At 37.0% G+C, this 132,920-nt stretch overlaps 14 protein-coding genes, 1 long non-coding RNA gene and 1 other non-coding gene across 21 annotated transcripts; 4 read left to right on the top strand and 12 right to left on the bottom strand.

Moving 5' to 3' along the window:
• Positions 1-7,869: 7,869 nt before the first annotated feature.
• On the bottom strand, positions 7,870-7,943 carry TRNAV-AAC (transfer RNA valine (anticodon AAC)). The gene has a single exon. It is a non-coding gene; the product is annotated as a tRNA-Val (tRNA).
• Positions 7,944-11,889: 3,946 nt separating this feature from the next.
• Positions 11,890-16,711, top strand: LOC130993507 (E3 ubiquitin-protein ligase XBAT33-like). Its single transcript, XM_057918414.1, has 11 exons — positions 11,890-12,138; positions 12,450-12,732; positions 12,858-12,917; positions 13,168-13,239; positions 13,357-13,529; positions 13,979-14,139; positions 14,226-14,284; positions 14,422-14,468; positions 14,553-14,696; positions 14,783-14,874; positions 15,949-16,711. Exons 2-11 carry the CDS (start codon positions 12,556-12,558, stop codon positions 16,497-16,499), a joined length of 1,536 nt encoding a protein of 511 aa, XP_057774397.1. The 5' UTR covers positions 11,890-12,138; positions 12,450-12,555; the 3' UTR covers positions 16,500-16,711.
• A 4,411-nt stretch (positions 16,712-21,122) lies between these two features.
• LOC130993506 (heat stress transcription factor B-2a-like) lies at positions 21,123-22,555 on the bottom strand. The gene is made up of 2 exons (XM_057918413.1): positions 21,837-22,555; positions 21,123-21,768 (listed from the first exon to the last, which is right to left on the bottom strand). Exons 1-2 carry the CDS (start codon positions 22,086-22,088, stop codon positions 21,337-21,339), a joined length of 684 nt encoding a protein of 227 aa, XP_057774396.1. The 5' UTR covers positions 22,089-22,555; the 3' UTR covers positions 21,123-21,336.
• A 4,466-nt stretch (positions 22,556-27,021) lies between these two features.
• LOC130993972 (uncharacterized) lies at positions 27,022-28,465 on the bottom strand. The gene is made up of 2 exons (XM_057919011.1): positions 27,650-28,465; positions 27,022-27,573 (listed from the first exon to the last, which is right to left on the bottom strand). Exons 1-2 carry the CDS (start codon positions 28,463-28,465, stop codon positions 27,022-27,024), a joined length of 1,368 nt encoding a protein of 455 aa, XP_057774994.1.
• A 2,110-nt stretch (positions 28,466-30,575) lies between these two features.
• LOC130993505 (uncharacterized) lies at positions 30,576-32,293 on the bottom strand. Its single transcript, XM_057918412.1, is given in 2 exon segments — positions 30,576-31,738; positions 31,740-32,293. Coding segments are annotated over 2 exon segments (1,374 nt in total). The 5' UTR covers positions 32,088-32,293; the 3' UTR covers positions 30,576-30,712.
• A 10,711-nt stretch (positions 32,294-43,004) lies between these two features.
• On the bottom strand, positions 43,005-43,673 carry LOC130993971 (uncharacterized). Its single transcript, XM_057919009.1, has one exon. The coding sequence runs from the start codon at positions 43,671-43,673 to the stop codon at positions 43,005-43,007; it is 669 nt and encodes a 222-aa protein (XP_057774992.1).
• A 12,045-nt stretch (positions 43,674-55,718) lies between these two features.
• LOC130993503 (uncharacterized) lies at positions 55,719-56,448 on the bottom strand. The gene has a single exon (XM_057918409.1). The coding sequence runs from the start codon at positions 56,446-56,448 to the stop codon at positions 55,858-55,860; it is 591 nt and encodes a 196-aa protein (XP_057774392.1). The 3' UTR covers positions 55,719-55,857.
• Positions 55,719-59,668, bottom strand: LOC130993504 (protein phosphatase inhibitor 2). 2 transcript variants are annotated; one of them, XM_057918410.1, is made up of 4 exons: positions 59,511-59,668; positions 58,380-58,501; positions 57,927-58,103; positions 55,719-57,546 (listed from the first exon to the last, which is right to left on the bottom strand). In XM_057918410.1, coding segments are annotated over exons 1-4 (492 nt in total). In that variant the 5' UTR covers positions 59,513-59,668; the 3' UTR covers positions 55,719-57,355. The 2 variants fall into 2 exon arrangements, with proteins under 2 accessions (XP_057774393.1, XP_057774394.1); XM_057918411.1 differs by having other exon boundaries at positions 57,118-57,546; positions 57,936-58,103.
• Positions 59,669-61,164: 1,496 nt separating this feature from the next.
• LOC130993501 (uncharacterized) lies at positions 61,165-64,574 on the top strand. Of its 5 annotated transcripts, none has more exons than XM_057918408.1 (8): positions 61,167-61,354; positions 61,865-61,973; positions 62,454-62,633; positions 62,804-62,944; positions 63,201-63,309; positions 63,423-63,484; positions 64,117-64,220; positions 64,326-64,574. In XM_057918408.1, exons 3-8 carry the CDS (start codon positions 62,541-62,543, stop codon positions 64,423-64,425), a joined length of 609 nt encoding a protein of 202 aa, XP_057774391.1. In that variant the 5' UTR covers positions 61,167-61,354; positions 61,865-61,973; positions 62,454-62,540; the 3' UTR covers positions 64,426-64,574. The 5 variants fall into 5 exon arrangements, with proteins under 5 accessions (XP_057774388.1, XP_057774387.1, XP_057774389.1 ...); XM_057918407.1 differs by having other exon boundaries at positions 61,865-62,023; XM_057918405.1 differs by having other exon boundaries at positions 61,165-61,354; positions 64,117-64,574.
• A 7,893-nt stretch (positions 64,575-72,467) lies between these two features.
• LOC130993500 (fasciclin-like arabinogalactan protein 21) lies at positions 72,468-73,966 on the bottom strand. The gene has a single exon (XM_057918403.1). It carries the CDS (start codon positions 73,881-73,883, stop codon positions 72,666-72,668), a length of 1,218 nt encoding a protein of 405 aa, XP_057774386.1. The 5' UTR covers positions 73,884-73,966; the 3' UTR covers positions 72,468-72,665.
• A 601-nt stretch (positions 73,967-74,567) lies between these two features.
• On the bottom strand, positions 74,568-77,243 carry LOC130993499 (membrane steroid-binding protein 1). The gene is made up of 2 exons (XM_057918402.1): positions 76,777-77,243; positions 74,568-75,094 (listed from the first exon to the last, which is right to left on the bottom strand). Exons 1-2 carry the CDS (start codon positions 77,088-77,090, stop codon positions 74,728-74,730), a joined length of 681 nt encoding a protein of 226 aa, XP_057774385.1. The 5' UTR covers positions 77,091-77,243; the 3' UTR covers positions 74,568-74,727.
• Positions 77,244-82,699: 5,456 nt separating this feature from the next.
• LOC130993498 (putative pentatricopeptide repeat-containing protein At1g12700, mitochondrial) lies at positions 82,700-84,426 on the bottom strand. Its single transcript, XM_057918401.1, has one exon. The coding sequence runs from the start codon at positions 84,329-84,331 to the stop codon at positions 82,757-82,759; it is 1,575 nt and encodes a 524-aa protein (XP_057774384.1). The 5' UTR covers positions 84,332-84,426; the 3' UTR covers positions 82,700-82,756.
• Positions 84,427-86,600: 2,174 nt separating this feature from the next.
• On the bottom strand, positions 86,601-89,134 carry LOC130993495 (F-box/LRR-repeat protein At3g48880). The gene is made up of 3 exons (XM_057918400.1): positions 88,945-89,134; positions 87,690-88,079; positions 86,601-87,296 (listed from the first exon to the last, which is right to left on the bottom strand). The coding sequence occupies exons 2-3, from the start codon at positions 88,049-88,051 to the stop codon at positions 86,738-86,740; spliced, it is 921 nt and encodes a 306-aa protein (XP_057774383.1). The 5' UTR covers positions 88,052-88,079; positions 88,945-89,134; the 3' UTR covers positions 86,601-86,737.
• Positions 89,135-92,545: 3,411 nt separating this feature from the next.
• Positions 92,546-95,228, bottom strand: LOC130993494 (uncharacterized). Its single transcript, XR_009091681.1, has 3 exons — positions 93,496-95,228; positions 92,909-92,984; positions 92,546-92,801 (listed from the first exon to the last, which is right to left on the bottom strand). It is a non-coding gene; the product is annotated as an uncharacterized LOC130993494 (long non-coding RNA).
• A 9,348-nt stretch (positions 95,229-104,576) lies between these two features.
• On the top strand, positions 104,577-107,456 carry LOC130993493 (uncharacterized). The gene is made up of 2 exons (XM_057918399.1): positions 104,577-104,952; positions 107,218-107,456. The coding sequence occupies exons 1-2, from the start codon at positions 104,761-104,763 to the stop codon at positions 107,290-107,292; spliced, it is 267 nt and encodes an 88-aa protein (XP_057774382.1). The 5' UTR covers positions 104,577-104,760; the 3' UTR covers positions 107,293-107,456.
• A 9,151-nt stretch (positions 107,457-116,607) lies between these two features.
• Positions 116,608-118,019, top strand: LOC130993492 (WD repeat-containing protein RUP2). Its single transcript, XM_057918398.1, has one exon. The coding sequence runs from the start codon at positions 116,867-116,869 to the stop codon at positions 117,944-117,946; it is 1,080 nt and encodes a 359-aa protein (XP_057774381.1). The 5' UTR covers positions 116,608-116,866; the 3' UTR covers positions 117,947-118,019.
• Positions 118,020-132,920: the final 14,901 nt, after the last annotated feature.

The raw sequence follows: 132,920 nt of genomic DNA, 5'->3' as shown, positions 1-132,920 counted from the left end.
GCTTCATCCTTGGCCGTCCGAGCCGGTGGTTCTCGCCGGAAAATTGAAGGAATCCAGCCGGAGAAGATGACAAGAAAAAAAAAATTTAAAAGAAAGTTTAACGGCGTTAAATCGCCGTTAAACTCGTGGGTTTAGTTGCACATTTTTCTCGGGAGTTCAGGGAGGTCAAAGCGTCTTGACCGAGTATGGGGGGCTCAACGCTCTAGAGGGGTCGAGTTCAGGGACCAATCTGCACCTTTGCCCCAAAAAAAAATGTTAGCGCAATTATTCTGTGAGATCTAAATCTAATGCGTTGTTTATACTTAATTTTATTCTTGCATTTGTGATTCTTTGTATTTAATGTTATTAATTGTTTTAAGGGTTAATTGCCCCTAAATACACCACATTTCCTTGAATTCTACAATTGCACATCACCTTTAAAATCCGCTCCTAAATACACCACCTTTCCTTGAATTCTACAATTGCACATCACCTTTAAATCCGCCCTAAAATACATGACTTTTATATTTTTTCTGTTTTTGCACATGACATAAAAAATCCTCAAGAAATAAATTAAAGTGTTAATTTATAAATTTAAATATCTTTTTAGCAGCGGAAATATAATAAAATAAAATTCTTTATAAAGTTTAAAATCATATATATATATATATAAGTATTTTCGTAAAGAAATAAATTCCCTAATAAATTTTTAGAAAGAACTTGAATTAAAAAAATAAACAAGTCATGACATTAAGAAAATAAAATGAAACTTTTATTTTAATAAATTTCACACGAATTCGATATAATTTGGAATTTAGAGTTACAATAATCAAAAGTACCACATGAATAATATAATGAGTTTGAAAGAAACATTTTTTTATTATTATTATTTTTAAAGATGTTCGACCCGCCCATTCGACTCTCCACGCGCCTCCAATGTCATTTACCTGAAATATTAAATATGGGATAAACATACATAGTATAATTAGTGTGGGAACATGCAATTATTGTCCACGTTAATAAAATGGTAATACATACGATCATAACATTCAAAACGACACAGTTTTGCCAATCTGGAAGCCACGTCATTTAAAGTGGTAACACCCTAATCTAATTAAAGTGTTAAATATAAATTTAAATATCTTTTTAGCAGCGGAAATATAACAAAATAAAATTCTTTATAAATTTTTATAAAGAATTTTATTTTATTATATTTTCGTTGCTAAAAAGATATTTAAATTTATAAATTAACACTTTAATTTATTTCTTGAGGATTTTTTATGTCGTGTGCAAAAACAGAAAAAATATAAAGGTGGTGTATTTTGGGGCGAATTTAAAGGTGATGTGCAATTGTAGAATTCAAGGAAAGGTGGTGTATTTAGGAGCGGATTTTAAAGGTGATGTGCAATTGTAGAATTCAAGGAAAGATGGTGTATTTAGGGGCAATTAACCCTTGTTTTAATTTGCTAGATAGTTGCAAATATTTAGTGGGTTGTAATTAGTAATACAGCCAATTAAATTAGAAAGTACACCGGATTTCAATACCGATCTTAAATTTAAGAGTTCCGTCGTGGCTGCGATTCAGGAAGTGGTAGAGGCTTGCCTTGTTGGATAGTTTGAGGACACGAATCTCATCTCTGCGCCATGATTTCCAGCTCGGGAGGAGAATAGTTTCATTAGTTTGGAAAGAAAATAGTTTGACTAGTCATTCTAAATTACCCTCCTACCATTTATCTTATGATGTGTGGTCATCATTCTTTTTACATTGAAATTTGAAGTCTCGTGTGAGAGAAATATAGGAGTAATAAATGCTCTTAAGCTTAAAAAAATTATAAATATAAATGGGGAAATTATATGGAGCCATAATTATGGCTGCCATAATACCCTTGAAATTTTATGGAAACTATTTATGACTAAAATGCCCCTTTAAATATTTTTGGCATATATTTTATAATGGCTAAGTGTATTCAATACCTCCAATTTCCAAACATATCAAATCCACAGAAAAGGAAAAGAACAAAATAGCAAATAAATGACTCCATAAATTAACTTCTTCTAGTTTTCACATATATTAACTCTTCAAATTTTTGGATGTAGTTCTGAGCAGCATAAATGGCTTCATATAATTTCATCATCAATTATCATCATGTCAGTGATCCGATATATATATATATATATATATATATATAAAACAACGTAAAATCACAATATAAAACAAACAATAAGCAAAAACTATACAAAAATAAAAACCTACAACAGGCGAATAAAAAAAAAACGAAAATCATTACCTTCTTCTTCCATTATCAACGACAGAAAAATTGAAAGCTTCAAAAACTTTACAAGGTTGACTATTATCGAGTTTTAGGGTAACAAGAAACAAAAAAAATGGTTACATAATAAAAAATAGAGGAATGATTAAGAAATAAATAATATAAAATTATCTACATAACCACATCCAAAAATAAATTAGATTCGGTCAACCAAAATCAATGAAATACGGATAGTAGACAAATTTATATTACAAATTAGATATTTGTACTTAAATACAAATAAAAACATAGCCTCGGTTTATTTCACACCGACTCGATCCTCAAACTTTAAGTACCAACTACCAACAATTTGAAGAGTCTAGTCATAGTTATAAAATGAGACATTTTTAACATATAAATTAAGATGATTCGACATTTTTACCTATTAACACATCATATTATATATATATATATATATATATATATATATATCTAACTCCTATAAAGATAAATATAAAATATGATTGAATTTTTTTAAGAAATTATCTTGTTCTAGACTTGAAAGATCGTTCAATAAAACTTAGGAAATGGAAGATATATAAATAAAAAAAGTTCATGAAAAAATAAGCATAAATGTGTTTAGTTTGGTGTGATTTAACAAATATAAAATATAACTAATTTTTTTTTTTAAAATTACCTTAGTTGAGAGATCACTGAAGAAACCTTAGAAAAAAAAAGATGAATTAACGAAGGTTTTTTTTTTTAAAAAAGAATAAATTCACCGTGGTTTGGTGTGGTTTAAAAAATAATACTATAATTCAATTTTTATTTGATAAAAAAAAGATAAAAAAAAAAGAGAAGAAAAGAAGCATAAATGCATCAAAGAGGGATTGAACATTCGTTAAGAGAAATTATGAGAAAGCCTTTACCACTATGATGATAAATAATTCACATTACTCAATAAAAACACGAATTTAAAACCGTAATTTTCAACTATGTGTAAAGTTTAATGATTATTTTAGTTATTAAATAATTTTATAATGTAAATTAACATTATACATTATTACGAGTACTACATGTCGACGTCATAATAAATAAATAAATATTTTCATACACAAACATAATTAAAAAGTTGTAAAATTTGAACGAAGAGAGAGAAAATAAAATATTTTAAATCTTTTTATAACTTATTAATTTTAAAACTATTTTTTGATGAGTTTTATACTATATAAAGATATTATCACAGACATATATATTTAAAATGCATACTGAATATTTCTTTGTAAATTAAATTTGACGATATTTAGAAAAGAATTAAAATTATAAGAGAGAGAGAGAGAGAGAGAGAGAGAGAGAGAGAGAGAGAGAGGGAAAATATGGAGGAAAAAAACTCATTTTTATAGTATATTATATAGATTTTCTAGTTCATAATTTTTATATTAATTATTCGCAATTTTTAATCAAATATCTGAAATTATGTGTAGATCAGTGTTATTTGTGTTAAAGTGTTAATATGACTAAAAAGATATATTAATATTGATTATGTGGGTAGAGTGTTAGTGTTTATGTCAGAGAAGTTATGTCAACGTGCATGCATGATACAATATTTTTAAAACTAATTAATAGGTTAGTAGCTAGACAAATTCATATTACAAATAAAAATTTTGTACTTAAATACAAATAAAATTTTAAGCTCGGTTCGTTTCATACCGACTCGATCCTCAAATTTTAGGTACCCATTTACGTACTTACTAATAATATGAAGAGTCTCGCCATATTTATAAAATAAGACATTTTTAACATATAATGTAAAATGATTGAACATTTTTGCTTATTAACACACGCGCGCGCTGATTAAAAATTAATTATATCATAAATTATATAGTGCTATGACTATTTTATAATTAATTTGATGGATTATAATTGATACACAATTATAGTGGTGTGATTAATCTTAAATATTTAAACTATTTAAAATGTAAAAGTTATTTTTATTTAAAGATTAAAGTTTGAAAAAAACTCTCTCTCATCTCTCCCCTCTCATTTTTTTTAATAAATTTATTTTCAACTATTTTCTATGTTTAAATAAATAATTATAAATATTAAACAAAATCAAAATATAAACAAGTACAAAATATATTTTAATAAATAAATAAATATTTAATACACAAACATAAATAAATAAATAAATGTAAAAAAATAATGGAGAGAGAGAAAATAAAGTATTTTAAATATTATTTTTTTCATAACTTATTTATTTAAAATTTATTTTTAATTGGTTTTTTGCAGGAATATAGATAAAAATAGTGGAAAAATTGGTGGAAAAAAAAGAGAGAGAGATTAATAGGAGAAAAAACAATTCACTTTTTATAGTATTTTTATAGACGAACTAAAATTGTGAATTTTTTAATTTTATTCTTTAACAAAAATCGTTTTGCAGGAAATAATTAAAATGATTGGGTAATGAAATCGTGATATTGTAGGCCAATAAAGGTAAAGCTTTCAAGTTAAAATGTAAAAGTATATAAAATTAAAATTTGTGGGTTAACTTTATATATATATTAAAATTATTGCTTAGTAACTATCCTGTCTATCCATTTGAAAAAATCGTCCAGGCTTTGTTGGCTTAATATCCCATTATCATATCTAAAAATAACTCAATGTATATTAGGTAATAATTAATTAGTCAAACATAACATAATGAGTTTACTGTATATAAGGAAATAATCTTTAATTATTAAGGAAATGAAATATATGTAGGGGTGACATTGTAAAATAATAAATGAATAATTAAATATATAACTATAATAAATATAAAATTACTAATTTAACCCATTATGGCAGCCATAATTATGGCTATTTAGCACTACCCATATAAATGAATCAAAAATCATAGAGGATTGAGGAGTGACGCATTCTGTGCTTAGGAGGCAAGATATATTGAAAACGTGGAGCAATAATTATTGTGGGAGCAAAATAACTAAATAAGTGTGTGAAATGGGCAAGTGGTGAGTGAGCACGAAGCCATAAAAGGGGGAATTTGTGTTTCGAATTTGGGCATGGCCCTCTGTCCTGTCGTTGTTCCTACCAAACATATTGCAAGCTTCCTTTAACGTGAAATATTAATAATAATCAATTTCTGCAAATAACATGATTTGACTTGAATTTTTTATTTTTACATAATTTTTAAAAGTGATTATGGTCAAACAATACACCAACTTTGAAAAAAGTTACAATTTTCGCCCGAACTTTCAATTAAGTAAAAAAATACATGAATTTATATTTTTGTTGCAATTTTCACCTAAGTTTGACTTTCAACAAAATTAGAGCTTAAATGACAGTCAAAATTAAGCCAAATATTTTAATTTTTGCCTTTTTAGATCTCCGAGCTTCTAAATACTCCTCATCATCAAAAGTTAGACCAACATCAAGTGAATTTGCAACTGCCAACTAAGCTCTAATTTCGCTGAAAGTCAAGTTCAGGTGAAAATTTCAATAAAAATATAAATTCATGTATTTAGGGATGTAAACGAGCCGAGCCGAGCCGAATACAAGCAGGCTCGAGCTCGGCTCGTTTAAATATTCGGGTGTTCGAGCTCGGCTCGAGCTCGATTCGAGCTTTTATCTTGATGATCGAGCTCGGCTCGTCACCCACATACTAAGCTCGAGCTCGGTTCGAGTTCGGCTCGGGTGATGCTCGATAATGTCGAATTCGAGCTTGAGCTCGAGCTCGGCTCGTTAGATGTTCGTATATATGATGTTCAAGCTCGAATTTGTTATAAATTTAAGAAAATCTTCTTAATTAATATGTTATTCGAGTTCGAGTTCGACTCGTTTAAGGTTCGTGTACTAACTCGATTGAAGGCTCGACTGAAGGTTCGTGAACAGGCTCACGAACATGTTCGCGAACAATCGAATTCGAACATGTTCGCGAGCTCAACGAGCCGAGCACTGTCAGGCTCGAGCTCGGCTCGATAAAAATTTCGAGCTCGAAATCAGGCTCGAGCTCGGCTCGTTTATTATCGAATCGAGCTCCGAACGAGCTTTTTTCGAGCCGAATCTCGAATAGCTCGCGAGTAGCTCTGTTCATTTACAGCCCTACATGTATTTTTTGGCACAGTTAAAAATTGTAACTTTTTCCAAAGTATGTGTATTTTTTTTTTTTTTTTGCTATAATCCATTTTTAAAACATGATGATTTACTAACGGACCATTTATTGAAATAGCCTATTAGTATAATTTATTAGGAGAAGCAGATTGCAGTCTCCCCAAAAACCCCATTTGAAGTGAATTTTGTTCTATTTGAATTGGCCATGGCGTCCTTTTTATGTAGTTTGTTGGTATCATCAAAAAATATAAATATAAATATAATTATAATATATGAAAATCTAAAGGCGATGAACCGTTGATTATAATTGGTTGCTACGACATTACATTTGAGGCGAAGAATTGGGGATGGACTTGAGAAGGGAGGAGGAAGGAGACACCGGTGGTTCATCAATAATTTGAGGCGAAGAATTGGGGATGGACTTGAGACCAGCTTCTGGGAGGATGTGTGGGCGGTAGACAAACCCCTTAAGTTTGTGTTTCCGAGATTGTATAATTTGAGCCTGGACAAGAAAAGGCTGGTTGGTGAAAGCGGGTTTTGGGAGGGAGGGTCGTGGGTTTGGAGGGTGGAGTGGAGGAGGGAGTTAAGGGAGAGGGAGAAAGGGCTTGTGGAGTATCTCCGGTTGGTGATTGCTGATTTTGCTCCTTGTGTAGATGAAACAGACAGATGGAACTGGAATGCGACAACAGATGGATGCTTCACAATCAAGTCGGCATATGAAATTGTGGCAAAAACAAGACAGGACCAACAAGTTTTACCTTTGGAGATGGCAAAGGTTTGGAAGGCCCCAACACCAAATAAAGCCAAGGTGACGGCATGGAGATGTCTTAGAAACAGATTGGCAACATGTGATAATTTGAGTAGAAGAAATGTCCAGATCAGCGTGGAGGAGAGATGGTGCAATGCATGTGTTTCTAGTGAGGAAACGACGGAACACATGTTCCTCCATTGCCCGAAAGCAGCGGCGGTGTGGGACCAGATCTTTCAATGGCTCGACATCAAAACGGCAATTCCGAGAGATATCTTTCAACACTTCATTTCTTTCATTGCGGCTGGAAAAAAGAAGAGAGAAAGAAGACTGCTTAAAGCTTTGTGGGTGGGAACAGTGTGGTTGCTCTGGGAAAGCAGGAATGGTAGTCGTTTTCAGGACAAGGCTTGGGATATTGATAGACTTGTCTTACAGATTAAGGGGAGACTTTGGAGCTGGAACGAGGCCTACAAAATCGTGGAGTTAGGGATTCCTTTTACTTCTTGGTGTTCCAAAGATTTTAAACTTGTTGTATTGTTTTGATTGGCATTCCTGATGCCTTGATCCCTTTTCTTTCAATAAAAATTTTACTTTACTGATAAAAAAAAATGGATATTGTTTCCTTAAGTATCATTTTGACTATCCTTTTCTATTTAAAACTTTGGTAGTCTGAGTGGAACTTTTGATTACCTTTGCGCTTCTGGCATTATAATAGTATGTCAAAAAAAATTATGTGCTAAAAGAAATTAAAAAGATGGCTTTTTATTAAAACAAAATTAAACGATTTGGCTTCGCCCGGACTCGAACCGGAGACCTTCAGTGTGTTAGACTGACGTGATAACCAACTACACCACGAAACCACACATGCTGAAGGGTCCTTCCGTTTTACTTTTATTTATAGATTTAAATATTTTGGAAAAGCTTCTCAAAAAAAAAAATTGGTAAAGAGAACACCGCACGGTACCCAATATTAAGTAAATGAATATTATTAGAGACATACAAATAATAGAGTGACGAGGCAAAAGAATCCGCATCACAGTACCTAATAAATTTGATAAAGGTTTCCAACATAGAAATTTGATGTTTGTGGGTGAGAATTACATAAAGGGTGAAATCCATAAATAGCAAAATAAATAGAACAGAGACGATCATCTATTCACCGTGGACAAGTATAACGTATTCACCACTGATATGATAATTTTAATTAAGAAAGAGAATTGACATATTTTATTATCATATTAATGATGGGCACGTTATGTTTGCCCACGGTGGATAGATGATCGTTTCTGATAAACAGAATGCAACATAAGTTTTCTATTCTACATCATAATAATATAGTCATTTTTAAATAATAAAATAAATATATCCTTAGTGATTTCACCATTATTAACTTATTCAACAAATATTTAAAAAAATTTCAAAGTTCACGATTTTTTTCTTTGTAACGGTGCGTGCTATTTTCTAAAAAATGATCAATAAGATTCTTTCATCAGTATCACATTATTTTATTTTATTTTGCCTTTTTTGTTTCTCTTTCTTTCTCTCAAGATCACGGTTGCTTCTTTCCATCATACATGCTTCCATAAAAAACAAATCCTCTAAAATTAGTAAGAGAACTTTTTATAGGGCTAATATAAATGAGTTTTTATTTTTATTTTGAAGCCCTCTAATTTGGGCGTCCTATCCATGTTGGTTGAGTCACTTACTGATTCATCAATGCTCCGAAACTACTTATGAGTCAAAATCTGCAATGGCCTGACTTATGCTACTGACTCATATGAACTAGTTGTGATCTTTGCCTCTCATTTAATTTAATGACACAAATTTAAATTCTAGTAATACAATTACTTGAATTAAAATTGTATTAATTTAAATTACATTAATCTAAGTGTTAATATATAAGAATACCCACTTTTGAATAGTAAAAATTAATTTTACCCACTAAGATAAAAAATTAAAAAAATACCCATATTTACCATTTTACCCTTACATATAAAAAAATTACAAATACCCACAGTTCACTGGTTGTGAATTCAACCTTTAAAATTCGAATTCACAACTGAATTCAAGTATTGGTTGTGAATAACAAGTGTTGGTTGTGAATTCGCGTGAATTCACAACCAACACTATTTCAAGTTGTGAATTTACAGCCAATAAAACTTGAATTCACAACCAACACTATTTCAAATTGTGAATTCACAACTAATAAAACTTGAATTCACAACCAACACTATTTCAAGTTGTGAATTCACAACCAACATTATTTCAGTTGTGAATTCACAACCAACGCTGATAATTCAGTTGTGAATTCATAAACCTAGTTGTGAATTCAAGAACATTTGTACAAAATTGCGTGATTTTCATCAATTTCTTCGTTATTTGTATTTTTTTCGATTAAATTCAAATTGAATTTAACTTTTTCTCAAATTTCTCTTCATTTAGAATCTCAATCTCAAGAGGTGATATTTTCTTTGAATAAAAATTAACCCTAATCTTTTGAAATTCTAAAAATCTACAACACCAGCGAAAAAAACAAATTTCATATTCTAAGAGAAGCGATGCGTTTTTGGCTTTTAAGAAACGCAACACATGATCTTAAGGAAACCTACCCTTACATTTACATTTACACGCACTATTGCACCTTCAAAAATGCAAACTACAATAGCTTTTCTTGAATGGCGGCAACGGTGAGCACCTGGAGAAAGACTGAGGCGGAAGCAACCGCGATGGGGGCGAACGACGCGGCGGAGACGTCGAGCTTGTGAGCGTCGAGTTCTGATCGCCGAGCTTCTGATTGTCGACGAGGGTGAGGCTCGAGATCTGATCGCCGAGATCGACGACCTTCTCCGGAGCCTCGACCTCGGCGAGGGGGCAGACGGCGGCGGAGGTGCGGGAGGGCGGCGAATGTGCGTGTAGAGAAAGGGGAAGGGAGAGAGAGAGCCAGAGAAAGAGAGAGCGTGTAGAGAGAGAGATGAGAGAATGAGAGGAGGCTAGGGTTTGCCCATTTATAAGAGGGGTAATTTAGTCCTTTAACACAAGAAGTGAGTATTTTTTTAAGTTTTTATCTTAATGGGTAAAATTTAATTTTACTATTCAAAAGTGGCTATTTTCAAAATCCACTCATAATCTAATTTAAATAACACCAATTTAAATAACATATTTTCTTAAATCATTTACATTAATTTAAATTATTAATATTAAAACAACAAAAATCCTAAAATCAACATGTCTCTCTCTTCCTCTCCACTATCGTCTCTTTCCCTCTCTGCTTGCGGCTGCTTCTCAGTTCAGGTAAGTGTTGTTTTGTTTTGTTTTTTTTTTTTTAAATACTCCCTCCGTCCCATTAGGTTTTTCCTATTTCTTTTGAACACGGTTATTAAAGAGAGTATAATTAGTATAGTAAAAGTGTGTAAAGGCGTTGGGCCATATTATTTGTAGTGTAAAATCGTTACCAAATATAAAAACATGACAAGATCAATGAAACAACCCAAAAAGGAAAATAGAACAAGATCAATAAGACGGATGAAGTATATTTTAGCGCATGTATGCACGCGATTTGACAAAAGGGCGGATGAGCTCGGCTCATATAAATGAGCCGAGACTCGAGTCAGGGGCATGCATTGGCCAGCTTATCGTCAAAATGACTCGAGCCAGGTGATGAGTCGGCCCGATGTGGATGTGCTAAGTACTTGTCATTTGAGCGTACTTGAAAGGCCTACGTTGTGCACGGTGCGAATAACTTATATTCTTATATTTTAATGAACTATTAAAATTAAAATTTTGTGAATTATTCGGACCGTATAGACATTTTCATGACAAACTTTTTTATGTAAATAGGCGGAGCATAACTTCAATAATTTGGTTCGAGTCCCCTATAGTGCGGCTTTTTAATTTCTATATTTAATATTATAAATTTATAAAAAAAAAAATTCAATAGTTTGTTGTGAAAAAAATAAGAAGACATTATAATAAAAGTCAAGGATGGTGAATTATTTAGTCTTCCTGAATTTCAGGATAAAGATAGCTCAATGTCTGGTATGGACAATGCAGCATGGTGCTGTGCACCAAAATAAAGGAAACTTGATATTTTTTCATTTTTTATAAAATTTTCTTCCTATTTTGATCCACAGCATGGTGCAGTGCACAGCGGGGGATCCTTTTACCTCAATGTCCCACGTCACTAAAATAAATACTCGGAATAGGTTAAGACTAGACTTGATGAGTTTTAGCAACGAACCCCTCACACAACTTTCATCTTTTTTAGCATCGCCGCATAATTTATCTTTCAAGCTCACCATTAATTGCTCACTAAATGAGATTTATAAAAAGTCTATCATGCATTAATAGCTAGCTCGCAAATTATTGTACCTATCTTAATCAACAAAACTTTCCCCCCTAGTAATTATTTTAGTTCATAGTTATATAAAAAAATAATTTAAATTCAAATAATGTGGCATATATTTGTTTATTTTGAGTCCTAAAAACAAAACAAGTCCTAAAAAATTAGAAAGAGAAAGGTACCAAATGATGAGTTACAGAAGTGAGTAAACAATACAAAGCATTTTTCAAGAAACAAATATACAACAAAAGTTTCAAAGACAATAAAACACAAGGAAAAAAAAAAAAACGTAGTGAAGACTCAAGAGATGGAGATGTTGAACAAGTGTCCCCTGTTTTGGTCCCCACTTTGCTATCTCAAAGCAACACATCTCCCAGTATTTAACTATCTGGAGTTAACGACAAAAAAAGTCGTATTTTCTCAAATTAATAAGTTTAAACATACGAGTACAAAATAATTTGTAAATATTCTAAAGTTAAAAGCATAAAAAAGGAAGAAGAAAAAGAAAAAAAAAGTTTTTCTCTCTTTTCAGTTCCCATGGCGAAGAGGAATCCCAATTAATTCCTCCCACCACCATTGGAGCAAAATTTTTACTTGTTAATTTTGGACACAGCTTTTCCCTTTTCAAAATTAATGTCTTAGTATGAAGAGAGTGGGCGATGTTGATGGTTTATCCACTCTGGTAATGCAAAATGAAGGACCCCAAAAAGCAAAGGGTAAAATGAAGTTATTTATCTTTAGATGCTCTAAAAAAGTTTAATTTATATTTTGCGACTTTTTTTTTGTCAGCGTCCTGTCCACAAAATCCAATATTGTTCAACATCTAATTTCGACTTTATTTATTTCCATTTGGGTTTCTTTGGTTTTCCAAATTGGAAATTCTCTCATATTTCTTCAAGTGTTTAATCTAGTAGTAATTACCAGTTTGTATGAAAAGAAAAGGAGAATTCGTATGATGACTGATGACAGTTGACCTAATTTATCTAATCATGTTTCTTCAATTATAAACTTCTCTCTCCAACACCAGACAAAACCATCACCACGTACATGATCTTTACAAAGATTTAGAGAGAGAAACAAGGCACAAAAAAGAAAAACTGGTTGCTCAATCTTTGTCGAAGAACAAACCAGGAATGGGGAATTCGTTTGGCTGCTCAGCTTCAGGAGAAAGATTGGTGTCCGCCGCGCGAGATGGGGATTTTGTTGAGGCAAAGATGCTTTTGGATTGCAATCCATGCCTTGCAAAGTACTCAACTTTCGGAGGCTTGAACTCTCCTCTTCATTTCGCTGCCGCCAAGGGCCACAATGAGGTTTAACTTCAATTCTTTTTGGATTACCCCTTGAATTATTCAAATTCTCATTTCTATGTATTAATCTTAACTTGATTGAGGGCGGTTTTGTTTTTATCTTGATTTGTGGATAATTGGACTGTCAGATTGTGGCATTGTTACTGGAGAATGGGGCTGATGTGAATTCAAGGAATTATTGTGGACAGGTAAAGGAAATTCATTATTTTGCATAAGTTTTGGGAAAGATTGTTATTTTCGTAAAGTTAAATTGTCTCTTTCCCCTCTGTTTCTCTTTCAAGAAATGGCGATCGTGATTGATTTTGAATCAACTAGGGTGTGATTTTGACTTGTTAACCGATATATAGATAGTTTAATTTGAAAATTTTCTTGAGAACAGATGATGCTTGATCTATGTTAAATCCTAGTCATCAAACACCACATTTTCTCCTTCTGTAGACAGCTCTAATGCAAGCGTGTCGATATGGGCACTGGGAAGTTGTTCAAACTCTTCTTCTCTTTAGATGCAATGTGAGTATTCGCAGAAATGCCCATGTTTCTTTTCTTCACAATCTTCAATATTTTAGTTGATGTTCATATAGAGTTCAACGAATTCATACTTGTATGTCCTGTTCTGGGATATTTCAGGTTACTAGAGCAGATTATCTTAGTGGAAGGACTGCTCTCCATTTTGCATCTGTCAATGGACACGTGCGATGCATGCGATTAGTGGTCAGTGATTTTGTTCCAAGTGCTCCGTTTGAGCTTCTGAACGCCCAAATTGTTAGTGATGGAAGTGATGGTTCTAATAATAAAACCAGGTACAGACTGTGATTTGTAAGGTTTTCAGCATCCACTATAACATTTATCTTCACCTTCACTCATGTCAAAATGGATACGGAAACTGAAGCAAGTGCTTAGTTATGCTGCTTTTAGAATTTCTTAATTGAGTTTGAAAAGGTCAAAATGAATTTCATTTGAATGCTCAACAGAATGAAATGATCAATGTGGTACCGTACTTAAACTTAGGAAATTTGTTCATTAATGATTATCCGTTACCTTTCAACTGTGTGAAAGGTCTTCTACTCATTGTGATAAGATAACCCGTATAAGGAAAAACAGCTGTATATATATACATTGGCCATGCACTCACAACATGTCGCTCTAGTTTGATCAGGATCTGAAACTGAGAAAATGCATCTTCTCTTAGCTTGAAATGAGCTAAAGCCTAAACCTGTTCTTATTGTATATTTTCCTTCTTACATGGCAGTGCTCTCTCTAAGTTTGTAAACAAGGCTGCAGATGGTGGCATTACTGCTCTTCATATGGCTGCGTTGAATGGATATTTTGACTGTGTTCAGCTCCTACTTGACCTTCATGCCAATGCATCAGCTGTGACATTTCATTATGGAACATCAATGGATTTGATAGGTATATATTCCTTGGCCACGTATAACGTACTTTCAAAACCTCTCTAGTTTGTCACTTTACACCATTTTCTATCTGTGATTTTATAGGTGCTGGGAGCACTCCTTTGCACTATGCCGCATGTGGAGGAAATGTAAAGTGCTGCCAGGTGATGATAGTTCACCCACATTAATTTTTGAATTTATGCAAATTTATGCAAGTAATAATAAAGTTTCCATACCGTAGTTTCTTGGCATTTACTGCTGACATATTATATGTTACATTTACACTTTTCTACTTCTGCAGATCCTTCTTGCTCAAGGTGCCAGTCGTTTGTCGCTAAACTGCAATGGGTAAATTACCTGTAGATACGTTTTTTTGCACTCTGGTCATTTAAGTTTTCCTTGCTATAATTAATGGTCTATACCCTGTTTCAGCTGGCTTCCTATTGATGTCGCAAGGATGTGGGGACGTCATTGGCTTGAGCCCCTGCTGGCGCCTAATTCTGATTTGCCACTCCCAACGTTCCCACATTCTAATTATTTATCATTACCACTTCTGAGTGTGCTAAATATAGCTAGGTAAATCCTGACTTATTTTAATAGTTGAATTCCTTTTGTGCCTGTCAATTTTTCTCTGAACTGATTAATATGGCCACTTGCTGCAGAGACTATGGCTTGCAGTCCTCAGCTACTGGGTCAGATGATGCAGATATTTGTGCGGTTTGCCTCGAGAGAGCTTGTAGCGTGGCTGCGCAAGGTTAGCTGTCTGTTTATCTGTGACATTTTCTCCACCTAAATTATATGTACCTGTTTTTGGTTTTTCCGATTTTGTTGGTACTCATTGTTGGTCATTCCTACAATGTATATTGTGGCAGTACTTCATTGAAAATTGACTGGTCCTGCTCTAGTTAGTGTTACTTATTATGAATCTATGTTCTTGTCAAGAGTATCAGGGTATGTCTTCATGACTTGAAGTGCTTATAATAATATAAACTACATGACATATGTGGTATGAAATGGACTAGCTGTAAACTCTAAAGGCAGAGATGGAGCCAAGACTAAAGAGTGAAGTTTAAAGCATATAGGAAGTGCGTTAAAAATATAGAAGGTTGGGGGTCAAAATGTTAAAGCACATGATTTTTATAAACACTACACGATATGCAAAAGAAAATTCTTAAAATTTCAAAGGTAATCTAGATTAGTTGACTAATTATCCTCATACTCCACAAGTCCAATATTATAATTTTTTGAGAAAAATACCTTGACCGTAAGCTACCTCTAAGTCTGTGCGAAGAAATTAGATTAAAGATCAGATGGAATCTTCAATCCACTAGATGTGCTTAAAAAAAGCAATGTACTGTTGCCTTCAAAATTGTGAAACTATGGGTGCATTTTGTCGATCGCAAGGTTCCTGAATAAAGCTCTAAACATTCAGATAGGAATGACTGCAAAAAAAAAAAAATGAAAACAAGGCTACATTACATTTTATCTTAGTGTTATCCATCTGCAATAAGATTAAGAAGTCTAAAGACTATTGCAAGTGTAGCAACTTTTGACTTTTCCAAATATAAAAACTCTGAACTGGATGGATCCTTTTGCTTGTCTGAGATTTGAGACTTGACCGTATGTTGCCATACCCCTGACTGAATTCTTTGATTAATATATGTTCCGTACCGTTACATGACAGACTATGTTGAAAACATCCTGAAATATTGGCTGGCTGGTTGTACTTATAAAATTTAACGTGCTCATTGTATGACACAGCAAAATTCCAAAATTTTGATATATTTCTCTGATTTACTTTGGTTTTAATGACAATATTTACTTCCAGGATGTGCACATGAACTGTGTGTGAGATGTGCTCTCTACCTTTGCTCAACCAGTAACATTCCGTCAGAATCTTCAATACCTCCTGGTTCCATTCCTTGTCCATTCTGCCGGCACGGCATTCTGTATTTTGTCAAACTACCTGGTTGTTCATCTAAAGACATAAAACTACCCTTATCGCTCGGCTTATGCACCCCCTGCATGCTTCATCCAAGAGAACGCGAGCAGGACACCACGTCGGAGGCTGCTGGTTCACCAGATACGAGAAAGAACCGTGTTGCCTCCGTCTCTTCAGATATGTTTTGCCCGGTCACTTGTAGTCCATTTCCTTCAGTGACTATCCCGTTGTGCACGTGCAACGAAGGCCCTTGTCCTGATTTTGATTCGGGAGAAAGCGAACATCCGGAAGAGTCTCCTCATCATCCACAGCCTGTACCAAGCGAACGGGAGAAAGTGGAAGGGATGAGATCGGAGAAAACAACCTGTTCGAATATGTTCTGGGGTAGAAGAAGCTGTAGCAGGGAGCATCAGTGCAATGCAGAGATCAACGCATGAATGCTATGAGTTGGTAAATATTCTTTTGTATTGTGGATTTTGATCTTGAGATTGAAATTGTAGGCATTAGTTTTTTGGTTTGTTTCATTTTATCCTCGCTGGGAGAGAGTTTGATAGGTCTGTAAAGAAATTTGATAGGTCAGATTAGGATTGAATATATATCAGTGTGGTTGAATTATTAGTGATTTGGCGTTTTCTAAGAACCACAAAAATGCTACTTACTTGAGGATTCACTGTCTGCCTCATCCCGAAGAAATAAAAAATAATAATAGTAATAACAAAAACCAAAAGCCAAAAATAAAAATAATGTTTTTCATATTTTCTGCTATATAGTTGAGGATTAACTGTCTTCTGTCGTTATGTATGAGTTTTCCAAGAAGATAATATGATAAATATCCACAACACCCAGAGCCGGACTGAGACTTGGCAGACTATGAACTTGATCTGAGAGGAGTGTATTCGTTGTGGATTTCCACAGACTTTAAAAAGTCCATAGAATTTAAATTCCATGGAATTCACATAGATTCCAGACGACTTTCAAAGAATTCGTGGTTGGATTTCACCCCGATTTTCACTGATTTTCGAAGACTTTACGGGACAATTCTGGAATTGAATTCCATGAAAACCAACGCCCACTGAGTCTCAGCACCGCTGGAAACCCAGCGAGCGCTGGAAACATTTAAATATGTCCATATCATCAACCAGCGAGCGCTGCATTCTGAAGTTTCAGAAGTCTTATCCATATCATCAATAGTCTTATCCTGCATTCTGAAGTTTCAGAAGTTATTCACCGGAAAATTTTAAAAAAAGAAAAAGAAAACAGAAGCATTTGCATCTACGGTTCTAGTTCGCAAGGGAAACCCCACAAAATGATAACTCTTTTACTTGTGTGAATAACAGATTAATACATTTTTATTCACATTCATAGAAGAGATGGATGAAAATCAAAGGAAGCTCGCCCAAGTTAATCTGCGTGTGCAGCACACAATTAAGATCCTATCACCAAGAAGTGAAGATGGGTTTTCCGATGTAACACTGCTAGCCTGTTCATCATCTAGCTCAAGAATATTCCCCGGAAACTCAAAGTTAATTTTCCCCTCAAATCTCACTCAAAACCAAATCCGCAACTCTCTCTCTCTATCTCTCTTCAAATAAGGCTTTCCAAATTAACAGCGGCCGCTCAAACCCAGCGGGCCGCTCAAAACCAAATCCGCAACTCTCTCTATCTAATTCAGGTGCAACCCAGCGGCCGCTCAAACCCAACGGGCGCTGGACTTTCTCAACGGGTGCTGAGTTTCGGCGCTCGCTGGCTTCTTGGCCGCGGGCGTTGGAACTCAGCGCTCGCTTAAAACTTCATGGATTTCAATTCTCGTGGTTCTTGGCCGGATTTCGTCGTGTGTATTTTTTGGATGAAATCCATGAAAGTCATTCTGGATTTTAAGTCAATGGAATAACGAATACACCTAGATTTGTATGGATTTTAAAAAGTCTGAAACGAATACACCCAGATTTATATGGAATTTTAAAAGTCTTGAACCAATACACCCAGATTTCTGCAGACTTTTAAAAGTCTTGAACGAATACACCCAGACTTTTAAAATCCATAGAAATCCATTAAATTCCACAACGAATACACCCCCCTGAGATATGTGTCCTATTTATTTGGAGATGAATCTTGTTTTTGAATTTGTGTCTGATTTTAGAATTTCATACTAAAATTATCGCAGTCCTTATACATTTCTTCATGCAATAAATATAAGATAAAAGTAAAATGATATGTGAGTTTTGACGATTGAATACACCTGATTGATTTAATCTTCTCTTTTGACGCAATTGACTAAGATAAGATTTTTATTTATTTATTTTACAAAACTTCTTTAGTAAAAGTAATTAAGTATTATAGTATACACATTAGGAAAAGAATCTAATTGTTATTTTGTAAATAGGATAAGAATCTCACTATAAATGTAATTTTAAATTGAGTGGTTTTAAAATGGGGTAACGGTTCCATCAATAACAAATATTGTAAAAGGGAATTAAAGATTAATAAAATGGTGAATTGTACATGAATCTTATTATTATAAAAGGGTAAATATCATATTAAACCTTGAATTATACCCGTTTTATCAAAAATACCCTAAAACTTTCAAAATGCTCTCTAAACCCTCAAAATATCAGAGTTTTATCAAATATATCCCCCATCTCTTTTCCGACCACCAGAAATATGACATGGCTCGCCGGATGCCACAGTGTAATTTAAAATCTATTTTTTTTAATCCATGTCATTTTTTTATTCTCTTTTTTTAATCAATCCTGGAAATTAATTTAGGGCTCATCGAGTGAAGTGGAAAGGGGCGAGAAAGGCGTAGCATCTACTGCCGCTGCCTTGACGTCGAGATCGACGGAGAAAGAGGTCGCCGGTGATGGCATAGAGGATGCGGCGAGTCGGCAGGAGAGGACGCCGTAGCGTCGGACCAGAGCGGCGACAACCTCGGCTTTAGAGGGGCCTCCGACAACCGCAAGAGAGGCGAGGGTCCCCAACAGAGGAAGCGCGGCGACGCTGTGAGCAAACTCCAACAGCGGCGGCGGAAATATAGAACAGAAGAGAAGAGAGAGCAGAGTCGATGTTGACCTGAATCGAAAGGCTAGGGCTCGATCCATGAGCAGATGAAGGACTTTAGTCGTGCTGCGATCTCCGACCAAGGGAGGCGCGGCGACGTCAACCCCTGGGGCGGTGACCGGCAATTTCAGACGAAGGAGCTAGGGCTCGACATTTTCCCTTCAATTGTGTGCTTTCAACGAAGAATTAAAGAGGGAACTGGGACGCAGAGATAGACAGAAGGTGACTCAGGCTAATCCAAGCAAACCACGCAGTCTGACGAGTCGACGAGGCAATACGCGACGCCGTGGAGAAGCGCCTCGAAGTCCGGCTCGGGATCCACCTCGGCGAGGGCGGGGTGGAGACCGACGGCGGCGCTCCTCCAGCAGGGCGGTCAACCCGCCGATTTGAGGCGGCGGTAGCAGCCCCACGCGGCGTTTCAGGGGGCGGCGACCTAGACTTCGGGCAAAGCAGCAGCAGCTCCGGGCGGCGACGTTGCTTCAGCAGCGGCGACGTCGGGGGTGACGGTGGTTCCAGACGTGGTAGCGCGGCGCGACAACGATCGAGAGCGAGAGAGACGAGAGATGTGTGTGGGTGTGTTTCAGCGATGGAGAAGAAGAAGGGGCGTTGGCTCAAGCAGAGAGACGCCGGCGTGGAGGCGGACGGCGCCGGTTCGCGCCGATCGAGCATTCGGTGGCCTCAGGCGGCGGCGGCAGAACCGAGAGAAGGGAAGGAGATGAGCTCCGCACTGAGTGTGTGCGTGAGTTTGGTAAAAGAGAATAAAAGAAAACCGTGAGACAATTATGTATTTTAATTTTCAGAATAAAAGAATGACATGGATTAAAAAAAAGAGAATAAAAAAATGACATGGATTAAAAAAAATAGAATTTAAATTACACTGTGGCATCCGGCAAGCCACGTCACATTTCTGGTGGCCGGAAAAGAGATGCGGGATATATTTGATAAAATCCTGATAGTTTGAGGGTTTAGAGAGCATTTCAAAAGTTTCATGGTATTTTTGATAAAGCGGGTATAGTTCAAGGTTTAATATGATATTTACCCTTATAAAAAATGCAACGGAAAAATTTTCATAGATGAATTGAGAAAGAAACTGTGTCAAATATTTGGTGTACGGATGAAGTATTATTTAATATTTCAGTTAGAGTAAGTTTCGTATAACACCTCCAGATTTGAAAACAAGGGTAATTACATATATGGAAGAGGTTGAAGACGGAAAATTAGGCCACGATATGAAGGAAGAGAAAGAATTATGTGATGGGTGACAGAAGCCAACATTTTTTTTTCTTGCAAGTATGAAGCATGATCGATACTTAGGTCCCGATCGATATGAAAAACAGCAGATAGTCATTGTGAAGTTGTTTCTTTTCTTGTAAACATGAAGGAAGCTCCATGATAAGCGCCTAAATTAAATACCTAGCTATAACAAAATAATGACTCAAAAAGTAAATACATACTACTATTATTCTATGGAATTCGTCAAATCGGATCCAAAATGATATCTCTTGTTAAAAGAAGTGGATCAAGACTCCACCTTCCTTCCAGCATTCATGGTTGAGAGAGAGAAAGTAGCATTGTGACTTTCCATTCAGAAGTGGTCTTGGATACACCTGGGTGTACCGTACACTCAGGTTGACCCGTACCCAAATCCTGATCCGCATCTTAATTCAAATCGTGTAAATGTCACTATTCGATTATACAAATGCACTGTATGTAATAGACACTATTCTGTTATACAAATGACACTGCGTATAAATGACATTATAACATTGTAAATGACATTATGTATAATTGACACTATTCAGAAATATAAATGACACTTCCTGTAATTAATTGACACTATAAGATTGTAAATGACATTATAGTATTTTAAATAACACTATAATATTTTAAAATATTACAGTGTCATATATATAATTGAATAATGTCATAAATAGTGTCATTTGTATAATTGGATAATATTATTTACACGATTTGGATCGAAATGCAAGTTTGGATTAGCATGATGAGTGTAAAGGAGATTTTGTGTTCCATTTAAATAAGACGTAGTCGTAGATACATGTAAATATTTTGAATATCCTCCAAAAAAGTAGTAAATATTTTCAAAATTAAGAAAAAGTCGGGAAATTTCCCGAATAGTGTTGCATTGCATTTGCACATGCTATTGAAAACACAATCCAAATCCAAATCCTATTTTTCTCAAGAGTCAAAGTGTACACGTTAGTCCCTACCGTCTCCCGGGAGGCGAAGCTCCAAATCCATGTGATGCTCCGCCGACGTAGCTTCAGTTTCCCTCCCCTTTCGCGTCATTTCTTGGCAGAATCTGGTCATCGGTAGAAGCTCCAGAGGCTTCACATTTTCCGTCATGTATAATTTACAAGCACGTGCACGCTCGCTTCCGGCGTAGTTGGACATCAAAGCGTAAATGTTGCTACATAGATTCTTCATGTGCCTCAACTCTTTATTGAGCTGCACGTTTTGCTGCCGCAGCCGCTCGTTCTCGTCAATCAGCTCCGCCGGGCTACCCACTGCCTGATCCTCCGACTTCGCCGCCATTCTCCTACGCTGAATGTCTCGCAACAGATGCGTCTCGCCTCTACGGAAACACTCGTTCGAGAACTCCCACCGATCTGGCACAACCTTCCTAAATCCCTAAAACTCAACCTCAAATTAAACATCTGCAGAATTAAATGGAAATATACCCAGTGCTTGAAGCTTACGTAAGTGTTGAGCTGGCGAACGAAGCTGGAGAAATTGTTGTGCTTAAAGTACTTTGGGAGCAAATCTCTGGCGAACTCCGCCGGATTCCACACGATGAAAGCGGATCCGTCCACGTTCCAGGAGATGATGTCGTCCACGGCGCGGTCGTCGACGATCTGGTAAGTTTTGGTCAAAAACGGCGTCGGAAGCAGCCTCGGCATATCTTCGCCCCACGATTCTCCACCTTTCCGGTCCACTGACGGCGAAGCCATACAGCTCAGGTCGTCTCGCCGCCTAATTCAGTACCGGAAAATCAATAACTCTGAAAAAAAGAGGGAGAATTATCGCACTTACACTTGCAAGTAATAAATAATTCAATTGAAGACGAGGCAATTCTGGAAGGTTCTGATGATGGATAAATCCATTTAAGAGAGAGAGAGAGAGAGAGGAATTTGAACAAGGAGAGACGAAGTTTCGGAAGACAGGTGAAAGTGAAGAAGGTTCTGCGCAGGAACAGAAATTGGAGGGCTGCTGCTGCTGGTCTACACAAGCACACTGCAGGTTTTTAAAGGCGCTTTTGTATTTTAAACTTATCTATCACTATGTAACAGTAACACCATTTACGTGGATTTCAATAATCTGGAAATTTCAATATTCAACAACGGATCGGTGGAGAATTTCGTGGGCTGGTTTTTTATTTTTTTAGTTTTGGTCGTAAACTGCAGCTTTTCCAAAAATTTCATCAAGATTGTGTAAGGTTTCACACTAGCAAAATATATTCGCCAACTTCTTTTCTTTTCTTTTTTTAAGTCGATTTGGTGAACAGGGGAATCAGATCTACGGTCCATTCAAAGTACCCACAAATTAAGTTACCATAATTAATTGGGAAAATTCTGCTCAAACGTAATTTTGGGTAGTCAGAAGGTCAATATAGTAATAACAATTATTTTATAACCACCCTTATTTTAAAATATTGGAAGTCCCTTCTAAATCCGATTCAAGGATTATACAGTATCCCGCTAATGATCACGTACCTCAATTTGAATACTTCATTTTTTAAAAACATACTTAGTTTGAAATGAATGTATTATGAGTAAAGAAAATGAATTCACTTTTATTAGTGGAGTGAAGAATTAATGTTGGATCATATTAATAAAGTAGTAAATAATAGTTGAAAGTGAAGATAAAAGATAATGGGTAATGTCCTGTCAAAAAATGAGTTGTGCATACTCTTGTGGGATGGACGAAAAAAAAATGAGCATACCCTTTTGAAACGGAAGGAGTATTATTTTTCAATAATTTCCACTAGATCTCAAGATAATCTTTAGCAGTTAGAGATATCAATCCAACTTGAAATTCATAAATTGAGTCAAATAAATAAATAAAGGGTTAGAGTTAAATTTGTGGAAAGAATGATAGAGTTGCGAAATCAACTTTTGGCAATACACATCAGCTAAAATTTTGACCCAAACTATTAAGGGCTCGTTTGATTTTCAGTAAAGGATTATGTAGGATAATTTGTAACCAGGATATTTAGCGTGGATAATGACAGATTATTAATACTGAGTTGGTGTTTGCTATCATGGCTAAATACAGAATATCCTGGTTTAAGTTAATCCTAAGGGGGAGGTGGTATTATTAATCCTAAGAAATCTGGATTAATAATACTGGGTCGTGAGATTAAACCGGGTCATCCACATTATTACTAAATAATACCAAACACTAGACTGGTCTGTACTAAATTAACTAATACAGTGTATTAGCCAATATCAAACACGCCCTAAGTGAATAAGGGATACAATTACACGCTATATTTGTAAATTCAGGCTAAAAGATCAACACAGGGTGAAAGTGTATGGTCATGAATGGAGAATGCAAATGCAAAGAGGTTAAGTTACGTCCTACTATGGCACATACAGATATGTGTGAAGAAGTGTAGGACCTGTAAAATACACTGTGGAGAGTTGGCCCAATGATCTTTATTTCCCCAGCCCAAATCTGTTATCCGGCCTATTTCCAAACTCTAGCCCACTATCCCATCTGCGCCACTCCATCTTTTTCTGCCGCCCGTCTCCTCGATCCCCACCTCCGACTTCAATGCTCCATCCTCCTTCCCAATGACCTCCACTCCTTTTTATCCCTGCTGCAAGTCTTTCAATTGTAAGGAAGTTTCACTCTGCTATTCCTTCCTGAAGTGTCGCCTGATTCCTGTTCGTGGTTTCCTGATTGGTGACTGTGGGTGTGAACTTCGCTTCGATTGAGTGCTTGTATCACCGGATTCCTGTCCATCGGTTTCCTGGTTGGTGATACTTTGTGGGTGTCGGAATCCTGTCCATCGGATTCCTGCTGCTGGTGGCTGTGCAATCGGGATTGGGGTGCTGATCTGTTTCTCCTGTTCCCTTTGAACCGTGATCATTGAGCTGCTGGAAGGGCCTGCCTACTGTGGGAAAAATCTGAGCCAAAGTGTCCCGAGGACACATTTTTCCCACATCGAGTTTCCTCTGATTTCTTTTTCTCTATTCCTTTTGGTCTCCTGTTGTTCCTTTTACTGGCTTGCTTTCTTCCCTGTTTGTGCAGAGCAGCGAAGTGGATCCGAGCAGGGAAGTCACTCCGAGCAGAGGAACCGAGACTCCAGCGCAGAGAAGTCATCTCTCCTGACCAGCGAAGTCGAGGCGCTAGCGGAGTCGGGCGCCAGCGGAGTCGAGTGCCAGCGAAGTTGAGGCCAGCGAAGTCGCACAGAGAAATCGCTTCCCCGCTGAACAGAGAAGTCGAAGGAGCAGAGCAGAGGGATCAAAGCTTCAGTGCAGAGGGATCGATACTTCAGAGCAGAGGAAGATCAAGTGCTTGAGCACGAGTGTGGGAGACAGGAGGTTCGGGTTTGAGCACTCCCCCGTGGTTTTTGTCACGGAAGTTAATTAGGACGGCTCAAAAAGAAATAATACAAATCAGGTTAGTCGCGACGGAGGGAGTACTATATTTCATTATTTTTCATAGGTTTAATCAGGATGTAGAATCATTTTCTTCTTTAATAATGTATTAGAAATTATAGCTTCTAGTGATATAATTCAATCTGATCATCAAAGAAAAAAATATACTCCATAGATTAATTGTTTTCACGTAAGCTTTTTGGCTCGATTGACTCAGCAGGTTAGCCCGAAACTTCTGAGTTTAAGATTATGATAAAAAAAATTAACTCCAAGAAGATGATAACCTGAATCTGAATACGGAATAATTAATTCAAGCCAAATAATCCGACAATTTGAAATGACTTAACTGAAACTCGAGTAGTTATTAGCACTTTAGCAGTATTAATTATTTTGTTGGATAATATGTTACCACAGTTAGTAGAACATAAGAGTGCCTCCAACCATCAACGGGAGTTGGGGAGGTACCTAAGAAGCCCAAACCAAGTCAAATCCATCTTTTGTCAAAAAAAAAAAAAATCAAATCCATCTTAGTTTTATTTTTCTTACTTCATCCGTCCATGAAACAAGTACTCATATTTCATTTTTGATCCGTCCATCAAATGGATACTCATTTTTTTTGTAAGTGTACTCCACACAATCCACTCACAATAAAAGTGGGACTCTTATTCTACTCACACACATTTAATCTAGTACTCCCTCCGTCCACCAAAAAAACTCTCATTTGCCCTTAAATTTTTGTCCACCAAAAAAACTCCCATTCTGCTTTTTAGACTTTTATACCCTCCTTTCTTTTTAAGTTTTACTACCCTTTACCATTAAATTTGCTAATCTAAAATAACTAACCTATTTAACACCTTAATTAAATAATCCTACCCAACCCACTAAATAACCTCTATCTGCCCATTTGTAACCTAGGGTTTCTATCTCATTTCTTCTTCGCCGCTCTCTCTCTCTCTTCACATCTTCTTCTTCTTCTCCGTTCAACTATGTCTGAAAAACTCCTATCCGATAATTTTCTCTGGGCTTCACCATCGGTGGAGAACGATTTGGGATCCACCGACCTCCCGTCCATGGAATCGGTGGCAAAATCCTATGCCGCCTTCCTTGGGCTTGAGGTGTCGGAAACTGAGTCCATGGTGCCGAAAACGGTGTTCTCGGTCACGGAAACAGAATCCATGGTATCAGAAACGGTGTTCTCGGTGTCGGAAATAGAATCCATGGTGCCGGAAACCAATTTATTCGGCATGCAACTCGATTCTAGGGTTCCGCCGCCTCGATCTAGGATCCATTTTCTCCCGGCGACTAGATCTACTATCGATCGGGTCCCGACGACTAGATCTCCTGAAGCTAGGGTTCCGGAACCCGGATCTCTGGAAGAGGCAGAGTTCTACAATTTCGCCCAATATGAGGATGAAAAATGGACGAAATGGGTGGGCATCTCTGAGGCGGTAATCCTCGATGATGGGGGCTACGGCGCTTGGCTTGCTAGCGGTGGCCGGACCGTGGATGAACCTCCGCTGCCGCCGCCGCCGCCCTTCGTGCGAAAGGAGGTGGATGCCTCTGTCCGTGCTCGGAGGCTGAGAACCCTAGAAATTTATTTTTCGGGTCACCTACATCTCCTCTAATCAGGTGAAATCGTTCTTTGTGGATTTGTGTATATTTTACTGCTTTTGGGGGCTGGTGATGCCTTGGTGATGTTCTTGAATTGATTTTTATTCCTATTTGTGTTGGTTTACTGCTATTAGGGGCTGGTGATGCATTGGTCATGTTCTTGAACTGATTTCTTGAATTGTTACTATATGTGTGGGCCGTTTATGCCATTTGTTGGTTGTTGAACTGATTTTGAATGGATGATACTACATTGATCCATGCTTGATCCGATGATGAAACTTTTCTGAGGATTTGTGTATGTTTTACTGCTATTGGGGGCTGGTGATGCCTTGGTCATGTTCTTGAATTGATTTCTGCAACTGTTACTATGTGTGTGGGCTGTTTATGCCATTTGTTGGTTATTGAACTGATTTTGAATGGATGATACTTGCACTAAACATGAATAAAACCCCCTATGATGAGTCTTTTCTGAGGGGTGCTGTTATACTCTAAATGAGCCACCACTAGGCTGCCATCCTAGTATTGGAGGTACATTAGGAGGATAATTGCTAAGACTTTGAATAATTATAAGAAAATAAACATGATTTACATTCCAAACAATTCAAAACAGAGCTTCACATCTGTTTGGGTTTGTAAACCTTTACAAAAAGTTAATACTCCTACACTCCTAACTGATTACCACCTGTTGGAGTCTGAGCTCTAACTGATCTATGCTGTGTTGTCTTTGCTCTTGAGTTCCCTGCATGTTTATGAACTGAATTGTGTCATGTACTAGTTGTTCCTCAACAGCTAGTACATCTGGTAGTATCTGCAGCCTGCTCAATCTTTCCTTGTTCATGTGGGGGATCTTATAGTTGTTGCCTCCCTTATCTTTGATGATTTCCTGGTAGCAACTTTGTAGTGTGAGGAATACATGATTAAGCTTCTCTGGAGGGTACTCTTCATAAGCATCTTGCACATTCTTGAGTAGTTCTTCCACATTTTTGGTTGGTTTCTGGTCTTTCAGTGTCTGAATTGCCCTAAAAAAACCGAGGTCATTCACGTTGGTGTCCGGGGAATTAGCAGGTTGGCAGACAAGTTGGAAATTAAATCCATCTTGTCTTGCAACTGCTACAAACTCCGGGTCATTTGGCTTTATGTGTGGCTTTGCATTGTCTTGTTGGATGAATATGTCCTTGCTTGCAAATTCAGGCCATTTGGTCTTAAAATGGGGAACCATCTGTCAATATGTGCAACATAAGCTATATGATGAATTCGTGCCTAGAAATCTGATAGCAAAACAATAATAAACGAACCTGTGTGATCATGCAGTCCCTCATTACATTTTTGGTGATGTTTGGAATGGGTTTTACCTCCATTGTGCCTTTGATCCTATTTTTTGAATTCCTCTTTGCTGCCTCTTCTGTTATGAAGGGAAAAATCCCTAGTTTACCATCAAAAATAATGTTTCCTTGTGCATCAATGATTGGCCTTGCCACAGCACAAATAAACATTATTTTTTCGATAAATCTCTTTGATTTGCAACTCCTGTAAGGCTCATTTTCTCCAGGTAACAGGTAGTATCTGTCCTTACTCTTTGTTAAATAAAACCACTTCTCATCAATGTGTATGGTATTGAACATGGACTGAAATTTAATGAACCCTCCTTCATTTACTGCACTAAGTTGATTGAGGCTCCATTTAAGCCTACATATCTTATTTTCAGCAGTTAAGAAAGGTTTGATAGCATTGGTATGTGGTTTTAACTGCTTCTCTTTCACCCACTTATGAACAAGTGATTTACTAACCCCTAGTTTACCTGCCATGACTTGTAGTGACGATCTCTCTAACACGGACAATTTCTTCACCTTTTCTATGTCTATCTTCCATTTATCTTTGTGTGCTAACCCTTTCTTCATCTTATTCAACTGAATAGGTAACCCAAGGGCTTGTTGGGAGTTGGCAGATTTCCAGATCGTCCAAACGGTCCTCAAGGCGACGTGGAACTTCTCGGCAGCCTGCTTCTTTGCACCATGATGGAGCTTACCTTGCGTGCTGTGTTGGAGCAGCCATTGAGCCAAGGAATTTCTATCCTCATTAGTTAACTTAGGCCTAGCTCTTAAATTCACCATTTTCTCTTTTGTAATGAATGCTGGGCAGAACTGATAGTAAATGCCCCTATTTATTGATGTTTTGAAGTTTAGGTGATGCCTTGTAAAATTCCCTCCAAAAATTTTCGGTCCATGTAAGCTGTCCTTTTTTCAAGTGATTAATGAAGTTGGCGCCAGTTTTCAATGTTCATTAATAGCATATTTTTAATGCATTTTTCAGTTCTTGTAATCTGCCCAAATAAATTCGGTCATTTAATGTTCATTTTCCAGTTTTCAATGTTCAATAAATAAATAAAGTTAATTTAGTGAAGTTTATTTAAATGGCAATTTATTAAATGCAAAATCTGTAAAATAAATAAAGAATAAAAAGAATGAAAATAATTTAAGAAAATAAACAGAAAAAGAATGAAAAGGTGCAAATACCTTGATGCTAATCAAAGATAAAGAAAACTAATCAAAAGTTATTAACACTACCCTTTTACCCCACTCACAACACCTTTTTCAGCTTTCTTAGTCTCCGTGCCGAACCCCAAATGGGAGTTTTTTTGGTGGACGGAGGGAGTATTTCTTAAAACCTTTGTCATCCCCAAATGAATACTCATTTTGTGGACGGATGGAGTATTAAAATGCCTAGTCAAATCCATCTTGAACTTATCCATTAGAAGACATTCTAAGATGATTTTTCATTTTAAAAGTTTATTATTATTCCATCAAATAATATACATAGGGTGTGTTCTCTTTTTATCTCTCTAAATGGAGGAATAATATAATGATGTATAAACTTAACACTTAAAGTGTGATTCACATTTATTATGATAATATATTTATCCACTTCTTATAAGGTGGTATAAAATTATATCACCCTCTTTTAGGTATAAAATTATCACTGCCCGAAAAATTATACAATCTACCCAAATTTTTTTATACATAAAAACAAACGAAACATAAGGTGGTAAATGTATCTTATCCCTTCCTTATACATCAAAGCAAACACAGGCTAAGAGAAATCATTTTACATGAAAGTAGGAACACAATTAATCATTCTAGTTAATAGTGGATTAAAAAAATTAATTAGGTTTAGGTGAGGAATGTGTTGGTGATGTGACGCAATTGTGCAATAGAGAGGATATTAACACAAATTCACAGTTGCTTAGGGTGTGTTGATGCAACAAACAAACATCTGCGCTCAATCTCTGAAATAAATGAAGCTTAAATAACATATGATCATATTTATTTCCTGTGCTAGTGATGAATGCGGATAAATTCATGCCACCACAAATCAAAACACAATGTACCTACACTCAAACTAAGACATTACAACAAGCATGAAGCTAAATGTTGGGATGATACCGAAACAGGTAAGGATAGATGCATTCGCTTAAGGTAACATAACACACAAGATAACTTCATTTTAACACGCAATATGGGTCATAAACTCATCCTGCTGTCAGTATTCAACAACACAACAGCATTGGAATTCCTCAGATGCCACAAAGTTAAATAGCTCATAAAAGTAAACTATTCCCATTTTTGCAAGATTTTCTAATGGTAAGTCGTATTGTTGCAGCAGAATAGATGATACTAATAAAAAAATAACACATACGTTGTCACGTTGATGACAAGTATAATCGGCAAGGAAAGGCCTACAGCTCACAGCGGGCATATAAAAGGAAGAATGCCAAAAATCTAAATCATGCCAATTAATGAAGATGCAGTTATGGAAAGAGATTGTTACAAGTGCAGAGCCAAGAGGATAGTTTCAAAGGATTGAGAACCACATTAGTACCCATATAGAAAACTACTTGAGAGTTACCACACATCAACAAAGCATAACTGAACTTTATTTACAAAAATCTAATAACAAAAAAGCAAGCCATTTGCCACAAGTCATTCTACTTCAATACCTTATAAGAGAGAGAGAGAAATAGAATGAAGGAGTTAATGAAACTGAATCTCCAATTATTAGACTTTTCTAGTATGAAGGGTGCATGCACAGGTAAAAGCTTCAAAGTGAGTAACAGCAGCACTGCAGTAGCATAATACATTCGGAGGGAAAGTTTTCCGAGTGAAGTATGGGCATGTGTTTAAACCGGGAAAGATAGAGAGAAAAACTCTGCAACAATGTCAAAACTGTAGCAAAAATTGTCATGTTCCGGGGTGAAACATAAAAGGTATACTTTTACAGAATCACACTGCTAATCAGTTCAAACTGTTAGATGACCAAAATATGTGGCATCATGGCATCCCCAAAAATCATGAGTGGTAAAATCAGGAAACATATAAAGTTCCATGGCGATACAAGGCAAGGATGGCTGAACTAAGCACACTCCAAACAAAGATAATCCACCAAGCCATAAAGAATGCAACTTCTTTCACGAAAGCCGAGTAAAGTGTAAAATTATGAACCCCTGGGGTACCTTTAAGGAAACCATCATCAAGTTGTGACAAGCCAAAGAGAAGAAGTATCACCATGGCAGGCACAAAGAATTGCACAACTGCTAGGCATAGGAAGTGGTTGTGAAGAAAAACCTTTGCCCTGCTATATTCCAAGTCGGGAACTTTGCTGGCGTGCAGTCTCTGGTACCAACACAATACGGCTTCGTTTAGGAACAATTGTATGTTAGGCCTCAGGGTCAAAAATTGCAGCACTCCTGTAGCAAACAAACACCAGCTCCTCACATTGTCAAAACTCGATCTTGACATACCAATGCGGCCGGCTATTTCAATGACTTCTCTCCTATTACCAGTCATATGTGATCTATTTGAACCACCATTAATGAGTAGGTCCGCAAAAGGGCTAATCCAAAGCAATGAAGTGAAAACAGTTGTTACGTAACTCGAATAAAGAAGCGTTCTTGACAACCATCCACACGAAATTATCGACAGATTAGAGCGAATTTGATCAGTTCCCAGCCAAAAAGCACGTGCATTTCGCAATGCAGGAATGTAAAGATAACCCACAATGGAGCCCATGGAAACAGCAAGAAAAAACTTGCCTAAACCATCCAATGATTCAAAGCTAAAATCAAGAATCCAATTAGGAACAATCCCAAAAGCAATAATCAGCCCTAACAGAAACCCCAAAACCCCACACATGAAGCTCAACTGCCTCTCAGACCTCTTCGATGCGGACTTCTGAAATCCAACCCTAACGATCAAGAAAAACAATCTAGAAACGCCCACGAGCCCTAACAAAAGAGGGATTATTGTCCCATTTTTCACCAACCCGGAATCTTTATCAACTCTCAAGAACCTATGAAGCGACAGAGACAAAAACCCAACAACGGTGAAATTGAAAAGCGCTGTAAAACTCGCTGAAATAAATTCTTGATTGGAGATGACCTTCAGTGAGTTTGAGTCTGAAGATCTGAGCTTTATTCTCGTCGAACTCGAATTTATCTTTGGATTTCTTTCTGGGCTTGGGCTGTTCGGACTCAGCGGCGCCTGGCCTCCTAATAGCCGCTCGGATTCCGCTGGATGTGGTGGCGTTGGGATTGACGTCATCTGGGTGAATGTAAGTGTGGAGGCCATGGAGAAATAAAGCTGGGATCTTGAGAAGAGAGAGGATGAGCGTGAGAGAGATTGCAAACGCTGCGTGCAGAATGAGATTGCTAGTGGAGAATACTTCTGTTATAAGCTTCATGGAATTCACTGATCTTCACTTCGATGGATTCTGATATGAAGAAGTCAAATTTGAAGATCTGCAGCTGCCAATTTTGGTTGTTAGTTTCAGATTCGATTTCAACTTCGGGGATTTAATTTTATCGTTTTCTATTTTCCTCTGCTCTTTTTATTTTTTTGGAAGAAACTCACATTTCGTTGCTAGTTGGTGCATAAGGTTCACTCTGTCATCATAATCGTATTGAATTTCATTTTGCTAGTAATATTTATTCTTTAAGCGCACGAAAATTTATTTATACTAAAACCTTTTAAGATTAATAGCAGAAAATGGTAATACAAATTTTGAATTGATAAAGATAAGAATTAATTGTTAAAGAAAATTACCAGCTTTAATATGATTTTATCTTTAGATATATTTCATAGATCATTCAAATAATTATATATCTTTTCAATTGAAAAATAAAAACAAAGTTTTCCAACAATTCAAAAAGTGTCGTGAAAACACTTGGTTCCATGTCGACGAAAATGTGAACGATAAATTACTAGGGCATATGCACATCATTTTTCCTAATTTTTTTTAAAATGTGTCTCTTTCATTATAAATTGAAAGTGATTTATTATTATTGTCTACAACTAAAATCGATTACTTTTAGTTTTAGCCATTAACCATAAATATAATACTCCATCCGCCCCAAGATAAGTGAGATAATTTTCTTTGTGACAATATACACTTGTAGCCAAAAGCATATAGTTTATGACTTTGGTAGCCACCACTTTTAAAGAATGACTTTGGGGGTCAAAATAGAATGAAAAGACAATCTCACCCTTACTAATTGCTAAATAAAAATAAAGAAAAATTGAATTTACTCCTCACCCACCTCCAACTGCCAACTCAGCAAAAGTTACTCCTCACCCACCCCTCTTCATCTTCTCTCTCTCTCTCTCTCTTTCCATGGCTTCCATTACTCTTTCCATGGCTTCCATTAATGAAACTGCCGATCTTATTCTTCATTGTATCTTTGATTTTCGTAGGTTAAGATGGTTCGTACAGCTAAATTAATGTGATAATAAATGCTAATGTAAGGTAGGTTGGTGAAGAAATGGATGAAAAGTGGATTTGTGTTCTTCTTCTTCATTCTTTTCTTTTTTGGTGGAAACCCACGAAAATTTTCCCCAAAAAAATAGCGATTTTGTTATTTGAAAACACTTGGGTCGGACGAAATTCTTTGGGCATTCTGATTGTATTTAGGTATGTATGTTAAATTCATGGCAAATGTATCAATTGTATGTCTTACTTTTCGATTTTAGTGAGCGGTGAACAGTAATTTTGCAGAACACAGTTGTATTTGTAAATGACACAGTTTAAAATATATTGATATCAAATTCATGATTTGTTGTTTTGTAATGAAAAAATTTAGTTTATTCACGTCTAAGACCACATTGAGTGTGAAAAATATAACATAAATGGTTGATTTTGATGACACAGTTTGGGAGCTATGAATGTGTTCTTAGCTACACAGTTGGGAGCTCAACTGTTCTTAACTACACAGTTAGAAACACAGTTGCATCCACAATAAAAAAAATGTTGTGCATTGTTATTAATTATTTGAATTTGTTATTAATTATTTGAATTTGTTAATATATTCATTAACAAACTATTTGAATTACAAGCTCGTAAAAATCTTAATAATTTATTATTAAAAATTAATAAATATTTAATTTTGTTAAATTAGCTAGTTAATTAAGTGACTAATCAAGTATATTATTTATTTTTTTATTAATTAAGTTAAATTGTATAATTTAAGTGATTAATTAAGCTCACTTAAATACAATATTTATTTTCTACACAGTTGAGTATAATACGTACACAGTTGATTATGTAAAACTGTGTACGTAGTTGTGCACTATCATCGTGCACCGTAGAACTCTTGCTATTTTCCCGATTTAAAGGACATGGGGCATCGGAAATTTGGATTTTTAATCTCCTATGTCAAATTCAAGGGTTAACACATCAAATGAAATACTTTTTTTTTATCAAACACGTATCAATTACTACGATGCTATCATATGTACTCTAACACGTACTCTTAGTATACTTAACTCTCATGCGATATATGTCCAATATGTTTGAGGGGGTAATGGAATTGAACACTATTGACTCATTTTTATTGAATATAATGCCTATTAATTGAAATTGCATACTTAATTTCACTTAATTGCATAGGAATTACTAAAACATGCCCCGTTTGTGGCCGACTGTGTACGTAGTTATTAAACTGTGTACGTAGTTGTGCACTGTCATCGTGCACCGTAGAACTCTTGCTATTTTCCCGATTTGAAGGACATGGGGCATCGGAAATTTGGATTTTTAATCTCCTATGTCAAATTCAAGGGTTAATACATCAAATGGAATACTTTTTTTTTTTATCAAACACGTATCAATTACTACGATGCTATTATATGTACTCTAACACGTACTCTTAGTATACTTAACTCTCATGCGATATATGTCCAATATGTTTGAGGGGGTAATGGAATTGAACACTATTGACTCATTTTTATTGAATATAATGCCTATTAATTGAAATTGCATACTTAATTTCACTTAATTGCATAGGAATTACTAAAACATGCCCCGTTTGTGGCCGACTGTGTACGTAGTTGTTAAAATGTGTACGTAGTTGTGCACTGTCATCGTGCACCGTAGAACTCTTGCTATTTTCCCGATTTGAAGGACATGGGGCATCGGAAATTTGGATTTTTAATCTCCTATGTCAAATTCAAGGGTTAACACATCAAATGGAATACTTTTTTTTTTATCAAACACGTATCAATTACTACGATGCTATTATATGTACTCTAACACGTACTCTTAGTATACTTAACTCTCATGCGATATATGTCCAATATGTTTGAGGGGGGTAATGGAATTGAACACTATTGACTCATTTTTATTGAATATAATGCCTATTAATTGAAATTGCATACTTAATTTCACTTAATTGCATAGGAATTACTAAAACATGCCCCGTTTGTGGCCGACTGTGTACGTAGTTGTTAAAATGTGTACGTAGTTGTGCACTGTCATCGTGCACCGTAGAACTCTTGCTATTTTCCCGATTCGAAGGACATGGGGCATCGAAAATTTGGATTTTTAATCTCCTATGTCAAATTCAAGGGTTAACAATAGATATAATTGAAAATAAGTGCACAATAGTTAGATAAATTCGTACACATCCAAAACAACCTAAGTCATAGTTCAAAACATCACAAATCATAATCTAACTAAATGCTATCAAACAGTAACAGAAAAGATCCGACGACCAACGCGAAGTCTATACTGGGACAGGTACTGCTCGTCGATAGACCCTCGGTGATGCTCTGTACTCGTCACGAGACGATCGAGTATCATGGTGCAGAAGGGGCCGCAACTACTTGAGTCCGTCTGACAAAATTGATCCGACGTAGGCATCAATTTCAGTGGAACTAGCATTTGCATCCCGTGAGAGTGAGTAATGTCTAACGTGTTACTGAATTTTACTTATTTTACATATAACTAGCATTTGCATCCCGTGAATTGCACGGGAAAATATTTTTAATTTTTATATTTATATAAAATTAATACTAATTATTATAAAATGTTATCTAAGCAGATTAAAATATTTTCTTCGGCAGCTCATTTTCACTAATTTTGTTTCTAATGTTGAATAATATCTTTGGTAGTAATGTGATAATAAACATATGATAAAAAGTGAGAAAAATACAAATAATATTTTCTTATCCATCATTTTCCAATAAATTTTTTACAACCATAATAAACTCACCTAAGAAATTACTTTAAATTATACCCACAATTAAAAAATCAATATTTTAGCATTCATTTTTTGAAAGGTCTTACTAAAATTTCAAAAACAATAAATTAAGACTTTTAATCTTACACATTATCTGCACTACTCAATTTCTTTTTTCCACTCAAAGTTAAGAGTTCTGATTAAGTAAACTAATTATTCATGGATATGAATCTTTAATCTTCAGTCGATTAAATCCTTTCCCAATCGCACGCGTGGCCAAGATTTGCCCAAAAAAAACTAGATTTGTCCAAGAGAAATCAGTTGAATGTCTCTGCGCTAATAATTCATGGGAGACAGCACTACAGCTCAGAAACACTCCGGGTGCGGCCTCTTCAACCTCGTCTTCGGGCGGCGCAACATTCAGCCACGCCGCTCCACCTCCACCGGCTCCCTCCCCTCCGTCCCCCTCAGTCGCGTCACCCGTTACCCCAGCACCCCCTCCCACAAAATTCAGAACGATGAACAAGCTGATAAAATCATCGAACGCCCCAGCAAACGCCACGCCATTTCTCATCACCACCATAATCCCGCACCTCACAAGATCAACACCGCCGCTCACACTAATGCAAGAAAACCGCCTTTATAACCTCAAGGATTTTGCTGAACTCCATCTTGTCCTCGTTCTTTACTAAGGTCAAGCACATAACAGAGCATTCTTGACACCGATGCCCGGCAAGAATGAGAGAACGAGGAAGGGTCGCGTCGCCGGCTGCTGCTGGAGAGGAAGCTGCTGCTTCTAAAAGTCGCCGCCGCTGAGGAAAGGTCGCGCCGCCGGCTGGAGTGCTCCGCGCCACAGAGGAAGGGTCGCCGAAGTCGCTGCTGCTGGAGAGGAAGGTCGCCGCCGTCGCTGCGCTGGAGAGGAAGGTCGCCGCCTCCGGTGGAGATTTCTAGCGGAAGGTCGCCGTTGCCGCAGGGAGGGGAGGTCGCCGCTGGTGGGTATGAGGAAGAAGAAGAAGCGCACAAAAATTTGAAATGGGAGGAAGAAGAACTGTTCCTATTCATATTCACGTTTAATTAGGGCTTTTTTTTCTTTTTAATTGTGAAGGCAAATTTTAGATTTTTTAATTGTTAAGTCAAATTCAGATTTTTATTTTGTTTTATTTTATATTTTATAAGTTAAAATTTATTTTAGTTTTCTTTTATTTTTATTTAGTAATTAGTAAGGGTTATTTTGTCTTTTCAATAACTTTTGACCCCTAAAGTCATGATTTAAAAGTGGTGGCTATATAAGTCCTAAAGTATCTCATTTTGGTTACTCGTGTCTTTCTCCCATTTTCTTTTTTAGAGTCTCACTTATCTTGAGATATTTTCTTATTTGGCAAAAAAAGATTTTCTTTATTTATTTTTTCACTTTTGCACCTAACACTAACACACAAAACACTATTTTTTTAAATTTCGTGCCCAACATTTTTATCTCAAGATCGTAACGGAGATAGTGCTAAATTACTTTATTATTCTTAAAATAGATATTTAAGAGGAAGAGGATAGATTAATTTAATAACATGAATCAATAATGTATACTCACTTTGTCCATCAAAAGTATAGCACTATCATGCATGCAAATGGGCCATATGAATACAAGTCATTCTGGGTAAACTGTTCTTATGGACCCGGATGTATATCTGTAATGGTCGGGTCTTCCTCGTCAAAGCTAACTCGTTTGTAGCCCAGTATCCAGCAGATTCCAATACTCGAGAGAACAAAGTTAGTAGTGGCTGTAATTCGTCGGCACGAATTAGTTTTGATTGTTCATCCAAACCATGATACTTTGGATCGAACAAATCTGCTTGCCAAAGTCCGGGATGGATTCGAACAATAACATAATGTTCTTTGATAACACATGGAACAATGATCTGCATACAAGCATGATATACCACAAGATCATGTTAAAGAGATTAATTGATAATAATACCGCCAAATAAATTAATAATACCGCCGGAGTAGTTCACAATACCTTCGTGAAAATTATAGAATACCTCCAACCGGTATTCTGAACTATTCCGGAGGTATTCTATAATTTTCTAGGCAGTATTATCAATTTTACGACGGTATTAAACCAAACGAGGATCAAAAAACAAAATAAATGCAAGATTAAGATCACCAAACACTCCCTCAACCTCTAATTATTTTTGACCAAATATAATATAATTCCATGACTTGACCGTGCTTTCACTGCCAGTATTAGCCCTTCGTGAAAATTGATAATAATACCGCCAAATAAATTAATATTACCGCTGGAGTAGTTCACAATACCTTCGTGAAATTTATTGAATACCTCCAGCCGGTATTCTGAACTATCCCGGAGGTATTCTATAATTTTCTAGGCGGTATTCTCAATTTATCCGACAGTATTAAGCCAAACGAGGATCAAAAAGCAAGATAAATGCAAGATTAAGATCACCAAACACTCCAAAGCAAGAACAACCAAATCTAAATCAAACGTCACAAAAAAGTTAGTTAAACAATCCATCATCATCTCAAAGCATAACACAAAGGGCCATAAATTGATATCTCAATCTCAAAATCCATAAATACTAACCTGGCTAGCCCCCATCCAACTTCGTGCCATTGATGATCCACACTCGCCCTTAATCATTTTGCGAATACTCTCGGGGACTTCCCAATCGGCAAAGGAGTCGTACGTACCGGGAATAGCGAGATTCGGCCTTGTGCCAAACATACAGCAACGCTAATATGTTTGACACACTCTTTGCGGAAAAAAATTAAAAATCAACGGTCATAAGCATAAGAACAAATATCCAGTGATGTGGATGTTGAAATAAACTCACAAATAAATCTGTAGAGGATATAACAATGCTTTGTGACGTGACATTCGGTAGAAGGTTTCCCCCAGTCATTAGCCTTGACTTGCAGCTTAACATGAACAACTCGACAACCTGTGGGAAAAATGGATACCATTATTTAAGAAACATAATAAAATGTAATACCTAAATTTAATTGACTTACTTCTTCGAGAAATGAAAAATTCAGCCTAAGAATGTCATGTAAATATGTCTTCTTGTATTTGGCGTTACTTTCAGTGATGATGACATACTCCTCTCTTCCATTCATGTACTCCATAAATTTATCCACCACTTTTTTAGGAAGAAGACATGGCTCTCTAGTTGCTAGATAGGGGGAATCTAGCAATCGAGAGGGAAATCTTTGACGTTCTGGTGGACGTCGTATCCCACCAAAATAATTCCTGCAGAATTATCAAAATATATTAGTATTGTGATAAGCAGGGTCGATCCCACAGAGAGCAGATAAAATCATTCAATTCCCTAAATCTATTAAATTTTGGTGATGCCACCACGCCTTAACTTTGGAAAAAATATTAATTAACTAAGAAAAGCAAATTAAATCAAATAAAAAACTCTTGAATTAAATCAATTAAAAAGGTAATTCGGCTCAAATAAATTCACACTAATTTAATCTCTGATCCTCGACGCAATAATTAATTAATCCCTATTAACCAATTAGTTATAGGATACCGTGATACGCACTGACATACCTCAATTCCTACTTACTGTGTCCATAGACAGCTAGATACGCTAGTCTTGTCTATTTCCCTTATTAAAATATAACCTAGCTGGATACGCCAGTCTTAGATTTAATATTCTAATAGCATTAAGGTGAAGGAACCCAATTTATACCAATTATCCTAGATACGCTAGGAATAATTAATATACCAATTAATTCCTACTACGAACATGGTAGTTTTGCCACTAATAAGCCCTATTCCAACAATTACGGATTGGAGGTGCTAATTGACTATAATCCAATTAAACCTAGGAATTAATCGAAATTAATAGGAATCAATTTTAAACAAATTAAGTCTCACAGATTATTAAATTAGCGTTTCATTATTCTCGCTGAATTAAAAGAATTAGCTACTCATGCTTAAAATAAAAACAATCAAATAAATAAAAATAAACATACTGAAATATACGAAATAAGCAGAGAAATAAATAGCAAGAAATTAAATCAAACTTGAACCAATTGAAAGAACTCGTCTGCCCCTTTTGCTTCCAACTTCAGCCGCAATCACAATTGAAGAAACAAGAATTAAAATCTAAAGCTAAAACTAAGAGATCAATTACTCAAGTACGTATGAATCCAATTGCATGAAACAGAAAAGTCAACTCCTAATTAAAATTCAAAACTTGCGGCTATATCAAAAGTGTATGTGTATCAAAATTGCATAAAAACCAATTGCATGAAAACTTAGAGAAAAAAAACGTCTGCACTCAAAACTAAAAGCAAAGCATGAAAAGTAAAACTAATCAAAATCAAAAACTAAAACTAGTCTAAAGTTGCGGCTGGAATTTTAAAAATAAGAGTCCTAATCCTAATCAAATTCAAGGGATTAAACCCTTAAGTGGCCGAACACCCTACAATTTCGTGGGTTTCGGCCCTTCCAAAATTAAAGCCCAAAAACTTAATTAAAAGAGTATTTGACTTAAATAAATTATAAGATAAATATTTCCAAAGCCCAAATCTCTAATTAGCTTCAAACTTCACGCTAAATCTCCATCAAACACTCGTCTTTCACCAATTGCTTCCATCAACACTCCATCTCCAATTCTTCGATTCCCTGCGCCAAAACATTGCAAACTTATGCAAAATCATATGAAACCAAGGCGAAACACGCACTAAACTAAGTAACTAAAATACACACATCAAACCCCCTCACACTTAGCTCAAACTTGTCCTCAAGTATGACATAAGAGAGAATTTAAAGGTGCAATTCAGCCACTAGAAGCAACTCCCTTCCTTGACACGACACTTAAACTCTAAAACAAGGAACGAACAACGGACTCAACGACGAAACGGAAAAGGAACAGGAAAGACGAAGACACTACAACGACAAACTCAACAGAAACTGTAGCTAAAGAATCATCAAACACTAGCAACAAACCAACTGCCAAATCAAACCATGCAACTCACAATCAATTTTCAGCTCTTGAATCAAGAAGAGGTAATATCAAACAAGTGTTTTCATTGTCCATTCAGTCCAAATCAAGCAACAACAAATTCCTCTAAAGATTCGCTCTTCTCTCAAAGATGTATTTGGAATTTCACACTCAAGAAGGAAGATCCAATCTGTCGTGATATGTCGTGGTCACACAGTAACTCAAAAAGGACTTTTCTCCTTGGTTGTAATGGGGCTAAGGACTATAAATGATGTAGGCAAGATCCTAAGGGTCCTAAGCTCAAACATTGAAGATCAAGTATTGTGCATATTAGAACTGAATCACATCCAAAAATACTAAGTATATGAGGAACAAACACGAACTCATCCTTGGGCAACAAGATCATCACAATCAACTGTATGCTCAACTAATTCAACTTGGTGCAATTTTTTTACTTTTTTTTTTCTCCTTTTTCTTTTTCTTTTATTCTGCATTTTTTTCCGCACCTTTCATTCACATATTTCAAACCACATACAGAGATTTATTTCACAATTCAGCTCAATACAGAAAGAATAGCCCATCCATCAACAACGGTCACTGACTTGGCCAAACAGATCTTATACTCCATGGTTCAGAATGCTTTTCGGTATGGATTCTGTTTGGGCAGACAGATGCAACTTCCTCCAGAATTCCAATAGGACGTAATTCAAATTCAACATGCACAATAGGGTCAAGAGAGAGTCCAAAACAGGCCTTGGCTTAATTATTTAGTGACTCATAACAAAGAACAAGGTCAAGGCTGCAATGGGCTCACTAGGGGTTAATGTTCAGGTAGGAATTCAAAAGCAGGCCAAAAGGTTACCCTAGTGCCTTCTATCATGCATCACCAATGACTCACAACATATCACAACTTCATGAATAACAAACCACTCAAAAAAAGAAAAATAGTAGAGAGTGCTCTACTCTAATAAGCTCAATTCTCACTTATATGTTGCTTTTTTTTCTCCTTTTTCTTTTTCTTTTATTCTGCATTTTTTTCCGCACCTTTCATTCACATATTTCAAACCACATACAGAGATTTATTTCACAATTCAGCTCAATACAGAAAGAATAGCCCATCCATCAACAACGGTCACTGACTTGGCCAAACAGATCCTATACTCCGTGGTTCAGAATGCTTTTCGGTATGGATTCTGTTTGGGCAGACAGATGCAACTTCCTCCAGAATTCCAATAGGACGTAATTCAAATTCAACATGCACAATAGGGTCAAGAGAGAGTCCAAAACAGGCCTTGGCTTAATTATTTAGTGACTCATAACAAAGAACAAGGTCAAGGCTGCAATGGGCTCACTAGGGGTTAATGTTCAGGTAGGAATTCAAAAGCAGGCCAAAAGGTTACCCTAGTGCCTTCTATCATGCATCACCAATGACTCACAACATATCACAACTTCATGAATAACAAACCACTCAAAAAAAGAAAAATAGTAGAGAGTGCTCTACTCTAATAAGCTCAATTCTCACTTATATGTGGCTTTTTACTCATTGTTGCTCTTATTTGTCATCCTAAATGTCATCCAATAAAACACAGAATTTTCAATTTTCAATTCTTAATTCTCAAGCATCAAATCTTAAGTTCATCACAAAAATTCAATTCGGCAGCATGTTCATCACTAGCAATTTAACAATCCTAAGGCTAACAGATCACAAGACTCAACATAAAAAACTGACTCAACGAAACACAAACTCAAAGACGCCCCCCTCACACTTAGATTTTGCTTGCCCTCAAGCAAACAAAATAAAGCATAAGTAAGGGAAAACGAAAACACACAACGAAACACAAAACATAAAAAACAACACAAGAACAAGCAAAAATAACAGGAAAAGGAAGGGAATCACCGCGCGCGCTGCCGCCGCAGCTCCTGTTTGATGGTGGCGCTCAAGTCCGTGATGCTCTCCTCTAGGGCTGCCACATTCCCGTCTATCTCTTTTTTTTTAACTGAAACAAAATAAAAATTAAAATTAAGGAAATGAACTAACAACTAAAAAAAAAACTTAACGAAAACGAAAATTAAAGGAAAGAAGAACAAAGCGAAAAATTAAAAGGGAAAGAAAGTCGGGTTGCCTCCCGATAAGCGCCATTATTTAACGTCGTCGGCTCGACTCTCGAATGCTCAAAAGATGCCCGGAACAAACAGCGAAACAGACTCCGCTGGAACTAAAGAAGAGGCATCATAGTACGGCTTCAAACGTTGTCCATTCACGGTGAATGTCTTAGCCGTGTCTAAACTGCGAATCTCAAATACCCCGTTTGGGCAAACAGACTGGATCACGAACGGACCAACCCATTTGGTCTTCAACTTAACGGGCATTAAACGCAGCTTCGATTGGAACAAGAGTACATTTTGCCCGACCTTCAATGTCTTTCGACGCAGATGCTTGTCATGCCACATCTTGGTGCGCTCTTTGTACCACATGGCTGCATCATATGCTTCAAGACGAAGTTCCTCCAATTCTTGAAGTTGGAATTTTCGTTCCTCCTCACACTTAGGCAAATTCTCATTCACCTCCTTCACGGCCCAATAGGCGCGGTGCTCTAACTCAACCGGCAAGTGGCACATCTTCCCAAAGATTAAACGATATGGTGACATACCAATTGGGGTTTTATAGGCAGTTCGGTACGCCCATAGTGCGTCATCTAGCCTCAAGCTCCAATTCTTTCGAGACGGATTCACCGTTTTCTCCAAAATCTGCTTAACCTCTCGGTTTGAAACTTCTGCTTGCCCATTTGTTTGAGGATGGTAAGGAGTGGCCAATCGATGGTGAACACCATACTTCTTCATCAAGGCTTCGATGGTGCGGTTGCAAAAGTGAGTCCCCTGATCACTAATCACGGCTCGAGGTACTCCATACCTAGTAAATATGTGGGACTTCAAAAAACGCAGCAACCACCTTGGCATCATTCGTCTTCGTGGCCTTTGCCTCTACCCATTTCGACACGTAGTCAACGGCAAGCAAGATGTAGAGATTGCCGTATGAGCTTGGGAACGGTCCCATGAAATCCATCCCCCACACATCAAATATCTCACAAAAAATCATAGGGACTTGGGGCATCTCATCTTGCTTGGAGATATTTCCGATCAGTTGACAACGATCATAGCTTTTGCAAAATAGGTAAGCATCTCTATGCAATGTGGTCCAAAAGAAACCGGAATCAAGTACCTTCCTCGCTGTTCGTTTTGGACCAAAATAACCGCCACAAGCTAGAGAATGGCAGTGTACAAGAATTGCTTGTTGCTCTGCTTCAGGAACACAACGTCGGATAATCTGATCAGCTCCAACCTTCCACAAATAAGGTTCATCCCAAAGATAATACTTGCACTCACTTTGAAGTTTCATCCGCTGTGCCTTTTTGAACAATGGTGGGAATATTCCAGAAGTCAAATAATTGACGATGTCGGCGAACCATGGCTCAGACCCACCTTTTTCCACGACGGAATATGCTGCTGACTCGGAGAAACGGTTCTGTTTGGGCAAACAGACGGCCAAACAGGTCTGGATAGCATAAAGATGCTCTTCTGGGAAGGCTTCGTTGATCGGAGTAACATCCTCATCGTTCTGGACCAACCGACTCAAATGATCAGCAACATGATTTTCCGCTCCCTTCTTATCCCGAATCTCCCAATCAAACTCCTGCAACAAAAGAATCCATCTAATCAAACGTGGTTTAGACTCCTTCTTTGATAGTAGAAACTTCAATGCGGCATGGTCCGTGTAGACAATTATTTTTGCCCCCAAAAGATATGAACGGAACTTTTCAAAGGCAAAAATAATCGCCAACATCTCCTTTTCTGTTGTTGCATAGTTGCATTGGGCAGGATTCAACGTCTTTGAAGCGTAATAAATTACATGGCTCTCCTTCCCCATCTTTTGTCCAAGCACCGCACCCACAGCGTGGTCACTAGCGTCGCACATGAGCTCAAAAGGAAGGTTCCAGTCAGGTGGTTGCATAATCGGAGCCGTGGTTAACTTGGTTTTCAACAAGTCAAACGCCTGTTTGCAGTCATCTGTTAGGGCAAACGGAACATCATTCTGCAGCAGATGTGTCAATGGTTGCGCGATCTTTGCGAAATCCTTGATGAATCGTCTGTAGAATCCAGCGTGGCCAAGAAAACCTCGAATCTCATTCACATTTGTGGGGTATGGCAGCTTCGCTATCAAATCCACCTTTGCCTTGTCCACTTGAATCCCCCTTTCTGAAACAACATGGCCCAAAACGATGCCCTCCTTGACCATAAAATGACACTTTTCGAAATTCAAGATCAGATTCTTCTCCACACAACGTGTCAACACCTTCTCCAAATTGTCAAGGCAGCCCTCAAACGATGCTCCATAAACTGTAAAATCGTCCATAAAGATCTCAATGCTCTTCTCGATCAAATCAGAAAAAATGCTCATCATACATCTTTGGAAGGTGCCAGGTGCATTGCACAATCCAAACGGCATCCTCTTGCAAGCATATGTTCCAAACGGGCAGGTGAAGGTAGTCTTCTCTTGATCTTCTTGGTTGACATGAATTTGAAAATAGCCACTATATCCATCCAAGAAGCAAAAGAATGATTGTCCAGCTAGGCGCTCCAACATCTGATCAATGAACGGTAGAGGAAAATGGTCCTTGCGAGTGGCTGCATTTAACTTCCGGTAATCGATGCACATCCTCCATCCAGTAACAAGACGCATCGGCACCAACTCATTTTTCTCGTTCTCAACCACTTGCAATCCCGACTTCTTTGGAACCATGTGAATCGGGCTCACCCACTTGCTGTCAGAGATAGGATAAATGATTTCCAAAGCGAGAAGCTTTAGAATCTCCTTAAGCACGATCTCCCTCATGTTCGGATTCAACTTCCTCTGCGGGTCTCTAACAGGCTTAGCATCTGGCTCCATCAAGATGTAGTGTTGGCACACGTCAGGACTTATACCAGTGATGTCCGCCAATGTCCACCCAATAGCCTTCTTGTGCCTCTTAAGCACGGTGATCAACTGTTGCTCCTGGCTCGCGGTCAGGTCGCTACTAATGATGACTGGAAGAGTATCAGCATCCCCCAAGTAGACATACTTCAGATTCAGAGGAAGAGGCTTGAGCTCCAGTTTAGGCGGCTTTTCATCGGATCTCAGCGGTCTGTCGTACGGTGTCTGTTTGGGCAAACAGAACTGGCTTCCCGAACTGACCACCTCCGGTTGTGCATAAAGAGACATGATGGCCTCCTTGACCTCTGCATCGTTCATCCCTTGAGCATCAAAATCTGTCCAACTCTTGATCATAGTGAGCTCCAACTTATCCTGCATGAATTCGGTCTCAAGAAATTCTTGGACGAGAGGGTCAATCATATCAATAGAATAAGCATTTTCAGCATCATTAGGAGTTTTCATGGCATCATCCATACTAAAAGTGTATTTCTCCCCATGATAATCCAGACAAATCGTGCCATTGCTAACATCTATGATTGACTTCGCAGTCCTTAGGAACGGACGACCTAAAAGGACTCCCGTTGAACCCTTAGATTGCACTCCACTCATCCTCACCACATAGAAATCAGCAGGATAAACAAAATTATTCACACTCACAAGAACATTCTCAAGCAAACCCTCGGGATAAACACAAGACCTATCGGCTAACTGAATGACTACTCTAGTATCTACCAATTCTACACCCGACAATCTATTGTAAACAGTGAGAGGCATAACATTGATAGACGCTCCTAAGTCACACATAGCATGCTCGATCCTAGTATCACCAATGTAAATGGGAAGAGAAAACATACCAGGATCTTTGCACTTGGCAGTTAACTCCTTCTTGAGTGCAGCTGAGACGTTCTCGCCCATCACAATCTTACCAGTTGCCTTGGACTTTCCAGCTATGAAGTCCTTCACAAATTTCCCAAAAGGAGGGATTTTCAACTCTTGCAAGAATGGAAGATTCACTTCAAGTTTGCCGAAGATCTTCACAAAATCGATGAGCTCCTCCTCCGGCTTCTTCTTCGCCAATCTTCCTGGAAAGGGAACTGATATTGCAGCCTTAGGATCAGGTATGCTTGAAGGTTTAGAAACCTTGGTTTGCTCCTCCTCGATGGATTCAAGTGCTGCTCCTTTCCCCTTCTGCTCAGTTGTCGGCCCCTTGCTCTGTTTGGCCAAACGGGGCTGTTCTGCCTGCTGAACGACCGAATCCTTTGCGCCAACAGAACGCTCGAATTCCTCCACACAAAATTCGACTCCAGAATCTACCTGCGGTCCATCTTGAGAGTTCTGGGTTGTCGGTCCGTCCAACTCTGTACCGCTCCTCAAGGTGATCTTGTTGACATTCTCCTTGGGATTCACATGAACTTGAGATGGCAAAGCTCCATTATTTCCCTTAAGCTGATTCATGGATGTGGTGAGCTGAGACATCTGACGAGATAGTCCCTCGATTTGCACCTTCTGCTCGGCTTGAGATTGTTGAAGTTGTTGCACATTATTTTGCAGAAATTGCTGGTTGCCAATCAAATCCGTCATCATCTCCTCAAGTGACTTGCCTTGCTTCTCGGGAGGATGTTGTTGAACTTGTGGAGCTTGATACCCCGTCCTTTGATGTGGAGGACGGTAGTTTTGCTGCTGTGGCTGCTGCATCGTTGGTGGTTGCTTCGGCTCGGGATCTCTCCATCGGAAATTGGGATGGTTTCTCCATGGAGCATTGTGATTGTTCGCGTACTGGTCCCGTTTGGGCAAATGGGGCAGTGGCGCGTCACAGCTGTAAAAATTGTGGGAAGAATTTGCATGGGCTTGATACTCTTCCTCATCCCCTGTGCATTGCAAACTCGTGTGGCCTGAATTACCGCATGCTCCACATGGCTTTTCTGTCGGTTGTCCAGCGGTTGCAACCTTCTCCACCACAGTACTCAACATTCTCTCCAACTTCCCCATCCTTGCTTCGAACTTCTCCTCAAAATCTGATGAACTAGCTTGAGCAGCCTTCTTGAGCAGTTGGATGCGCGGCTCCTCATATTCCCTCGTAGCTTCCACCAAGTGTTGAATTAATCTTTTGGCTTCACTCACCGTGTTTTGGGAAAATCCCCCTCCACTTGCTGAGTTCACCAAATTCTTAGTGTCAACAGTCATCCCTTGGTAGAAATACTGCAACAAGTCACCCTCGGAAAACTTGTGGTTTGGGCAACTATCCACCAATCTCCTAAATCTGGTCCAGTAGGCGCTTAACGATTCATCATACTCCTGCTTTGCACCACTGATCTCCTTCTTTAGCGCGTTCGTCTTGGTGGGAGGGAAAAAATGCTCCAGGAATAGCCTTTTCATCTCCGCCCATGTAGTGATAGAATACGGTGGGAGACTCGCGAACCAAGAGTTCGCCTCTGCTGTCATGGTGAAGGGAAAAGCAGCTAATCTGAAGTGTTCCTCCGTTACATCAGTGGGGCGCTTCTGTACCTTGCAGATCTTGATGAATTCGCTCAGGAAATTGTATGGATCTTCTCCTTTCTTCCCGTAGTACTTAGGAAGAACATTAAGCAATCCAAGCTTAATTTCTATAGCAGTAGTAGCCGCCGGCATCCGGATCGGAGTTGGGGGGTCATCAGCTTCGTGGCTGGAGAGATCGCACAGTCTCGGATCGTCAGCCATGTCACTCTCAGTACTTGCAACCGAAATTGAGTCGGTTTCTTTTTCAAAGTCTGATTCTGTCTCTGAGTCGTGGTCTGTTTGGGCAAACGGAACCTCTTCAGCAGCGACAGAACCGGGTTTCTCCTTGACAAATTGCTCCGGTCGAACGGGAAGGTCAGCCTGCGAATCCAGCAGATCCAGTAGCTTCCTCGCCTTCGCGTCCTTCCTTAGCTTCTTCGCGGTCTTCTCAATTTCACTATCGTAGAGAAGGTTCGGCTTGGACGATCTGCTCATAAACAAGGAAAAAAAAAAATAGACAAAGGGAAAAGAATTAATTAACACCGCTCCCCGGCAACGGCGCCAATTTAGTGGACGTCGTATCCCACCAAAATAATTCCTGCAGAATTATCAAAATATATTAGTATCGTGATAAGCAGGGTCGATCCCACAGAGAGCAGATAAAATCATTCAATTCCCTAAATCTATTAAATTTTGGTGATGCCACCACGCCTTAACTTTGGAAAAAATATTAATTAACTAAGAAAAGCAAATTAAATCAAATAAAAAACTCTTGAATTAAATCAATTAAAAAGGTAATTCGGCTCAAATAAATTCACACTAATTTAAACTCTGATCCTCGACGCAATAATTAATTAATCCCTATTAACCAATTAGTTATAGGATACCGTGATACGCACTGACATACCCCAATTCCTACTTACTGTGTCGATAGACAGCTAGATACGCTAGTCTTGTCTATTTCCCTTATTAAAATATAACCTAGCTGGATACGCCAGTCTTAGATTTAATATTCTAATAGCATTAAGGTGAAGGAACCCAATTTATACCAATTATCCTAGATACGCTAGGAATAATTAATATACCAATTAATTCCTACTACGAACATGGTAGTTTTGCCACTAATCAGCCCTATTCCAACAATTACGGATTGGAGGTGCTAATTGACTATAATCCAATTAAACCTAGGAATTAATCGAAATTAATAGGAATCAATTTTAAACCAATTAAGTCTCATAGATTATTAAATTAGCGTTTCATTATTCTCGCTGAATTAAAAGAATTAGCTACTCATGCTTAAAATAAAAACAATCAAATAAATAAAAATAAACATACTGAAATATACGAAATAAGCAGAGAAATAAATTGCAAGAAATTAAATCAAACTTGAACCAATTGAAAGAACTCGTCTGCCCCTTTTGCTTCCAACTTCAGCCGCATTCACAATTGAAGAAACAAGAATTAAAATCTAAAGCTAAAATTAAGAGATCAATTACTCAAGTACGTATGAATCCAATTGCATGAAACAGAAAAGTCAACTCCTAATTAAAATTCAAAACTTGCGGCTATATCAAAAGTGTATGTGTATCAAAATTGCATAAAAACCAATTGCATGAAAACTTAGAGAAAAAAAACGTCTGCACTCAAAACTAAAAGCAAAGCATGAAAAGTAAAACTAATCAAAATCAAAAACTAAAACTAGTCTAAAGTTGCGGCTGGAATTTTAAAAATAAGAGTCCTAATCCTAATCAAATTCAAGGGATTAAACCCTTAAGTGGCCGAACACCCTACAATTTCGTGGGTTTCGGCCCTTCCAAAATTAAAGCCCAAAAACTTAATTAAAAGAGTATTTGGCTTAAATAAATTATAAGATAAATATTTCCAAAGCCCAAATCTCTAATTAGCTTCAAACTTCACGCTAAATCTCCATCAAACACTCGTCTTTCACCAATTGCTTCCATCAACACTCCATCTCCAATTCTTCGATTCCCTGCGCCAAAACATTGCAAACTTATGCAAAATCATATGAAACCAAGGCGAAACACGCACTAAACTAAGTAACTAAAATACACACATCAAACCCCCTCACACTTAGCTCAAACTTGTCCTCAAGTATGACATAAGAGAGAATTTAAAGGTGCAATTCAGCCACTAGAAGCAACTCCCTTCCTTGACACGACACTTAAACTCTAAAACAAGGAACGAACAACGGACTCAACGACGAAACGGAAAAGGAACAGGAAAGACGAAGACACTACAACGACAAACTCAACAGAAACTGTAGCTAAAGAATCATCAAACACTAGCAACAAACCAACTGCCAAATCAAACCATGCAACTCACAATCAATTTTCAGCTCTTGAATCAAGAAGAGGTAATATCAAACAAGTGTTTTCATTGTCCATTCAGTCCAAATCAAGCAACAACAAATTCCTCTAAAGATTCGCTCTTCTCTCAAAGATGTATTTGGAATTTCACACTCAAGAAGGAAGATCCAATCTGTCGTGATATGTCGTGGTCACACAGTAACTCAAAAAGGACTTTTCTCCTTGGTTGTAATGGGGCTAAGGACTATAAATGATGTAGGCAAGATCCTAAGGGTCCTAAGCTCAAACATTGAAGATCAAGTATTGTGCATATTAGAACTGAATCACATCCAAAAATACTAAGTATATGAGGAACAAACACGAACTCATCCTTGGGCAACAAGATCATCACAATCAACTGTATGCTCAACTAATTCAACTTGGTGCAATTTTTTTACTTTTTTTTTTTCTCCTTTTTCTTTTTCTTTTATTCTGCATTTTTTTCCGCACCTTTCATTCACATATTTCAAACCACATACAGAGATTTATTTCACAATTCAGCTCAATACAGAAAGAATAGCCCATCCATCAACAACGGTCACTGACTTGGCCAAACAGATCCTATACTCCATGGTTCAGAATGCTTTTCGGTATGGATTCTGTTTGGGCAGACAGATGCAACTTCCTCCAGAAATGATTGAACAATAAATTTTGGAAGCTCTCAGTGGTCACAACACCCATCCCGGACATCAATTCCTTAACAAATCAAACAAACCAAAATTGTTAGTATAAATATATATATATGAAGATTGAAATGTTTGCAAAAAAAATTTGAACTAGTACATGTGCCACATGCCCCATATATCCTGGATCAAAATTGTAATCAGATGAATTTTGAAGAGAAAAATGGGGCTGCTCGTGATAAGAAGTAGATATGCTTCCATACTCATGCACAGAATGTCGATGCGGCACCTACAGTGGCTCATCATCATAAGGTGACACATCACCGGCCACTGGACCACCATCGTCGGGTTGGCCATCATCAGAATCTTTGGTCTCTGGTGCAGGCGTGCGACGAGGGGCAGGAGAATATACACCCCTAGGGTGTACAGACTTACAGTCGAAAACCCCCTTCAAATCCTCCAAAAAACTCTTCAGTGCCCTCTTCACTCGACTCTCCATATCCTCGTTATGCCTCCTCATTCAGATCTCCTGCTCTTCTCCCATCCTAGTGACGATGCCCTCTAAAAATTCAAGGTCTTATCCTTGGAGCCCGTGCTCTCCACTACTAGATGATGATGTGTAGGTGGAGGTCGACTACGCTTATCTCAAGACATCGTCGCCGTCGTCCTCCTTTCCTCTCATCTCCTCGGCAGTTCATGCTCCTAAACACGTATATCCTGTGCAGGTCGCGGGGGAAACTGCCTACCCTCTCTCAACGGGTTCATCGGTCGCTCATAGTGAACACCAATGGGCACGAGCATGACTGCCGTAGCATAATAATGGGTCGTCATCTCATAATCGTCGGCCTGGATCGCCAATATATGATGCGGCTACAATAAAAAAACAAACAAGCAAACAATCAAAAAAATTGATAATTATACCGCCGGATAAATTGAGAATACCGCCGGAGTAGTTCAAAATACCTTCGTGAAAATTACATAATACCTCCAGTCGGTATTCTGAACTACTCCGGAGGTATTATCAATTTATACGACGGTATTCTAGCATGTTCAAGACGGTATTATCAAGCATAACATTGAATTTATAATGAAATAAGTACCTCTTGCTCAAATAGGAGGCGTAAATCCGACACAATGGGCCTACTTCGAAACCTCCACCTCAAACATCTGGGGTGTGCACCACCATCCAAGTGTGTACCAACTGCAGTATCCAACTCGGGTATGATCTCAAGGGACCATACATGTAATGCCCACACAGGCCCGTACAATTTATACCTGTCGTGTGTACTAGAGTTATTCACATACTGACATAACAGCTGATGCGTATAAGCTACCCACGGAAATTGGGCAAATGCATCAAGATCATTCACCAAAGCCCAAACCCAGTCAGCCACATTCTTATCAGACTCATACCCTATTAGCATGCCATACAGTACTATCACGTGGGCCGCACGTAATAGTAAACTCCCATCCTGATCATCAATATCATAATTCTCGAAAAGGTCAACGAGAGTCTCCACCTTAACAGTCCTCTGCCCACAACAAAATTTTTTGAACACTTCAACATTCCGAAGATCATGGTGTGCCCTTGTATCAAAGTCAGTTTCTCCAAAATTCAACCCTGTAACAAGAGCATAATCCATCTCCGAGAAGTTTAACCTACTCCCGTAAATAAAAAACCATAATCCATTATCATTTGACCGGATTTGGTGAGAAACTACACGGTGAACAACCATAGTACACTTTGACCCCGGATTCCAATCTAATAAGTGTCCGAAACAACCACTCAAAAATCTGTCCACCGACGGTTGACCACCTTTCTCATTCAATACATTCCTAACTATTTTCAAGTATTTTGTCTTGTAATATGTCCCAACATGTGAAGCCATATTAATTGTACTCGGCCTCAAATAAATAGAATTCTCCTATAATTTAAAAATAAAATCATTAAAAATAAATTATAATATTAAATGTAACACTTACAATTGCAAAATAATATTAAAACACAAACTTTATTGATATAAAAAAGCAAAACCCATCTAATCTAGGCAAAACATTTTATGAGCTAGCAAATACAGCCATTTTCCATTCTTATGTATATAATCTATTTTTCCAATCATTCTTGATTGAGTAAAAAAGTAAGTAAAGTCCATTTATAATAATCCTACCAACCCCCCCTCCCATCATAACTTTTTCTTATCAATTGGCTCATAGTTGTTTTTTTTTAATAAACAAGTCAGTTTAGCTTTTAATAAACCAACATGCCAATTTCTCCAATCATAGTTGTTTTTTTTTATAAGTACATTATTATTTAGCTTATTTATACAGCGAACTCCTAGACCTCTTTTTTAACATATAACTATTTATACAATAAGGTTGTTTAAGACAATTTATATCATCAATTAACTCGAGAGTCGATATTGAATTAAACATAATTTATTGTAATAATTATTAAGCATATATACAACAATTCTAACAAGATATTATTCTCAAGGAATTCTCAAGGTACACGTTACAATATATAATGAACACGTTACAAGGTATTCTCAAGGTATTTTTGCATATAAAAACGTACAAGGTATTCTCAAAGAAAAAAACAAATAAAACAAAAGTACTAATATCAAACGAATACCACCGGGAATGAAGTAAATACCGTCGGAAAAACTGAATATACCATCGACAAACTTAACATACCGCCGAAAAAGTTTAAAATACCGCCTGAAAAATTTAAAATACCAGCGATCGATATTCTCAAATATTGTGAGGTATAATCAAAAATCACGATGGTATTTTTAATTTTCAATGACGGTAATCCAATTATTTACGGTGGTATTAATCTTTAGTACAACGGTATTCTCCTTTTCGTCTGAGAGTTGGTAGGAAAATAACTAAAATCGACTAACTAATAATACATCTTGCAGTGCATCCATGACGAAAATGGAGAGAGGCGAGAGAGAAGCTGACGAGATTTCAGGCGGTAGAAAGCTGATAGTTCACCGGTAGAAAGCCTAGAGGCAGTTAGATAACGTCCGCCGGAAAAACGGAGCCGGCGAGAAAGAGGTTGAGTTCGTTCAGAGCCTGAGTTTGTTGAGAGGCGAGATGGAGACGGCGAGAGCCTGAATTCAGTGGAGAGAGGGAGACGGCGAGGCGAGAGGAAGACGACGAGAGGCCAGAAGGAGACGGCGAGAGGCGAGGCGGAGATGGCGAAGGGAGACGGCGAGAGGCGACAGAGAGATGGCGAGAGTCGAGACGGAGATGGCGAAGGGAGACGGCGAGAGGTTACAGATGGGTTTTGGCGGTAACCCTACTTGCAGCGGCGGTATTGTTTAAGGCAATATACAAACCCTACTTGCAGATGGGTTTCGAAAGAGACAAGAGTTGGTAGCTTTTTGAATTTAATGCTAGATAGGTGAAGGAATAAATGCTCTCATCTTACACACACCCACCACTTTTCAAATTGTCATTTTCAAAGTATATTAGTATAAAATTGAAATGGGTATAGAGTGGAGGATTTTGAAAAGGTGGGTAAAAGTTGTAGACACTTTTAAATATTTGGGTAATTTTGTATATTGCCACAATTTCTTTGTAGTAATATTATGAGTCACAACGAAATACTTCATCCGTCCCCTAAAATTATGCATGGTTGATTTCGACACGAATTTTAATAAAAAGTTATTTGTAGTAATGATAGTGGAGAAATGGTCCCACATTGGGGGTATTATTAAGTAAATTGCGGGTAAATAGTGTAAGTTAAAAATATAAAATTGTAATAATTATGTGTGAGGTAGTGTAAATTACAGTATGCGTGAATTTGAAGGACGTACCAAAAAAGAAAAATATGCATAAATATGGAGGACGGGGGATAGTATACTACCCCTCCAATCAAAAAATGTAATCTTATGTTTTCTTATAAAAATATTTATAAAAAATAATCATATTCTATTTATAAACACTACCTAAAATATTACTTCCTCCAGCCTATTACAAATGTCTTAAATATTTTTGGGCACAGAGATTAAGAAATGTGTAGAAACTAGAAAGTAGATAAAATGAGTTTGTGGAAATTATTTAAATATTAAGTATAAAGAGATAAAAAATATATTATTAAAAAAGAAATGAGACATTTGTAATGAAACGTCTCATTATAAAAAGTGAAATATTTGTAATGGGACATTTGTAATGAAACGCCTCATTATAAAAAATGGAATATTTATAGTGGGACCGTCCTACTATTTATATATCTTGCCACTGGGACGTAGGGAGTATCATCAATCTATCGACTTATTTATATATCTTGCCACACATGGCCTACTAACTTTATTCTCAATAGTAGGCCAAATCATTAGTTTTAATGTAGAATTATTTATTCATTCATATACACTGTCACTCAATCATTTCTATTAAAATATGCGTCACTTTTTTAAGATTATTTGTGCAGGATTGAGGGAGTATGTAAGCTGTGGAGAGAAAGAAATTGATTAATTTGAACGAAAACGTACAGTATGGTAATGAAGGGTTATGATTACAATGGGTAACAAGAAAAGGGGTTGTAATGAGAAGTTATCTGATGGGGGCTCTGACCCAAATTACATTTACTCCAAATTGGTGTGGCGAGCAGTTATCTGATGGGGGCTCTGACCCAACAGCTGAGCCAACTTGTAAACCACCATCTCAAACAGCACAAACATGGCTCCCTCATACACGCTCCCCATCGGCAGCAGGGCCAGGTCCTGCTCCGCGTCTGCCATAGTCTGCGCCGGAATATGCGCCACCACGCTCACGCTGCCGCACTTCACCCATGAGGGCTGAGCCGTCAGGAGCAGCACCCGAGCGCCGGCGCTCCTGCCCACGCCGCATATGGCGTCCACGGTCGAGAAACCTCCCGGCCCGGCGGAGGCGATCAGGAGGTCCGGCGGCGCGATGGGAGGAGTGGTCATGTCGAAGACGCAGTGGGCGGAGAGCCCCAAGTGGAATAGCCTCATGCACAGGGCCTTCATCATTAGCCCTTCGCGCCCCACGCCGTACACCATGATTTTTCCGCCGCGCTTCCACGCCGCCCAGATTTCCTCCACCACTGTGCTCAGGGCCGGTGGGGAGGAGGTGGGGCTCGCAAAGACGGAAGAAACTTGATTGCAGATTTGGGCGGCCAGAGCCGCTGATTCGGAAGCCTCGACTTTAGCCATTCAACTCAACTGTCTTTCTCCTCCTTATCCATTCCCCAACCTATTTTGTTTTCTACAAAGCGTATCTTGAGATGGATGCACCAGATTTTGTGTCATATCATATTCCAACTTTATAACAGCACAAATTATATTATTATAATTATAAAGTATGACCAAAATGTCTAACGTTCTATTTTTCATTTACGTATCAGAAAATAAAAATAAAAAATGCATCCAATTTTTTTTTTATGGCACTATGAAAAAAAATTGAAGTTCTAAAAAATTTGGCTACTCTATGTTCACCATGCCGCCCACACTCAACTAATTCGCAAGTCGCAACCCTATCTTGTTTTCTTTTCGAATACATCTTACTTTCTACACTAAACGAATACATAAAATTCCACCTAAAAATGTACACAACTACAAAATTTTGGCACCCAAAATCGTGTTGCCCCTCTTTAGGTCGGCACCGGATGCTGATGAATTAAATTTAATAACTTAGTTAGAGATTTATAAATAATAATCAACATATATTTAATAAAATATATTTTGAGCTTGTTTGGTTATATTATCCTTCGAATATCTAATCATATCTCTTATCAATCTAATTCGTCACCCGAAGTAGTAGACTTCCCGAGTCACCGAAGATAGAGGCAGTAGATTTCCCTCATCACCCCTCATAATAATATATAGCATAATCAAATCTTCAATATCAAATGTTTTAGCCCTACATCAATAACTCGTCCTTGTCGTATTAAACATCTCAAAGGGCTCAACGAACATATTACAAACGAGAAGTTCTGGAACTTTCAACCAACACAGATTAATAATTTTGCTTAGAAAACTAAAGCTTAATGAAGTGACCATGTTACAAGTTGAGAAACAGAATGTATGAGTTTAAAGTACCAGCAAGTATCCAAAGAAGATATTAAGATCCATTTGCAGGTCGCGATGATTCCTTAATATCAATGTCTTTCACACCAGCAGTTATTGAGGATTCATCATCAGACTCATCTTCGAGTTGGGATCCATTTCGACGCAACTCTTTAATTTTGAGAAACTCGTCATAGTGATCTTTCCTGTGCTCCTTAAAGCTTCTGCGCCTCTCAGAATCAGAATCTGATAGGTTAAATTTGAATGAGTTATCCAGTTTATAAACGAATATAAAGAAAAACTAAAACATCACACATTGCAATAATCCAATAAAATAACAAAGGTTGCTAAAAGAATGAGTGAAAACAGACGAAGAACTTGTTTAGGAACTAAGCACAATACTCTTACCAAGTTCCAACAAAGTCCAGCATTTATAACCATTTTCCAACTAACAACTATTGTAATTCGAAAAACAATCAAAGACTGTGCCACCGAAATGTCCAAATACTTGAACACTCATTTGGTCAAAAGAACACATGATTAAGTGATGAGCTGATGATACATGATATCATGTCAAGCAAAGACGAGTGCATAGTTGAGCTACAAAATCAAGGCACAAGACAGACCTTCTTCACCTTGATCCATTGCATCTGTGTCATCATCAGATGATGTCCAGCCTGAGTGATGTGAGCCAGTTTTACTAGAGGAGCCTACATCATTCAATGAAGAAGATGTCGCTAGTATATTCATTGCATCTTCAAAATAATCCCCAAAACCTCCTCTTCTCGAAGGAGATGATGAATCTACAACAGTAGGAAACCAGTCACAAGGCAGCGTATGCCATATGCAAACAAGTAGAGCTATGTGGTTTGACTATCTTTAGTTATTCACAAGTGCACCTCTCACACGATACAAGAATTTCTATTTAGCCAATTAACAGCATATGCAAACTAGTCATGCTATGTTGTTCATACTACATTTAATTTTCATATGCTAAGAAATTATCCAAGCATTTCCAATTTAGTATTGAGGCCTACATACTTCAGTAATTACAATAACTGAAATTGTATTACACATACCACCATCATCTTCATCATCAATCATGGGATGGTACGGTGTCTTTGGTTCGGTTATTTTCTGCCTTACAGGTTTATTTGCCTCAATTTCTGCTAAATTATCTTCATTCCATTTCACTCGTGACCTAGCACCAGAAATAAATGGCCAACATTAGCAAAAATGGATGATAACCAAACATTTTTTAATATATATAACCTACATTCATGTAGCCAAAAAAAGGCACCACACAGTCACAAGAAGCATATTAACTACTACTAGAGTACTGCTATATATATATCTTATATCTACAACATGTTGGCAAATCCAATTTAACAAAAAAATGAAACAACCATATTTCACTATTTACAATCTGGATAGCCAATTTCACTCTTTCCTTGTAACTTGCAGGGAAGAAAAAATAAAACTCCATGTTTCATGACACGTTTAACTTAAAAGGGAAGGCATTATATTTCAAAATGTCAAAATTCAGTCACCAAATCCAAAACCAACATATCATACAAAGAATCATATTATGACGAGCAAGCATTTAGCAACAAATGAGATTTGATAAAATGGTAAAGTGCCAAGAGAACTCAATTCTAGTCCGAAATCATACTCCGCAACAGAGAGAACTCAGATAACGGAAATACAGAAACAATTTAACTCTTAATATCAAATTATAAAGCCTAAATCGATAGCAAACAACGAAATCAAAACATATGGCTCATAAAACACCTTCTGTTATACTCATAGTACGGATTGATACAAAGAGATAAAGATAAAGTAGAAATTAACAATTTAGGCATACTATCAACATTCTATGAGATCTTATTCAGTCAATTATTCTGAGACTAAACAGACAGTGCAATCATTAAAATTTCCCCCAAACGGAATCTTAAAACCGCACTAAAATAAACCAGAGAAAAATAAATGCCTACTTTCACATTTTCATAACCAATGTTAAACAAACTGTTATAAAAGGGACAAATTAAGAAATAAAAAATTTAAAAACATTGATGACCTCCATGCCTAAAAACGACGACGTTCAACAGCTGAAACGGAACGATGAGGTCAAAGCCAATCATCTTTACAAGGCTAAAACGGCAGATGTTTGAAACAGAAATCAATTGAGAAAGAGAAAAAGATTTTCATACATTTGATGATACGATGGATTTCCTTTCGGGTTATTTCCAATGCTTCGCTGCGAAACGGAAACAAAATTGTGAGCCTCTCTCTCTCTCTCCTCTTCGTTTTGGCGTTCAGGATCAGGAATCCGGAATTTATCTGCTGCCTACGAAATGACAAATGCACCCCCAGTAGACTAAGAATGCAAAATTATTTTTTTCTACGCGTATTGGGTGGGTTGAATGAATCGGACCCTCCAGATTCATTCAAATACAAAATTCTTCTATCAAAGACGTGGGTAAATATCATACATTTATATAAAAAAAAAGGGAAAATTGCACCTAAATACACAAACTTTGCCAAAAAAATCATATTTGACGCGAAGTTAGGATTTTACATTTTAATACACCATCTTTTATTGTTGTCCAAATTTGACACGACTTAATTCTTAAAAATTCAAAAAACAACCTTTTTTTTGTAAATAATTATACAAAGACCCACTTATGTTATAATTTGGGACATTTAAACCAAAACAAGATATTTCCTTATGATGTTTTCTTTTAAACCATTTTAGGCGCGAATCAAAGATTAAAAGAAAACATCATAAGGAAATATCTTGTTTTGGTTTAAATGTCCCAAATAATAACATAAGTGGGTCTTTGTATAATTATTTACAAAAAGGGGTTATTTTTTGAATTTTTAAGAATTAAGTCGTGTCAAATTTGGACAACAACGAAAGTTGGTGTATTAAAATGTAAAATCCTAACTTCGCGTCAAATATGAATTTTTGGCAAAGTTTGTGTATTTTCATGCAATTATCCCTAAAAAAATAAAAACAACATAGTTTTGATGGATAAACTTGTCACATTAATTTTAATTTTGCCACGTCAGCTTTGATTTGAAAAATTAAAATTTATGAAAAAATCTCAAAATATATATTCTATTTTTCATTATAAGAAATATCCATTTATAAATAGCACGAGTGTCAATAAAATAGTTGAATATGTTGTAAGTGGAGTAAGAGTCGAATTTTAATGTGAATGAAAAACTTACAAAAAATAAACTGAATACATTTTATGTGAACAGACGAAAATAGTAAATTGGATATATTTTATGAGGACGGAGGAAATATATTTTTACACCAATTTTATAATGTATGAAAAAACTAAATTTTAACTATAATTCATGAATTTACAGTCAATTAATTAAAAAAAAGAAGAAAAAAAAAACTAGAAATACTATTTGAATAGTAGAGAGTAATAGGCAAATCAAAGGTATATATTTATTGGGGCATTTGCCACTTTCACTTATGAAAGTGGGCATTTTTACAAGTGTTTATAAGAAAAGGGCATTTTTGCCTATTAACACATATTTATTTGATATCATGACTTTTGATGTACTATAATTGCACTTCTTACGTGGAAAGGTCTCTAATTAGTGGATTTCACGATGTGAAAAACTGTACTGAAAAGGGTCTCTAAAAAGAATATTTAAATAGTTTCCATAGTAATTAATATTTTACCTAAAAAAACAATCCAAATCTACGCTATGAAACATGAAATTGTACGTAATTATGAGGTTTTCCATCGTTTACCAAGTTTGATTGTATTTACTTATTTACCCGTTGACATTAAATTTGTCATAAGTTTTTTTTTGAATCATAAAACAAAACAATGGAGTACAATACAATAGAATAAAGTGTACGCCTAGCCGAGGTTGGGGCGTAAGTTGTAACGTTGTCTAGACTCAATCTGGGTGCTGTTGTACCATCGCCATAGTCGAAACACAAATCTCCACTTGTTGAAGCCTAAATCACCAAGCAGATTTGGGAGCTCTTCAATTCAATTCATTCTTTTACAATTAACAAACGAAGGTGCGAATTCCTTCTTTCTAAAGCGTTTTCTCCACTTTTGCCTTCTCTTTTTCATATTATGCGGAATTGTGTGTTTTGATTTATGGTGCGCGCTGCCGCTTTGGGCCTTTGGCAATTTTTGCTTGACCCGGATGATTCGGTCATTCCTTTGTTTTATCTAGACTAGTACCGAATTGTAAATTTCAATCCTGGATTGATTTGTTTTTGGTTCTTTTCACATTGTGTGTGTGTTTTGGGATTATTTGAGTTGAGATCTAATTGACGACGAATTCGAGTTTTCAGATATTTTTTTGGGGGTTTTTTTATTTTCTTAGAAATTTTTACTTAATTAAGTTAGTGGTCACTGAGCTAAAGGAGTCGTGGTCTTTGATATGAAAGATTGGGTTATGGATCGAATTTTAAGCTATTTCAATGGAGACTCATTCTCAAAATGTTTCTGACCCATCATTTTACTCTATGTTCCCTTAAGAGGCATTCAATAATCTCACCATTTACTTCTTTTGATAAAAGAATTTTAGGAGATCAAAGCCGATGCAAGTTACATAGGATATAGCATGTTTGAGGTGTACTCTTTTCAGCTAAGATTTCTTTTAGCAATTCAGACTGTAGTCATGGCAATGTAAGAATCAGACTATCTGATATGCATTTGGTCGAGCATTATATTCATCCGTAAGAAGAATTTGTTTTTATTTTGTTGGGGTGCGGTGTACTTGTTACCTTTATTACATTTTAATCTATGTTTGCAATGTTGCCAAAAAAAAATTCAGAGCATATAATCTATGTATATAATACTATATTGTAAGTTTTACCCCACATGTTCTACAATGCATGATAGAGCTGCAACTCAGAATTATATATATTGATTAGACACTGAAGATGGTGTTGATTCCAGTCAACTGCCTGTTGTAATTTTCTGGTTACTTTCAAGACCCTTTTTTTTTGGCGTAATAAAATTCTTGTTCGCTTACATTGTATACATACACAAAATAGCATTGCCTTGTTGTTAACAACTGATGTCTCTTGATAAAAATGCTCTTAAATATACTCTCTCTCTCTCTCTCTCTCTCTTACAGGGACCTTTTTATTCTTTTTGTTGCAGTCTGTACAGTAGCAAGATATTGAATTCCTAGTTATTTCCATAGATTTCATAGAAGACATAATTGAATAATCGGAACAAGTCAGAGAGATGTTTTCATTGTTTTATGGACTCTGGAAGTACATGTTCACCAAGATGGAGTTTCATGTTCTCATTCTTGGAATTGACAAAGCTGGCAAAACAGTAAATTGCTAAACTGCTTTTAAGCTTTTTTGCTACATTTTCCTTTGTTACTCATGACCTCTACTACTCAGATCCATTATTGTTTATGGATATTTGGAATTTTATACATATCTAATCAAACAAGTGTATATTTGTGTCTAAATGAGCTGATTCAGACTTTTGTTTCTTAGACATTACTAGAGAAAGTGAAGTCACAGTATTCAAACTTGGAAGGCCTTCCACCTGACCGAATTGTTCCAACTGTGGGACTCAATATTGGTCGTGTTGAAGTTTTAAACACAAAACTCGTATTCTGGGACCTGGGAGGTCAGGTTTGAAATGCACTCTAGCTTTCTGCATTAATCAATAATACTTGTTATTTCCCTTACTGCCATTGGCAGCATCATTCTAATTGTTGCATCATCAAAAGTTTGTGCCCTTTCAAATAATTCTCAACTATGTGTGTTAAGAGGGGCAATTGACCATTTCTTCTCTGCATGCCTCTAAACAGGCTTGATTTTTATTTCCTTTTTCTTTGTAAATTGTGAGAAACTGCTGATTGATTATATACTTCTGTTGTTTCATCAGCCTGGTCTTCGCTCCATTTGGGAAAAATATTATGAAGAGGCACATGCTGTAATTTATGTAATTGATGCTGCTTGTCCATCCCGTTTTGAAGATTCAAAATCTGCTCTTGGTAATGTTTATAGGGAAGAATATTTAAAACTGCATTACAATAATTCTTGTTGCTGTTCCTAGTGTTTGTTCATTATGTTTAACATTGTATTCTAACTTCAATTTGGTTTGCAGAAAAGGCTCTTCGGCATGAGGATTTGCAAGGAGCTCCACTTCTGATATTAGCAAATAAGCAGGTAAAACTTTTTTTTCCAGTCTTATACAGGGATGTTCCAGACTGTTAAAAAAGTATCAACACGTTGATTAAGTAAAACATCGACAACGTCTGAGGATGTAATACAGAGCTAACCACTAATATATAATACAATGTAACTGGTTGGCTTCTTGTCTTCTATATTGTTAAGTACTTTTGTATGGTGTAATTCAATAATGACCATTGATTAGCTTTCAAGATCATCTATCTTATCCTGAATGCTATATAGCAAAACAAAATATCAAAGGGGAAACTCCACACGAGCCCTCTCAATACAGTCATTTGTACTAAGGGGGCGTTTACTTTGCATGATTGATAAGATGCATGTTTGAGTATTTTTATCCTCAAGAGCAGGATTTCTCCAATCCACCCTTCAATGGGATACAAATCAACCAAAATTAGCTCAAATATGGAAATAATCAAGGGTCTTGGGTTATCCTAAAGTTTCAATCCATCTAAGGAAGCAAAGGATTATTCTTACTATTTGTATCTATCAAGGTTAATCCTTAAAAGTAAACGTCCTCTAAAAGTTATTAATATAATTCATATGTATGAAGTAAATAGAAAGGTTACAAAGAAATAGCAATAGTAACTTTACTAAATTGTACACTGCAGGATCTCGAGGATGCTGTACCTGCTGATGAACTTGCTCGATATCTGGACCTCAAAAAATTGAATGAAAGAGTTTATGCATTTCAAGCAGTTTCAGCAACTGATGGGTACACACATTCTTTTGTTTATAGTTATACGTATTTGGTAGGCAAGCAATCGAAAGGGGCTGAATCTGTTCAGACGCACATGACAATTTCTGGGTTTGACTGCAGGCTTGGGATTAAAGAAAGTGTAAACTGGCTTGTAGATGCTATGGAGAGAAGCAAGAGAACAGATACATTGCGAGTTCGTGCTGGATCCAGTGTTGTCTAGAATTGATAAATGCTATAGCGACATTATTATAGATTTATATAATTATAGATTTTTGTATGCAAATCAGGGTTCAATTTTTGATCTGTATGGTTTTGGCATTAGACCGACATCAATTCTTTAGTTATTATGAAGAAAATTTGTGATTTTTACGTTTAAGAACACTAAAATTCAAATAATTATTCTGGACCTGGGGACCATGGAATTTGAAGTTTGATATTGTCCAGCTAGATTTAGGAAGCATGGCTTTACATGAGACTTTTACAATACTAGGAAAACCTAATCAGCTGCTGTAGAAAGTCACTGGAATGACTAAAAAATTCTGAGTGAATTTAGACTAAGTGCTCGTTTGGTTCAAGTAGAGGAATGGAAAGAGAATGGAATCAAATAAAGGAGTGGAATGTTAACAATAACCATTACTTTTATTGAGTGTTTGGTTTAACAATAAAAATGAATCATTAGTAAGGAATTCCCTTTCTTTTGTTTTCCCTCTTTTTGTTTCCCATCTATCTTGATGGGTAACAAATTGAGTGATTGGGTTACCTTCAAACAACAAGTAATGGATTCAATTACTTTATTCATTTTTCAACCTCTAAAAACACCGAACCAAACGTGGGCTAAGGGCATCAAAACAGACCTTCTATATAAACCTAAAAACTTGTTACAAACATTTACCTTGGAATAACTTGGTTCTTGATGAGCTAAGAGGCTGCTGGAATGCAATCTGAAAATGGGAGCCATCCTCCATTGGAGTTTCACTGGTAAGCGTCTTCACCGCGAATTCAAAACAAGGATCGGCCCAGATATCATTGAAAGGAAGCATGGAGGAGCTTGAACGGGCGAAGCCTCGTGCATCTTGTTTGTATCTTCTAGAGGGATTACACCGGTGAGAGTTTTGAATGCAAGGATCCATGGGATGGGAAGATGCTCTTTTGTGATGTATCAAAACTCCAACTTTACAGTGATTTCAGTATCAACCATCAATCAACTTTGCAGTAGTCCTCAACGCAATATCAATATCAGTTTTTCTCAACAACAAAAAATGTAAAAATATGATCTTTAGCATTACCAGTTTATTTTTTCCCGAGTAATCATTTGTTTTTTTCCACCCAGTGCATGTTACAAAGTCAATTTTTCGATTTGCTTGAAATTGCAGAACCCCCTCTTAAAACATCAAATAAATACAACTTTCTAGCCCTTAAAAAAGCAGAAAGAAATTTTCGAGGCCTGATTTTTTTTTTTCTTCCAAAAAACTGTGCGCTATAAAGCTTGATACACATACATTACACGATACTAGCGTTAATGAAGAAAACAAGAAAAACTAATTATACTAAGTAACATTCATGTATATATGTGCAAAGATATGATTCTTCAGCATCAAAAGAATTCAACAAACACCAGTGGCTCCCCAAAACTTATTTCAGAAATCTCCAATCCATTCAATAAAATAAGAAAAGGAAAAAATATTAAAAATGTGTCTGGTCTAATTGTGTGTTGTTGATCAGTTGTGAAGTGGATTAGGTCCACAAGGGACGAGCCTTCGCGACACCACGTGTAACTTCTTCCCCTCTCCCGAATAGCGAGGAACACCGGAGAAGTGTCGAAGAAAAGTGGAATCAAATTTAGCCCTCACTCTTGCTTCATTTGCAGCATCATTCATGCTCCTGCAACTCGAAACATGGAACTCTGCTGAAATCATGATAAATATCATGATCAACAACAATGATGTACTACTTCGGATTCTCATATCCCGATCAATTTTAATTAAAACAAGATAGAAAAGATGAATTACAAATGGTGGTTGCAAAGCTACTTATAGTAAAAGAAATCCTATATTTTGGATAATATATTATGCAGAAAGTCAGACGGAGGGATGAGAAGCAACGTCTCTACGCGTGACACAATATGTATATAATTTAATTTCAAGAAAAACAATGGCTTCACGACCTTGCAATCTGCTTAAATAATTAGTTGACTTGCTGTTTCCCCACATTGTACGTATCTAGACTATGCATTTTTATTTGAATTCCTCTCATCATAATTAACCTCAAAGAAGAAGAAAAAGAAATATAGCTATCTAGTGCACCAGAAGTTAACTTGATAAATAAATTAAGCTAGTGCGCAAAGATGATAGCATCACAAGAAATTTCAATCCCACCACAAAACTCTATACACTTTCTTTTTCATGAGATTAATTGAGAAACAGTTGTTCAAATATTTCCGATGTCAACTATATTGCAGGCGCCACCACAATTATATATAGCCTACTAATGTAAGACTTTTCCCAGTGGCATTTTCTGTGCAAATTTTGAGTTGATGATATTCATTTGTCAATTCAACTAATTTGAAAGGGGCCATTCATTTATTAACTTATGTTGGAATTTTTATTATTTCATTATTGCCTTTAGACACATAGTTTTCAGTTATTAAATATTCTTGGATTTTCCTTCTTTTGGAAAGAAGGTAGATGTTTGGAACAACAAACATGCATTGTTTTGTGTTGTTTACTTTCATGATTGATATTCCTTTCAATAAAATAGTCTTAGAAGAGAACGACACGAGTTTTAATAAAAATAGTTGAATATATTATGAGTGGAGAATAAATTTCATTTAAAAAAATAGTGTTAATAATGATAATTAATTGTATTGTGAGTGGATAAAAGGGTCCACAATGTGATAGAAAGTTTCAAAAATAGAAAAAACACTAATTTTTGTGGACGCCCCAAAATAGCAAAAGTGGACTATTTAATTTTTGTGGACATAGAGAATAATATGTATGATTGAGTGTTTTTGTCTTATGATATATTTCAATCTTACTCTCTCAATGAATCATAAAACAAATATATTTAGCTCAAATGTTAAATATTAACAAGATCATATGAAGATTTCAATGTTTCAATTCATATCACTCCCTCTGTACCATAACAAGTATGTACATTTTCCTTTTCGGTTATCCCATAATAAATGTCTGTTTTTTAAAATAGAAAATAATTAGAGCATTAATTACAATTAATTAAGAACCCATTTAACTAAGAGGTGGTCTTGGGTACAACCAGATGTACCGTACAACCTGATTGCACCCTCACTTAGACCTTGATCCGCACTTTGACCCGAACTCGTATCTTGACCCGAACCATATAAATAACACTATTTTGGGTGCAGGTACACCCGGTTGTTCCCAAGTTTTTGTGTTTAACTAATCTGAAAACCATAATGAGTTCGAACTTAATTAGAGCATCCGCATTGGGGGTTCCTTGATAGCCTACTTGATAGCCTACTTGATAGTGTTTGTGTTATTGAGTAGGTAGTGCTGCATTGGGGTTCCTTGATAGCCTACTTGATAATATTAGTTTTGATTTTATGTTTTTCATTTAAATTTTATTGCATAATTTAAATAGCATATTTTTGTAATAGTTAAATACTGGATTAAACATAAATTTAAAATTACTTAAAACATTAAAAAAAATACATAAAAATTAAAAAACACCTAAAAAAAATACATAAAAATTTTAAAAACCTAAAACATCATTAAAATCACATTCCTTGATAGCCTAGGATAGACCACGACGCCTGAGCACGTCGGCGACCATGGACGCGTGCAATGCACGTTGTGCGTCCGTCATGTGCGTCGTATCCGTGTTCAGGAGCTGCATATCGAGCTCCCTCTCCCGGATATCGTTCCTCCGCTGGTACTGGGCGGTGAATGCCCTCATCTGCTCGTCGGTCCTCTCCAACCTCTCCACTATTTCTGGTGGAGGATCCGAGCTCGTATGCGACGCTGCTGCCTTCCCTTTCCCTTTCGCCGCCGCTTTCGCCGCCTTGTTGCCAATGGGCCGGGCAGAAGAGATCTCCTCGCCCGACGCCGAGGTGGTGAAGCCGCCCTCTTCCGTAGTCTTTGTCCTCTTGAAGGCATGCACGTCTACAAGGAGGTACATCGACTTGAACTTGGGATTGTTCCGGAGAACTCTCCACGCGTTCTAGAAATTGAAGGAGGCCCTGTGTGGGCTTCGAGCCTTGAAGAGGGTTTGGGCCTTTTCACGAATCATATCATCCGAATGACCGGACGGCCAATTGTTGCGCGTCTCCACCCAAACAGCTTCCCAGAGACGCACATCCGCGCTCACCCGGGACCAGTGGCCTTGAAGTTGCTTGATCTTAAGGTCGACGCCGAGGATGGTGTTCACACGTTCGCGGATCCGGCCCCAATATGCCTCTCCCTTCTGATCCGTCCCACGGATCGAGTCGTTGGTCTCCTCCACCCAAATTTGGATGATGAGATCCGTATGCTCGGGAGCATACGTATGACGGTACCTAGCGGCCTTGTCGTGTTTGATTTTGGTGGCCATTTCCTTCCTCCGGTCGCCTTTCTTTGGTGGGGAGACACTCTGCTGAGCACTGACCGGTTCCTCCTCGGGCGGGCTCTCCCCCAAGTTGATTCCTCCCATATCAGGATGATAATCGGAGGAGAGATCGGGGCACCAATTTGGATCGTAGAAAGGGTTGTGTGGATCCATGACGGAGAAAATTGTAGGAGAAGAAGAGGTGTGAAGAGAAGAAAATTGGAGAAGAAGAGGTGTGAAGATTGTGGGGAGAAGGTGGGGTGTTTTAAAGAAGAGAAGAAGGAAAAAAAATAAATGAAAACGGTCGGTCAAAGGTGCGGAAACCGAGGAGCTGCAGTCAAAATTCGAATAAAATTTGAATTTTCGAATCTTTCCTTTTTTTTTTAAAATTGGGCGCGTGCATTGCACGCGCCATCTCCTCCGCCCTTCGAGCATACTCGATAACTCGAGGAGTCCTCGAGGAGCTCCACGCCGCAACGCCCTCCTCGACTCCCAGTGGCTCCTCGAGGAGCCACTCGAGTACCCGCATTGCGGGTGCTCTTAACCCCGATGAGCTCTGACCTAACTCATTCTCTCATCTAACCTTTGTGTCGCTTCTTCTCTCCTTCTGAATCGACTGCATCATCTCTTTCTTCGACGCTTCCCTGTCTCTTGTTTCCCCACATCGCAGTGACGAAACATCGTTGCCCCTGTTGTCTTCAATCGGAGAGCCCTAAGCGCCAATTTCTGAGGATATTTTCAATTCAATGGCCACATCAGCCCCCTTCGATGAAATTGTCAAATTAGATGCTACCCCTCCCTCCCCTCTGATGAATGAATCGATTATGACCCTACACACCTCTCTCTGATGAATGTCTCGATTCAGATGTTACACTCTTTCCCTTTGATGTGTGGGTTGGCTCAGATGCTACAACCCCCTGTCTCTTCCCTCCACCCTTCCATTGTGATGAAATGTCGTTGCCTGCCAAGATGAAAGGCTCTAGAGTTTCCTTGAAATCCGACCTAGAAGTCGGTGCACAGAGTGGAGCTTATAGGTCATTTTTTTTTATGTAATGCAATTTTAAAAATTTAATTATCTTAATTAAATACTATAATTAATTGTGTAATTTTAACAAATTTAATTAATGTAACAATTTTAATTAAGCAGGAAAGTAAAATGAGATTAATATAACTTTAATCTTAAAATATAACACTTATTATGGAACATAGGAAGTAATAACTAATTAATCTTAAAATATAAGCTCCCTTTATTTTAGGATGGGCTGGAATAACCAAGGCTCTACAGAATCAGTCGACCGGCCCGGTCCCAAAAACCGGGTCTCAAACTAAACCCACTTGCCTTATCTTATTTATTTATTTATTTGAAAATTGTGGCGCGAGCTAGTTCGAGCAGCCTGCTTTTAGCTAGGGGTGTTTGGAGTGTGAGATTGCGGTCGTCGGCACTTAACATAGCTTGCTTGATTAGAGGTTGGAAACTTATTGTTTTTTTTTTTAGAAAAGGATGGAAATTAAATTTAAAAGAGCTCCTTTGGGAATTTGATCAATACTTGGAATGAATATTACAAGGAACATCACAAGTCACAACCAATCTATGAAAAAAAAAATAGCATAAACAAGCGGTTCACATATTGTTTTCTTGAATCAACAAATCAATGACATCTTTGTTCATCTTCACCTTCACGTTTAATTTTATGAGGATATATATTGCTTGGTCAACTGATAATCTTGTTGATTAGGCCTTAACATAACTATGAGGTTTGATCATGTACAGTTGTACTTGTACCATTGTATCTGGTACGGATATTCAAACAATATTAATAAATTTAACTTGTTTATTTGTCATCAACTAAAAAAGATGGAGCACTCAACAATGTATGTCTTAGTTGTAAGACAATGATAAAGACAATGATAAAAATAGCATTTGGCTGTATAACAACTGGCTCTTAAATAGTAAGTAGTAATTAAAACGTTCATTCCATAATTATGGCTGCCATAATAGGTTAAATTAGTAATTTTCTATTTATATAATTATATATTTAATTACTTTTAATCAATGATTTATTATCTTACAATATTACCCCTACATATATTCTATTTCCTTAATAATCAAAGATTACTTCCTTATATATATTAAACTAATTATACTATGTTTGACTAATTAATTATTACCTACTATATATAGATATTTATTTTCGAATTCAATTCACATATCATTGTGAGTTTTGTAATGGATTCAATTTGAATATCAATTTAAATGTTATGTGTAATTCGAATTAAAATAACATCACCATAGCCATCCCATCACCCTTAATCTTTTATGTTTTTTCAATATACAATTAATCAAGATATATTTGAATTTGCTTTTTAATTAATTTATAAAATTAATAAGTTAGTAACAATATTTGAGTCACTTACATATTTTGATCTATATATTTTTTATATAAAATTTATAAAATAAAATTCAAGAATCATGAACATGGGGTTTTAGTTCAAAATTTCCAACTTTTTTTTTCAAAAACTTGGAATATGTGACAACAGTGTTTAGAAGATATATTTTTATTTGGGAAAGATAAAAATACAAACTTTGAATATGTAACAAGAGTGTTCAGAAGAAATATTTTTATTTGGGAAAGAAAAAAAATACAAACTTTGAATATGTAATAAGAGTGTTTAGAAGATATATAGTTTTAATCAACAAAGATAAAAGTATAATAAGAGTGTGATAGAGAAAATTTATCAAAAAAAAGTGTAATGGATAAGTGTATGTAATTTCACGTGTATAAAATTATTTATTTATTTATTTATTAAATTGCAGCTTTATTAATAAAATGAAAAAAGAAAAAAACTAGTACTCCCTCCGTCCATAATTTAAAGCCCCACTTTGGTGTGGGGCACGGAGACTAAGAAAGCTGATTTTTTTTTTCTTATTTTTTTTTCTATTTTCTTGTTTTGTATCTTCAATTTATTTTATTAAATATTCGTCGAATATAATTATTTTTATTTTTGTTTTCCTATGATGTATGTATGTGATAGATATAAGTGTTTTTTTCAATCTCTTATTTTAATTTGAAATCATATTATTTTATTAAATAATTTTTATATATCGGCTCAAATTCAATTTTATCCGTTCAATTCAAATATACTAATTTCTCATAATTATTTTAAATTTTTTTTCTTATTTTTCATTTCTATTTTTTTGTTTTGTATCTTCAGTTTATTTTATTTAATTTTCATTGAATATACTTTTTTTTCTATTTTCTTAATTATGTCATGTGTATGTAATACATATACATGTTTGTTTTATTCTACCAACCAATTATTTATCCATATCGACACAATTAATCAAACTCCAAATCCATATATATATATATATATATATATATATATATATATATATATATGGAATAAAAAATAATTGATCATTTACGTACATCATGGAATGTGTAATGTGTAGGTGTATAAAATATTACATACAATTATGGAAAGAAGAGTATTAATTGATGATTAAGGAAATAGTAATACATCCAAAATAGTTTAAGGATATTTTAGTCATAAAATTTTCTATGTAATTTCAAGGGTATTATGGTAGCCATAATTATGGCTCCATATAATTTCCCTTTATTTAATTATACTTCAATCTCCTGAGATGTCTCGCAGAATAGATAGTATTGACAACTCCCTCAAGTTAAATACTAGTAAATCAGATATATTTCAAACGATGAATATTTTCCACTTCTCAATCACATAATCGGGGGAAAAAATTACGTTCTGTTAATATTCATCTCATCCTCGAAGAATCATGAATAAGAAGTCAAAAACCATATCTACATTTCTGTCTTCCTTCACAAATGTAAAAGAAGAGCAGAAAAGATAAAAGAAAATGAAAAGACAGAAGAGTGAAGTCTACTCAAACAAAGTCTGGAAATCAAAATCCCTAGAAATTCCATGAACGACCAAGTTGGTGGAGGAGAAGACGTGGGGCCTAGTAATTTGGACTCCATTTACAGCGAGATTTGGAGAAAAATGAGTAATCTGGAGATGAGAGTTGGGAAGCAGTGTGGCGAGCGATGAATTCCCGGCTGCACTCAACTCCACATAACTGAAACTCCGTTGCAGAATGTGAAGTCTCACAATTCTGTCCAACAAGGGCGACGGCGAAGAAAGAAACTCGAAATTAGGCGGAGCAAACACGGTGACAGAGGCGAGATTCGAGTAATCTCGAAGAATCCCATCAAGAACAGCGTTCAATCCGATGGCAAAGGAAACAAATCCGTTGGAGCTCAAGACCCTAACTATCCTCCTCCACTCAACCGCTCCGCTCCCTGCAAAAACGCTGCTCTGATTGAAAAGGCGACACGAGGGCGGCGTGGTGTCGAAGGGCGCGGCGACGCCGTGCACGGCCAGGGGGCCTTGGAGAAACATATCCGGGTGAGAGACCAAGACGTGGTTGATCATGAGGGTGCCGTCGTCGTTGTTGGTGGTGATGGCGAGCCTGTCGTCGTCGTGGGCGAGCGTGTTGAAGCAGAAACCGGTGGGTTTCTTGGAGAGCTCGGCCATGGGGAGGGCGGCGGGGACGGCGTGGAAGCGGAGGAGGTGGCGCATAGTGGATGGCGGGAGGGAGAGGTTGGAGATGGCGGAGTCTTGGATGGCGAAGAGGGTGGTCTCCGGGGAGGAGAGGAAGAGCTCCGGGGAGATTTGGAGGAGGGTGGCGGTGATGTGGAAGGCGCCGCGGAGGCGGAGGGCGGTGGAGGCGTTGAAGGCGAGGGCGTGGGGAATGGGAGGCGGGAGAGGGTGAATGGGGGAGGGGTATTTGGCGCTGGAGATGGCCATCAATGCCAGGGTCAAGGACATGCCCAGGTACAAGGGGGCGTGCCACCAGTGGGAACACGACGAATCTGCTGCCATTGCACTTGCCAATTTTGATTGTGTGTGTGTGATAATTTCAATCTCACAAAATAGAAGAAGAAGTGAGACGCAGTCTACTGAAAAGATGACAAAATCAAGAAAAGTTTTTCTTGTACACACCAAGTGATGACTAATTGTTATCTTGCTTGGGAAAGATAGGTAACCATCCACTGTATTTATACGTGTTGGAATAAGTAAATTGCTAATATCCATCATTTGTGTAAATTTTTGCTATCTCAAACTCTACACTACCAATTTTATCTCAAATTCATGAATTTTAGATGTTTTCTCATGTATTCTTATTTTTCATGAAGAATAATCATCATTTTTCAATCTTGAATTGTCAATTATTGAATCTCACGCGAGGGACATAAATTCTTTTTTGCGAAAATTCAATTTTTTGGCAATAACTTTATTTGTTCATTGCAGTGTTCTAACAGAAAAATGATATTGACGATGACTAATCACTATTATTGCCTATACATGTATGAGATATTTATATTCCAGCAGCCAATTCCTACTTTTGTGTTCTTTAATTTGCAGCCTGAATAAAATATAAGTTTAGAAAAAAAAAAAAAAAAAAAAGAACACTATTCCCTTCATCCACAAAAAATAGTGCACTTTCATGTACAAATTATACATGGAATTGCTTCGTTTTTCGTAGATGAAGGGATATACAAGAAAGTGCTCCACTTTTTGTGGACAAAGAAAGTATTTATACACCAACAACAACAAAGCTGAATTAGTTTGAAGAGAAAATTTTGTAAAATGGAATTTGAATCGGCAAAGTCCTTGTCTACTTTGTGGGGAATCATTCCTGCAATTCTTGTAGCATTTCTAGTGGAAAGATGATGGTAACGTAACGTTGTCCAAAGATTTCCACCTCAATAATGAAATGAATTCGCGAATAAAACCCAGCTCTATAAGCTTCAAGTCATTATTAAACAAAAAAAAGTAGGCAGGTGGCGATGTACAAGGGCTGTCATAAGATAGAAATGATGTAAATAAGGGTAAAGTATCATCCAACCCGATTTGCATTAACATATTGATATTTGATATTTCACTCCTTTTTCTCGACATCAACATCAGCGGCAGCAGTTGCGCTTTCCTCAGCTTCTTTAGGAGTAGTCTCTGATGGACCATCTTCAGCAGGTTTAGCAACATGACCCTCAGCTGCTTCAGCCGCATCACTTGCTTCACCTTCGGTGGCACCATCACTTACTGGCACGGTTGCCTTGACGGTTCCCACCTTCACATATTTGCTCATGAACTTGTATTCCCAATCTTGCAGAGCTTCCATCTCAAACACGCCCAGCCCAGTGAGGTCACCATTCAGATCTTTATCCTCAAAAGACATTTTTGCAAGAGCTCTGCTAGCATCCTTTCCCGCAAACAAAGCATACGGTCCACCAGGTCCATAGAACATCCTGCAACCACAAAATAAGCTCAGCTACACAAATTCATACGCAAGGCTGGCATTTGGCATACTGAAGCATCTATGTATTAAGTTCAGCTTGTTCTTAGGGAATCTAGAATTTGACTTCTTGCCTCCCAAAGAAGCATTGGATTGATAAAATATGTCAAAAAACGCAACTGACAGCATTGTTAGCGTACCAGTGTTTGCAGACCTCAACTATTAATTATGACACAAAACATCTATTGTACTTGTGTAAAGGATGATGCAGTGTGTACAAAGTTCCAAAGCATGCATGTATCATTCAACAATAATACATGAAATTCGGTATCTATCCATGTTGTCACTTGCACAATTCTCCCAGATAACATGATGTTCTCACATTTACATTAAGTCGGCAAGTCAGCAACTTAAAGAGTTCATTTTGTCTAACAAGATTTGATTATAGGGAATTCTTCGCTCTTATAACTTATAAGCTTGTGTTAGATGGTTAGCAAAAACCTGGTATAGCATTGGAATACGGCCGAAAGATAGATAATCTCTTTGAAATTTGATTGGAGTATGATTGTAATTAGCAATCAAACTGAATAGAAAGTCGAGTGATTTTCCCACCTGAGTTGATAATTGGCAGCAAATGATGAAATACTACCAATTTAGCGATGAAAAAATGTTAAGTGCCAAATCCACAGACACAAGACAGGAAATTAAGAATGTGTCCCCACATGACTCCCAACTTCCTGGTCTACTCACCACTGGTTAAGCATAGCAAAATAAAAGCTCAGCATCAGTGCTTTTATTTTGTGTAGCATATGGCATTTACAAACAACAACTACCTGATTTCTCAACAGACAATAACACAATTTGTATGCTGACTAGAAGAATTGGTTATTGAGCGGTATTAAATGATAGTAGAAGTTGCAACAATCAAGCTCACCACACGCAATTTGAGAAGCAGCATTTTCCTCGCTGAACATGCACATTCATTGATAGGAGCAAAAAAATATTGAAAACTGCATAAAAGTACCTTACAAGAAACTCCTCTCAAGAAAGGTGATGACTTGTACAGGCCTATTGACTTATCTTATCTTCTTTGAAAGTTTAATTAGTAAATAATCAATATCTTAAGTGAACAGATTACCTAGTTGCGTATAAACTTTTACATAGCAGATTCAGGATATCTTTTGCTTCCAAAGAACTTCTCTTTTGTAGTAAGGGCCCCGCACATTGAGTGAGGAAAACTAGAAAATAACGAGTAATAAAAAATCCCCAATCAAAATATCCTCTTAATTTCTTTTTCACAAGAAAAACAGATACTGTGACTGCATCTCTACGAAGGCTTACGGAATGGAGAAGGGAAAAAAGACATAAGAAAAAGGTCCTAATTCAAAGCAAAGTTTAATTACTTTATCCAGGAGAAAGGAAGCTCAAAAGGAGAGAATTTCAACCAAACATGGAGAAACAAAAATAGACTAAGAGAACCAACAGGTCAGCCAGATAAAGAGAAAAGGAAATTCCCCAAATCCTCCCTCTCTACAGCAAACACTAACCAGCAGCCAGAAAATCACCAAAAACCCTAACAAATTCAAAAAACACCAATCCCAGCAACATCAAATCCACCAAAACAGAAATTCCAATAAAGCACAAAAAAATATAACCCAATCAAAAAGAGAAGAGGCGAAGAGAGAGAAGATGGACCTGCTCTGCGAGACATCATAGATCTGACCCTTGATGGCCATGAGTAGAGGCTTCTTCGAATCAGAGCCGTCGTAGAGTTTCAAGTCCTCGGCGGTGATCTCACCAAGCTGAACCGGAGGCGGCAGAGGCTCCATCTCTTCCTCGGAGCCTCTCGGCCTCTCATGAACGCGGCCGCCATCGGATGAACCGAACAAACTCGAAACAACGTAGTAAAGCGTGAGGCCTAGAGCGAGAACCGTGAAGAAAGTAGCCGGAGACAGCCCTGTGTAGGCGGTGATCGATTCTTTCAATGTCTCCCACAACTGAAGGGCCATTGCGCTCTAGAGAGAGAGAGAGAGAGGGAGTGGTGGGTAAGAAGAAACTGGAATGCTATGCCGCCGAGTGTTGGAAATTGAGTCGGCTATTTGGACTGTCTGACTTGCAACTACTTATATTTGTCACCATATTTATAGAATTATTATCACAATCAATTAAAATACTGAATAATGATTTTGTTTATTTTTGAATGTTCTAAAATAGTAGAGTACTAATTCACTTGTTTAATTGAAATTGTATTAAAAATTTACTAAAACAACTCATTGGATATGAGCTGTTAGAGTGTATAATATATCTATAATATTTTAATATTTTTTTCTCTTCGTTTACGAAAAAACTTTCTATTTTTCATTTTTAGGACATTCACCGAAAAACTTTCTACCTGTTTTTGAACTTATACTCCATCTATTATAAATATCTCATTAATCTTACTTATCACATTTTCATTACTCTCAATATTAATTAAAACACTTTTTCATCATTTTCAATACGTTCAAAAACATTTTTCTTAAAATTCATGTCACTCCCTCCTAGAAAATTCTTTCGTGGACGGAGGGAGTATTTGGTAAGAATTTGTACAAAACACACTGTTTTTTTAATTTTTAAAAGCACAAAAATATTAGTATACTGATTTGAGTGATTCTATATACATCTACCGAAGTGATATACATAATACAAATCAAATTATTAACTTTATATAATCTTAATACATTATACCAAACAATATATTATACTTTACAGATATTTTAATACATCATTATATAATATGATTTGAGATTCATGTTCTCTCCTTAAATTATGATTCTACGTGGATTAATGAAAGAGTTTTATTTTATTTTTCTGCAATCCTACATTTCTTTCAACAAATTTCAACATGAAAACCTCTCTCAGTATGAAAATCTCAAATTAAGCATAGAAAATTTTCATATATTAATATTTTTTTATATAAAAACAAGATTTTTAGTTAATAATAAAATATTTAATATACATCAAATTAAAGATTGTGACAATAAATTTAATTTGATACTAATATGTCAATAATAGATTTAAAATAAGAAAATTATATAAGTTATAAGTTTCAAAATAAAATATTTTTCTTTCATTTCTCTTATTTTACACAATATAGTTTATGTTGCAGTTGAAAATATTATATATGTACATGTAGTTTTGATTTATGAAATTTTAGGACTTGGTAAAAGAAACAAGATAACTATTCAAATAATATATGGTTAAATATTATAATTTTCTTTAAACATATGTTATAATTTTTATGTTTCAACAATATTCACAATCTTAACCTCTAAATTAGAAAATTTATTATAATATGTGATATTCTTACAACTTGATATTCAAGCGTGATAATTTGCATTTTTATGTATCTTTCTCATATAGTAAAATGTGTAAATGGAGCTATTAATTATCTTTAATAGATAAGCAAAAATTAATCTGTATGACTTCCTATTGCATTGTTTAGACTCATAACATTTTTATTTTGTTAGATGATGCAATTAAATGATGTTTTTAAAAATTTCGCAGCATTAAGTTAGTCAATATTTCTATATGAGATTTTCGTTATTAATATTTTGTTATTTATAGTTTATTTAATTTAATATGGCCAAACTGGCTACCCCTAAGCGGATCCAATAATATTATTCAGTAAAATATACACCATTATAAAATACAATTTAGAAATATGACTTCGATTAGGGTTGTGAATTCCTAGAAAAGGAAAAAATATATGGATTATCTAACTTAAAAAAATATATTATTCTTGTTTATTATACAATTTTTTATGTGCAAAAATAAATTAATTCTAATTACATCTATTTTTCTCAATTACTTAAATTTTATCGTGTTGCGTACCAATATTTTTGTATTTACATAGATGACCAAGACCACCAACAATCACAAATTACTTTGATGTATACTAGAATACATGTTATTAATGCATATATGTGATGTATTAATGTATAATAATATTTTATTCGTCCCATTAAAAATGTATCATTGCTTTTGGGCATAGAAATTAAAGAATGCGTAATTGGCAGATAAAGTGAATTGATGGAGTGAGAAAAACATATTGAAATTTGTAAAAGTAGGTATATATATAGAGAGAGTAAGTGGTGAGCCCATTAATTAATTAGTCTTTTAATCATTTGCCAAAAAATGAAGAGACATTTGTAATGAGACATCTCATTATGAAAAATGAGACATTTATAATGTTCGCTATTTTATTTACACGCCGCAAGTGTACGGGTGCAATTGTGTATAGCAGTGACAAGGTCGAATCCACAGGGACTAATTGTTATCAATGCCTATTCTTAATTACTTTACTCTATCTGGAAAACCGAATTGTAAAGGTTTGATTTTTGGAAAACAATTTCAAAATTAAAATAAAGAAACACTGAAAAGAAATCAAGCTGTGAAAATGCGAAGTAACAGAAGAAAGAGAATTTCCCAAGGCAAAGGTTTCAACAGATTCTCCTAACTAACATGATTGATTCAATTAATGAGATAATTCCTAAGGCAATCTCAAAGTTAATTCATACCCACTCCCGTGGCATACAAATCGTTGATTACATGCAAGGTTACCATCCCTGGATCACACTTCTAACATGTAACTCCCAAAAGTTCCTAGGATTAAAGCCTTCACAATTATTAATTCCCTTTAGAATTAAAATAAATGTGTTCTATGCTCTTAGTTCAGGTATTAATTATCATCTCCCGATCTCAAATTAAAACCTATGATAATGCTAAATTGGTGATCAAGCAATAAAGCAAGCAGTTATAACAAGAACAAAGAAAGGAAAATAAATCTCAATAAATTAAATCAACAGTCAGAAATTTGAATCATGTTTACTCCCTAAACCCTGGGAAAAAGGGATTTAGCCACACATAGACATATGACTAACAATCACAATCTCAATAAAACTAATGAACATTAAACAATGAAAAACCGTAGAGAAGTCGAGATTCTTCAGTCTTGCTCTTGCTCCGTGTCTCACAGCTCTCAGGAAAAATCAGAATATGATCAAAGATGATAAAAGGTGCAGAGAATAAGTTCTTGGGGGAGTATTTATATGCCCTAGGTCTTGTAGCTCTCAAAAATACCCAAAATCACTAAAAAACCGAATTTTGGGCGGAAAAACGGCGTCTCGTGCGGCCGGGTCGCGCGCCCGCGCGCGCTGTCCAGCAGGTCTGTCTTCGTCGCGCGGCTGGGTCGCGCGGCCGCGCGCCTGGACCGCGCGACCTCGCGCGGCCTTGCGCAGTGATTTTGTTTTGGCTCGTTCTCCCTCGTCCGAACTCTGATTTACGAACCGTTTGCGCTCACGAACTTCTATCGAGACGAACTACAACTTCTATTTCAGCCAAATCTTCCAAATTCTGCTTCTTTATTTCTGAAAATACGTTCAAACACAAGCGAGTGACAAGTTCTTGACCAAAAACCAATATAAGCTCAAAATAAACCATCAAACACACAAAAACCTCATAACTAACCATCAAATATGACACACTAAGAGGTAAAAATGCATGTTTATCATATAATGGGACGGAGGAAGTATTATTTAGTCGACATTGTCATAGTGTGGTGCATTTTCAATCTTGTGATAGTAAATATTGAGATTATTGAGATATTGTTTAAATAGTGAATATTACTATACAAGATTGAAACATGAATGTGTAGAAACATCGCTTTTTAATTGATTTTGAGATTAATATGATTATATAAATGATAAATGGGAACAAAAATATAAATTTAACAACTTATATTTATAAAATTAAACGAGTTCGTGTAACTAATCAAAATTGGGACGGATACGGATATATATATTTAGATGGGTACAAACATTTATCACATATGCCTTCATGGAACTTTCTCTAATTTTAAGTGTCTTTGTTATTCAAATTATTTGAGTATGATAACATACATTATTGACGGGTATGAACATTTATCGACATGCCTATGTAATATTTTTTATTCTAATTTGTTAATATCTTATTTTTGTTTACTAGTAATGTTTATTTTGTAATATTCGAGTCTCTACTGATACTAATAACCAATTATTGTGACAAATTATATTTATAAATTTAAATATGTGTCGACAGTACACGTTTTATTGTACTTTTTTTATGAAAAGTAATAAAATTGTTATTTACATATCAAATTAAGATGTATCACTCTAATATAAAACTTATTTAGTTTATTATAACTATAAACACAATTAAAATAATTATATGTTGAATTTCGATGAGTTGCATACTAGTTTTACCAAACATGGTATTAATATGGCATATAATAAAAGATATCTCAATCCCATATTGCATATAAAATGAGATCATTATTTGTGAAAATAATGTACTATGAAATACTCCCATCATCCCGATAGTAGTGTTTCATAGCTTTTGGGCACGGAGATTAAGAAATGTGTAAAAAGTAGATAAAGTGGGTTGATGAAAATTATTTAAATACTAGGTATAGAGAGAAGATATATTTCTAAAAAAGGAATGAGAAATTTGTATTGAGACATCCCAAAAAGAAAAGTGATACATTTGTATAGGGACGGATGGAATAGTAAGTAAGGGCAAAATAAAATAAATATATATAAACTATTTTTTTAAAATAAAATAATGTACACTTTCTTCATCTGTGTTAAAATTGAATCGATACTAATTTTATAGAATGGATGGAGTATATGATTAAGTTTGTTTTGTCTTAAACTTTTTCAGTTTGAATTCGATATAATGAATTTTAAAAAATAAATATATTTTTGTAATTAAACATTTAGACCTTGAATATTAAAACTCTTATAAGTTTCAACGAAGAAATTAAGAGTCAATTAAAAGCTTAGACCTAAACTATGCATGGGCCACTATACATGGGATCGAGGAGCAATCAAATGAATTAGAAAGGTGTCAAAAGTTAATGTATTTAAGGAATTTGAGTAATTTTTTACGGCTAAGTTTATTTAATAATTAATAATGAACAAGCGACCATTTATATGTAGGGCCGTGTTGCTCTAGCCCATCAAAGTCGAATGGCTTTGAGTCTTTGACCGTAAGGATAAAAGCTTACATTCATGAATTTCTTTTAAATAAAAGATAATACTAGTGGGTAAGGATAGAATCGTCCTATTAGCGAGTGCATTTGCTTTGATTACAAATTTTTATTGAAAAATGATGAATAAAAAATATGAGATTTTTTATTTCTTATATGTTTACAGAGATAAAACTATTAGAAAATATTTTCATTTATCCAACATTGAAGAGAAAATTAGTGAAAAGAAGCTGCTCAAAAAAATATTCCACTATGTCTGGAAAAAAAATTCATTATAGTAAGTACGTGAAAATGGTAGAAAATGAATGAAAATATATTGTTTCTCTTCTTTTCCATTAAAGTGAACGCACCCTTAATGTACTTTCAGTGTGAGTCTCTAATACGATAGATGTCAATTTGGTCAATTTACTCAATTTTTTTATCAGTTTGATTAGATTGTCTGGTTATTTGAATTGGATCGATCGAGTCGAACTCTTATAACTATAAATTTTGGTCTCAACCATTTCAGTCTGTTTTGGTTATGTGATGAAGAAAAATGATGAAACAACCGAAGAAGGAAAAACTAACTTGTATAGAATCAAATGTAACTCTACTCAAAGTATTCAATCCTCAAAATATAACTATAAGTTTCTTAATAATCTCTTGCAATTTCTTATCTTTATATTCTCCTCCTCTTAGTTGATGAAGCAAAATAGACAAGTTAGCTGAATGAACCTCAAATCCTCTCCTGCACATTTCCTCCAAGAATGGAATCGCCTCATGCACCTCGTTCCTCTTCATCAGATTCCCCACAATAATGTTGTAGGTAACGCCATCAGGCGAGCAACGACTCCTCTCCATCTCCTCCATCAGCCTCATGGCCTCCACTTGACGCCCATGGTGGTAGAGGGAGTTGAGCATCATGTTGTAGATTTCTGTGCTTGGATTTAAGCCCTTGGAAGGGAGATGGTCAAAGAGGCTCCTAGCTTCATCAAGTCTCCCGCCCTTACATAAGCCGTTGATCAGAGCACCGTATGTTACTATATTAGGATTCAAGCCCTTCTTCTCTATCACCCTCAAAAACGCCAACGCCTCATCAATCCGATGGTTCCTACATAGACCATCCAACAAGATGGTGTAGGTGTGGAGATTTGGATGCAGCTTCTGAGCTTTCATATCCTCGAAAAGCTTCCATCCGTCTGAAAATCTACCTTGGCGTATTAGCCCCTGCATCATTGTGGAGTATGATACGGTCGAGTGCTTGAGACCTACACGCGGGATTTCATCAAAGAAACGTGACGCTTCATCAAGGTTGCCCGTCTTGCAATACCCCTTAATCAAGCTACTATAGGTGAATATATCGTGCTTGATCTCCGTCTTCGCCATTGAATCAAAGAGCTCTCTGGCTCTAACCATCTCGCCGCGCGAGCAATATCCATCTATCAAGGCGTTGCATGTGACAACACTAGGCGAGACGCCCTTCTCCACCATTTCTGACAGCAGAAGCAGAGCATCATCAACCATCCCACGCTTCGACAAGCCATCAATCACAGCATTGTAAGCTCGAACATTAGGCTCGTAGCCAGCTTCATCCAATGCCAGAAGCATATCACGCGCAGTGAGCAATTTCCCGGTTTTTGAGAGCCCGTTCACAACAGTCAGAATCATGACATCGTTGATCACACATAGCTTGAAGCTCAAAATTTTCTTGAATAGAAACTCTGCCTCGCCGATCTCGCCGGCCAGAAACAGCCCCTTCAGCAGCGTGTTGAACGTTGTCCCGTTCGGATCGTATCCGTTCTTGATGAAGACGCCCAGTACGGAGAATCCAACGTCCACGCGCTTCAGAAGGCAGCAGCAGTTGATGACGATGTTCATCGTGTACCAATCGGCCGCGACGCCCAAGTGGCGCATTTCGTCGAACACGTCGAGTGCAACCGAGTACAGCTCCTTCTTGGCAATGACGCTCAACAGATTATTGTAGACGCGGATGGAGGGCTCGGGCGACATCGACGCCAGCTCCCGCAGCGACCGAATCGCGTCGCTCGAGTAGCGAATGCTGCTAAAATCTACTCTGTTTCTGGGCTTCCGCGGAAGCGACGGCCTCTCTTGGCCATTAAAGTCGCGAGATGCATAGATGGATTTCACCGCGACACCGCTGCTGAAGAGGTGAATTGCAGAATCTGTGACGTTTAGACTTATCATTTTGGCTATAGTTTGTTTGTTCGTTTTGTTTTTTCAAAGGTGAGATTATGAGAAGAGTGGATAATGGATTCTTGGGAACTTAATAATTTAGCCAAGCAGCCCTCTCGTCGATTTTAGATCCTTGTCAGTTTATCATTCATTTTCACTATATATATAGTTTTCAATTATTAAAAGAGTGAATCTTTTTCATTTTGGTATCTAAAATTGCCCGATATTGTTATTATTATCTATATTAATATAAAAATATTTTAGACACAAAATATAGATTGCGTTCCTATTTATATAGCAGTATATAGTTTTAAGGGTAATTGTGTAAATTAAATATTTAGAAATATATATTAATTCATTAGATATTAAATTACTATAAAAATATATGAATTAATAATATTGCTTTATCTAAAATTTATTTGATCTATATCTGGAACTATTTTTAAAATCATAAGGGCCCGTTTGATTTTCAGTATTGGATTAATCAGGATATAAATTATCCTGATAATTTAGTGTGGATTAGTCATGATTTCTAATCTCAAATAGGTGTTTGATATCATTGGTAATTAATCCCAAAAAGTGTTTGGTATCCATTGAAATAGGTTGGATTAACATATCAAATACCTAAATTAGTAGCCTATGGAGGGGGTGGAATAATTAGTGTGGGTTAATCCCATGGGGGAGGTGGGATAATTAGTGTGGGTTAATCCCACAAAATAAGCTAGGGTCTTGGGATAAACTTGGAGTTGACCATATTAGTAACACATAATATCAAACACTACATAAATCCATATTAATTTAACTTATCCTACTTTTAAACCCATATCAAACAGGCCCTAAAACAGGTAAATATTCTATAAAATTTAACTACTTAACGAGATAAGTGAAAAACTTTTGGATCTAAGCATTTTATTAATTTATAGATATTAATATATCAATAAATTAATAATTTTTAATTTATAGTGTGTTTTCTTAATTTCAAAAATTATAATTTTAAATCAAATTATAATTTATAAACACAAATGAGAGATATATTATTGGAGATCGTAATGATGATCAAGTTGAAGATGATTCAACAATAGGTTAATATTTTAACAAGTTACCATAATATTCATAATTGTTATATTTTAACAATTATTAACTTACAATATTAACAAGACCTATATATTTATAAAAGGAATCTCTAAAAAAATATTCTTATTTTATTAAAATCGATGATGTTTTAAACTGACTTAAGTCTAGACCAAAGAAATTTATTAGTTTATTAATTTATTTGAGTATTATTTTAAAAAGATTTAATATTTTTTTTGTTTCTATCAAATAAAATAATACTCTCTCCGTCCATGAAAGAACTTCTTAGGAGGGAGTGGCACGGGTTTTAATAAAATGTTGTATAGTGTATTGAGAGTGGAGAAAAGGCTGTAAAGTGTATTGAGAATTGTGAAAAAGTATTAATAATTTATTGTGTTGTTTTAATTAATGTTATTTGAGTGGTGGGAATTGTCTTTGGTGGGGTATTGTCCCAAAATAGGAAAAAGTAGGAAGTTCTTTCGTGGACGTCCCGAAATAGAAAAATAGGAAGTTCTTTCGTGGACGGAGGGAGTATTGATTATGCATAATACGTATGCTCATTTTGCTTACCTCTTTTTTCATAATTTCCGAATGACAAAGAATAAAGAAGAATTTGACTTCACAATTGGACAGTTTCAGATTTTATTTCGTAAGAATTTTAAAAATTTAGGGCAATTAGTTACTGCTTGCAAGTCTTATCAGGTTTACCTCGGACAAACACCTGATTACAAACACCTAAATATGTAACGCGATTTCAACCGATCAACAAATTGCTTAATGAAAATTACATGATGTTTGTCCTAAGAAAATATGTAACGCGATTTCAACCGATTTTATCTGACGCAGTATTTTTCTTCTTTTTTATATCTCAAAAGTTATGATTATAATTACTAAACTTACAAATTTACAAAACTTGATTTCATCAATAAATCAAGTTCCCGTGTGTGACGTGCATGTATTTTTATCCTCAATAGTAGAATTTCTCCAATCTCAGTCTTTGAATTGGATAAAAATCAAGCATAATTAATTTAAATGACATGAATAATCAAGGACATTGAGATATCATAAAATTTCAATCCATCAAAATAAATAAGTAAACGCCTCCTTAGAAAAATATAATGTAGATAAATAAGTATAGTCTAAAAGTTGAAAACCATTAGAAAATCATTATATACAAAGGCAGTGACATTATGCAGCGGGGAAAGCCATCTAAATACAAATGCACATTGAAAAGAATTCAAATACAAAAGATGCCGCGGCTATCTCTCTGTGTCTGAAAAATAAAAATAAATCCTGGTTGCAGCAGCACAACTTATGTACATCAACTTATGTGCTCATACAATTTTCTCATATTGCAAGAGAATTGACTTCATCATCCCTCCAAAGATCTTCCTCGTACTTGTACCACCTTATGAGCCCCTCGTCGCTCCTCGTTCGCTGGCACATCGTGCACGACTCGCTCATGCACGTCACCAACTTCTTCAGCCTGCTGGCTCTCTCCAGAATCGACTTGTCCAGCGCTCCCAGGACTCTCCTAGGCGCAGGCTGCGGGGGCACTTCCACGAGCAGGCAGTGCGATATGTTGAGAACTTCTAGTCCCGGCAGGCACTCCAAGATTATGATCAGAGCATCCTTGAACAACACCGAGCAACGCAGGCTCAGAACTTTTAGGTTTGGCAGAAACGCAGCTAGTGTGGATGCAAAAAATATGTCGCATGGTCCCATTACTTTCAGTTCAGCAAAATTCTTGCAACTTCTCGAAATCTCCTCCATTAGATATGGGGGGTTTGATATGCTTGGCATTGTTAGTGACTCCAAATCTTCCCACATACGAACAGCCCGACATATGCCCGTCTTCTTTATTCTGTTCCACGCCGGCATCACCAGCCGCTTCAGCCGTGGGCACCTGCAATGCACATCATATATACTTATTGTTATATACTCACATTTATCTTCAACTACTAACATATGTCCTATACTTGAATTTTGCTTCCATGGCCTCCCACCAAGGTTCAATCATTTCTCTCATCTAAAAATCAAGAACCATCTGCTAATTATTTATATTCCTATTAAGATATATACGATTATCCACAGATATACTGAAACGAGCACGACTACAAAGATGCAAATTGTCAAGTCTTATCATAAGCTATTTCACCCTTTCAAGTGTCGTGAATGATTTTCATTTGATGGCAATCAGTTTATAGAAACACATTCGTGTGAGGAGAAAAGAGCGCATGCATCAGTAACTCTGTTGCAAAGCTAAAACATACACCAAGATAAAGAGCTGATGATTTACCTTTGAGCTGTATAGGTGAGTTGATCGTCACTGACATACATATTGTAATGAAAAATGAGGGTGAGTATGTTTTGGCGGCTGAGATTGAGAGCAATCTTCAAAACCCGCGTAAAAGTTTTATCAGATCGGCCATCCACATACACGTAGGGCTCCAACGGGATTTTGATGAAGTTGGACTTTAGCAAAGACAAATCAAGTGTCCTCCATAGCAAAGGGTCACAGGCCGCCATTCTCCACGTGTGACAAACATGAGCAACTCCAGAGGTGAGTTCAACGATGTTCAAATTCTCGAAAATCTTCACCAAGATATCAATATCCATGTCCTCCCATCGTCTCAGACCAGAATACATCTCCTCCATCATTCACACTTCACAAAATCCTCAAACCAGCCTAGAAACAAAATAATCACCATTAAGAATTAACTAGCACATCACTCCATATGAATCCCTCAAACATTCTACAATCAACGTGATTCAACAGTTGGTTCATGATGTAAGAACAAAATGAGACTAAGTAAATCAAATGGTGCGTCATGAACGATGATTTTAACACGCCAACAAGGAAGCATTTTTGTGGTGCAAAATTGCTAGGGAAACTTGCCTAGATACTAATGCAACAAGACCTGCTTCCCTGGCTACAGAATAAGCTCAACACGTCATATTTCCTACTTCATTTTCTCCAAATCCAATTACTAATTTTGTCACCACTCGCTCAATTTCTTGATATCATATCTTCAAATCACACATACTTCATTTCCGAAAACAAGATTTTTTTCTTCTTTCCCTTGAAATCTGGCATTGTTATGAACAACGAGGCAGGTATACGTTCAAATCGAGACTAAAGAATGCTAGGCCAGAAAAAAGGTAAGAAAAGAAAAGGGATAAATTAAGTTTTTCTAGATTGTTGAGCAGTTAGACCACAATCTTCACAGCAGGCATGAATTAAGCTCTAAAGAAAACTCCACCCTAAATAAATTCAAGAAGCCTAGGAGCAAAATTAACATGGAAGTAGACGAAAATGCACACACAATGCCACTCAGAAACCACAAGAAACACCAAATCATACGTAACTCGAAATGGCCATTTCAATTCTTTAAGAAAATCCTCAACTGACACACAAAAACCAAGATAAAATTTACAAAGATCCCACCATTAATCTTCATCCATTCACCAACATTCCAAGAAAATGCAAAACCCAGATGACAAAAAACAAAAATGAGGAATTGGCAAAAGATGCTGCGAAATTGAAGGAGTACCTTGAATTTTAGGGATCTTCGTGTATACGGGTTTATTCTTGATATGAGCCAATCTGAAATTGGCTATTTATTGCATATGTAATTGTTTTTCTGTTTATTGAAATGAAATTTTAGGCAGTCATCATGTAGTGTAACTAACTGTGCAAGTGAGATTAGGAGAGAGAATCAGATTCGAGGAGATAAAAAAGGACTGAAAACGCCCTGCAATGACTCAAATATATCGAAGATGACAACCAACTCGACTCCATTGAATTCACCACTTCACACTCCTAGATAGATTATATGATTTCTGACACACCCGTCAAATCTCATTATTATGTCTTTAACCAAACTGACAATCATTGCTTCTCACTCTCTTGCACCCATTTATTTAATTAAATCAAATTATACTTACTCATATTCATTATTCTTATCACGTTTTTCTCATTTAACCATCTGATTCTTCTTATTACGTTTTTACAAAAGTTAGTCTCGTGTTATTAATCCCAAAACTTTTGAACATTAAAATTAAAAATATATATATAAATTGACTAAAATGGATATGACTCGCACCAAAAAAGTTAATTATAGTACTTCCTGTCCCAATAAGCTTGTCACATTTCTTTTGAGCATGATTATTAAGGGAGTTAAATTAATGGAGTAAAAGTGTGTAAAGGAGTGAGACCATATTATTTTTAGTGTAAAATTATTACAAAAAATAGAAACATGACAATATTATTGGGACAATTCAAAAAGAAAAACATGACAAGATTAATGGGATGGGGGTATCTTTTATTAAAATTGGACAATAATAATAGGACAACCCAAAATGATAATTGAAACAACCGTAATGAAACATAAGGAGTAATAATCAACTCTCTAAAATATGTCCTTAAAAAAAACTCTCTAAAATATGTGGATTCTATCACTTTTAATCAATTTACGACTTCTTCCTAACCCATGTGTCGAAAAATAATCGGACAAGAAGAATGAGACGGAAAGAGTACATCTTTTGGTGTTGGCTTAGACTAGCAGTAAAATGGTTAATGTCTAAGAACAAAACATCTTGAATTTGAGTCTACTGATTAATGTCTAAGAACAAAACATCTTGGATTTGAGTATACTGTGACACGATTTTTAAATTTAAGTATTTAAGTATTAATTTATAAAAAAAGTTATACACTTTTTTCTAATCGTTACTAACATAATATATTTTTTACACTTCATATTTCATAAATGTACATCATAATTCACATATCTCAAACATATAATTTCTTTTGCTTTTTAAAGAATACACTAGATTACACGACAATAATTATTAAATTAAGTTAATAATAAATTATATACCACAATTATATAGGTTAAATTAAAACATATTTTAAACTTTCAAAAGTATATATTATAAGAAATCTAAGTATGAAACATATAACCATATCACGAAAATATAGAAATACACTAAATAATATTTCTTTTTTATATATAAAAAATGAATACAATATTATAACTGCGTCCAAATAATTATATGTATATTTTGATAAAATAGAAGTGTTGGAAATTTTAAAAAGAAATAACTAAAATATTTTTATTTAGTCACTCTAATGTATGTATATATATGAAGAAGATCAAATGAGTCCAAGTAAAGAAAAGTAATTTTTTTACTTCAGTAAAGAAAAATAAAATAAGAAATTAGTTCAAATAAATCATTAACACAAATTTAAAAAAAAATGAATTATTCAAAACAATTTAATAACAAACCTCAATCTTTCAAATGATAATTATATTTATTTTTTCCATATCACATATCAAATTAAAATTATTATCGTGATCTTTAATTTGACAGATATATTAAACTTTGGTCATTTGTGAATTTGTGTATTTTTTGAAATAAAGAAAGAAAAAGAAGAAAAATATAATTAAGATAAAATGAAAAGAAAAAAAAACTTATATTCTCTCTCCATGTTGCAAGGAATATGGTTACAATTCGGAGAATGCCATTTTTTTAAAAAGTATTTACAAAATTACCATCTAAATCAATTTAAAATTGATTTTAAATTGAAAACTTTCTTTTTAATATAGTATAGATATAGATAGATTGGTGAATGTTTCTCACAATTTTTTTTTAAAAAAAAATACATTGGTGGAAGCGTCGTCCTATAATTGAAAAATGTGAATTTGGAGGACCTACTAAAAAGTCTCAAATAATTTAATAAACAGTCATCATTCTTTCTATAGTTTTTTTTTTTGAAGGAAAGACGACTGAGTATATTAAATAAGATCCCGATGAATCAGGTCGAGAAGCCAACTCGAGAAAGTTGACTCCCAAATCATCACATCGGCACAAGAAATAGAGAAATTCACTAAAGAATGAGCTACACAATTAGCCTCTCTATGAACATGGCGGAAATCAACCACGCAAGCCTCACGAGCAAGACCAAAAGCCTCGCATAAATCAGCACATAAGCAGTCGGCACTCACTCGCTCATCATGGACGACGTGAACTGCCATGAGAGAATCGGAGAAAACCATAATAGGACCAAGATCTCTTTGAAGGCAATGGCCAATACCAATTAACATGGCTTGAAGCTCCCCCATGAGAGTGGAGGAAGTGCTTCCAATCTGCTGTGCTACTGCCATAATAGGATCACCCTTCCAGTTTCAAACCATGCAGCCCACACCAGCCACGCAGCTCCCTTCCCGTCGCGCCACATCAACATCAAGGCGAAGAAAGGTCCGTCTGGGAGGAACCCATCGACGATCTCCTTCCCGGGGAAGAAGACGAGACTCCGCATCACACTTACGGCACGACTCCTGGAAATTAAGCAAGAATATCGAACAAGCATCCACCATATCCAACTCTCCACCCATGGGGTTACCATGCTTCAAATCGCAAAGCCTCCTCCAAACCCACCAAAGGCAAACACAGAAAAGATCAATCTCATCATCATCCGCCACCTCAGCAATTCTGAAAAAAATCTCCCTCATCGACAAATAAGAGCATGGTTTAAGCCACTTCCACCAAGGGGAAAACTTCCAAAATCGTCTAACCTCAGAGCAAGAAATCAAGCAATGTGGCGATGAACCCCAATTTGCATGACACCATGAGCACACACCGGAAATAGGAATATGATGCCGTCTCAGATTCAAATCAGTAGCAATCCACTCGTTCAATAGGCGCCATAGAAAAATCATAATCTTTGGGGGGAGATTTCTGCTCCAAGCTACTTTCCACTGACGTTGCTTATCTAAAGTTAGCTATGAATATTTGAATATTCATTTGGTTTTCATCTAAAAAGTAATCCAACTGAAATCATAAAAAATTACACTATATAAAAATTTGAAATTTCTTTTCAAAAATTCGAATACTTAATTAACCAAATGGATTTAATTTTATCGCTTTGATTCAATTTATTTTTTGATTTTCTAAAAACTTCGTTCAACCTCATACTCCCGCTTAGGATAACGTCTGATTTCAAATTTTATTTCAAGGGTTGGTGAGATAGATTTTAATCATGCGTATGTTACATGATTCGGCCTTTCCTGTGAAAGAAGTTGAATTCAAGGAAACTAAGAAACATAATCAATAAATCGAGGGGTGTTTGATTCCTACAACCATACATTTTACCCTTATTAAAGTTCATGTGGGAAGGTGATCAATTGCACCCCTCCAAATAGTTCGTCCAAGGAATAGCTTGCTTCATCACTTTGGAAAAGCATATGATATGAAAATGCAAAGATATAAAATCTAAAAAAGAAAGCTCAGACATAGACAAAAATTGAACAAATTAGACCATTTACATTGTGTCTCATTTCATAAACATTTCGGGTCTTTCCTTGATCAAATTCGTATGGACCCACGAGAGCAAGTGTTTCACAGTTAGCTGCAAAAGAAACAACAAAATAGGACGAGATTCAATTGAATGCAGGGAAGAGAAAACTTGCAATTCATCATTCAACAGAAGGGATGGGCACGGATAAAAATATTCACCTTCTTTTCTTCACCTTGTGGCTCAACATTCACATCATGGATCTTGACAGAATCACATACAAGTTCAAGCCCATCACTGGTATTCAAAAGAAGCAGATATTATTATGAATCTGAAGGTCTGAGGCATCATATGTATGCAACATTCTACTTCATGTTAAAGACAAACAAGGCCAAATTCTTTGATTTCCTGACCGTGTCAAACGTGCTTGGAATAATACACAAAATTGCAAGATTAGATGAGCAATTGTAGATTAAAAAATTAACACCTATTCAACCTTTTCTTGCAACATATAAGTAGTGTTCCAAGAAGTTTAAGCTCTTGAAAACCATCAAACCCACCTAAAAACAGAACGCCCATTTTCTTCTAGGACTATCTCTAAACACTTAACAAAACTACGATTGGCCATTAAATTCATCAAAAGTTAGACTCGATACACCCAAAAAGAAGGTTAGAAAATGAGTAGAAGTGCACATAGACTGGGTGTGCAAGATAACACTGACAAAAATATTAAGAAATGAAAGAAAGAAATGTTAATCTCATCGCAGGCTGTTTGCAATAAACTCAATTTAAAGAAGGGAAAAATTACCTGAATTCGAGAGTGAGCTGCATAACTCAAGGTCTATTCAAACAGTTCGAATTCGAGAGTGAGTGCATAACTCAAGATCTATTCAAACAGTTGTAAGTGTACGAGCTTCCGAATTAATTGAAAATCGTCGGGATAGAGTTGAAAAGCAACTTAGGGGGACTCGATTGGAATTTTCGATCGTTGCACAAATTCCATTAGCTCGGATCGAATCGAAGCGGGTCAGTGGAGACGTAGTAAATCGAATCTATTAGCTCGGATCGAATCGAAGTGGGTCAGTGAGACGTAGTAAATCGAATCTATATATAGGAGACATTTGGTTTGAGGGATGAAAGAAAAGCTAAGTATAGAGATTTCTTCATTGAGACGAAAGGTTCTGATTTCATTGATATATTCAAAAGTTACAAATACAATAAAACTCTCTCACTATATATAGTATGCCTCGACTATCAAAACCCTAAAGCGAGAAAAATCAGCACACACTTTTGTGTGTAACAAACCCATTCACTGAGCTACACCTGTCCTCTAGGGAATGATCTAGAATGCGTTGCTCTATCATATGCTCTTCGCCCTGAGACGATTTTTCTTTCTCGTGCACCACTGCCAGATGGCATAAGTCTTGTTGAGTTGGCATGGAGGTTTGGCCACGTAAGTCAGCAGCTGCATAATGTGTTCTAACATGCCCCCTCAATTCGAGCGAGCGCAAAGGAACAACTTGAAGCTTGTTGCGAAGGCAAGTGAAGAATTGAACACTGAGTGGCTTGGTAAATATATCAGGAACCTGATCAAGAGAAGGGACATGAAGAACACGAATGGAGTTGGCAGCAATCTTCTCTCGGACAAAATGGATATCGAGTTCAATGTGTTTGGTGCGAGCATGCAGAATAGGATTAGTAGCAAGAGAAATGGTGCTAGTGTTGTCAACCCAAAGAGTAGGGATATGAGATATACCAATAGACAACTCTTGAAATAAAGAGGTGAACCAAGTGAGTTCAGCAGCTGCATTAGCAAGACTTCGGTACTGGACCTAGAGACCACATGTTGCTTCTTGGCAGCCTAAGAAACAAGATTACATCCAAAATAAACACACTTATTGTATTTGTAACTTTTGAATATATCAATGAAATCAGAACCTTTGTCTCAATGAAGAAATCTCTATACTTAGCTTTTTTTTTCATGGTATCAGAGCAAGTAATCCTTACATGTCTCTTGATAACGCTGCCTTTGTTATTTTCCTTATTTTCTTATGGGTGACTCATCTGATGAATCCACTGTTGGTGGATCTGCCTCAAACACCACAAATACAATGGTATATCTACATAGTATACCCACACCTACCAAACTTAAAGATACAAATTATCTTATTTGGAAGCAGCAGATTTTAGCCACTGTCAGAGGTTATGGGCTGGAAGGTTTTCTCACCGGAGCTGTAAAACTACCACCCATGTGGGTAGAAGATAAAGGTAGTAGATCGCTGAATCCTGACTATGGTAACTGGGAACGGCAGGACCAGATCTTGTCGGCTTGGATCCAATAATCTTTGACAGAAAGTGCTATGATTCTTGTTGTTGGGCTTATCTCATCTGAGTCGATATGGAGCGCTCTTGAAGTTAACTTCTCAAATCAGTCAAGAGCTAAGGTAATGTAGTATAAGTTACAGCTTCAAACTCTTAGGAAAGAAAATGTGAGCATGACTGAATATTTGTCTAAAGTTAAGACTTGTTGTGATCTATTGAGCTCTGATACCATGAAAGAAAAGCTAAGTATAGAGAGTTCTTTATTGAAACGAAAGGTTCTGATTTCATTGATATATTCAAAAGTTACAAATACAATAAAACTCTCTCACTATATATAGTATGCCTCGACTATCAAAACCCTAAAGCAAGAAAAATCAGCACACACTTTTGTGTGTAACAAACCCATTCACTGAGCTACACCTGTCCTCTAGGGAATGATCTAGAATGCGTTGCTCTAGCATATGCTCTTCGCCCTGAGACAATTTTCCTTTCTCGTGCACCACTGCCAGATGGCATAAGTCTTGTTGAGTTGGCATGGAGGTTTGGCCACGTAAGTCAGCAGCTGCATAATGTGTTCTAACAAGGGATAAGACATGATTGATAAAATAATCCATCTTAATCAAATATTTGGTTTGCATGATTGAGCCCGTGATTGATAACTCGGCCCGCATCTAGTCACTCAAATGAATGATTGTTTATCACCACAAAGTTAAGTGGATTATTTAATCATCCTTTCAATCCTATCAATCTTATCTATCTCATCCTCCAAACCAAACGCATCCATTGCATCCTCCGTCTCATTACAATATGTTCCACTTTTCATAATAGAATGTTTCATTACAAATATCTCATTCTTTTTTTGACAATATATTCTCTCTTTATACCTAATATTTAAACAATTTTCACCAATTCATTTTATCTATTTTCTACACATTTTTTAATCTTCATGCCCAAAAATGATGGAACATTTGTAATGGAACGTAGAGAATAGTATAATATAAAACATCAATTTTTTTCCGCTAATTTAATGGAAATTTTGCAATTACAACTTTAATTGAGGGTGTAAAAATGAGACTATGAAAAAGAGAGAGAAGACATGTGAGAAAAAAAAAAAAAACGAGAGATGCAATAGAATATAAGTTAGTCTAAAAATTAGAGAGAAAAGACGAGAGAAGATAGAGAAAGAAGGGAGATAATTTTTTTTAAAAGTTTAAATAATTATATCTTATTTATTTTAAACATATTTTTGATAATTTTTGTATTAAATTTAATATTGTACCCTGACTTTTAATTTGAAATGTATATTGAATATTTCTTCAACGATAAAAAAAACATGCAGTATAAATTTATATCTGGACAATATATGAAAGTAGAATTGTAACAATTTTTTTCCCACATATTTTCTTTCTCATCAGTTTTCTCCAACAAATTTCTCACTCATCTCTTCTCTTTTTTATTTTATTTTGTTTTGTCTAAAAGATGTTAAATTTGATTCAAGAAAAAAAATATCAAATATTATCTTAAATTAAAGTTCATAATAAAACCTTTAATTTGGGTGTACAAATCTATATATCACACAATTTTATCACCAAAATTTAAAAATTTATTTTTTATGATTTTTTTTTCTCTATCATTTCATTCAAAAAACTGTGTAGTTTCTCTTATGATGAGATATTCAATATGTTTTCTCTAATTAAAAATTATGATAACAAATTTTAATTCGATATATAATAAAAAATAAATTTAAGATTAAAAAAATATAGAAATTAGGAGTTTTAAACTAAATTATTTTACCTTCGCTCTCTCTTGCAAAAAAAAAATTGCATTATATTTTATGGTAAAATAATCATGTAATTTTATGGTAGCACATAATTTAAATTTATTGAAACTATTTATATTTTATTTGAAATTGAAAGATACATGTCTCATATTCAACCTAGGGATGTCAATCGGGCCAATTCACCGAGTTTCGGGTTAGCCCTATCGAGTTACGAGTTATTCGGGTGCGGGCTAATCAAGTTGGAAAAAAAATTCGAGTTAGAAATTTCCAATCCTAACCCTAAATGTTCGGGTTACGGGCTAGCCCAATGGGCTAATCAGGCTCAAATATTTATTTTTAAAAAATTAACTAATATATTTCTTTTGACAATATTATATTTATAATAAATAAATACACGTATAAATAAATAATATTTCACCATCGACTTACGTAATACTCCATCCGTCCACAATTTAATGCCCTACTTGCCTTTAAAAATTTATCCATAATTTAATGTTGGGAACCCCATGGAATATCTTGTTTTGTTTTGATGATACCAAAATCCTTAGGTTTAATATGTAATAGACTAGAACAGTTTTGAACTCAAGTGTTAGAGTTCGTTTCTAGTTTAGTTTGCGGTTCTGAAGACTGAACACTGAAGAACGGAGGACTGAAGACTGAAGACTGAAGTTACCAACTGAAGTATCAGTTGAAGAATCAGTTCGGAACTGATTACTTAATGTGTGCCCCGTGGACTCAGCGGACTGATACTAAAGTCAAGTATCAGTTAAACATTCTTCCTCGGACTGAACTTCCAACGTTCAAAGGAAGCCACGTACTCACATAGTACAGTCGCATTAAATGCAGAGATCTCAGGATCATCCCTCTCTGCAGAGGTCATTCATATTTGGTGGCTACTTTATCAGAGACGTCGCATCTCCTGCTCATCAACATAGCCGTTCTCACCAAACAAGGAACCTCGAAGATTGAAGCCTCAGCCCAAATTCAAAAAGCTCTCCAACGGAAAAAATCTTGAATACGTTCTCCGCCAACGGATCTATTCAAGATCTCTCCTATAAGTAGTGCTCGAGGATCACTTCAATCTTCACCGATTCAACAACATAAGCTGAAGCTCTGCCAAAATTGCTACTCAGCCCAAAGATTAACTTCCCCAAAGCTTGAATCGAAGAAGAGAATTCCAAAGCCAAAATCAGTCACTGCTGATTACACACATTCTCTTAGACCTTAGGTAAATATCTGTTTACCCAGAAGCCTAGGTCAAACTTGCTCCAAAGAACTTGTTCTTTGAAGTATAGTTGGCAAGTTTTCAAACCTCCTTTCGAGAGATAGAATCGAGTGTTTGAGTGTTTAGGAGTTCAGGAAGGTACTCTGACTCCGTGAGATCTTAGCACGGGTTGTGCTAGGAGTGATAAATCCGACACGAGTGAAGTGTGGGTACTGAAGAGTGGAATCTTCAGTGAAACGGTTGTGTGCACCCTGCAAGCACACGGTTCAGTTTGCAGTGCACCAGTTAAGCACTTGCGGAGTGGATTGTTGGTCTGATCAACCGACCGTGGATGTAGGAAGTGTTTTTCCGAACCACGTAAAAGTCTCTGTGTTATTTACAGCTTTCAGTTTTACATTCTTACTTGTGTATTTACATTTGATAAACTGAATTCTGATTAACTGCAAAGAGAAACCTAAGACTAACAACATGCTCAACCGAGGCTATTACGAAACAAAGTTATTTCCGTTGCGTATGATATCAGTCTGACTGGTCTATCATCTGATAGTCAGGAAGATTTATATCATCTCTGTTTTAGCAAACTCGACTGAAGCCTTTACGTGCATCAGTTAAGTTCGAGTAACTTAACTAATAACTCCTTACTGAAGAGTCTTTCAGTATCAGTCGTCAACCCTGTTTGGTCAAAACTCCTTTCAGTTAATAGGTGTCTTAGTTTGTTTGCAAAGTTTCGTTTTGATCTCTATCTTGAGATCCCTCTGTTTTTAGAGGAAAGAAAAATAGCTCATAGGTGTATTCCCCCCCCCATACACCTATTCGAGACCCTCCGGACCTAACATTTAATGCCCTATTCTGCTTTTTGTACCCTTTTACTCTTCTTCTTTTCCTATATTTACTACCATTTTCCACTAATGGACCCACCTTAAAACATCTTTATTATTTTTATATTCTATATTTACTATATTGTATCACTAGTGGACCCACTCACAACATCTTTATCACTTTAGTCAACTATCTTTATAACTTTAGTCAACTACCCTTATATTTCATCCACATCACATTTTTTAGCTTTGTTAGTCTCCATGCTCACACCAAAGTTGGACATTAAATCGTGGACGGTGATAGTAACTAATATGCAAGTCCTAGAGATATAAAGATGCAATATTTTTATTAAATAAGTATCATTTTTTAATTTTTATATCTAAATATTTTATGTTAAGCATTGGATTAAAAATACGAAATGATGAGGATAACTTTCTAACATTGAATTTTTAATATTGAATAAAAATACATTTCATAAACTTTTGAAAAAATTATTATATTATACTAATTTTTTTTTGAGGGAATATTATACTAATTTTCATATAATCAAGCGAATACATTATTTTCGGGTTAGCCTTATAGGATTTCGGGTTAGTTTCGGGCCGACCCTATCGGGTGTCAGGCAATTCGGTTACGGGCTAATCGGGTTGAAAATTTTCAGCCCTAATCCTCTCAGATTAGCGGATTAATCGGGTTAGCCCACAGGTTTTGGGCTGGATTGACATCTCTAGTTCAACCCATATCTTTCAACTAACCCACCCATAAAATAATAGTATAAATTAAAATTTAAATACATTTAAAAATAATTTTTATCATGTTTATTCAGATTACTTAGTACATATTCACTCACGATTTACAGATAGCAGAATACACCATGACTATAGCCTTTGAGTCCTTTTTGATATCCCAACGGAAAGCAAATAATGACTCAATCTTCCAACTTGTCTTATCGTAGATGGGCATAGGCTTTACCGCCAAAGACTCTTAGATCACAGTTTTCCCTCTTACTCCCATACCATCTGTAATATGGTGTATCAAATTCAATGACTGATGAAGGACATTTGTTGATAAGTATTGTTGCAGTAGAGATAGCCTCACCCCAAAGTTTCTTTGGTAATCTAAAATTCAACAACATACATCTCACTCTCACCAATATCAGTATAGTTTTCTCATCTTCTCAGCAACTTCATTTTGTTGTGGTTTCTAAAGTACAATTCTGTGTCTTTTCATACTTTTTTTCTTTGCAAAACTCTTGAAACTTATCAAACAAAAACTCAAGGTCATTGTCTATTATAAGAGCATCCACAGTGGGATGACTTGATAGCTTACTTAATTGAAGTTGGACCACAATGAGTAAGGAGGCCACAATGGGATGACTTGATAGCTTACTTGATCTTTTTAGTTTTGATTTTTATATTTTTTATTTAAATTTAATTGCACAATTTTAAATAACACAATTTATTTAAAAAACAAATTGTATTAATTTTAAAAACCTAAAAATTACATTAAAAAAAACCTAAAGACATAATTTAAGATTACTTAAAAAAAACCTAAAGACATTATTAAAAATTACATAAAAAAACCTATCTAGTCTCTACTGTTCCTTTGCCGAGCTAGGATCTCCGCCACCCGTTCCTTGTGTCATTCTAGCTGCTCCAGAGTCATGTCGGAAGTCTTCATGAACATAACCCGATCGTCATGGATCTCCCTCTTGAGGGCATTCTTTTGGTCGTATATCTCCATGATTCGGGTGATCTTGCTGTCGGACTTCTCAAACATCTCCTTGGTTTCGGGTGGAACCTCCGAGGCTTGCGATGCCGACGTCTTCCCCTTCCCCTTAGCCGTCCTCGCCACCGCCTTCGCCGCTTTGTTTCCAATCGGGCAGGAAGGCGTGATTTCCTCGCCCGACGCCGAGGTGGTGAAGTCGCTCGTCTTCGACGTCTTTGTCCTCTTGGAGGCATGCACGTCTCCCTCGAGGTACATACACTTGAACCTCCGGTTGGTCCGGAGCATCTTCCATGCATTCCAGTAGGTGAATGGGGCCGGAAGTGCTCCTAGCGGCGAAGATAGTTTGGGCCTTCTATCGGAGCATATCGTCAGAATGGCCGGAAGGCCACTTGGCGCACGTCTACACCCAGATATTTTTCCATAACTTCACCTTTGCACTCACTCGGGCCCAGTGTCCCTATATTTGGTGGTGTTTGAGGTTGGTGCTGATGAGGGGGTTCACCCGGTTGAGAATCTGTTGCCAATAGGCCTCCTCCTTTTGGTCGACACCCCGGATGGCATAGTTGGTCTCTTCTGTCCAAATTCAGACAATAAGGTCCGTCTCTTCGGGGGTGTAGGTGTGACAGGGGGTCCTTTCTTTCTCCGGCATAGGAGCCGACGCCTTTTCTTTGAAGGTCATCGCCTTCCGCCGCCCCTCTTTCTTGGGCTTCGACACACTGTGGGCGGGCGGTGCCTCTTCCTCCTCGCCTCTTTGATGAGGTTCCTCCTCCAAGTTGAAACCTGAAAAATCAGGATGATAATCACCGTGTTTCATCAAGATGTTCTTTACAAGTGTGTACAACTACTAAATCTTGAAATTCAAACGCTCCGGAAAATAGTAAACCAACAACTACTACTTGTGTATTTGGGCTATGGGTTATATGGTAAAATGATGAATTTATAATTATTAATTATTAGACAAGGAAGCTGGGGCACTCAAAGACTCTCATTTGTAAGAGGTCTTGAGTTCAATCCCGCCTGCGTGCGGGTAGTTTTTCCACCTTTGTATGGGTAGTGGTTTAGCATACATGCGGTTATTTTCCCATATTTGTGTGATGTAGAGGTCCCGCCCGCGTGCGGGTTGCTTATTTGATTATTTAATAGATACCTCTTGTCTAAAAAAAATCAATTCCTTCGTCCACCAATTCGTGTCGTAATTTGTCATTTTGGTCCGTCCACCAATTCGCGTCCTACTTATTTTTAATAACTATTTTCTTAAAAGTCATGCCCCTTTTCCACTCAACAAATAAACAATACACTTTTTCTTAAAATCCATGTCTAGGGGTGAGCATTCGGGCGGGTTGGGTTGAAACCGAACCGAAATACCCAACCCGAAACCCAAACCGCCTAAAAAATTTCGAACCAAACCAAACCATTTGACTGGTCAAAACCGAACCGTAAATTTTCGGTTCGGTTCGGTTCGGTTTGGCCAAAACCGTTTTTTTTTTTAAAGCTATAAGCAAAAATTAAAGTACTATGAATAAGCAAAAATTACCACATCTAGATAAATCCATTTACTTCTACAATCAAGAGTTTGTAAAAATTAAAGAACAAGCACAGAATAAAAATCTTATGTACTTTTGAATTTAATGTAAAGTGTAAAAATTCTAAATTTAATTTTTAAATATTTATTAATTAATTATTTAAAAATAAATATTTATTAATTATATTTTAATCGGGCGGGTTCGGTTTATAAACCAAACCGTTTTTCTCAAACCGAACTCGAACCGTTTTTTGGCGGTTTGAAAATTTTCAAACCAAACCGAACCGTTTTCTCTACATAAACCGAACCAAACCGCCCGGTTTGGTTTGGTTCAGTTCGGTTTGGCGGTTCCGATTTGGTTTTGCTCAGCCCTATCCATGTCCCCTTCCCCTAGGACACAAATTGGTGGACGGAGGGAGTATCAGTCAAAGAATATAAGCTATGAATAGAATTACTTTTATTTTAAGGGTGATTCTATTCATAATCCCCATTTTATTCTATATAGCTATTATTTAAAATAATAATTAGAAATTTACCTTATATTTTATTCTATGTTTAAATACGGGGATATAAAGAGTAAAATGAGACGATAAATAGAATCAACCTATTCAATGATGGGTGATTCTATTCATAGCCCCCATTTTACTCTTCATAGCACCATATATAAAATAGTAATTAAAAATAATAAAAAATTTACTATTTTACCCTCTAATTTGTAATAAACTAAACGTCAAGCTTCTCCCTGCCTCTTTCTTTGTCCCAAGAGTAGCTACAAGTGATTCATAAGTTTTTAAAATAGTTTTTTCTCAAGTTGAGGGGCATCTTACGACGTATACAGGCACCATGCAGAAATCCTAGATGATCTTTCTATAAATTTATTTTGCTGCTGAGAGAAAATATAGCTTAGGTTTTTATCTGTCAACTGTTTATCTCCAGATAGCAACTAGAAAATTTCTAATAATTGCACCAACCAAGAGGTTGTCTGTGTTTTTTATTATATTTTCTCTGTCACTGTTGTTGATACAGGGCAAGAATCTGAAGGTTCATACTATACCATGTTTGCTTATATATAGTCTTTCTTTATAATATAGGTAGCTCACTCAGCATATCCCGATTCTCTTCTCGGCCCAGATGCTTTCCGTGAATATGAATCTCTACTCAACCAAGATTACGAGGAGCTTGTTAAGAAACACGAAAGACCTCGCACTGTTCCTGATGACAGTGGACTTAAGGAAGGTACTGCATCTGAAAAGAAAGGTTGTTCAGAACTAACTGAGATTGTAATGCCCGGGGACGAAGTATGGAGTGATCGCCAGTGCAAAAAGACACGGACAATGAGCAGCTCCGATTTATGTCCTTTGTCACCCAGAGTTTTTGTCTTACCTTCAGAAGGATCTACTGCTGAAGCTAGCTTATCTACTGAGCATGAGAGTTCAATATACTGATTTATAAGTTTTTGAAAGAAGTTCCAAGGCGGCAGCCGACGTGAAAAGCATATATAGAGATGCTTACTAGTCGTAGAAAGCCTCACTACGCTAGCACATAAGATTGAAAAGATCCACCTTTTTTTTCAGCGATGAAGGAGAAGTAAATACCCGCCTAGCTCCATCATCCATTTAAGAAGTAAAGATCAGAGATACAAATGAATCCAACTTTTGTGGGATCAAGGATGGAATCGAATAGCGAATATACTTGCGGTTAAGACATGTCCTGCATCTCCTACCTAATGCAATTGATCGGCCCACCATCTCTTTTCTTCAATGATGCCTTTGTTTCAAGACGACCGCGTGTGAATTCTTTCAAGGCAAGGGGCGGCCTGATTCGCCGATGATCTCGAAACAGATTGGTCTGCGTCGCGTTCCGATTTGCATTTGCTGATAAGAATTGAATAGTTTTTCATTGAAATTGGCGTCAAAGGCGATTGTTGCTTGCTGCTATTGCTTCTACTATTCCTACGAATTCTTAGCAGCTACATAATTTTACGCTACCGCGTCTAAAATGGAATATGGACTGAAACTCCAACGGCCACTATCAGCGCCGCCATTCCATCAAATCCCCGTCGTGGCGGCCGAATATCTTTACCGAGTCTCCTCTTTGCCAGTCGCCCATGTGAGATTCCATGTCGGCGACTCTACCTCGACACCAGTCCCTATTCCGTGACTCTACCGCGGCTGCAGCATCACCTCGTCGATCTCCAGTCCACGGGGATTACTTGGGAAAACGGTCTCCCACTCCTGGAGAATCATTTAAGACATATCCGCCTCATGAGAAGAGGAAACACTCGCCTAATAGCGGTGATTCGGCGTGGTATTTGCCAAGGCATGAATTGCCTCTGCAATCCGAAGCTTCCAGCAATGGCAAAGGTGGATTTGTTGAGCATCGTAGACATCACTGAATAAATTTAATTTAATTTTAGGGGTTATGAAATACAGGGTAAAATAACTTTTTTTTAATTATTATTTTATATATGGGATTATAAAGAGTAAATGAGGACTTTCATTTGGCCCGCTAAAAGCATAGTCACGAAATGAGGCCCATTTAGTGATTACTGACCCGAGAATAACGAGGAGCAAGTCCAACAAAAACCCGGATCTCAGAAGGAAACGCTTCTCTGCAGAAGCCAGAAAGTTGTGAAATTTCACTCTCCACTTACCTTGAAAGCTTGTTTAACGGCAAAATGGCCGGCGGCGGAGACCACCACCACCACCACGCAGATGGGGCACACGGCGGAGATTTCAGAGGAAAGGTCTGGAGCTTCACGGGCGGGCCCAACTGCCGCCCCAAGCACTGGAAGCGCAACACCGCCTTTGCCATGGCGGGCATCGTCCTGATCTGTATCCCCATCGCCATGAAATCCGCCCAGCTTGAGGTACACTTCAATGCCAGATGCCATATGTTTGGAGTTTGGTTTTGCTGGCTTAATTTTTAGTCATTCTGGTCTTTATCAAATTGAACGTAGGGTTTTTTCGGATAGGATTGTTTTCCTTCGTTTCGTTTAACTGGTTACGCTATTCCGGCTTGTCGGGCTCTCGCGATCTGTGGATCCCAAATATTAGGTGATGCCGAGTTTTGGCCTCTTTTTGTATTTAGGGGTGTGTGATTTGGGGATTATCTTCCGTGAGCTTTGGCTAGTGCAAATTATCCATTTTCTATTATTGTTCAGCTATCTGAGGATTGAATCGTTGACAACATCACCACTTGACATCAATCATGAAAGATTATACGAAAAAGGCTGGGAGGGGGGGGGGGGGGGGGTTCAAAAGACAATGCATTATCATATAGTCTGGTTGTGTATGCCAAACTTTTGTTCCTCCCTCATTGAGCCATTTTTATTTGTGGCTTGTGTGTTTGTATATTATTCATGCCGTGCTGTATAAAATGAGCTTAGCTTACGAGTGAGTGGATAAGTCTTTCTTCTTCTTTTTTAGTGGATTCTATCAGCTTTATTAGTGTTCCAGCCTAACCTTGTTTCTTGATTTTTATAAGTTCTATATATGACTTAACAATATAATTTTACTCATCTCCTGAAAATGGTCATTTTGCAGGTATCATACCTCAATTCTTAGAACACTTTAAATCTTATTTTTGGCTAGTCTCCTTTTAATCAACCTGTTTGCAATTTAAATGTCGTAACCGATTTTCGGCTTCCAGACAAAAATTCGACATGCTTTCCTGATGTCCATTAGTAGTTCTGGCTGTGATGCTAAAATATGAGATGCTGCTTTGCTCAGAAAAGATGTGCTTTCTCGGGATTCTAAGAAGCCTAAACCACTATTCTCCTTATTGACTTGTGTATCCTATTTAATCAGGCTATGCATCTTTGAAATCCCTACAGAATATGTTAGAGAAAGTGTCTTGTAGTCCTAAAATGAAGTAGTCTGTTAGTGACTTAGTGATAATACTCATTTTGCTAATCTTTAAGCTTTCATATACAAAGGAATAAGGATTTTGGATTCTAGTAAGATGTTTTCCTTTTGTTTGTGTTAGTGGCATGTCTATATTCTTTCCAGGATGTAGGATCTAAGGTCAAGATTGGAATCTCGAGTAGACTGAATGCCGTTAGAAATACCATCCGAGTTTTGGTTGACAATTACCTAGATGGAATGTCTTCTGAGCATAGTTGAACTTTGTGTTTTCATTTGAAAGCATGCATCTTTATGGAATTGGAAGGCTTATAACAAAGAAGCATCTTATGGTCATTATCTGTATGCTTTAACTTGTGGTTACCATCACGAGTTCATATTGGCAGACAGATGAAGTTAACTATGCTCTTCAAATTTGTGGAGAATTAACCTTGTGGATCTTCACGGTATTGAATCTTTATAATATGACTTATTTGTTTGATTATAAAATATTTCTAGGGAGCTTTACTTGCAACATTGACAAGAAAAAAACCTTTAGCTTGATCTCTAGAAGTATGTACAATTATACTTTTCTCAACACATTAAACATCACTAAATGGTTAGGCTTGTAGAAAATAATCTTTGTTTGGATGTTGTCACAGGTTTTGAACATTCCAGAAACTTGTGTTATGTTTGGTTACTATCCTGGGAATGTTTTCTTTACCCAGCTGAAAAATGCTTTTGTTTTCTGCCATACTAAGGGCACATTTTTATATTCCTCAACCCCCCAAAAAAGAAAAAAAGAAATGGAAACTCTCAAAAATGAAATGGTATCCAATATGTATCATCGTGCAACTTTTAGATTATTTCTTTGTTATAGATATATATCTTTAGGTTAAAAAACACAATATAAACATTGAAGATGTACTCATATAATACCCACAAAAAAATTCTATGACAAACATTCTCCTTCAAAACACATGTGCGCGTGCGAGCACATACAGACACACCAAGACCTCCTTCCCCCCCCCCCCCCAAAAAAAAATAAAAATAAAAATAAAAATAAAATTACCAAATTGCACTAGTTTTTGTTGTTATGCACTTTACTGGAAAGTTGTATGTTCTTTGTGTAGATAAAGGCTTGTTACCTTCAGTTCTTTAATTGTTCCCTCATCATTGGCTACTTGATTGATATTCCAAGTTTATTATGCCCTCCTCTATATGGCTTTTTACAATCCACAGCTTATGTATAGTTAGTTTGAAGTGATTTCTTGTGCCTTAATTTGTTGCAGCAACGTCCACATCTTCCTGTGCGTCCAATTCCCTCCCAGATGTGGTGCAAAAATTTTGGCAACAAGGACTATTAGTTATTTGTGATGCATTTGTAAGAAATACTATGCGCTCTTCCCCTCGTTTTTCTGAAATTTCTTATGTTTCTGGAACGAGTCACTCAACCCATATGGCATGTAATAAGAAATTACTGGATTTGTTCATTTCGTGATATTGCGAAAATCTCAAGTTTAAGATGAAACAGGTTTCGCTTGTTTTAGATTCTAGTTTTATTCATGTGATGTAGAAAGAAAGAGAGAAATAAATATGATATTGTCGCTTCGCTTTTGCAGGTTAATTAGATTTCGTGGAAGCAGTTTAGGTCGATATCCTTTAATTGAAATCAAAATATATTTTTGTGTTCTATATCTAGTGTCACAACAGGTACGTGTGGACACGAGAATGCAATGTGTAGTAGATGTTGCATTCATTAAATTTATTTTTACAATGTATCTAAGGTGTTGTACTATAAGAGTGTGTTTGTTTTTTATTCCTCTAAATAGAGGAATAACAAAAATTTATGTCTTTAAAATGTGGGATAAGAAATGAGACATTTAAAAGCATAAATTTTTGTTATTTCTCATTTATATTAGGGGTTGGTCTCCTGTGCGGTTGACCGCATGGGATGCTGTAGGTTACTTTTAATAAGTATAAGTTCTCATGAATAAAAATAACAAATATTGTTAATAAATATAATAATTTAGAAATATTATATTTTACAACCTAATATGTATTGATTTATTTAAAGCTTACGAAACAAAATTAATGTAAATCAATTATATATATAAAACTTTACACCTAATATGTATTGATTTATTTAAAGCTTTACGTAACAAATGTAATGTAAATCAATATATAAAGCCTTACAACTTAATATTGATTTACTCTCAGACCTTAATAAATAGATATATCATTTACTAATTTTATATAAAACTTTACTAAACAAATTTGTTCTCCTATAAATTGACTTATTTAAAAGATGCATTGTTATTAATTTTATATGTTGTGATTTCAACATTTGGTTTTAGTAAACATATATTACTAATTAATAATTTATATTCCTGATTAAAGCTTTTTATAAATTTCATGTATTTCATTTTATATAGAAGGATTAAGTATCAAATAAGCATTTATCATAGTAGCCTTTATCATGTTTAGATCCCTATAGTTGAAGTTGGGCCAACTAAACCCTCAAAGTGCCAAACTTTTAACAATCGGGCCCTCCGCCCTAACGGCTGTTTAACACCGTTAAGATTTCTTTTTAATTTCGTCAAAGTCGACGGAATCTCGCCGAAAAATACACCTCTCATTTTCTCTTCCACTTTTCCATATTTCGGCGGTATCAATCGCTCATTTTCAGATTCCGCCATTAATATAGGCCTCTCTTTCCAGATTCGCAGCACCTTCCCTCTCTGAAAATCATTCCGCGGACCTTACCTCTGGCGAGAAGCCGCTCCTCTTGAATTTGTCGCGAGCCGCCACCTCAGGAAGACCAGTGAGTCGGCGCCTTCCATCCCTCGACCTTTATCTATCTCAAAAATCGAATGAACAAGGATAGCCCTAACTTTTCCCTCTTCGAGATTTTGCCGTTGCCGCTACAATTCTCGACGAACAATCGGCTCACCTCCCTTCTCTCCATACACTCCACTGAAATCTTATCCGGCTGCTGCCCTCTCTCCCATAGCAGACCAATTCCCAATCGCTCTCGCCTGCAATCTGAGCTTTGGTTTTGCCGCATAGAAGGGCTTCCGCCATGGCTGCCTCCATGGAAGCTTGCTCCAACTATTTGCCTATCTCTGGATTCTCTCTCCCTCTCTTTCAAATTAAAACATATATTTGTATGGAAAATGTGGTTAGTATATAATGATCAATAGAGTAATTGCTTGAAGACGATGCTAGTAAAAGCGAGATCGCCGGAAAACTTAGGAAGAAGAGAAAATGAGCGGTTGATACCGTTGGAATTAGGAAAAGCGGAAGAGAAAATGAGAGGTGTATTTTCCGGCGAGTTTTCGGCGACTTTGGCGAAATTAAAAAAAAAATCTTAATGGTGTTAAACAGCCATTAGGGCGGAGGGCCCGATTGTTAAAAATTAGGCACTTTGAGGGTTTAGTTGGCCCAATTTCGACTATAGGGATCTAAACGTGATAAGGGCCACTATGATAGGGACTTATTTGATACTTAACTCTATATAGAAAAATACATATTATTTGACATATATAAAAGATTTGTTTTATTTATTTATTATTGAATATAGCAAGTAGGAAAGATGGCAATGAGCTAGGTTAATGTTTCATAGGTTTAGGATCAATTCTTTTTAGCAGCATTCTTTTTTTTCATATTTTTTCGCTTTTATTTTCTTGTTATGTATCTGTAATTTATTTAATATTCTTATGTTATTTTTTATTTGATTAATTATTAATTTTATTTTATATATTCAATGTGCGACACCCTTCATTTATATTTTATATATCTATTATTAAAATTTGAGTGTTAGAATCCCAATTTTACTAATATGTTGTTATTCTATTACATTATAGTTTTATGTAATAATTAAATAATGTGGTTAATGATGATTTATTTTTAAAATAAATCAATGTTAAGCTTTTATTTGTATTTAAGTACAAAATTTTAATTTGTAATATAAATTTGTCTACTAACATATTAATTAGTTTCATAATTGTAAATGATTATCTATAATTCAAAACATTGTAGCATGCATTGCATGATGACATAACTTCTAACATAAAAACTAACACTCTACACATATAATCAATGTAAATGAGTTTTAGTCATATTAGCACTCTAACACAAATAACACTTGATCATACGTAACTTAAAGAAAAAACATTCTATATATACTTAACTTTAAGTATTTAGTGAAACAATAATATTCCTAATATATATATATATATATATATAAACAACATATATTTTATATATCTATTCAATTTTTACTAATATGTTGTTGTTCTATATAATGTTCTACGACATTATAGTTTTATGTAGTAATTAGATAATACATGTGGTTAATGATGATTTATTTTTAAAACAAATCAATGCTAAGCTTTTATTTGTATTTAAGTATAAAATTGTAATTTATAATATATATTTGTCTAATATCATATTAATTAGTTTTATAAATGTAATGACGATTTATTTTTTAAAAGAATGTAGCATGCATTGCATGATGACATAACTTCTAACATAAATACTAACACTCTATATATAATTTTAAAAAAAATTACTCTCCCCGTCTCACTATAAATGAGACCCTTTTTTGGGCACGAGAATTAAGAAATGTGTATTTTGTGTGTAGGTGAAAAAGTGAAAAATGTGTTTAAAGGGTAAAACTTTTACACAAAAAGTTAAGAGTCTCACTTATGGTGGGACACCCAAAATAGAAAGAGTCTCACTTATAGTGGGACGGATGGAGTATGTAACTTTAAGTATTTAGTGAAACAATAATATTCATTTTTCGAGAGTAAATGATGTTTTAAAGATTAAATAAGATTTTTCTAAAGATTGAATAAAGTTTTTATTAAAAAAAAAAAAAATGCCACTAGTGGTATTTGAACCCACAATCTTAAGTAATAAAGGGAAGCCATCACACCACACCATTGTTCTAGATTTTATTCTAAAAGTTTTTATATATAGTGTACCTGCAACTGGTCTCATTAGTGCATGCAAGACCAACTGCAACCTCCCTTTTTAAAAGTTTTAATCTTACGTAATTGTTTGTAATTTAATACTCCCTATGTTCACGAAAGAACTTTCTATTTTTCCTTTTTGAGACGTCCACAAAAAATTTTCTACCTATTTTTGGACTATACCCACCACTTATAATTACTTACTTTTATTTTTTCACAACTCCAATATTAATTATAGCACATTTTCACCACTACTAATGCACTTAACAACTTTTTCTCTACTCTCAATGCATTCAACAATATTTTTCTTAAAACTCTAGTCACTCCCTCCTAGAAAGTTCTTTTATGAACGAATGGAATAGTCAGTTAAGAAAATGTTATCTTCTAAAAGTTCTTAGGATGCACATCACCCATTGCTACCAATTAACCAGTTACTGAAAAACCATTTAAAGGATTCCGCATCCTCAAGCCATTGATTTATGTTGTCAAGTATGGTTCATATATTTTGAACAGTTGATGGAATGGATATGCCATTATTTAAAATTGATACAATTTCTATGTCTTGAAGTTTTGACCGATAAAGTGGAATAGGAATTTTGAGCAATTGATTTTCTAATAGTTTAGTATATATAATCACTTTTAAATATTAAATAATCTTTATTTAAAAACACATGATAAAAATGTATTTAGTTTTTGTTAAATACAGATTTAGAAAAAATAAAAATAAAAATGAAATACAAATACATACATCCATTATTAAAAAAAGTTAAATATTCATTATTTTCGTTTTTAATAAAAAAATATATCACAGATCAATTTTATTAAATAATTGTTTATAAAATAACATTTAGAAATTCATTATTTTTTATTTTTATTAAAAAAAATATAATGACTAATTAACTTTTTATATTTGGAATAAATATGAAAATATATACATACATAGTTAAGAATTAATAAAAATAAATTAAATATATTTATTCCATAAATAATTTTAGATTTTCTACCTAGTAGAAACAATGACTACTAGGAAGAGATCTAGGGGCTTACATGATCGGCGGCTATCATGTCTATTTTAGAATTAAACAACCGTGTATGATTAGGGGTAATTTAGGTTTAGAAAGAAAATTAAACATTCCTATTTAAATTATAAGGGTATTATGTTTATCCATACTATGTATGAATAGCACTACCCTTTTGTGAATCATCTCTCCAATTTCATTATAAGCTAGTTGCCGTGGACTGGTGCTACGTTCCATAATTCCATTGAGCTTCGGAAAATACATGCATACAAATACGCTTGTGATTTGCTCGTTCGTAAATAAAATCTAATCCTATAAATGGAAAATTATATAGTATATATATATATATATATATATATATATATATATATATATTAATATCAAATTAAAACGTCCCAACAAATTGTGTTAAATTTAGAAAAGTAGGGTGGACGGAATGGCACCTTGTGGATGCACTCATTGGCTTGCATGAAGCCACAATTTTATAGCAGGAATATTACTCATAAGCATAGATATACATAACTTAATACTCATAAGCATAGATAATACCCATATATAAACTTAGCACTCGTTTGATTGACACAAACTAGAGGAAAAATATTCTAGAAGTTTGGTCAAAATCTCTAATGCGTTTAAATACTAGTAATATATTATGTTCAACTTAACTTGTGTGCAGACGTGATGAACTGACAGTAATTTTTTTCATCGAAAAAGCTAAAGATTGTTGAATAGATTGAGTGTGGGGATACTTTTGGGTAAATATCACCTTTTTGGCTCATTGTTTGAACATCTTTTTGAAAATATCTCAATTTAAGATTAATATCGTTCGAGTGTTTTTTGGAAAATATCTCAATCTAAAGCTAATTATTAGCCTTAAGTAAGAATATTTTTTGCATTGTGTTTTTATTTATTTTTTCGATTTGACTCGATTTTAAACTGAATGGATTAAATATATGAACACTTTTACTAAGAAATTAAGTTAGGTCAAATTTAATTTTGTTGATTCTTCTTAAACATGAAAGCATATGCACACATGATAAGCGTAACACTAATTCAGCACGTAGACCAAGATGAAGGAAGTAATTTCAAGATACATTTTGTTTATTTAAAGTATCCAAAGACTTCAGATAGATATTGTTCCAACAAATCGCAACGTGTTTGAATATAGAAAACACACGAATCAATCTCGTGCATTACATGATAATAAGAGCTGTCAATTCCTCAAAAAAATGAACGAAACATGGGTCCCACTGCTTTCAAACTTTGTAATTAGTTTTTTGTATAAGGGCATTCAATTTTAATGTATATAGGTGATATCTTCAATTTCTTATAATACGTATATACAGAGGAACAGAAGTATCCCAGATACAAAATGGAAGCTTAAAAAATCAAATTTATGACAAAGCTGAGAACCAAAATGTGAGTCTTTATTTTGTTATAAATAAAATCACACACACAAGCTAATTAACACATGTAGCGCAGTGCACCGTCTCATACAAGATTTCTGGGCAAATGTGTTTCAAATAAAATTGCACTTGATACTTTAATGAGATAGTAATGGCATTAATAACATTAGTTTTAATATGAAAATTATAGTAGTGACATAAGGTTTGTCTTAGGCCACGTCAGACCGGGGCTGTCCACAATACCGAATTGAGGTAGAAAAGCAACCAGCATTTCAGTTGTCCCTCCGCCACTTATATATACAACAAAGAATTAAATACCAATCCATTCATAACCACTTTCACGTACCTGCACCCCAAAACTCTACCCTCTTATTTCAAATGATTAATTAATTCATAAATATACTAAAGCATGAGATTTTGTTAGAACCTAGAGAAAATGAATTCCACGATCCAAAATTTGTCCGCATTAATGAACAAGACAACACAAATATCGCTCAATGTAAATTTTATAGTATATGATTATTTCTCTCACATTTCACACCAAATTTACTCATGGATATACAAGTATAGCATAATAGTTTGTCAATGCAGAAAAAAGGAGTTGCATAAAGAAATAAATGTCACATAAAACGAAAGGATATGATATGTGAAATAATTGATTCTCCATACGATTTTTTTTTCTTTTCCTATTTATGACTTATGAGTCTGATGGGATATGTAAGTTTTCTACCAAATAATGGATTGTTCGGCTTATTGACAAGAGGACTCCAAATAAAGGGTTTCAATTAAATCATTGTGGTTATATATATATATAGATATAGATATATATATATATATATATGATTACATTGTATAAATTGCTATTTTTCGTGAGGAATGAGAATAATTAATGAATAATATATTATTCAATATATATATATATATTGAATAATAATATTCAACAAATTAGTAAAAATTTTGCTCCCTCCAAAAGTTTTCCCCATGTAAAATTTTCTCCCTCTAGATAAATATAAGCTATAAGATATATTAAATCAACACTTATAAATGTGATGCATCCATCGTAGATCATGATGATCGAAGGATTGAAATAGTTCTCCGTTCTTATATTACTTTGTGATTTTTACTTGAATATTTCCTTATAGTGTATCCGTAATGCGTCCGTAATAAAAATTAATGCATTAATTAGTTGCTAAAACTAATGCACTCAGAAAAGAAAAACTCGCTTCCTCCGAGATTCGAATTCAGGTGATGCATTCATTTAATAAGGTGATATATTCATCGTATATTTTGACGATAGAATGACTAAAAATAATTCTTCATTCTTATTTTACTTAATACTTTTTACACGAATCTATCCATATATCTACTATATACTAATATAGTAGATAAACTCGTCATGCATGAAATGAAATGAAATATATATGTTTCTCGATATATGTTTGCTAGTCTTTTTAGCTCGTGTTGATCATTTCATTACTGTGTCTGTCACTGTCTATGATTTGTATTGTTCTATCTTTATTGACTTGGGTTTTATTTTGTTTAATTCTATCTTGGACCAAACAATTGGCACAGTCGTCGAACAACAATATTTATCTTCAATCATATCATATACAAAATGTATTGGATAAAATTAAGTGTCCCACCATTTCATATACAAAATCTATTGGATAAAATTAAGTGTCCCACAATTTTATAGTGTTATTGTATTTTATTATTATATTTATTATTTCTAAAATGGTTTTTTGAAAATAAAACTTATTATAATATTATAAATTTAATATTTATTTCAAAACTTAAAATTTTAAAAAAGTATATACCCTAACTTTGAATTTATCAACTTAATTTATAGTATTAACTAATAAAATAATAAAAAATAATTATAGACCCTATAGAATAAACCCTAGTTAATAATTATAAAATTAAATTAAAAAATACAAAATTGAAATTGAAGAAAAAAAGAGAAATAGAATCAAAAAAGTTGACACAAAAAATGTGATACCAAGTTTATGGTACATTTAACCTCAAATGGAAATCCGCATGCATAGTTCAGTTTAAACTTTTTTTTCCTTTATAACAAGAATGTCTCATGTAGTCAATGAGAGTGGTAAAGTTGAGGCACTTAAAGACTCTCTTTTGTGAGAGGTCATGGATTCAATTCCGTCTGCGTGCGGTGATGTTTTTCCACTTTAGATGGTGTTGTATTTCCGTATGCATGCGGTGTTGTATTGTTTGGTGTTGAGGTTCCACACGCATGGCGCTTGTTTTTCCACTTTAGGTGGTGTTGTATTCCCGCATGCAAGCGGTGTTGTATTGTTTGGTGTTGAGGTTCCTGTGTTTCTCGTCTGCGTGCGTGCGGTGATGTTTTCCCATCGTTTGAGTGGTGGTGAGGTTATGCCTGCGTGCAGGTTGCATAATTGATTATATTTAGACATTTTTTGTAATTAAAAAAAAAAGAAAAAAGAAAGAAAGTCTCATGTATTTAAATATGATGAATCCTATATATATCTGATTTGTTTTGAATATATTTATGGTGGATGTACATAGACAAATTGTCAAATTCTTTCTAGTTTCTATATGATACGGATACCAATTAACTTCTGGGATGCACTGTAAAAGAAATGCTACAGAGACTTATATTATTTAATTTTATGCGGTATATGTCATTATATTTTAAGCAGTAGAATAGAATATTACTTTAGGAGTAAAACATGAAATTAATATTCTTTTTGGACATTCTAGTGGTTAATTAAATTAATATTTTCAGGTAAAAAAGATCTCAAGTTTGAATCACTGATACTTCTATAAGTATGATGAGTTTGTCACACCTAATAATTTTTAAGTGTGATTTACTTGTTTTATATGTTTTGAATATTTTACAGTAAATGAGACAATTAAATTAAATTAAATAGAATACAGTAATGTGGCAGATCTCAATTTGGTCCATACTATTAATTAAATGGATTATTCAAAATAATGTTTCTTTTTATGGCAATAATAAGTTATACAAAGATCAATATTAATTATAAATTATTTTTAGTTACTCTATATATACTAGAATAATTGTTTTTATTTGAACCATCGTATCCACAGTGACATTTATAAATTTTTGTTTGATTCATTTTAGATATTTGATGATGAACTTTTGTTGAGTTGGTAAGATGTTTCTCCTTCAATCAATCAATTGGATGTCCGAATCATCTGAATCTGTTGAAAATATCCAAATCGTTTATTGGTAATGCGTAGAATAATAATAAAAAAAAATAGCTAGTACGAAATTTTCAATACAAACCAAAAATCTCTTACTAGAAAAAATGGGGCTTCAGTTTTGTGAGTGAGAGTTGGGGAAAATGAAGAATTAAAAAGTGAGAGACGCATATAAAAAGGTGGAAAAACAAGTAATCTAGGACCATAAACGTAGTTATATTTTTGTAGGCATGGATAACACTTACCTTAGCCCGAGGGAAGATGGATCTGATTGGCTGAAAACCCCCTCAGCTCCACCAACCTCCACCGCCGCCTAGAAATTCACATGAATGGGATATGAAAAACTCCTCCTTGGATTCCGCAGAAGAAACCGATCCCGCCAGCCACTGGGATTTCAACCTCTCCGCTGTAATCGCTTCCGCATCCGCCTCCGCCTCCGCCTCCGACGCCATCGGAGTCCTCGAATTCGACCACACCAACTCCCTCCTGGCCACCGGCGGCATCGCCAGGAAAATCAGAATCTACAACGCCCAAAAGTTTCCAATGTTGGAGGAGGGCGGCGGTGCGGCAACAGTGGTGGACCACGCGGCTGCATGCGACTACTACATGTACACTCCGGCGAAGCTGAGCAGCCTCAAGTGGAAGCCCGGGTCCGGATCCCGACTCATCGGATCCGGAGACTACGACGGCGTGGTCATGGAATACGACCTCGAGAAACGGGTGCCCGTTTTCGAGCGCGACGAGCATGGGGGGAGGCGGGTCTGGAGCATAGACTACTCCACCGGGGACCCGACCCTAGGCGCATCCGGGTCGGACGACGGCACCATGCAAATGTGGGACACGCGCTGCCATGCCGGGACCTCTCTGGCCTCGGTCCGGCCGGCCCTCAGCCCGGTCTGCTGCGTCGAGTTCAACCCGTTCGGCGGTCTAACCGTGGCCGTCGGATGCGCGGACCGGAAAGTGTACGGCTACGATGCGCGTAGGATGGTTGAGCCGGTTTTCGTTTTGGAGGGGCACGACAAGGCCGTGAGCTACGCCAGATTTCTGGATTCGCAAACCATAGTTTCTTCCTCGATTGATGGGAGCTTGATGATGTGGCACGCCGAGGAACGCCGCCTTATTCGGAGGTATAGAGGCCACGTCAACACCCGGAGATTCGTCGGCTTATCGCTGTGGAGAGGCGGTGGATTGCTCAGCTGTGGCTCAGAGAATAATCGTGTCTTCGTCTACGATAAAAGGTGGGGCCATCCCATTTGGGTTTGCCGATTTGCGGCGCACCCGCAGGGGTTCGTCAGCAGCGTCTGCTGGCGCCAGACGCCGGGCCCGGGGGAGAGCTGCACGCTCGTTGCCGGTGGCTCCGATGGGGTGTTGCAGGTCTTTCAAGGTCAACCAAAGTCGTGCTTGCTATATCATTAATTAACTGCCAATTCTTTTCACCTTTTCTCATAGATGATAATTTAGTTGATTTAAAATTTAAACGCTTTTTCTTTCTTTTTTTTCGTTATACTTGATTCCAGATTTTTATTTTCCGATTATATTACACACAGTGCACAATACTATCACTCACAAATAAAGGTGTATAATTAACAATCTATATAAAATTAATTAATACGTAAAATATCATTTTACGATTAGGATAATTCATATACCAAATTCTAGTTATTGATCTTGTGTTTGCCCTCGTACGACAAAAACATCTATGTATAATCATTCGTTTCATATGTTGTGAACAAATAAAGTATCACATGTCATTTTCCAGATCTCATTTAGATAAATCGATCGATTTGTTGAATCTGTCTACAGTAGTTTCTATTCAATAATATCGCCACTATCTTAGGATAGTTTGCAAAATAGACCAATTTTTTTTTTTCAGTATTGCAAAATTAGATTAATTATTTTAAATTTTGATATTTTTGGACCATAATTCGACATTTATATGCCATATTTGGAGCCGTATTTGGATCCACATGTGGCCGAAAATAGATCGATTGTACTTAAATAATTAAATGTGACTCAAAGACGTTGAAATTTAAAACTATTGGTCTATTTTTGAAGGGGTAAATATCACTTTTTGACCCATCGTTTGAGCGTTTTCTCAAAAATATCTCACCCTAAGGATAATTATAAAATAATACCCATCGTTCTATTTTTTTCATATTTGTGACTCGCAAATATAATCCGGTGACTGCAAAATGACGTGGTGCGGCGAACAGCCATGTGTCAATGCACATGGAATTTAAAAAAAAAATAAAAAAAAAATCACGCACATAAAATCACTTTCCTCCTCATTTACACGTCCTGCGTTCCCCCTCCCCCAATCCCACACATGCACACAAAAATTCTCACTTTCCTTCCTCATTCAGACTTTCTTCCCCGCCATCTCCACCACCACCTCCTCAGCACTGCGAACAAGCCTGTGGTAGTAGCAACTAGGATTTGAGGCTCTCACTGCAGTTATTTCAAGATCCGTTTATTTTCCACCATCACAATGAGCAGTGACCGCAGCCACAGCCTTAATCAGCTAGGATTAATTTGAGGCTCCATTTGATTGTTCTACTGAGTATTTTAAGTTTTTCTGCTGATTATCTGAATCGATCGCTCAAAATTGAAGAACATCTCTATCTCTCTCTCTCTCTCGTCAGTGAGTACCAAATGTGGAGCAGTTCTTTGCAACTAGTTCTTCCACAACTAGGAAGGTTCATTTTTTTTCTTTGCTGGAACTTTTCACGGCATCTGCAACCTATGCTGAAATGGGCAGCAAAGTTTAGATAATTAAGTTGAATTTATGGGGTGTGTAGAGCTGTTAGGAAAAGAGAAGATCATCGGAGGAAACACGGTGATGAGCGTTGGGACTCGGGAACCGGCGGTGACGGCAAACGGCGGGTCGGAGAGAATGAAGGAGAAGAAGATCATGGAGGTTCCAATTACCGAGCTGCAACATGATTTGTGTGTGTACAATTTTTTTTTTAATTCTATGTGTATTGACATATGTTGTTCGCCGGAACACCTCATTTTGCAGTCATCGAATTATTTTTGCGGGTCACAAACAAGAAATAAATGAAACGATGGGTATTATTTTGTAATTACCCTTAGGGTGGGATAGTTTTGAGAAAACGCTAAAACGATGGGCCAAAAAGTGATATTTACCCTTTTTGAAGTTTTAAAAAAATTGCCTATTTTTACAAACATCCCTAAAATAGTTGCCTAAAATTTTTTTTTAACTCCAATAAAATGTGTAAGAGCTGTCAAAATTAAATCCAAACTTACATAATTAAGTACTCTCCCGTCCTTGAAAATTATGATTTTATCACTATCATTGTAGATATATACTCTTTTAAATATAAGAACTTATAAGCTCTTTCAAAGTGTTTGGCAAAATAAGTTCTTAAACAATTTATGTACTCTTAAAATAAGCTCCCCAAAAGCTATGTTCCTCTACTCTAACTTATTTTTTCAAAATCTTCGTCCCATAATTAAGTATAGTATATATCCATGTTTCTGTTTTTAGTCTATTTCCCAATTTAGTAATAATTTCTATTTTTAGTAAAAGTACTCCATACAATCCTATATAAAATGTGGGCCCCTTACCTCACTTTAATTATTTTAACACTTTCATATGGTTGAGATTCTTTCTACTAACAAAACATTCAATCACTTTAATTACTCTCAAAATACTAAATTGAGCGACATAGGGGATATACAACAATCATTTTACAAATATTATTTAACCATGATTTGTTATTAATTTTCACCATATACCCTTTTAAGTTCGCCCGTTTTCAGTTTTCTCTCTTTAAAATTTTTTTCTCTCTCTAATTCAAAATTCACAATTTATAAACTCTTTTGTTGAAGTTTATAAGTTCTTGAAAATAAGCTTAGCCAAACACCCTTATAATGGGGTCGAGGTTAGATACCATGCATGTATTATTAAAATATGATTTTATTAAAAAAGAGAAAACCTAAAAAAAAACCCTTGAAAGCACAAAAAGCAGACTAAGGGCCGAGCCTCATTAAAACGTTTCTACGGAAAACCCAATGGGAAAAACCGTAGAAAGGAAAAATAGTACTCGTCTACAAACTAAAAAAGAAAAGAGAGGGGGGAGAGAGCGGAAGAGTAAGTTTCCGGAACTCCGACCTAACCATCGTCCCCAAACCAACCCGGCTCTCGCCCCACAGAAAAGAAAAATCAGGGGCAGATGGCCGGTGATACGCCGTCGCCAAAAAGCCCAAAAAGAATAGCTAAACGGCCGGTTAGACTCCGTTGCCGTTAAGATACCATGCATGTATAACATCTTTTCCTTAAATTCTGGAGCAACGCATGTAGTTGAGCTCCCGTGATTCGAATAAACAGGTTCATTTGTCATAAGATTTCGTGCTGATCATACATGTAAGAGAATATAAGCAAATTAAATTAGTAATGATCTAACACACTACAATAAAAACAAACCCAATTTTTAGCGAACAATTAAATTAAAATTTAGTGATTGGTCGAATGTTCTTTTGTTATCCGAAATCATTCGATCGATCACATAATCAATATATTACAGTCATGATCAGAGATAGAATAATAGGAGTAGCTAGCCAGTGATGTGGACAAATAAATATATATGAAATTTGGCTTCAGTAGTTAGATTGATATAGCCATTGTAACTTAAGCCACAAATCAATAACTTAATTCATTTTGGTGAAGGTGCGTAGATGGGATTGAGCTCAAAGGCTTCTTGTTCTTGATGAAGAAATGTGTCTAGCTCATACGTTCAGATTTTCGACGTATGTCGTATGTATGTATGATTTGGATATTTATGAATACGTAATCTTATTATATTACGTACCTTATCCGATCCTAGCTAGCTACTACCATTACTATCTTATCCATATAGTACGTATCTACTCTCTCTCTCTCTCTCTCTAGATTCCAATTATATTTCAGAAAAACTATATCGGGACAATCATTTGGATAAGGTGATACTAAACCTTAATACCCGATCCCCAAATCAAAAAACCCTAGTTGAAATTAATGAGATCAAATCTAATTAAATTACAATTATATATGGTCGCACGCACGCATAATGTGTTAATTTGCTGAGACAATTAAATGATGAACATGTACCATTTTATTAATTTTTATTTAGAATAAATAGAGAAAGACGTAGGTAGGGCATGTGCGGGATTGGAAAATGATGAAGGAATTGATGAGGTGCAAGTGTGGGAGTGATGCAGTACGGCACATTCTGGGGTAGCGAGGAAGGGACTACACCAACTGGTTGGTGAAATGTCGATCTTGTACATGGAAATGCTGGTTGTTAAAAAAGTTATATATATATATATATAGGAGGCCGCTCCAATGAGACCCCTTAGTTTTAGTGAGATCTATGGCACGATTTGGTGCGTTTATTTCATCAATCCTATGACTGATATTGCATCTGGAGGGTAATTTTTTTCGCAGGGTTTGAATCCTGGAGGGAGCATAATATTTTAAATTTTGTAATTCATCAGTATATATGTCTTATTCATTACCATTTTTTTTTCATCAGTATATAAATCTTGTTCGTTAGATATACGTCTTGTTCATTAATATTATATGTCTTATTCATTGTCCTCATATTACACAAAAAATAGGGGATCCCACTGAAGCGCGCCCATATATATATATATATATATATATAGGTGCTGTTTCTCTCTCTCCGCAGCCCACTTTATTAGGTATGTAGTGTATCGATCGTACGTGCATCGCACATTTAATATGCACCCACCCATTATGGCAGTGGAGGGAAACCCTTCTTTTGCTTATCCCATAATCTCAACTCTCAAACTCAATTCTTTGTGTTTGGGAACTGCACCAAATTTCATTCATCACCCATCCTTCGATTTCTTTGGTGAATCCACCATGTACAACGATTATAAATAAAGGAGAGTTTTGGAGCTTCAACTTACCGCAGCCTCTCGATATATATAGTTAAAACATGTCAAATCATCTTTTGCATTGAAAATATGTTTATATTCTTTCAACTTTTCCCTACGTTAAAATCTGAAATTATCGTCGATCATATATGTAAAAGTTGTAGCATCTGCAGCTGGACTTCAACTGTATTTCTCATATATTGGAGCCTAGTTTACTGAACTATAATTAAGTGGAAACTATGCCAAGATTTTAAATCCGTCCAGCAACCTCTTTAATCCCAAATCCAAACCCACCAAATTAATCCGAGTAAAAGTAATCACTATATTTTTTTCTCTACAACATTAATGGTTGGAAATTGATTTTGAGTTTACCGGTCTTTGATCAATTTTTTGAGTAACGAAGATATTTAATTTAATAGATTAAATGACACAAGATCGATCTACGTTTTGAATAATTATTATTTAATTTACTCAAAACCGATTTTCAGTAAGTGACAAATACTCCCTCCGTCCCGCGAAGCGTGACCCACTTTCTGTAGTGGATAAAATCCGACTGACTAAGAAGTCAGTAAAGTCCTCGCCAGAGGAATCAGCGAAGTCATCGCCAGAGGAGTCAGCGAAGACCTCGCCAGAGAAGTCAGTAAAGTCCTCGCCAGAGGAATCAGCGAAGTCATCGCCAGAGGAGTCAGCGAAGACCTCGCCAGAGGAATCAGCGAAGTCATCGCCAGAGGAGTCAGCGAAGTCCTCGCCAGAGGAATCAGCAAAGTCCTCGCCAGAGGAGTCAGTGATCCCTCTGCTCTGGCAGAGGCACGATCCCTCTGCTCCGGCAGAAGCGCGATCCCTCTGCTCTAGCAGCAGCGCCATAGTAAACATTTCAACACGAAAGTATACAAACTGGATTATAAGCTTACGGAAACCTATTCAACGTGGCTGACTAGGTCGAACGAAGGTCACGGCAAGTGGACTCCGAAGAAGTCGGAATCGTTAGGGTTTCAAGGAACACTCCAACAAACCCTAACCCTAGTCACCCCTCCGCAGCTTCATAACATATATATATATTACTTCGTTAACACAATCGGGGGACACGCCGTCATTAACACTCAGACTGATACTGACGGTCTTGGGCATTCCAAAACATTCTCTAGCATTCTTCTGCCTCCACGCTCCCAGCCTTAGGTTTTCCGGTGATCAGATCAACCGGGACGACCCAACGGCCCTCGCTCATTGCTCGATCATCTTCAACTCCATCGACTAATTCGATCCGATTCATTATTTCATTTACTTTCAATTGCTTTCAATACGATTTTTATTGCTATTGTTTACTGACTTGAGCGTCGGAGGCCCTTCCATCGACACCCCCACCGGTGCTCTTCGGAGGGCTCTAACGTTATTTGTGGTCTCAGGTTGCTAGTGCCCGTCGATCCTGACGTGACTGACGTCACTTCCGTGATTGTTGGATTCATCCCCCACAATTTGGCGCCCACCGTGGGGCCCTAGCAATCAAGCGAATCAACGCACTTTCCACAAATTTCTACGAGCATCGATCATGTCTGACGGTCGTGACGGATCTGAAACTCCCGACGCTCCCCACGTGAATGCTCAGGCTGACCTAGCCGCCCAGATCGCCGCCCTGACTGAACAGATGAATCAGGAGCGAGAAAGGTGCAAAAAGTTGGAAAGGGAGAATGCCAACTTGTACGACCGTCTCGAGGCTATGGAGCCCATCGAAATCATCGAACCTCTTGGCTTCCGAGCCCAAGTGTCTTCCATGCAGCCTCTGGGAGAAACACCGATCACTCGCAAGGACGGATCCAACCACCCCGTGACGGATCCGTCATCTTCGGTAAGAAACCGTAATGCAGTTGGTAACCACACTGACCCTGGTCGTGTGACTTTGAATGCAGGTGTTAACATGACAACATCCGCGTTGGAGCAAATGCGGGAACATGGGCAACCCAACACGGACGCCAGAACGTCAGGAACTCTTCGACAAGATGGAACGACCATCACCGGAGGACAACATGCTCGAACCATCTTCACCACGCCGGGCGTAACAATGAGCAATGCCGCCGTTGGAGGCGCACAACCTACCATACTAGGGCCAAATCAGACAGCCACGCCGCCAACTCAGGTTAACCAACAGCCTGACGGACACGGTCCAAGGGAGTTCACCCAAGACCAGCTGTTCACCAATGAATTCACTCAACCAGCCATAACCGGCCCATACGCAATCAGAGATGGAGAATTGGCGAGAAAACTGGCAGAGATGGAGGCCTTGATCCAACGAATTCCTGGTGTCCCGGCACCTATCCACAAGAGCTCAGAGAACTGCTATGCCGACTCCCCCTTTGTGGATGAGATTGCCTTGGTGGAGATGCCCATCAAGTTTAATTTTCCAAGCATGCAAATGTTCGATGGCACGACGGATCCGACCGACCATATCGCTCAGTACAAGCAAAGGATGTTCACTGCCGCAATTCCTCGTGAATTGAGGCAGGCCTGCATGTCAATACGCTAGTAGCAGGAAACTTGAAAAGATATCGGAGGATCTCTACGCCGTGGTGCAACAGCGTGGCGAGCCTCTTCGAGATTACATCAGCCGATTCAATAAAGAGAAGGTGTCCATCACCAATTGCAACACCCAAACGGCGGTCACCGCCTTCCGGAAGGGTCTTCTGCCCGACTCAGACCTCTACAAAGATCTCACCAAATACCCCTGTAGAACAATGGAGGACGTCCTTGCCAAGGCGTGGGCACAAATCAAATGGGAGGAAGATCAATACAGCCACCACCGATCCTCACCAAGCGGAAACACTAGAAGAGACTCCAGGGTAGACAGAAGGACAAATGATAGGCGGTCTGAGCCGTACCCATCTTCACGACACGAATACAGAAGGAGACAACATGACCAACCTTACGAGACGCGACCACGTGAGAGGGCCAAGATCCCAGAGTACAACTTATCTATCTCGCCAGCCGAGGCGGTCTTAGCTCTCAAGAATCTAGGCAATAAAGTCAAATGGCCGGAAAGGATGAGGGCACCAGCTGACCAGAGGGACAGATCCAAATGGTGTGAGTTCCATGCAGATCATGGGCACCGGACAGAGGATTGCATCGCCCTCAGATTGGAAGTGGCCCACCTACTAAATCAAGGCCACCTCACTGATTACCTGACCGAAAAGGGCAAGCTTACCTTACAACAAGGAAGGGATAAGCAAGAGAAGCACAGAGACGACAGCCCGCCAGACCCACCACATCATGAAAGAACTGTGAATGTGATATCCGGAGGCTCCGAAGTCAGCGGAATCACCCACTCAGCCGCCAAGAGACACGCCAGACATGCTAGATCAAGCAAAACAGGGGCTCTGCCTTCCGGCAAAGCTGGACCAACGGATCCAACCCTGACAATCAGCTTTGCAACATCCGAATCAGACAAGCTTCTACACCCTCATCATGATGCTTTAGTTATTTCCATTTATATTGCTAACTGTTTAACAAAGCGTGTGCTAATAGACAATGGTAGCTCTGCCAATATTTTGTTTTTCAGTGCATACAGGGAGATGGGTTTGGACGAGTCCAAGCTAATCAAGAAAGCGGCCGTACTCGTTGGCTTCAGTGGCGAGAGTACGACAACTGTAGGGGAGATCGATCTTCCCGTTTACACAGAGGGAGTTAACCTTTCCACTAGGTTTCTCGTGGTAGACGCCACATCAGCATACAACGTCATCCTAGGTCGTCCATGGATCCACGAAATGGAAGCAGTACCATCTACCTATCATCAAGTCATACGATTCCCAACCAAGTGGGGAGTTAAGGAGATCAAGGGAGAGCAGAAGGACTCCAGGGCGTGCTACCAAACCACTATGAAGGCGAAAAACACATCCTTATAGCAATTACAGCAAGAAGCCCCGCCCCATTCAAAGCGCATGGGAGAACAGGAACACCCGCATCATACTTTGCGGTGCGCTCAAGACATAAGTCACCACACGGAGCTGCAGAGAAGTCGAAGACGCCAGAGCAGCGAAATCGACAAAGGCCAGAGCAGCGAAGTCGGCGACCTGCCAGAGCAGAGGAGTCGAAGCTGCCAGAGCAGCGAAATCGACAAAGGCCAGAGCAGCGAAGTCGGCGACCTGCCAGAGCAGAGGAGTCGAAGCTGCCAGAGCAGCGAAGTCGACAAAGGCCAGAGCAGCGAAGTCGGCGATCTGCCAGAACAGAGGAGTCGAAGCTGCCAGAGCAGCGAAATCGACAAAGGCCAGAGCAGCGAAGTCGGCGACCTGCCAGAGCAGAGGAGTCGAAGCTGCCAGAGCAGCGAAATCAACAAAGGCCAGCGCAGCGAAGTCACCGAGGTACCAGAGAGAAAGACTAAATTAGTGAGGTGCCAGAGCAGAGAAGTCGAAATCTACAGAGCAGAGAAGTCAGAGTCTGCAGAGCAGAGAAATCAAACGAAGAGACCACGCAGCCTGATCGAAGAGGAGATGGTGGAGATAGATGAAATTCAAATCAATACGAGCTTTCCGGACCACAAAGTTCGGATTGGAGCACAACTCGAACCAGAGCTCAGAGAGAAACTTATCAATTTCCTATCTGATTACTACGATTGTTTCGCTTGGTCCCATGAGGACATGACAGGGATTGATCCTAATATTATTGTTCACAGGTTACAGGTCACCCCGGGCTACCCACCGAGGAGACAAAAACGTAGAAAGTTTGCACCGGAGAGAAACCAAGTAGTAAATGATGAAGTCGCGAAGCTCCTCAAGAATGGACTCATTCGAGAGGTCCTCTATCCCGAATGGCTCGCGAACGTGGTGGTGGTCAAGAAAAAGAATGACAAATGGCGAGTCTGCATCGACTTCACGGACCTCAATAAGGCATGCCCGAAAGATTCGTTCCCGCTTCCACACATCGACATGCTAGTGGACGCAACAGCAGGCCATGAAGTGATGAGTTTCATGGACGCATACTCGGGATACCATCAAATCCGGATGCACCCTGATGACGAGGAGAAAACGGCCTTCATGACCAGCGTAGCATTATTCTGCTACAAGTATATGCCATTCGGATTGAAGAACGCAGGTGCCACATACCAACGCCTGGTCAATCGGATGTTCGCAAGCTTGCTGGGCCAAACAATGGAAGTCTACATCGACGACATGTTGGTCAAATCTATCCGCGCGAGGGACCACATTGATCATTTGAGGGAGACATTTGAGATTCTTAGAAAATACAATATGAAGCTAAATCCTACTAAATGTTCTTTCGGTGTCAGTGCAGGGAAATTCTTAGGTTATATGGTCACCCAAAGGGGCATAGAGGCTAACCCGGCCCAAATCGACTCCATCAAGGACGTACAAAAATTAACAGGGAGGATAGCCGCGTTGGGCCGATTCATCTCAAAATCCTCAGAGCGGTATCATCCATTCTTCAACACTCTTAGGAAATCAAAAACCTTTGAATGGACAAAGGAGTGTGAGGAGGCATTACAACAACTCAAGCAATACCTGACCAACCCCCCCCTTCTGGCCAAACCAAAAGACCATGAAGCCCTATTGGTTTATTTGGCCGTGTCCGAGACTGCTGTCAGTGCCGTGTTGGTCAGGGAGGACGAAAGGAGGCAAGCACCAATATACTACGTGAGCAAGTCCCTTCTAGATGCGGAGACCCGATACAGCCAACTTGAGAAGCTAGCTCTCGCGTTGGTCCACGCAGCGAGAAAACTTCGACCCTACTTCCAATGTCACCCGATCTCAGTGGTGACCACATATCCCCTCAAAGCCATACTCCACAAGCCGGAACTATCCGGTCGATTGACAAAGTAGGCAGTGGAGTTGAGTGAATACGACATCACATATAAACCTCGGACCGCACTTAAGTCTCAGGTACTAGCAGATTTCATTGTTGATTTCACTCCTAACCTTACCATGCAGGCCGACAAGGAACTATGTTGCATGACCGAAGAACCCGATCAAACGGGGATTTGGAAACTTTATGTTGACGGATCCAGCAATATGAGGGGAAGCGGACTCGGCTTGGTCCTTTTGTCACCTCAGGGCGAAGTGGTCGAACAATCAATTCGATGTCAATTCAAAGCGACCAACAACGAGGCAGAATATGAGGCCATGCTGGCTGGACTTGAATTGGCCAAGGAGATGGGGGTCAAACGAATCAATGTCTTCAGCGACTCCCAACTTGTGGTCAATCAAATGCAAGGATCCTATCAAGCCAAGGACGCCAAAATGATAGCCTATCTGGGCAAAACAAAAGAGTTACAGTTGAGCTTCGAGGAGTTCACCTTGAGCCAAGTTCCACGAGGGGATAATAGCCATGCCGACGCATTGGCTAACTTAGGGTCATCCATCCAGACCACACAACCAAAGGTCATTCAGATAACCTGTCTCCAATGGCCAGCGACTCAACAAGATAAGGAGGAACAAATCCATGAAGTGTCAGCCGAGCCAACCTGGATGACCCCAATAATGGATTACTTAGCGCAAGACATACTGCTAGATGACAGAAATGTAGCCCGCCGACTCAAAGCCCAAGCAGCCCGATTCTCCATTATTCGAGGTAAATTGTACAAACGCTCTTACAATGGTCCATACTTGAGATGTATTAACCATGCAGAGGCAAGATATGTCCTTTCCGAGCTACATGAGGGAGAATGCGGCAACCACTCGGGTGGAAGAAGTCTCGCCCATCGAGCTCTGACTAGTGGATATTATTGGCCCACCATGAAAGCCGATTCAGTAAACTACGTCAAGAGATGCGATAAGTGCCAACGATTTGCCCAAGTCTCCCACTTACCCCCAGAGCCACTAAAAGCTATCACTTCTCCATGGCCTTTCATGAAGTGGGGAATGGATATCGTAGGCAAACTACCTATTGCCCCTGGGCAAAAAGTCTACATGTTAGCCGTGACGGACTACTTCACCAAGTGGATCGAGGCAGATTCTTTTCACCAAGTTAGGGATAAAGAGGTAAAAGGTTTTATCTGGAAGAATGTTATATGCAGGTATGGGGTGCCCAAGGAGATCGTCACGGACAACGGGTCCCAATTTATAAGCGCAGACTTTCAAGATTTTTGCAGGTTTTGGAACATCAAGCTAAGCTTCTCAACGCCAAGATACCCCCAAGCCAACGGGCAAGCGGAATCTTCCAACAAAACAATCATGAACACCTTGAAGAAACGACTAGAGAAGGCCAAGGGAAGGTGGGCAGATGAGTTACCAGGCGTGCTATGGTCCTACCGAACAACTACAAGAACATCAACAGGGGAAACACCATTCTCCCTCGCCTATGGAATGGAAGCAGTCATCCCCACAGAAAGCGAAGTGCATACTGCTAGGTATGAGTTTACCACAGACCACGACAACCAGGAAGCCATGTGCCACGAGCTCGACCTACTCGATGAGAAGAGGAATAAGGCAAACATAAGAATAGCTTCATATCAACAAAGTATTGCCCGACACTACAACAAGAACACTCGCACGCGAACCTTCAAACCGGGCGATTGGGTACTTCGCAAGGTATTCCAGAATACCAAAGAGGCAGGGGCTGGCAAGCTAGCCCCGAATTGGGAAGGACCCTACTTGGTCACCAAGGTGATCGGACATGGAGCCTATAAGCTACAAGCAAAAGACGGGTGTGAAATCAACAACAGTTGGAACGCCCTACATCTCAAGCAATACCACGCTTGACCTTAAACTCTACAAATTTCAATTTATTTCAATAAGGTCTTCCGAGACCCATATCATCTACTACAATTACTGACCTTTGCATGCAGGTCAGAACTACATTCGGGCTTGATCCCTTAATTGGGTATGTAGGCAGCTCTAAGGAGCGCAGCCCCCCTTCCCCTCCCCCTCCCCCATGGCTCTTGCCAGAGAAGTGGCATTCGCCAGAGAAATGGCCTTCGCCAGAGAAACGACTCTCGCCAGACAAACGGCCTTCGCCAGCGAAATCGCTCTCGCCAGAGAAATGGATCTCGCCAGTAAAATGGCTCTCGCCAGAGAAATGCCACCCTACACTTCACACCCAGGGGGAACAAACTTTAAATGTAAAAGGTGCAAGCCCAAAAAAAAAAAAAAAAAAAATCACATATAAGGCGCAAGCCCAATATCGCCCCGAACACCTTGAATTTAGCCTTAAGTTTATCAACTAAGCCTAAATGGGGGGAAAAAAATCTTTTCACATATAAGGCGCAAGCCCAATATCGCCCCGAACACCTTGAATTTAGCCTTAAGTTTATCAACTAAGCCTAAATGGGGGGAAAAAATCTTTTCACATATAAGGCGCAAGCCCAATATCGCCCCGAACACCTTGAATTTATCCTTAAGTTTCAACAACTAAGTCTAAATGGGGGGAAGAAAACTTCATTTAAAAGATGCAAGCCCGTCCCACAACGAACGTCCTGAATTTAGACTTAAGTTTCAACAACTAAGTCTAAATAGGGGGGAAGAACTTACATATACAAAGCACAAGCCCGTTTCACGCAAAACCTGAAATAAAGACCCGTCGTGTCCATCAGCGCAAAGCGCGCCTTTCCCAAACTGAAAAATTTTCGCTTCGCCAAAGAAACGACTCTCGCCAGACAAATGGCCTTCGCCAGAAAAATGGCTCCTGCTAGAGAAGTGGCATTCGCCAGAGAAATGGCCTTCGCCAGAGAAACGACTCTCGCCAGACAAGCGGCCTTCGCCAGAAAAATGGCATTCGCCAGAGAAATGGCCTTCGCCAAAGAAACGACTCTCGCCAGACAAATGGCCTTCGCCAGAAAAATGGCTCTTGCCAGAGAAGTGGCATTCGCCAGAGAAATGGCTCTTGCCAGAGAAATCGCACTCGCCAGAGGAATGGCTCGTGTCAGAGAAACGGCCTTCGCCGGAAAAATCACCAAAAGAGCGGGGAAATCTCCCGCCTAGGGGCAAATTCACTCTTATGACCTTCGACCACGCATGGCGTATGTTTTAGCAACGAATTTACTATCTTACCCCCAGCATAGGTTTATAAACGGCCATGTACACGTAATCTGAAACCTACGCTATCATTACTTGCTACACTACAGCAATTTACTCTCGTGCTCTCAACAATCCAACTACCCTCTCTCACCTTTCCAATCAAACATTAGGTACAATTCGCGGTTCAAATTCACCGATTGATTCTAAATCTATTCATTTATGATTCACCGCCACCGTAACATCCAACGCCATTGGATACGGTTTGGGCCTTTGAAAGTGCCGCGATGCTAGGACGCCCAGTGTAATTCCGCGTTCTTCCACGTTTTTCCGGCTCACCTATTTTACGCGAACTGCCGAGGAATCAAAGAAAAGGGCAACGCCATGCTCAATATGCACACCCTATATAAATTAAATTGCACTCCATAGTTGAAAAAATTCCAACTATGGTGTGGGGGACAAACTGTAGTGGATAAAATCCGACTGACTAAGAAGTCAGTAAAGTCCTCGCCAGAGGAATCAGCGAAGTCATCGCCAGAGGAGTTAGCGAAGACCTCGCCAGAGAAGTCAGTAAAGTCCTCGCCAGAGGAATCAGCGAAGTCATCGCCAGAGGAGTCAGCGAAGACCTCGCCAGAGGAATCAGCGAAGTCATCGCCAGAGGAGTCAGCGAAGTCCTCGCCAGAGGAATCAGCGAAGTCCTCGCCAGAGGAGTCAGTGATCCCTCTGCTCTGGCAGAGGCACGATCCCTCTGCTCCGGCAGAAGCGCGATTCCTCTGCTCCGGAAGAGGCGCGATCCCTCTGCTCTAGCAGCAGCGCCATAGTAAACATTTCAACACGAAAGTATACAAACTGGATTATAAGCTTACGGAAACCTATTCAACGTGGCTGACTAGGTCGAACGAAGGTCATGGCAAGTGGACTCCGAAGAAGTCGGAATCGTTAGGGTTTCAAGGAACACTCCAACAAACCCTAACCCTAGTCACCCCTCCGCAGCTTCATAACCTATATATATATTACTTCGTTAACACAATCGGGGGACACGCCGTCATTAACACTCAGACTGATACTGACGGTCTTGGGCATTCCAAAACATTCTCTAGCATTCTTCTGCCTCCACGCTCCCAGCCTTAGGTTTTCCGGTGATCAGATCAACCGGGACGACCCAACGGCCCTCGCTCATTGCTCGATCATCTTCAACTCCATCGACTAATTCGATCCGATTCATTATTTCATTTACTTTCAATTGCTTTCAATACGATTTTTATTGCTATTGTTTACTGACTTGAGCGTCGGAGGCCCTTCCATCGACACCCCCACCGGTGCTCTTCGGAGGGCTCTAACGTTGTTTGTGGTCTCAGGTTGCTAGTGCCCGTCGATCCTGACGTGACTGACGTCACTTCCGTGATTGTTGGATTCATCCCCCACACTTTCCTTTTTGGGTTGTCCCACGAAGCTTGACCTGTTTCTAAAAATGGCAAAAAATTTACCCTTTATTCACCTTTTCACTTTTTCACCTACCACACTTAACACACAAAATACCA

This window comes from Salvia miltiorrhiza, chromosome 7 (genome assembly GCF_028751815.1).
Source record: "Salvia miltiorrhiza cultivar Shanhuang (shh) chromosome 7, IMPLAD_Smil_shh, whole genome shotgun sequence".
NCBI classification, from domain to species: Eukaryota; Viridiplantae; Streptophyta; class Magnoliopsida; order Lamiales; family Lamiaceae; genus Salvia; species Salvia miltiorrhiza.
This window is presented reverse-complemented; position numbering and strand designations above follow the sequence as displayed.

Excerpts from the sequence above, each read along its gene's own strand:
- LOC130993495 (XM_057918400.1), bottom strand. The coding sequence starts at position 88,051 with ATGATGGAGGAGATGTATTCTGGTCTGAGACGATGGGAGGACATGGAT. Across the intron at positions 87,297-87,689 it reads CTCACCTATACAGCTCAAAG|GTGCCCACGGCTGAAGCGGC; the intron begins GTAAATCATCAG and ends TGTGCATTGCAG.
- LOC130993501 (XM_057918406.1), top strand. The coding sequence starts at position 62,541 with ATGTTTTCATTGTTTTATGGACTCTGGAAGTACATGTTCACCAAGATG. Across the intron at positions 62,634-62,803 it reads TTGACAAAGCTGGCAAAACA|ACATTACTAGAGAAAGTGAA; the intron begins GTAAATTGCTAA and ends TTTGTTTCTTAG. Across the intron at positions 62,945-63,200 it reads TCTGGGACCTGGGAGGTCAG|CCTGGTCTTCGCTCCATTTG; the intron begins GTTTGAAATGCA and ends TTGTTTCATCAG.
- LOC130993492 (XM_057918398.1), top strand. The coding sequence starts at position 116,867 with ATGAAAAACTCCTCCTTGGATTCCGCAGAAGAAACCGATCCCGCCAGC.
- LOC130993493 (XM_057918399.1), top strand. The coding sequence starts at position 104,761 with ATGGCCGGCGGCGGAGACCACCACCACCACCACGCAGATGGGGCACAC. Across the intron at positions 104,953-107,217 it reads TGAAATCCGCCCAGCTTGAG|CAACGTCCACATCTTCCTGT; the intron begins GTACACTTCAAT and ends AATTTGTTGCAG.
- LOC130993507 (XM_057918414.1), top strand. The coding sequence starts at position 12,556 with ATGGGGAATTCGTTTGGCTGCTCAGCTTCAGGAGAAAGATTGGTGTCC. Across the intron at positions 14,469-14,552 it reads TTGTCGCTAAACTGCAATGG|CTGGCTTCCTATTGATGTCG; the intron begins GTAAATTACCTG and ends ACCCTGTTTCAG. Across the intron at positions 14,875-15,948 it reads TTGTAGCGTGGCTGCGCAAG|GATGTGCACATGAACTGTGT; the intron begins GTTAGCTGTCTG and ends ATTTACTTCCAG.
- LOC130993498 (XM_057918401.1), bottom strand. The coding sequence starts at position 84,331 with ATGATAAGTCTAAACGTCACAGATTCTGCAATTCACCTCTTCAGCAGC.
- LOC130993499 (XM_057918402.1), bottom strand. The coding sequence starts at position 77,090 with ATGGCCCTTCAGTTGTGGGAGACATTGAAAGAATCGATCACCGCCTAC. Across the intron at positions 75,095-76,776 it reads TATGATGTCTCGCAGAGCAG|GATGTTCTATGGACCTGGTG; the intron begins GTCCATCTTCTC and ends TTGTGGTTGCAG.
- LOC130993503 (XM_057918409.1), bottom strand. The coding sequence starts at position 56,448 with ATGGCTAAAGTCGAGGCTTCCGAATCAGCGGCTCTGGCCGCCCAAATC.
- LOC130993506 (XM_057918413.1), bottom strand. The coding sequence starts at position 22,088 with ATGGCTTCGCCGTCAGTGGACCGGAAAGGTGGAGAATCGTGGGGCGAA. Across the intron at positions 21,769-21,836 it reads TTCGCCAGCTCAACACTTAC|GGATTTAGGAAGGTTGTGCC; the intron begins GTAAGCTTCAAG and ends GTTGAGTTTTAG.
- LOC130993971 (XM_057919009.1), bottom strand. The coding sequence starts at position 43,673 with ATGAAGAAGTATGGTGTTCACCATCGATTGGCCACTCCTTACCATCCT.
- LOC130993504 (XM_057918410.1), bottom strand. Across the intron at positions 58,104-58,379 it reads TGATGATGAAGATGATGGTG|ATTCATCATCTCCTTCGAGA; the intron begins GTATGTGTAATA and ends CTACTGTTGTAG. Across the intron at positions 57,547-57,926 it reads AATGGATCAAGGTGAAGAAG|ATTCTGATTCTGAGAGGCGC; the intron begins GTCTGTCTTGTG and ends TTAACCTATCAG.
- LOC130993972 (XM_057919011.1), bottom strand. The coding sequence starts at position 28,465 with ATGGTGAATTTAAGAGCTAGGCCTAAGTTAACTAATGAGGATAGAAAT. Across the intron at positions 27,574-27,649 it reads GGGACTGCATGATCACACAG|ATGGTTCCCCATTTTAAGAC; the intron begins GTTCGTTTATTA and ends ACATATTGACAG.
- LOC130993500 (XM_057918403.1), bottom strand. The coding sequence starts at position 73,883 with ATGATGGATATTAGCAATTTACTTATTCCAACACGTATAAATACAGTG.